The following is a 144,179-nucleotide window of genomic DNA, read 5'->3' as shown; positions in this document are numbered from 1 at the left end:
TCAAATATGTATGTGACTGGTTTCTTGGGATAATTCTCTCTAGGGGTGCATGGCGTGCCGGCGTGGGCCTGTGGTCGGAATCATTCACGTTTCCGGCTAACAGTAGGAGCTGTCCAAATGGAGAGGCCTGTTGGGGTGCAGGAATGTAGCTGACTTAACCGTGTCGTCCACTAGACGGCCGAATAGCGAACTAATACTTAGTATGTGTTGGGCAGCTTCCGTGTGGAAATTTAAGAAGATTCAATATGGACATGTGTTTGCACTGGATCATTATTACCTCCTATGTAAATTGTCCGATTGACTGCTTCTTCTCATTTCCCGTCTTTATTTAGTTGAGAGAGCATCAGTTGTGGTGTGCGCATCTCGCAGGTGAAAGATAGGTGGAAGACACGTTTGCTGGCTATCTAGACTTGTGAAACACCTTAGTTGACTTTGTAAATTATAGGGATGATTTGGAATCTGTTACATCACCGACATCGGTATTTGCGAGTTGAAATACAAGTTTCCTCTATTTTTTTCGAGTTTCCACGTAAAGGTCTCCACAGACGGGATACGTTATAGTTACTTAGTGGTTTACAGCACGCTCCACGTCGCTAAAGTTTCAGGTTTCTAGAGAATTAATTTCCAGTCTACCGGGTGATATCAGTATAAATTTGAAAACTGAATAAATCACGCAATAATGTAGATAGTGAGGTACAAATTCACACACGTGCTTGGAATGACGTGGCGTTTTATTAGAACCAAAAAAATACAAACGTTCAAAAAATGTCCAACAGATGGCGCTTCATCTGATCAGAATTGCAATAATTAGCAAAACAAAGTAAGACAAAGCAAAGATGATGTTCTTTACAGGAAATGCTCAATATGTCCACCACCATTCCTCAACAATAGCTGTAGTCGAGGAATAATGTTGTGAACAGCACTGTAAAGCATGTCCGGAGTGATGGTGAGGCATTGGTGTCGGATGTTGTATTTCAGCATCCCTAGAGATGTCGATCAATCACGATACACTTGGGACTTCAGGTAACCCAAAAGCCAATAATCACATGGACTGAGGTCTGGGGACCTGCGAGGCCAAGCATGACGAAAGTGGCGGCTGGGCAACGATCATCATCAAACGACGGGCGCAAGAGATCTTTCACGCGTCTCGCAATATGGGATTTTTTTTTTCTTTTTTTTTTTGCTGCTATAAAACCCCATGTCATTCCAAGCATGTGTGTCAATTTTTACCTCTCTATCTGCATTATTACGTGGTTTATTAAGTTTTCAAATTTATACTGACTTTTTGATCACCCGGTATATCTTCGGAATGATGTTGCATGAGCGATACTGCTATGCAAGTGAAAAGCTATATGCATGATATCGAGAAGTATCGCGTAAATGGTATAATATTCTGGAAAACCATGTGAAAATACATGTTGTAATCCGAGAGTCTGGAGACTGGTCTAGAAAACAAGCAAGCTAACAGGTCGGGACCAGAAGCGGTGATGCCTTTGTGCAGGGAGGAACTGACCCAACCTTTGTACAACAGTCTGGCGGTACATGTACGACTGTCTCTCCAAAATGGCATGATATTCTGGCAAACCATGTGAAATTATGTATGTTCTTGTAATCCCAGAGTCTGGAAATGGGTGCAGAAAGCAAGCAAGCAAGGAGGTTGGGGCCAGAAACAGTAACGCCTTTGTGCCGAGAGGAACTGAACCTGACTTCGTAGAACAGTTCTGAGAGTGACTGAGGGCGCTCTGGTCGTGCATCAGTACACCTATGGTGCATGTGCTTATGCTGTCTGTCTTCACGATATATGTATGAGTATCTGGCGGTCGATAGCTATATGTATGATGCAAAAGGGGCGGTTTGGTATGGTGCGCACTACGAATTATATGTTTACTTTATCGCACCATATGCGGTGATGTATTGCCAGGTTGGAGATCAGTTTCACACTCTAATATTCAAGCTTTAGTTCCCGGTGGCAGAGCAGCGTAATTGAGCAAGTGTCTTTCCATATTTGACGATCTGTAGGTCATTTTTGCAGGGTTTAACTGTCAGTGCAATATGGCGATCTGTACAAAATAAGAAGGTTGACTGAAAAGTAATGCCTCAACCTTTTCAACTTTTCAACAGTTGGCAGCATTGGTATGTGGCAGGTAGTGGCTTGTTCCACAGCCTCTTCTCTATAGCTGCAATTGGTGGGAAGCCTTAGCATTGAATGGATGCTTTGTTACTGTGTAAAGTATGGAACCCTGTGCTGATGGTCGGTCAATGCGATTTAAACAATTGAATTCTTGACAGCAGAAGGTGTCACCCTAAAGGAGATTCATCAAAGAGTGAAGGCAGTTTATGGTGATTGCGTTGATGTGAGTACCGTGTGTCGTTGGGCGAGTAAGGTTAAAGATGTTGAGGCAGGAACATCTGACCTGCATGACAAACAAAGAGTTGGGTTGCCTGTGACAGCAACCACTGATTTTCACAAGCAAAATGTTGACACATTGTTTCAGGACGATCGTCGTATCACTCAGAGAGAAATTGCAAGCACACTCGGCCTTTCACAAGAACATGTGGGTCACATTATTGCTTTACTTGGCTATCGGAAGAGCTGTGCACGATGGGTACCCCCGGATGCTGACTCCTGAAATGAAAGTGCACAGACTTCAAACTTGCCAGGAACTCTTCTCATGTTACGAGAATGAAGGTGACGCCTTTTACCATAATGAAAGACGATCTATGGGGACATCATTATGCTTCTGATGAAAATGTTGAGAGAACTGTGAGACTGTGATTGCAGAAACAGAGTGTCAACTTCTTACGTGATGACTCCAGAACACTTGTTCATCGTTGGGAAAATGTATCCAATTGACTGGTGATTATGTGGAAAAGTGAATATTGGTAATTATAGATCACATTCTACTGATTATTTCTACATTTGATTTCTGAAAATATTCCTATCCAAACGCAATTAACGACGGTGGAGGCATTACTTTTCATTCAACCCTCATAGTTTTGCTATTGAAAGTCTCACCCGCAGAAAGGAAGAAAAAGGCAGACAGTGCTACCACACTTGCAACATCAGCAATCTGGCGGATAAATTCAGTAAGCGCCGATCAGAATGCTCCATTCATTCGCAAGACATCCTTTGTGCTGGGACACAGGAGCCTCTACATAGCGGCGAGAACGTTTACCGGTTCTGAGATGCATGTTGAAAACAGGACGATGTGATTTCCTGGAAGGTTAACATATGACGGACGGGATGCCTCGTTAGGACCATCATGAAGAATGCAATCGGTGTTATTCTGGGCTATTTTACGTAAACAGCTCCTGTTAGGACAAGAATTTCCAGACAGGCAAGATGAGACATCATGAAAGCTCCTACAAAAGCGACCATTAAGTGTTTCTGCAGCACTTTACTATTTCCGTGAGGTAGACTTGTCTTTTATTTACATAGACTTGTGATGTCAGTATAACATTGAGAACCTTTTAGCTCCACCTGCAAGGGTGAGCCACTATGCAGACATCTCTCGCTTGACGCTGGACTTGCATGTCGACGTCATTCACAGTAAACACACGCACAGCCAGAGGCATCTCACATGTCCCGTTAGGATCGCTTGGAACAATTCACCCTGTGCTATTCTGGGAAGCACTGCAACAGATTTCTATAGAGCACCCTGTGACGTCAGTATAGCATTGAGAACCTTTTAGATGTGTCTGTGAGGGTGAGGGCAATTAGGTCTTCGCTGGACAGCAGGTAGAGAGGCATCACGCCAGCAACAGTAAACACATGCGCGTCCAGAAGGTTACTTCGCTCTTATTTACAGAGACATGTGATGTCAGTTTAACACTCTAAGAATTCTAACTGTATACCCGGATATAGATGTGACTTTCACCTACTGGCTGTATGCAGTAGCAGCCTGAGAGCAATAGCTTGTGCCCCTGCATTCGTCTGTCTGGTAGTGGATCGTGGCAGCCACGACGTGTGCGCACATTGGAGCCTCTCATGCGTTGCAGTTGATGATAGTTCAAAAACGTTTTTTATGTGCAATGAGTGTTTGTGCACTGCATTAGTTTCAACTGTTTAAGCTTTGTGAGCATGTTACCAGAGCCCTTTACATGCATTATTTTTTGACAATTTACGAGTTGTTAGCGTGTCTGTGGACTGTGCAATGCATTATTTCGACAGTGAGCGTGTCTGCAGAGCGTTTTACATGCATCTTTTCGGTGATCTACGAGTAGTTTGCAGCTCTGTAGGGTGTGCAATGCATTATTTCGGTAATTTACGAGTTGTTTGCGTGTCTGTACATCAGCGTACTGCATTATTTCGATAATGCTGGGAAAGCTTGAAGAGTCACAATTTACAGGTAGTTTTCAGGTCTGTAGGCAATGTAGCGTGACCCCAAGCACATCAGGGCGAGTGTTTTGCATCAGTGTAATAAATGAACTAGGCGAAATCCAGCCCTAAATAAATTGTTCCAAAATAAAGTACACTCCTTCCTCTCTCCAGCAGCCCAGCACAGAGTGAGCCCTTTTCCTGCCATCCCCCCCCCCCCCCCCCACCCAGACCGCCATCTTGAATTATGTCACAGAAGGGATGACAGTGCCCTCTGGTGGCAGTACTGTGTACTATGTCAGTTGCACTCCAGACCTCATGGTGAAAACACTGGATGGACTACTGCCTCAAATTGTTCAAATAAACACTGCATGCAAAATAAACACTTATGTCCATCCTATCCAGCAGCCCAGCACAGGCTGAGTCCTTTCCCCACCAATTTCTAGGAAGAGGTGACGGTCAGATGACTTACGTTAGTGGGGGTAGCCCAAGTGATCTTTCTTCCCGCCATTTTCTTATGTTAGTGGAGATAGCCCAAGTACCTTCTTTCTGCCAAAATTTGAACTTCCCGCCATTTTCTGGGGAGGGGAGGGGGAAGGGGGAAGGAGTTAGGTTATTAGAGGTAGCCCAATTGACTTATGTTCCTGCCAAAATTTGAACTTCCCACCACGACGTCACTGCGACATTACCATATCTATAGCCGCCCTCTTGGATACGCAGTCTTGAATAAATTTGGCAACAATGGAGAGTGGGGTGATGCGAAGGTTGTCCCATTATTAGTGTGTGCACCTGTTTCAGAATCTTTAAATGTCACTTTATGATTAATAGTAAAACACTTGAATCCTTCATCGTTCAAGTATTTATATGAGGTAAGACAGTTGGAAATGACAGTCATTGCTGGAAGGATGTACTCCTTTATGACACTGAACAGAATCTCCTTCATATGTTTGGGAACAACTTTGAAAAAACATTTGTGGGTTCATCTTTGAATTCTTCTGAAAACCCATCTTCCGAGTTTTTTTGTTCCCTCTGCCATAATTTCTTCTCCCGCACATAGCCTCGCCGATCTCGACAATGGGTCCATCCGCTTAGTTCCGTTGATGCACATTTCAATACATACTTCTCTGCAGAAGCTTTTCCAATCCACTACTGTCTTCTCAGATGGCTGTAGTTCATTGGTAATAAAAAAATTTCTGCACCTTTTGACCCAGAGCAAGCTAATTGTAGAATTTTTCTGATACTTCATTTGCTTCCCTCAAACAACAAATGTTTTCTAATGCTGCAACTAACTCTTTGATGAGTCTTTTTGCACCTCCCCTGCACTCCATCTGTACCTTTTGTACGGGAAATAAGCCTCAGATCCCCACCACACATAGAACACTTTTTACGTCTGGCTATAAAACCGTTCCACATACACCAGTTCACTACATTGCCTTTATGTTCCATAAGGACTAGGTCTATGTGGCGAACTCATTCGGAGGCCATAGCTGAAAACACAATGGAGTCAACTCGAATTGTCCGCTCAATAGAGGCCGAAGTCATCTATTTCGGTATTTCTCACTGGCTGCTTAAAAGAGCACCAAATGCATCATTAATATCTACGATTGTGATTGCTGTGTTCGGATAAGGGCTGAGTTGGCATCTCTTCGCTCACAGCTGCAGGCGGCGCTGACTTTGGTTGCGCAGCTTGAGGCTGTTGCCAATGGGCACCACTGTGGGGAGCCGGACTTGGGTATCACGGGGATGTCAACCTTGTCCCGTCTGTCCCCAGATCGGTCTGTTGCTCTGGTTGCCTCGGTTGCTGCCTGCTGTGGGGCTGAGCCCTTGCCTGTGGTTGATTGGGAGGTTGTTCGAAGGCGTGGCAGGCAGCGAAAGACGTCCCCGGAGGCTGATCAGAAAGCCTCCCCGGTGCGTCTGACAAACAGGTTTCAGGTACTGTCTCTGGCTGAGCCAGATGCAGCTGCCTGCTCTGTTTCATAGGATGATTCTCAGCCTTCAAGATCCAGGCAATCGCAGAGGGTGGGCTTATTGGTAGTTGGGAGCTCCAATGTTAGGCGCATAATGGGGCCCCTTAGGGATATGGCGGCTAAGGAGGAGAAGAAATCCAGTGTGCACTCCGTGTGCATTCTGGGTGGAGTCATTCCTGATGTGGAAAGGGTCCTTCCGGATGCCGTGAAGAGCACAGGGTGCAGCCAGATGCAGGTGGTGGCACATGTAGGCACTAATGACGTGTGTCGCTTTGGATCTGAGGAAATTCTCTCTGGATTCCAGCGGCTATCTGATTTGGTGAAGGCTGCCAGTCTTGCTTACGGGATGAAGGCAGAGCTCACCATCTGCAGCATCGTTGACAGAACCGACTGTGGACCTTTGGTGCACAGCCGGGTGGAGGGTCTGAATCAGAGGCTCAGACGGTTTTGCGACCGTGTTGGCTGCAGATTCCTTGACTTGTGCCATAGGGTGGTGGGGTTTCGGGTTCCGCTGAATAGGTCAGGAGTTCACTACACTCAGCTGGCGGCTACACGGGTAGCAGAGGCTGTGTGGCATGGACTGGGTGGTTTTTTAGGTTAGAAGGCCTCGGGAAAGTACGGGGTGGGCTGCAATCTCAAAGGGTGCATGGCAAATACAGGACGTGCTTGGATCAAGGAACAGTCGGAATTGTAGTTGTAAATTGTTGTAGTTGTGCTGGGAAAGTCCCTGAGCTTCAAGTGCTAATAGAAAGCACAGAAGCTGAAATCGTTATAGGTACAGAAAGCTGGCTAAAGCCTGAAATAAGTTCTGCAGAAAATTTTACGATGTCTCAGACGGTGTTCAGGAAAGATAGATTAGGCAGAATTGGTGGTGGAGTGTTTGTGTCTGTCAGTAGTGGTTTATCTTGTAGTGAAGTCGAAGTAGATACTCTGTGCGAATTGGTATGGGTGGAGGTTATACTTAACAGCCGAACTAAGTTAATAATTGGCTCCTTCTACCGACCCCCAGACTCCGATGATATAGTTGTTGAACAGTTCAGAGAAAATTTGGGTCTCGTAACAAATAAATACCCCACTCATACGGTTATAGTTGGTGGGGACTTCAACCTTCCCTCGATATGTTGGCAAAAATACTTGTTCAAAACCGGTGGTAGGCAGAAAACATTTTCCGAGATTGTCCTAAATGCTTTCTCCGAAAATTATTTCGAGCAGTTAGTCCACGAACCCACGCGTATTGTAAATGGTTGCGAAAACACACTTGACCTCTTAGCCACAAACAATCCAGAGCTAATAGAGAGCATCATGACTGGTACAGGGATTAGTGATCACAAGGTCGTTGTAGCTAGGCTCAATACCGCTTCTTCCAAATCCACCAGAAACAAACGTAAAATAATTTTATTTAAAGAAGCGGATAAAGTGTCACTAGAAGCCTTCCTAAGAGACAATCTCTATTGCTTCAGAACTGACTATGCAAATGTAGACGAGATGTGGCTCAAATTCAAAGATATAGTAGCAACAGCAATTGAGAGATTCATACCTCATAAACTGGTAAGAGATGGAACTAATCCCCCATGGTACACAAAACAGGTCCGAACGCTGTTGCAGAGGCAACGGAAAAAGTATGCAAAGTTCAGAAGAACGCGAAATCCCGAAGATTGGCTAAAATTTACAGACGCGCGAAATTTGGCGCGGACTTCAATGCGAGATGCCTTTAATAGGTTCCACAACGAAACATTGTCTCGAAATTTGGTAGAAAATCCGAAGAAATTCTGGTCGTATGTACACAAGCGGCAAGACGCAGTCAATACCTTCGCTGCGCAGTGCTGATGGTACTGTTACCGACGACTGTGCCGCTAAAGCGGAGTTATTGAACGCAGTTTTCCGAAATTCCTTCACCAGGGAAGACGAATGGAATATTCCAGAATTTGAAACGCGAACAGCTGCTAGCATGAGTTTCTTAGAAGTAGATAACTTAGGGGTTGCGAAGCAATTCAAATCGCTTGATACGGGCAAGTCTTCAGGTCCAGATTATATAACGATTATGTTCCTTTCAGATTACGCTGATACAATAGCTCCCTACTTAGCAATCATATACAACCGCCCGCTCACCGATAGATCTGTACCTCAGGTTGGAAAACTGCGCAGGTGCCGGCCGAAGTGGCCGTGCGGTTAAAGGCGCTGCAGTCTGGAACCGCAAGACCGCTACGGTCGCAGGTTCGAATCCTGCCTCGGGCATGGATGTTTGTGATGTCCTTAGGTTAGTTAGGTTTAACTAGTTCTAAGTTCTAGGGGACTAATGACCTCAGCAGTTGAGTCCCATAGTGCTCAGAGCCATTTGAACCATTTGAACTGCGCAGGTCGCACCTGTGTTTAAGAAGGGTAGTAGGAGTAATCCATCGAACTACAGACCTAAATCATTGACGTCGGTTTGCAGTAGGGTTTTGGAGCACATACTGTATTCAAACATTATGAATCACCTCGAAGGGAACGATCTATTGATACGTAATCAGCATGGTTTCAGGAAACATCGTTCTTGTGCAACGCAGCTAGCTCTTTATTCGCACGAAGTAATGGCCGCTATCGACAGGGGATCTCAAGTTGATTACGTATTTCTAGATTTCCGGAAAGCTTTTGATACCGTTCCTCACAAGCGACTTCTAATCAAGCTGCGGGCCTACGGGGTATCGTCTCAGTTGTGCGACTGGATTCGTGATTTCCTGTCAGGAAGGTCGCAGTTCGTAGTAATAGACAGCAAATCATCGAGTAAAATTAAAGTGATATCAGGTGTTCCCCAGGGAAGCGTCCTGGGACCTCTGCTGTTCCTGATCTATATAAATGACCTGGGTGACAATCTGAGCAGTTCTCTTAGGTTGTTCGCAGATGATGCTGTAATTTACCGTCTAGTAAGGTCATCCGAAGACCACTATCAGTTGCAAAGCGATTTAGAAAAGATTGCTGTATGGTGTGGCGGGTGGCAGTTGACGCTAAATAACGAAAAGTGTGAGGTGATCCACATGAGTTCCAAAAGAAATCCGTTAGAATTCGATTACTCGATAAATAGTACAATTCTCAAGGCTGTCAATTCAACTAAGTACCTGGCTGTCAAAATCACGAACAACTTCAGTTGGAAAGACCACATAGATAATATTGTGGGGAAGGCGAGCCAAAGGTTGCGTTTTATTGGCAGGACACTTAGAAGATGCAACAAGTCCACTAAAGAGACAGCTTACACTACACTCGTTCGTCCTCTGTTAGAATATTGCTGCGCGGTGTGGGATCCTTACCAGGTGGGATTGACGGAGGACATCGAAAGGGTGCAAAAAAGGGCAGCTCGTTTTGTATTATCACGTAATAGGGGAGAGAGTGTGGCAGATATGATACGCGAGTTGTGATGGAAGTCATTAAAGCAAAGACGTTTTTCGTCGCGGCGAGATCTATTTACGAAATTTCAGTCACCAACTTTCTCTACCGCATGCGGAAATATTTTGTTGAGCCCAACCTACATAGGTAGGAATGATCATGAAAATAAAATAAGAGAAATCAGAGCTCGAACAGAAAGGTTTAGGTTTTCGTTTTTCCCGCGCGCTGTTCGGGAGTGGAATGGCAGAGAGAGAGTATGATTGTGGTTCGATGAACCCTCTGCCAAGCACTTAAATGTGAATTGCAGAGTAATCATGTAGATGTAGATGAAGGCGGCCGCACACGTAACTGCATGCTTGACAAGCACGCTTGCGCAACTGTGCTTGAGCAAGCATACACAAATTTCTGGCGCCTACACATGGTTCACGAGTGCTTGTACAAGCATTTCTTTGTTTATCAGAAAATGTAGAGCTCAGACGACGATGCGCTCGTTTTAGTAACATTTTTGGTTGTGTCACGAAAAAAAATTTAAGACAAAATGTGATATGAGGAATGAGCAATGGTTAAATAAACAAAAAGATTATTTCAGCATTAAGTATTCATGGTAGATACGCTATGGAAAATATCTCACACTTCTGTCGATTTTTCTTCTCTTTTTCTCCATGAAATATTGTGTTCTTTGACCTGACCTACAATAAAGTACAACCTTTGTACTGAATGTAATTTAACAGGACCAAATAAAAATTAAATCAAACCAGGTCACAAACAAATGCTTGCACAGCCCACCCTATTCTTGGTATACACGACCAAACTTATACAAGCTAGAACGCTTGCACAAGCGTGCATAATCTAAATTCGATCAACCATCAAGCTGCTTGTACAACCCTGGTGCTAGCGAAAATTTAGCGTACACACTCTCAAGCGTGCTTGTGCGAGTACGCTTGCACAAGCGTGCTTGCGCAGCATGCAGTACGTGTGGGTCCTATTTGAGATGATTAGAGACAAAGTGACATACGTCAGAAAATTTAAAGATTATATCTCTGGAAATAATTGTTATTGTGGTCTTCAGTCCTGAGACTGGTTTGATGCAGCTCTCCATGCTACTCTATTCTGTGCAGGCTGCTTCATCTCCCAGTACGTACTGCAGCCTACATCCTTCTGAATCTGCTTAGTGTATTCATCTCTTGGTCTCTCTCTACGATTTTTACCCTCCACGCTGCCCTCAAATACTAAACTGGTGATCTCTTGATGCCTCAGAACATGTCCTACCAACCGATCCCTTCTTCTTGTCAAGTTGTGACACAAACTCCTCCCCAATTCTATTCAATACCTCCTCATTAGTTATGTGATCTACCCATCTCATCTTCAGCATTCTTCTGTAGCACCACATTTCGAAAGCTTCTATTCTCTTCTTGTCTAAACTATTTATCGTCCATGTTTCACTTCCATACATGGCTACACTCCATACAAATACTTTCAGAAACGACTTCCTGACACTTAAATCTATACTCGATGTTAACAAATTTCTCTTCTTCAGAAACGCTTTCCTTGCCATTGCCAGTCTACATTTTATATTCTCTCTACTTCGACCATCATCAGTTATTTTGCTCCCCAGATAGCAAAACTCCTTTACTACTTTAAGTAGTAATTCCCTCAGCATCACCCGACTTAATTCGACTACATTCCATTATCCTCGTTTTGCTTTTGCTGATGTTCTTCTTATATCCTTCTTTCAAGACACTATCCATTCCGTTCAACTGCTCTTCCAAGTCCTTTGCTGTCACTGACAGAATTACAATGTCATCGGCGAACCTCAAGGATTTTATTTCTTCTCCATGGATTTTAATGCCTACTCTGAACTTTTCTTTTGTTTCCTTTACTGCTTGCTCAATATACAGATTGAATAGCATCGGGGAGAGGCTACAACCCTGTCTCACTCCCTTCCCAACCACTGCTTCCCTTTTGTGCCCCTCGACTCTTATAACTGCCATCTGGTTTCTATACAAATTGTAATTAGCCTTTCGCTTCCTCTATTTTACCCCTGCCATCTTCAGAATTTGAAAGAGTGTTCTAGTCAACATTGTCGAAAGCTTTCTCTAAGTCTACTAATGCTAGAAACGTAGGTTTGCCTTTTCTTAATCTAGCTTCTAAGATAACTCATAGGGTCAGTATTGCCTCGCGTGTTCCAATATTTCTACGGAATCCAAACTGATCTTCCCCGAGGTCGGCTTCTACCAATTTTTTCCATTCGTCTCTAAAGAATTTGCGTAAGTATTTTGCAGCCGTGACTTATTAAACTGATAGTTCGATAATTTTCACATATGTCAACACCTGCTTGCTTTGGGATTGGAATTATTATATTCTTCTTGAAGTGTGAGGGTATTTCGCCTGTCTCATACATCTTGCTCACCAGATGGTAGAGTTTTGTCAGGAATGGCTTTCCCAAGGCTGTCAGTAGTTCTAATACGCTTGAGTAATTTTCTATAGGTTAGGGCGAAATAACCACCATTATGCAAACCCGCTCCCTTTCAATGTGGTCCGATCAGAATAATCACTGAAACACAATAAAAATATTACTGGAACTTATATTAGTATCTGTTTATCACTGCCAATACTATTAAAGAGACAGACATCACTCTTACATAGACCTTGGACTATGCTACATGCCAGTCCGACTACATAACCAGTTTTCCAGCTTTCATATTCGTTGGCTTCGCAAACTCACAACCAAACTGTTGCCTCCCAACCTAACCTAGGCCTCGGGCTACGCTACAGGTCATTCTGTCACCACAACCAATTTTTTTGCTTTCACATTCGTTGGCTTCGTCAATTCACAACCAGACTGTTGCCTTCCAACCTAACCTATGCCTTGGGCTACGCTACAAGTCAGTCTGTCGACACAACCGTCTTTTTTTTTATCTCATTTGTTGGTTTCGCCAACTCACAGTCAGACTGTCTCATTCCCATCTCATCTAGACAAAGCTGACCTGAAGGTCATGACAAAAACACCGATATGCTGTAACAGTCAAAACTAAAGAAAGGGTCATCTACACAACACGTGTAATTTATTTCTCATCGCAACCAAATTTCACTATTGTGTAAGATCTACTTCCCATCCGTAATTTAGACATAAGGCGTAATAACTTTAACATCAAAACGCGAAACTGCTTACATATGTCGATAGCAGAAACGCCAAAATGCAGAAGAAGTAGAAAATTAATAATGGGCCGTCCACAAAACGTGAATTATTCGTACCAGTCCATCACCAACACCAACATTCCACATTCAACAATGAATTATTAATAATGTTTCACTATAGGAAGTGCTGTATGTAAGATTAACAAAACGGCAATATACTGTGATAGCAGAAACGAAGGATCGGGCGTCTACACAACGTATGTAATTTGTCTCTCGTTAGAACATAACTTCGCTATTGTACACAAATTACTTGCGATCAGACTTTCACATAAAAAATTTCAGTAATTTAGACGACTCAGCAACGTTTGCTGCTACACAAAAAACGCCAAACTGTCTATATACATCGGTAACAGAAACCCCAACATGCAGCAGGAGTAGAAAATTAATAATGGGCCGTCCATAAGGCGTGAATTATTTGCAGCAGTCCGTCACCAACAGAATAGTCCACAATGAATTATTAATAAAATTCCACCACAGAATGTGCTTTATAAATAGATAATAGAAATAACAATAGATAATAGAAACAACAATATACTGTAATAGCACAAGCGGAAGAACGGGCCGCCTGTACCACGTATGTAATTCGTCTCTCATCGGAGCAAAAATTCACCCTTGTACAAATTACTTGCCGTCATACTTTCACGTAACGAATTTCCGTAAGTTAGACAGGCCCAGTTATAGCCGCTGCAACATAAAACAACGCCGACTGCGTAAAATATATACATCCATAATGGAATCGCCAAATGCAGCATAAGAAAAAATTAATAGAACGTGAATAATTCATTGCTGTCTGTCACCAATACAACAATCCACATTTAACGAAAAAATCATTAGTAATATTTCGTCATACAGATTGTTAGATATAGCAATAATACAAAAGTCATTATGCTGCAGTAGTGAAAATTAAAGAAAGAGCCATCCATCTACATGAAGCGAATGTGGTGTCCGTCACCACAAGTGAAATACCATATTCTGATCTTTATTTACACCTTAAATGTAGCTGTCCGACCAAAAACGAATATGTAAAGATAACGCAAGTCATTCGTATTTTATCGTTTTCTGGCTATCTAATTAGCTTTATCAAAGCTTTTCTCCAATTCGCTGGAACCAATGATACAAGCACAGGCGTTTCCAACATTTACACTATACCAAGAGCAGCGCGTGAACGCTCCATAGTAAATTTTAGCCCAGTTTGCTGCAACGAGCGTTTACCGCGTCCCAAGGGGTAGTCACATCGAAGCAAAATGACCCTTGACACTTTAATGCGAAACTTGAAGCTGTTTGCTTCAAAATGACACATCCACCGATTCTGTACATTATCTCTAAAAATTGTTATATTATTCCAAAGCTGTAAAGTCCTTTTTGACTCCCCTGCGCCACGCGGTCTAGGGCGTCTTGTCACGGTCCGAGCGGCTTCCGCCGTCGGAGGTTCGAATCTTCCCTCGGGCGTGGTGTGTGTGTCGTCCTTAGCATAAGTTAGAATAAGTATTGTGTAAGCTTAGGGGCCGATGACCTCAGCAGCGGAACTTAGGCAGTTTAGGGGGTACATGCGCTGATCACGAGAAAAGTACCTATTTTTGAGGAAACCGCGTATTTCTGAAGATATAAGCATATACCGGATGATCAAAAAGTCAGTATAAATTTGAAAACTAAATAAATCACGGAATAATGTAGATATAGAGGAACAAATTGACACACATGCTTGGAATGACATGGGGTTTTATTAGAACTAAACGAATACAAAAGTTCAAAAAATGTCCGACAGATGGCGCTTCATCTGATCAGAATAGCAATAATTAGCATAACAAAGTAAGACAAAGTAAAGATGATGTTTTTCACAGGAAATGCTCAATATGTCCATCATTCCTCAACAATAGCTGTAGTCGAGGAATATTGTTGTGAACAGCACTGTAAAGCATGTCTGGAGTTATGGTGAGGCATTGGCGTCGGATGTTGTCTTTCAGCATCCCTAGAGATGTCCGACGATCACGATACACTTGCGACTTCAGGTAACCCAAAAGCCAATAATCACGAGATCTTTCACGCGTCTAGCAATATGGGGTGGAGCGCCATCGTGCATAAACATCTTACGTTCCAGCAGCTGTTTAAGAGCCACGCTGGGGATGATGCGATTCTGTAACAAATGGCTCTGAGCACTACGGGACTTAACTGCTGTGGTCATCAGTCCCCTAGAACTACTTAAACCTAACTAACCTAAGGACACCACACACATCCATGCCTGAGGCAGGATTCGAACCCGCGACCGTAGCGGTCGCGCGGTTCCAGACTGTAGCGCCTAGAACCGCTTGGCCATCGCGGCCGGCGATTCTGTAACATATCGGCATACCTCTCACCCGTCACGGTAACAGTTACAAAACCAGAATCACGCATTTCCTCGAAGAAAAAAGGTCCGATAACAGTAGATGTGGTAAATCCAACCCATACCGTGACTTTCTCGTCGTGCAGTGGAGTTTCCACGACAGTTCTAGGATTTTCGGTAGCCCAAATTCTGCAATTGCGGGCGTTGACAGACTCTCGGAGCGTGAAATGAGCTTCGTCGGTCCACAACACGTTACGCAACCAATCGTTATCTTCCACCATCTTCTGAAACGCCCACACCACAAATGCCCTCCGCTTCACTAAATCGTCAGGTAACAGTTCATGATGCCGATGGATTTTGTACGGATAGCATCGGAGGGTACGCCTAAGTGCCAACCAAACAGTAGTGTACGGAATGCCGGTGCGACGTGCGACTGCACGAGCGCTGACTTCCCCGTACATAGACGAACCCGCTACAGTCTCCATTTCTTCGTGAAGTGTCTCAGCAGCATTACGCCTTGTGCTCGGTTGGCCACTACGGGCTCTATCGTCTAAACAACCCGTGGCTTAACTTCGAAATCATTCTCGCTACAGCTGCATTTGTCAACGGACTTTTACTCGTTCGAATCACCTTCCTATGGCGATAGGATCGTAACGCTGAACTAGCACATTCTCGATTCTGATAATACAGCTTCACTAAAAGCGCCTTTTCAGGTAACGTCAACATGCTACGACTGCTGGCGCATCTGATTCTCTCTCTCATTACAGCTCATTTTATACACGATTGTTATGCGCAGTCACTGACGTTTTGCTGTTCAACGCCATCTGTCGGACATTTTGTGAACTTTGTTTCTTTTTTGGTTCTAATAAAACCCCATGTCATTCCAAGCATGTGTGTCAATTTTTACCCCTCTATCTACATTATTCCGTGGTTTATTAAGTTTTCAAATTTATACTGACTTTTTGATCATCTATTTCTTCACATAGGTAATGCTTACAGTTTCATACATCCTAACCATGATAGCTATTGTTGGCTTTAGATATTGTTGCATATGGTATATGTCCCTGTTGCTCACGGTTATGTAGCTTGATCAGTGTGCCCAACAAGCTATATTTTTCTGCTGGGGCTGTCTGTTTTGAAGTATCGTATATTACTGTGTGTGCCAAAATGGCGAGAAATTTTCCAGATTTGAGTGACTTTGTAACGGAAGATTTATACCATGTTATGGAGAACACCCAAGGCTCTATACAATGGGCTAGGCAACAAGGTCTTTTGAAGAACGATATGGTGTGTGAAAATGGGAATTGTGTTGGATACAACGAGATGAAGCTGGAGAAAACTACAGAGAAAGATGGCGAAATTTGGCGCTGCTCCGTTGGCAGGGACTGTAGAAAGAAATGTTCAATCAGGAAAATGTCATTTTTTGCTGGCGGTCATTTAGACATTTCTAAAATTTTGCGACTGTCTTACATGTGGGCTTTCGAACTCAATAAGCAAAAGTTTTTAATGAGGGAGCTCTAAATTGGCAGTGAGCACACTGTGGTCGATTGGTGTCAATTTTATAGGTATATCTGCCATGAATATTTCTTAATTGAGCCAATAGTTTTGGGCCGCCCTGGCCATACTGTTGAAATAGACGGGAGCTCCTTCGTCAGGAGAAAGTACCATCGAGGTCATACGGTGCGGGAGCAATGGATCTTTGGTGGTTATGATGTTGAGACAAAGCAAAGCTTTATGGTTGCTGCGCCACGACGTGACGCTACCCATTTTCTGTCAATTTTATAATAGTATGCTTTGCCTGGAACCAGAGTAGTTACTGATTTGTGGCAAGCTTACAACACCAAAGGTAACTTGGGCTACAATCACCTGACTGTCAATCATTCGCTTTATTTTGTCGATCCCTTTACAAATGCAACCACAAATAACGTGGAGTCAGTCTGGGAAAAAAGCACTTCGTCTTCAGGCCACGAGTGGCCTACCGGGACCATCCGACCGCCGTGTCATCCTCAGTGGAGGATGCAGATAGGAGGGGCGTGGGGTCAGCACACCGCTCTCCCGGTCGTTATGATGGTATTCTTGACCGAAGCCGCTACTATTCGGTCGATAGCTCCTCATTTGGCATCACGAGGCTGAGCGCACCCCGAAAAATGGCAACAGCGCATGGAGGCCTGGATGGTCACCCATCCAAGTGCCGACAACGCCCGACAGCGCTTAATTTCGCTGATCTCACTGGGGAAAATGCTAAAGAAAAAAATAAAAGGCGTTTCGGAACTCACCGTGCTATGCTGAAAAACTACCAGGCGGAATTTTTCTGGCGTCAACGTTTTACGGAAAATCCAGTCCACAATTTCATTGAGCATGTTCGAAAAATCTATCCTAATGCTGCAAATTAACTTGAGGTAGCTGTTTTTATCTAATCTGTGATTCGAGCTTTAATGTATATCTGTGCAAAATAAACAAATATGATTTTTTGAGAAAATTTTGTTATTAATTCCATCTTTTTTGGAAAAAAGTTTTTGAAATTCTGTGCATACTATGCAATACATCATTTTTTATAAAAAAATTTTGAGACAGTTAATTGATCTTTTTTTTGCATCGGTATGAAAATAAGTACTTTTTTGGTGAAGAGTGTGTCAGATATGACTGTAACACAATTTTTGAAATAAATAACTTTTTGGCATTGACTTGCGATGTATGTTATGTTGAAAGGGAATTAAGTTTGGTATAGTTAATTCCCTTTCAACATAACATACATCATAAGTGTAGCTCTAGGACGACTCCAACACCCCGCAATTTAGCATGCGAAAAACTACAGCGATGCACTCATCACGTATCCTTACAAAATCCAAGAACAGAGAGCCGGCTCCCCAATAGCGGAACATTTAACCACGTGCAGCGTGCGAGTTTGCGGGATGCTGATCTCGCCCTTAACCTCAACACCAGATCAAATACTAGTCAGCCTACAATCTTGAACCACCATACACATTCCTTCAGTTACTGCATAGAAAGCCAATGTGATAGGCATGTGATTGCATATGATAAAAGCTTAAGCAATTTACTTACTAGACAACCCTTATGAATAGTAGCTGTCATTTGTTTTTTAAATGTGAGCACACCCACAATCGAAAGACAAACAACGCCAGTCCTAAGGACAGTAGCACATAAGCAAGTAGCAATGGTAACTTCTGCTTAGATTGGCTACAAATCAGTGCGTGATTTAACACACCAGAGAACAGACTTTACAACATAAGCATCAAGACAATAGCAAATTACTCACACGTGTACTCCCCCACGATTTCGATTCGCAAAGCCATAGACAAAACGTGGAGAACGTATCACTTAGACCAACATAATGGTGCTCCCTCAGTTACCCCAAATAACTGACTTCCTTAGTTGCACAGCAAAGAACCAGACCTAATGAAACCACCACAGTTTTCGCCACAGTACAAGTGAGACTCAATCACAAATGTAATTTTACATCACCAGTTCCCGTTTAGTCAAAACAAGCGCCTGATTTTCACCCGTTTATAACAGCAGACAAGAACATCGTACGGAAAAGAGCGTAGACACAAGCTCTTACCAATTCTCTTCTCCGAAAGCAGCCATCGCAACTCTCGCGAACCACCGGGACATCCAATGCAAAAATCGTTACTCCTTCACACAAATTACAGGACGCCCGCTTCCCGCTGCTTGCTACGGCGCCTTCCGTTCAGAGCCAACTTGTATATCTCCATGCGATAGGTCCGGTCCCACACTCGCTGCGTCAACCCGACAAGCGTCTTCCACCACGTCCCGGACCGCACCCCCCACAGGACCACGCCTCGTTACTCCTCGCGTAGGCCCCAGGGGGCGCTGCTTACCGCCCTGAGCGTGGCAGGAAAGATAAACCACCAGAGTGGCACTATCGATATGAGCCGCCATGGCTCACTTATATCTTCAGAAATACGCGTTTCCTTCAAAAATAAGTACTTTTCTCGTGATCAGCGCATGTACTCCCTAAACTGCATGCGTGCCTCAGCAGATCCATAAGACCTTATCACAAATTTCCAAAAAACTCACCCTGCCCATATTTTTTTTAAAAAAGAAGACGTCGAAAACTGTTTCTGTTCATTCGACTTTACGTTAGTGGCTTTGCGTTGCGTGGTACTCACCGTCGTCCGGCCTGGCGTCGGTGCACATCCTGGTGAGCAGCACGAACCTGCGGTCTACGATGGTGGAGGAGCATGCGCGGCCGAAGACGGCGGCGAACGCGGCGTAAGGGTACATGCCGCGGTCGGCCAGTGTGCCCTTGTAGATGCGCGCCTCCGGCCGATCGGGGAACCTCTCTGCGCGGCGCCGTATCAGCCGCAGCGCCTCGGCTCCCTTCGCCAGCAGCTCGGGGTCGCTCTCGGCCGACGCCGGCGCATGAGCACACGCTGCAAACAGCGCCAGTGCAGCCAACACCCAACGCCGCATATCTCTCGCTATAAGCGCTATTAGCTACACTGCCACACTCCGCGTGTGCTGCAACGGCTTCGGAACCGTTCTCCCACTCCTCAGCTTGCCCAAAACACGTTCTCCACGCGCGTTGTTCCGCCACAGAGCATCGTCAACTAACTGAAAAACACGCACACCAGCTGGTTTGTGCGCGTCCCAGTTGTGCGCGTGATTCCTTCCCCAAGAGGCGTAATTCGATTGTTTCGGCGCCGCGGAAGTAAAGCGAGACAAATGAAGTCCGGAACTGCTCAAACACGCCATAGATGATACACACCGCAACTGACATCACCACAGTCTAACATAAGAGTCGCGACACTTCGCCTCGATTTTGTTTCCTACGGCGCCAGCAGCGCCCCAAGCGGTCAGTAGGTTAAATTATGAGTTCGGCGCGATCGTGAAAGCGAATAGTGGTTGTTTATTTTGATTTCTACAATTGTTTTTACAAGCGGGAGCGTTTGTAGCGCAATAAATTGCAGGAACAACAGAAAGAAACATCACAGTCGTCTTTTTTTAGGTTTCCTAAGGATCCTGATAGGTATATAACATCGAGTTACTACACTGTATCGTCAGGATTGACTTACAAACTACATGTGTATTAATGATTAATGTTTCGTTTTAGGAGCAGAAAATGGCTAGTTAATAGCAGACGAGAAGACCTTATGAAAAATACCCAGTTTACGTGTATAATAATATTAGGTTTTGTTCGCTACATTTCGAATAAAACCAGTCCATGAACGCAGACAATAATAAACTCTTGTGGAATGCAGTACCCACACTGTTTGACATCCCAAATAAACTATCTAAACTGACGATGAAGAGGAAACTGCCACAAAGATTCGAGAATCCATCTAAAGCTATAAAACAGTTCTATGACACAGAAGCAGCCAGCTCAACTCTCTGTGTATCAGTGCCAGATTCGTGTGAATCGTCAACACAGACCTGCTTTGGCGATGAAGTGGTTAGATTAAGTGTCTTACAAAAGCGTGTGAAGTGTCAGAATGTGCAGATCGCTAGACTACGTGCAAAACTATTACAGGAAAGGGAAAGTGCCTACAGACAGCGACAGAAACACTATGAGAAGGATCAAGTGAACAAGGACAAACGAATGTTGAAGTCTGTAGATATGTATTTCATTCACCTCTGTTGTTAGTCACTTAATTTCCCTTAGTCCCTTCGTGTGATGACAATATTTTGTTAGCACTGTGTTTACTGACAGATTCTTTGAAAATTATTCAAATATTTGTTTTTGCGTGAAATGTAATGTAATAAGCTCATTATAAAGTTTTCAATATATTTCTCCCACTATTTGGCAGTTGCTTGTCCCAGTTAGAATAATATAAAGATGAAGGTCCCACTTGTGGCATCAGGCGACTATGACAAACACACTAGGTCTACAGAACGATAAATGAGCTGTCGATCGCTTTCCCATGTAGAGGTACATCTCTGTGCTTCTTACATGTGAATCTGTGTGTTTATATTCTTTTGATATCAACGTGGTAAGTCGCAATTCTATCCAACGTCACAAGTGTTTCTTCACGAATGTGTTGTAGCTTGCCATTCGATTAATGGTTTTTGTCCATACTTGCACTTATTTTAGAATCATTTTTAGAAACATATATGCCTTCTGATACAACACAAACCCTTGGAGGCAAGAAAATAACTAAAACATTTCATAAATTACGTCGGAAATGGATGCAAAACCAAACATTATGCTTACGACGCGTCTGACGTTCACCTTACTCTCCGCTTGGAGCGCTAGTGTCGTTCCATCTGTCAACCGGTAACAACTTTACAGCATTGTCGTGACTCATGTTACACTGTGGACGTCACTATAATGAAACCGTAGTTACACACCAACAACCTCCCGATTTTTTAAAGAATCAAACTAGAGGGGGCAGTCGAATGAAAATGAGACGTAGGGGGAAAAAGTAAGTAAATTGTTTATTCCTTCAAAAGTAATCGCCGTAACCGTTAATACATTTATCGCACTTTGACACAACACTGTCAACACATTCGAGGGTTGGATTCCCTCTCTTCTTCATCGAAGAGTTTCACTGCCTGGGCTACTCTCAGGGTGCAACTTCGACGTGGAAGATCCCCGCCGTTTCCCTGCCGTGTCGTCTGCTTGCCGTCCATACTGCCTGCCGGTGCTCGCCGCCGCCGCCGCCGCCGCCGCCGCCACTTGGTCGCCGCCTTCCGGTCCTCGCCGCCGCCGCCGCCGCCGCCGCCGCCGCCGTCGCCGCCTGCCGGGGCTCGCCGCCGCCGCCTGGTCGCCGCCTGCCGGTGCTCGCCACCGTCGCCTGCCGCCTGCCGGTGCTCGCCGCCGCCGCCGCCGCCTGCTGATCGCCGCCGTCGCCGTCTGCGCCGCCGTTTGGCCGCCTTCCGGTCCTCGCCGCCACCGCCGCCGCCGCCGCCGCCGCCGCCGCCGCCGTCGCCTGCCGGGGCTCGCCGCCGCCGTCGCCTGCCGGTGCTCGCCGCCGCCGCCGCCGCCGCCGCAGCCGCCGCCGCCTGCCGGTCGCCGCCGTCGCCGTCTGGTCGCCGCCGCCGCCCTTCTCGCGCGCCGCCGCCATGTCCCAACCCACCACTATCATTTTCACCTCTCCCTCCGCTGCTCCAACCACCATCACATGGAGCTCCTCCTCCACCCCACTTCCCGTCCTTCCTTCTCTCCCTGTCCACCCCACCCCTGCACCACTTTCGGCTGTAACCACCCCCAACTCCTCCTCCCCTATCACTGTCGCCCCATCGACAGCTACTGACTTTCCGCCGCTCCCCGCACCGCCTCCGACAGGCTCCAAGCCAGCACGGATCTCTGCTCGACGTTCCACAGTCTCAGTGACACCCACGCCCCCTCCGTCTGCGTCATCCGCTGCTCAGGGTGGTCCTGCCCCCCGCCATCTCCCCCTGCAACCCGTACCCCTGCCCCCTCTCCACCCGGTCGTGCCCACGAAACCTTCAAAGCGCCCGAATGCTGACCCTTCCCCTGCAGTCTCCTCCAAAAAAAAACCCAGCCCCCGTGACCCACCCACCCCCATGGACGCGGCTCCGACCCCCGCCCCCGCCCTGCCTGCCACCCACACCTTTGTCCTCTCCAATCCTGACCCTCAATTCCTTGATGCCCGCTCCCTCACCCTCGCCATCCGGAAATACTACCCCAATGCTCCCATCTCCCAACTGATTCCTCGCAAGGACTCGGTCCTCATCAAATCCCCCAGTGCTTCCCTCCACACCGATCTCCTCTCCCGCATCCCCCGTATCCAATTTGGCCAACGTGCAACCCTCACCCCCTACTACACCCCGTCCTCTCCCCGTCAGCCTCAACCTCCCCGGCGTCCGCCGACCTTCACCGCTGTGATCACGAAGCTTAGCCCCGTGATCACGGAGGCTGAGGTGTTGGCGGAACTCAACTCCCGGCCCGACATTGAAATCCGCTCGGCCCGTCGCATCTTCAATGATGCCGGGCCGACTTTTCTCATACGGATATTCACCGAATCCTCCTCCTCTATTGACCGCCTCCTCACCGAGGGAGCCCTCATCTACAATCAGTGCCATAAGGTGGACCCCTCCCGTTCCCCCGTCCAATCCTACCGCTGCCAACGCTGTCTCACCTACAACGACCACGTTACCTCTGCCTGCAGGAACCCCCCTACTTGTCCCCACTGCAAAGCTTCCCACTTCCTCAAGCATTGCCCCAACCTCACCTCTCCCCCCTCCTGCAAAACTTGCAACGAACCACATCCTACCTACTCCTCGAAGTGTAAAGCGAAACCTCCACCAGTAACCCCTGAGCTCACCGTGCCTGTCCGTCCTGTTGATGACCCCATCCACCCCAACAACTCGCTCCGCCCTCCCCCTACTGCTGAGGACATCATCCGTTTCACCACCATTGTGCTCCAAAACATCCACCCCTTCCAGCGCTCACACACTCTTTCCCAAATCGCCCTCACTGCCCGTTCCATCTTCCATCTTACCACCTATGCCACATACTCCCACAACCAGGCCCACTTCACCTTCACCCCCCTCACCACCCTTGTCTAACTCTCCACTCCCATGGCACAACAACCGTACCGTATCCTGTACCACAACATTCGCTCCCTGCCCACCCACAACTCCTCTTCCTCCACACCCTACGTCAGCACCGCGTGGATGCCTTCGTCCTAAATGAAACCTTCCTTCAACCCCGTCTCTCCGTCTCCACGGCTCCTTACACTCTACACCGCACCAATAACCCGTACCCAATCGCGCGTGGCGGAGTTGCTATAGGCCACCTCAAGCACCTCCCTGTCCGGCCCCAACCCCTCCTTAACAATCCTGCCGAGCATCTCACCCTCAGCCTCTTCTTCCCCACCCTTACCATCACCTGTGCCACCATTTATGTCCGCCCTCGCACCCCCATCCCGTACGATTTCCTGGCCCACATTTACAGCACCTTCTCCACCTACGTGATTGCCGCTGACCTCAATATCCACAGCTGTGATCCTGCCGACCTCCGACGGTGGCATCAGTTTCTCACCACTCTCCAGGGAGACCTGGTTCCCCTGCCTCAGCACACCCGGCCCGAATCCAACACCACTCCTGATGTGGTCCTTGCCTCTCCAAACCTCCTTGGGCGCATCACCATGGATGTCCTTGACCTCATTGGCAGTGACCATGCTCCTGTCCTCCTCACTATCTCTAACGGTCGCCATCCCCGCCACGCTCCTTGCCCTGACGTCCCTCCTAAACTTGTCCATGATTACTCCCGTGCCAACTGGGATGCCTACCGGGATTCCATTCACACCCAGGTTGACGGCCACGACCTTACCCTCCAGTCTCCTGATGACATAGCTCGCGCTGCTGCCTTCCTGCACCAGACATTGTCTGACGCCGTCGCCACCCATATCCGCACCAAAGCCATCCACCCTCACTGCCCCGCCCTGCCTCCACAGGCCGTCCTTCTCCTTCGAGAGTCCCGCCGCCTCTACCGCTCTTTTCTCCACACTCGTGACCGGGATACACTTACCCGCCACCGGCAATTACAGCGACACATCCGCAACCTGCTTGTTGCGAAGAAACACCGGGCCTGGCGCCAGACATGTACATGACTCAACACCACACTCCCCATCAACTCTTCCAAGTATTGGTCTGCCTTCCACCGCCTTACTGGGAACCGCCCCACCCCCCCAGTACCCTCTCCTCCTTAATCACCGTCCCTTTCCTGACAACCTCAGTAAGGCCAACCACTTTGCCTCCCACCTCTCTGATGTTTTTTCCATCCCAGATGATCCCCACTTTGATTATTCCCTCTTCCCTGATGTCATGGACTGTACGAATACCTCTGTTCCTCCCCTTGCTCCTAGCTTCCAGTACTTGGGCCACACCCCACCTTCTGCACTTAACACTCCCATCACTACACAGGACATCAGCCTCACACTCCGCACTAAACGCACCACTGCTCCCGGCCACGACTGCGTTACCTACCGCCACCTCAAACACTGCCCGCCCTCCTTCCTTTCCCTCCTTGCCACCCTCTACAATGTCATCCTTGCCACTGGCTTCTATCCCGACCTGTGGAAAACCTCCCGTATCCTGATGTTCTCCAAACCCAATAAGCCTCCATCTGATGCCTCTTCCTATCGTCCTATCTGTCTCACATCGGTGAGCTCTTGGAATCCATCCTTTCCCGGCGCATCCATCTCCACCTCCACCAAAACCACCTCCTCCCAAACACCCAATGTGGCTTTCGACCCTCCTTCTCTGCTGATGACCAACTCCTCCGCCTCACTCATCTCCTCTCCCTCCAGCTTAACTCCCGTCGCTCCGCCATTTTTGTCTCACTTGACCTCGAAAAGGCCTACGACCGTGTCTGGCATCCCGGTCTCCTGTTTAAACTCCAAACCTATGCCCTTCCTATCAACTACATCCGTCTGGTGGCCTCCTTCCTCTCCCACCGCCCCTCCTATGTTACCGTCCATCATGCCAATTCCCACACCTTCTACCCCTCTGCCAGTGTGCCCCAGGGCTCTGTCCTCTCCCCTCTCCTCTACCTCCTGTACACGGCAGATATGCCCCAACCCCCCCCTCCAGTACACCTCTTGCAATATGCTGATGACACCGCATTCCTCGCCCTCGCTCCTACCCTCCAACGGTCCCAACGCCTTCTCCAGAATCACCTTGACCTTTTTGCTGCATGGTGTAACCAATGGCTCCTGAAACTCAATCCTTCCAAGACCCAGGCAATCATCGTAGGTTGTACCACTCGCTCCTTCCGCCTCCTGGATTTCTCCCTTACTGTCTGCGCACGTCCTGTTCGCCTCACCCCCACCCTCACCTACCTTGGCCTCACCATTGACCGTCACCTCACCTGGATACCTCATCTCCGCTCCATCCAATCCAAAGCCCACAACCGCCTCCGACTCCTCAAACTCCTCTCTGGCCGGACATGGGGGTTGCACCCCTCTACCATCCTCCACACCTACAAATCCTTCATCCGTCCCATCCTCTGTTATGCCAGTCCTGCCTGGATATCTGCCCCCCCCCAAATTCTATCAGTCCTTCCAGATCCTTGAGCGTCATGCACTCCGCCTCGCCTTCCGTATCCGCCTCCCGTCCCCCACGCGGATCCTCTATGATCTCATTCCTTTCCCCCATCTGCTCCTATTCCTCGAACATATCCGCATCCTCTACACCTCCCGTCGTCTTGAACCCCCTCACCCCCTGGTTGCTCCTCTCCTCTCCCGTCCCCGCCCCCTGCCACGTCTTCACCGTTGTGTCCCCCCTACCCTCCATCTCTACACCCTCCATCTCCTTTCCCAAGGTGGCTTCCGTCACCTCCCCCTCCCGGATGATGCCCTCTCTCCCTCCAATTATCCTTCCTATCAACTCTGATCCTCCATCCCCCTCCTTTCCTCTGTCCTTTCCCTGGGCTCCCTCTCCCCCCCCCCCTTCTGTCCTGTTTTTCTCCCCACTAAACCTCTCCCTACCTCCCTTCTCCCCCCCAGTCCTTTTGTATTCCCCTCCTCTGCCTACCCCACTCCCTGTCGCATCTGCCCCCCACCCCTCTTATGGGTCCTCATCCACCTTCAGCTCCTTTCCCGGCTCCCCCCTTCGCTTTTACTCTCCTTTCCCCCCCTTTTTCGTTTTCCCATCTTCTGTCCAGTTTCCCCCCACCTGCTCTCGACTGTGGTGTCACATTTGCCAACTTTTTAGTGCAGTGTTTCAGTGACTATTCAGTGTTGTTTGTCTTTCTCGTGTTGCGAACAGAAACCATGCTGTCGCTCGGTGTGAATTTTATTTCCTTTGTGAACAGAATCCAGACTGTCGCCGTGTTTTTTAATTGTCTATTGTTTTCCCTGTCTACTTCGTATGTATTTTTATTAGCGTCATCATCCCTGTGTTGTTGTTTTAAGTTCCACGATTTCTTTTCGCCTTGTTACTCTCTAACTCTCCGATTTTATCGCCTGTTTTTTTTTATTATTTGTTCTCTTGCTCTTTGTCACAAAATCTGTCGGCTGAAGAGCGGCGTACTAAGCTGCTGCCAGCCCGCCCCCTTCGGGGGGAATTGAAATTCAATAAATGAAAAAAAAAAAAAAAAAAAAAAAGGACACTGTCAATTCCCTGCGTCAATTCTAGTGTCTGGGTCAATTCTACTAACGGACTTCGTATTATGGCGACTCGAGTTTGAGGATAGTCTACTATAACGGTCGCGACGCTCAGTCTCGTTTTTGTTATTCTTTGCGATAGCAGCGCCCCAGGCTGCAGCAAGTGACACTTCTCAACATAATATTGAATGAGTGCGAATACTATCGTTTACATTAATTTGTAACATAATTCTTATAATACGGAGTGTATACAGGGTGTTACAAAAAGCTATGGCCAAACTTTCAGGAAACATTCCTCACACACAAAGAAAGAAAATATGTTATGTGGACATGTGTAGCTGGACGGAGTGGCCGAGCGGTTCTAGGCGTTACAGTCTGGAACCGCGCAACCGCTATGGTCACAGGTTCGAATCCTGCCTCAGGCATGGATGTGTGTGATGTCCTTAGGTTAGTTAGGTTTAAGTAGTTCTAAGTTCTAGGGGACTGATGACCACTGCAGTTAAGTCCCATAGTGCTCAGAGCCATTTGAACCATTTTTTTGACATGTGTCCGGAAACACTTACTTTCCATGTTAGAGCTCATTTTATTACTTCTCTTCAAATCACATTAATCATGGAATGGAAACACACAGCAACAGAACGTACCAGCGTGACTTCAAATACTTTGTTACAGGAAATGTTCAAAATGTCTTCTGTTAGCGAGGATACATGCATCCACCCTCTTACGCATGGAATCCCTGATCCGCTGATGCAGCCCTGGAGAATGGCGTATTGTATCACAGCTGTCCACAATACGAGCGCGAAGAGTCTCTACATTTGGTACCGGGGTTGCGTAGAAAAGAGCTTTCAAATGCCCCCATAAATGAAAGTCAAGAGGGTTGAGGTCAGGAGAGCGTGGAGGCCATCGAATTGGTCCGCCTCTACCAATCCATCGGTCGCCGAATCTGTTGTTGAGAAGCATACGAACAAAATGGTTCAAATGGCTCTGAGCACTATAGGACTTAACAGCTGTGGTCATCAGTCCCCTAGAACTTAGAACTACTTAAACTTTACTAACCTAAGGACATCACACACATCCATGCCCGAGGCAGGATTCGAACCTGCGACCGTAGCAGTCGCGCGGTTCCGGACGGCGCGCCTAGAACCGCGAGACCACCGCGGCCGGCAAGCATACGAACACTTCGACTGAAATGTGCAGGAGCTCCATCGTGCATGAACCACATGTTGTGTCGTACTTGTAAAGGCACATGTTCTAGCAGCACAGGTAGAGTATCCCGTATGAAATCAAGATAACGTGCTCCATTGAGCGTAGGTGGAAGAACATGGGGCCCAATCAAGACATCACCAACAATGCCTGCCCAAACGTTCACAGAAAATCTGTGTTGATGACGTGATTATACAATTGCGTGCGGATTCTCGTCAGCCCACACATGTTGACTGTGAAAATTTACAATTTGATCACGTTGGAATGAAGCCTCATCCATAAAGAGAACATTTGCACTGAAATGAGGATTGACACATTGTTGGATGAACCATTCGCAGAAGTGTACCCGTGGAGGCCAATCAGCTGCTGATAGTGCCTGCACACCCTGTACATGGTACGGAAACAACTGGTTCTCCCGCAGCACTCTCCATACAGTGACGTGGTCAACGTTACCTTGTACAGCAGCAACTTCTCTGACGCTGACATTAGGGTTATCGTCAACTGCACAAAGAATTGGCTCGTCCATTGCAGGTGTCCTCGTCGTTCTAGGTCTTCCCCAGTCGCGAGTCATAGGCTAGAATGTTCCGAGCTCCCTAAGATGCCGATCAATTGCTTCCAACGTCATCCTGTCGGGACACCTTCGTTCTGGAAGTCTGTCTCGATACAAACGTACCGCGCCACGGCTATTGGCCCTTGCTAATCCATACATCAAATGGGCATCTGCCAACTCTGCATTTGTAAACATTGCACTGACTGCAAAACCACGTTCGTGATGAACACTAACCTGTTGATGCTACGTACTGATGTGCTTGATGCTAGTACTGTAGAGCAATGAGTCGCATGTCAACACAAGCACCGAAGTCAACATTACCTTCCTTCAATCGGGCCAACTGGCGGTGAATCGAGGAAGTACAGTACATACTGACGAAACTAAAATGAGCTCTAACATGGAAATTAAGCGTTTCCGGACACATGTCCACATAACATCTTTTCTTTATTTGTGTGTGAGAAGTGTTTCCTGAAAGTTTGGCCGCACCTTTTTGTAACACCCTGTATAGTGCCATAAAAATCGACAATAACTAAAAATTGGTGCTACATTTGTCATTCTTTAGTTTCCTACGGACTCTGGTCGTTACGAAACGGTATGTTAGGGGACAGTTTATTTACTATTTGTAACATGTAGATATTTACTGAAGAATGTCTTTTTACTTTAATAATAAAAAATTGATAGTAAACAGGAGAAGACTTAAAACTTCGTAGAAAGTTGTCGTATACGAAGTCTGTTCAAAAAACTGCGGAACATTCGTAATTTCAACCAATGATGTGTTGGAGCGAAATGTGGCTAGCATCCCAGCACACGCCTGTGTTTAATGTGCAACTACTGGAAATTTTATTGTTGTATGTTTGTTAGTTATTGCTCAGTGCTGTATTGAGTAGAACGTTCTGTCGCACAGTTTGCGAATTTCGAGATGGCAGAGTTAGAGAAGCAATGCGTCTACATTAAATTTTGCGTAAAATTCAAGAAAAGCTTACAGAGACACGCCAAACGATGCAAGAACCCTACGGTGAGGAGTTCTTAAGCCGTATTTGCTGTTACGAATGATTCACACGATTTAAAAATGTGGATTTTCATATTTTAGCAGCGCAGTGACTTTTCCATAAAATTTCGGGAGTGCAGCGGCATGAATTTGACTTGTTCTTCTAATGTTTCGGCTGAATACCGTCCAGCCATCTTCAGAGTGAGCCGAGGTGCGTCGGCTGGACGGTATTCAGCCGAAATATTAGAAGAAGTGGAATTTATGCGGCTCCAAGCTCGAAATTTTATGGAACGATTTAAAAATAGCTGGCCGGAAGTTGAAGATGACCCTCATTCAGGATGCCCTTCGACGTCTACCGACGAAGCTCATGTCAGGGACATCAGAAAATTGTGCGTGCCAAACGAAGACTGACTGTCCGAGAGATTGCAGAAGAATGTAACATTTCACTTGGGTCATGTCATGAAATCCTGACACTGCATCTTGGAAAGCATCGTGTAGCGCCACGGCTCATGAGTCAAGACCAGAAAGATTTTCGCCTCGTAATCTGTGAAGAGCATTTGGATCGCACAAATAAGAACGAGAGGTTCCTTAAGAACTGGTGATGGGACATGGGTCTACAGTTATGATGTTGAGACCAAGGTTTAATCTTCACAATAGATCGGGAAAGGTTCTCGAAGGCCAAAGAAAGTTCGTCAAGCCAGATCAAATGCTAATAGTCTTCTTTGACAGAAGGATTCATTCATCATGGATTTATGCTACAGGGACAAACTGTTAATCAACGGTGCTATCGTGACATTTGCGGCGCCTGTGAGAACATGTGAGAAGGAAACGGCCTGAAATGTGGCGAGACAGTTCATGGCTCTTGCATCACGATGACTCACCCGCACATTCATCCCTGTTAGTGCTTGACTATTGCACAAAAAACGAAATCATTGTGCTGCCTCAACCTCTGTTATTTCCAGACCTGACAACTGCGGACTTTTTTTTATTTTCCAAAGCTGAAAACTCCATTGAAAGGACGAAGATTTGCAACGACAGACGAGCGCTTCGTGCGGTCGAGCAAGAGGCGTACCAACACTACTTCTCGAAGTTCAAAAATGGCTCTGAGCACTATGGGACTCAACTGCTGAGGTCATTAGTCCCCTACAACTTAGAACTAATTAAACCTAACTAACCTAAGGACATCACAAACATCCATGCCCGAGGCAGGATTCGAACCTGCGACTGCAGCGCCTTTAACCGCACGGCCACTTCGGCCGGCCGCTTCTGGAAGTGGAAACGGCGTTGGGAGCGGTGTATCAAATGTGGAGGAGATTATTTCGAAGGAGACTATGTACAATAAGTAAAGCGTAAGCGTAGAAAAATTTTGTGGACAACATTCCGGAATTTTTTTAACAGACCTCTTATCTACCCAACAATGCGGATTTTTTTCGTCACACTTCCAGCCAAATAGCGGAATGTGTAACGTAGGATACCTGTATAGAATGCGACTTGTACATTGTCTGAAGTACCAAATAAGCCAGCACACATGTAGCTAAAGACAAAACCATACAGATATGATAATAAAACGTCAAAAGCAAGAAAAGCGTTTCCAATACACTTTCAAACCAAATTTCTCCTTATAGCCAAGAAAATATTGGTATAACTCATTTTGCGATAGGCCTACTGGTTCGCTTGCAATTAAACCTTAAACTCAAGTCTCGATGGTAGGAAAGTCCGATAATAGCGTCCGATTGCACCTACCGCCTTTCAGCAATAACGTCATATCTAAGGCAAAGACGCTGCATAGAGGCAGTCTTTGAAAGTATGGAGGTAGAAAAAAGGATGATGGAACTATAGACTTACGTTTTATGTTGTTTTGAAGCCAGAATGAGCGGGAACTGCCGCCATTTTAAGTAGCCCTAAACATTAGCAGACTACTGTTTATGATTGCTTCTTTCACATTACCAGTTGATCAAAAAGTCAGTATAAATTTGAAAACGTAATAAACCACGGAATAATGTAGGCAGAAAGGTAAAAATTGACACACATGCTTGAATGACATGGGGCTTTATCAGAATAAAAAAAACACCCCATATTGCTAGACGAGTGAAAGATCTCTTGTGCGCGTCGTTTGGTGATGATCGTGTGCTCAGCCGCCACTTTTGTCAAGCTTGGCCTCCCAGGTCTCCAGACCTCAGTCTGTGCGATTATTGGCTATGGGGTTACCTGAAGTCGCAAGTTTATCGTGATCGACCGGCATCTCTAGGGATGCTGAAATACAGCGTCCGACGCCAATGCCTCACCATAACTCCGGACATGCTTTACAGTGCTGTTCACAACAATATTCCTCGACTACAGCTATTGTTGAGGAATGATGGTGGACATATTAAGCATTTCCTGTAAAGAACATCATATTTGCTTTGTCTTACTTTGTTATGCTAATTATTGCTATTCTGATCAGATGAAGCGCCACATGTCGGACATTTTTTGAACTTTTGTATTTTTTTTGGTTCTAATAAAACCCCATGTCATTCAGAGCATGTGTGTCAATTTGTACCTCTCTATCTACATTATTCTGAGATTTATTCAGTTTTCAAATTTATACTGACTTTTTGATCACCCGGTATTTCTGTACTGCCGTACGCCTTCGCCAGCACATCGGTCGGCACTAGGAAACATTGTATAGCAGGCGCTGAACTAGGCGATCCTATGGCAAGAGAAGACACACTCCAGACTACACACCGATAACGCCCCCTGGGCAGTGTGCATATAGGCCGCCGTCGCCGACCGAGTAGTCCCAATCTCAGTACATCAGCATATCGCATAGGGACTCAGCTCGCATTACACCTCAATATGTCGCACTGTGTACTGTCTTCCACAGTCATAGTCGTCGCCTCGCACCGCAGCTAGCTGTGAGGGAACGTAAGTCATCGCAAAATTTTGTACGTGGTTGCACGTTCAGAGACCGTGAATAATTACAGTTAAAAGAAACCAGCCCTCGGTCACAAATTTTTAACGAATTATCCGGGTTTCGACACTGCTAGGAGTGTCTTCCCCAGAATTTGAACCAAAGAATGGTCTATAACATGGTCACAGAATTATGCCTAAAAACGTATGATACAAATTATAAGTACGGAATTATCGTGAAAGACTGGCAGTACTTACATGTCATTTATAAAATAATAAATGTGCCAAAAGGGCATTAATCACAAAGATATTTAAGATAAAAGAAAAAAAACTGTGATGGCGAGCCACTAAGGGCTGCTCATTACTTGCGTTTACAACCTGCACCACACAAGTAACGAGCAGCCCTTAGTGGCTCGCCATCACAGTTTTTATTTATCTTAAATATCTTTGTGATTAATGCCCTTTCGGATTTATTATTTTATAAATGACATATAAGTATAGCCAGTCTTTCACGATAGTTCTGTACTTATAATTTGTATCATGCATTTCTAGTCATAATTCTGTGACCATGTTATAGATCATTCTTTGGTTTAAATTCTGAGGAAGACACTCCTAGCAGTGTCGAAACCCGGTTAATTCACTAAAAATTAGTGACCGAGGGCTGTTTTCTTTTAATTGTAACGTAAGTCATCGTATATAGTTGTGATACAGACACAGAAGTAGTAGGGAGATGGTGGCATCACCCCAATTTTGATATCAAATAGATATGCAAATTAATTAAATTGCTCAATTAATCACCCCCACCCCAGCCACGCCCACCGCCCACCCCTGGATGATGTCACGTGTTTTTCTCAGCCTGCATGTGGGCCTCAGCCCCCTCTCCCCTCTCCACCCACCCCATCCCTCAACATACCCCATTGGTGGGAACTTCTAATTTTGGTGGGAATTTCTTTATCCGAGTGCTGTGCAGACATCCAACCCCACCCCTCACCCAGGAACTGGTGGGAAATTAAAATTGGCAGTGCCCTTTCTGGGACTCGAACACTGGTTCGACTGGATGGAAAGCCCTAGTGCACCCCCCAACACATGGAAACAGTCTAGACGCAGGAGAGGAAGATCAAGTAAGTGCACTTTATTTATTTTGGCCGGAAATTGACACAAAGATCGATCCAAATTGCTAGTTAACCATAAACATTGGGCCTAATTACACAACTACGTGGGTAAGTCAATTATTATCTTAGTTATAAAATTTTATTGTAATCAAATAGGAAACTTACAAAAACATCATTTTTCGACATAGTCTCCTTGCGTTTCAACGCACTTGGTCCATTGTTGTACAAGCTTCCTGATGCCCTCATAAAAGAAGGTTCTCGGTTGAGCTGCGAGCCAGGAATGCGCCACTTCTTTCACTTCTTCGTCCGAGGCAAATCGATAGCCCCTTAACGCCTGTTTGGGTGGATTAAACAAGCGATAGTCAGAAGGGGCAAGATCGGGACTGTACGGAAGATGATCCATTACTTCAAATTTGAGTTTCTGTAGCGTTTCAGCAGTGTGGGCAGCAGTATGCGGACGGGCACTGTTGTGCAACAACACACCTTTTGACAGCAATAGCCGGCCGGAGTGGCCGTGCGGTTCTAGGCGCTACAGTCTCAGGTTCGAATCCTGCCTCGGGCATGGATGTGTGTGATGTCCTTAGGTTAGTTAGGTTTAATTAGTTCTAAGTTCTAGGCGACTGATGACCTCAGAAGTTAAATCGCATAGTGCTCAGATCCAGAGCCTTCCTTTGACAGCAATTCTCGGCGTTTGCTTCGAATTGCAGGCTTTAGCCTGGCAGTAAGCATATCACTGTAACGTACACTGTTTATTCTTGTGCCCCTTTCCCCATTATGTTCCAGTACTGGACCTTGTGCATCCCAAAAAACCGAAAGCATCAGTTTTCCTGTAGACGGTTGGATCTTGAAGTTTTTCTTTCACAGCGAATTTGGATGTTTCCATTCCATACTCTGCCGTTTACTCTCCGGCTCGGAGAAGCATGCATCATCGACGTAACACGATAGTACTACCAAAATAGACAAAAATATAACTAAATTGCGGATAATAATTGACTTACCCTCGTATATGCAGAGCGCTACACAAGGACGGCATAAAAGCTCAATACAACTCAAAAACTGACGATGCCATACACCTGGTGTTATCCTGCGGGGAAAAAATTTTGCAATACCACTCGAAACTAGCGACAGACACATGCAAACTTTTCCCTTCACCTATAAGCTGGCGGGGAGAAAAGTCTAGGGTGTACAGTACTATCTTTATTCTTTTTGGTGGGGAATATGTTCGAAACTTCCCGGCAGATTAAAACTGTGTGCCGGACCGAGACTCGAACTCGGGACCTTTCCCTTTTGCGGGCAAGTGCTCTACCATCTGAGCTACCCAAGCACGACTCACGCCCTATCCTCACAGCTTTACTTCTGCCAGTATCTCGTCTCCTACGGAGAAATATGTTCAACTGACGAGATGCTGGTGTTGGACAAAGAGGAGTTTAAAAAGTGTATTACCTGTAAGCATACAGTACCTATCACTGACATCAGAGTTCGCTACAGACACCTACCCAAAAACCAACCCAGGTAATACACGATATGACAACTATTGAAAAAAATCACAGTTCTAATTATTCTTAGAGATTGTCATGAAAAAGCCAGCACTCATAATGAAAGGGTCATAATGCAACATATATGCTGAGAAAAATCGTCATCCTAAAAGACTGCAAAGGGGCCGGAAGTTGAACACGCGTTCTCCTTGATGTACAATCACGAACTGCCGAAAATCGAGAGCCTCTTTACCTCCCCCCTCGCCTTCCCCTGCCCCCTCCGTCCCACCATCCACCTGTGAGGAGAGGACACAGGCTTTTTCAAACGGCCAACTGTTCCGTCGTATGCCTCATGGTATGTGCTGGCCGCTGTCCACATCAGGCTTTCCGCTCTCTGCTGTTTTTCTGCCACCCCTCTGCAGCTGTTGGCTGCACTCGGCCTTCTTCCATCTGGCCGCTCCTATACCAACACAATAGTGTGTATGGACAACTAAACAACAGGGGATAAAAGGATGCCCTCCACAAGTACTACTTGTTCGTCTAAAATATACACTACTGCCCATTAAAATTGCTACTCCAGGAAGAAATGCAGATGATAAACGGGTATTCATTGCACGAATATATTATACTAGAACTGATATGTGATTACATTTTCACGCAAATTGGGTCCATAGATCCTGAGAAATCAGTACCTAGAACAACCACTGCTACGCCTGGGCATTGAGTCAAACAAAGCTTGGATGGCGTGTAGAAGTACAGCTACGCATGCAGCTTCAGCACGATACCACAGTTCATCAAGAGTAGTGACTGGCGTATTGCGACGAGACAGTTGCTCAGCCACCATTGACCAGACGTTTTCAATTGGTGAGAGATCTGAAGAATGTTCTGGTCAAGCAGCAGTCGAACATTTTCTGTATCCAGAAAGGCCTGTAAAGGACCTGCAACATGCGGTCGTGCATTATCCTGCTGAAATGTAGGGTTTTGCAGGGATCGAACGAAGGGTAGAGCCACGGGTCGTAACACATCTGAAATGTAAAGTCCACTGTTCAAAGTGCCGTCAATGCGAACACGAGGTGAGCGAGACGTGTAACCAATGGCACCCCATACCATCACGTCAGGTGATACGCCAGTATGGCGATGACGAATACACCCTTCCAATGTGCGTTCACCGCGATGTCGCCAAACACGAATGCGACCATCATGATGCTGTAAACAGAACCTGGATTCATCTGAAAAAATGACGTTTTGCCATTCGTGCACCCAGGTTCGTCGTCGAGTACACCATCGCAGGCGCTCCTGTCTGTGATGCAGCTTCAAGGGTGACCGCTGGCATGGCCTCCGAGCTGATAGTCCATGCAGCTGCAAACGTCGTCGAACTGTTCGTGCAGATGGTTGTTGTCTTGCAAACGTCCCCATCTGTTGACACAGGGATCGAGACGTGGCTGCACGATCCGTTACAGCCATGCGGATAAGATGCCTGTCATCTCGACTGCTAGTGATACGAGGCCGTTGGCATCCAGCACGGTGTTCCGTATTACTCTCCTGAACCCACAGATTCCATATTCTGCTAACAGTCATTGGACCTGGACCAACGCGAGTAGCAATGTCGCGATACGATAAACCGCAAGCTGAACATTATGAAAGTCGGAAACGTGACGGTACGCATTTCTCATCCTTACAAGAGGCATTACAACAGCGTTTCACCAGGCAACGCCGGTCAACCGCTGTTTGTGTATGAGAAATCGGTTGGAAACTTTCCTCATGTCAGCACATTGTAGGTGCCGCCACCGGCGCCAACCTTGTGTGAATGCCCTGAAAAGCTACTCATTTGCATATCACAGCATCTTCTTCCTGTCGGTTAAATTTCGCGTCTGTGGCACGTCATCTTCCTGGTGTAGCAATTTTAATGGCCAGTAGTCTATTAGACTGTGGCTCTATTCTGTGCTTGGAGGTAGTTTAAGTTGTTCTAAGTCTAGGAGATTGATGACCTAAGATGTTAAATCCCATAGCGTTTAGAGCCACGGGGAACCTCACCGTAATGAACTATGGGCGTATGAATGCGGTGAACCCAATGTCTTGGGCTATACTCTGTTTGTCATAAGAATAAACCTGATGTAAACAATCACAATAGCGAAGATTGGTCAGAAGCCGTAGCACACGTACACTGGTGTTGTTACGCTCTTGGAAGTAGGTTCTACTTATGTATTTGATATATTATTACTAAGTTACGTTAAATGAAACTTTAAGATATCCAAATGTATTACCAGTAGAGATGGGCAAACTGAAACACGTAACTGTTTCGAAACAAATGATACAGTACAATGTAATGTTTCGATACACTGTGAAACAGTTTGTGTTTTGTAATCTAATAAACACATTTTATCATCTTGAATGCCTGCTGTATGAGTATGTCCATATAAACACAAATGAGGTGCGAGAGCGCTAATAATATCGCAGGAAGTATGAAACTATAGCTTAGGCGTCTTGGCAGTTTCGTATTTCCTGCAGCAAATGCGCTGCTTCCGTGTCGTGTGACTTTCATACTTTTCAATTGGCTGAGGACAGCCGTAGCTGAAGACAGAAGAACCACCACGAACGGAACTAGAGGTGGGAGCAAACTGCAGAACCAACGGATATGCTACTGGGATTCCCACATTCCGTTAGTATGTGTAATATAACCATCCTGCTAATTTCCATGCACACAAAGGGAATCATTGTGGATAATAGGCACAGTGACTATACACTCACAAATAACGCCAAATAATTCGAATATATAACAAAATCTAACAGAAAAAAATTTTGTCTTTGAAGGTGTTTCGAATCGTTACTGTAAATTCACCATGCTTCCCAGCCCTTCCCGTTCACCATTACACTATCAGTGATATGTCAAACAGATTGCTTGCAATTATACCTACATCAAACTTATGTATATGTCTAATAACGGTCACTCTACGCCTTTTTCTGTTCAAAATGTTGTGGGCGTACTTGCGTTTTTTAATAAGATTACTGTACATGAACAGAGAAGCGTATGTTATAAAAAAGTGTAATTTAACTGAATGACTTACACATATTATTTTGAATGTGAATAGTATGCGTTGTTTTATTGTTTGGTTAGTGTTTATAAAGCAGATGTTACGCCATTTCGGAATAGGACAGTCAGCTAGAAACGAAGCTTTATTTTCGGATATCTTAAGGTTCATGCTATGTATCAGTACCTGTGCCGAGCCCGAATCTCGTCCGACATAGAGCGTAATGAAACATCACTGTTTCGATACAGTTAGTCCGTTCCAAGCACAGGTGGACTGAAACAGCCTTATTTTGAAACAACGATACAGTTTCTGTGTCTGGCTTGAGATCGAATCTGGTTTGGTTATCAGTGGCAGGGGTGGAATGAAACACCGCTGTTTCGAAACAGTGAACCACAGCCGTTCCGAAACACTAAAACAGTTCCACGTATCGATACACTGTATCGAAACATAGAAACAGTGGCTAAGTCTAATTACCCGCCATCAAAGTTTTTCTTAATCATGCTTTAGCTATGTGGTTTTTATTTCAAAAATCGTGAACCATCACAGCCTCTGCACCGTTGTGCTCTAATTGTCGCGCTGTTAATACGCAGTGTGGAAATGGCTGATTAGATTAGATTAGATTAGATTAGATTAATACTAGTTCCATGGATCATGAATACAATATTTCGTAATGATGTGGAACGAGTCGAATTTTCCAATACATGACATAATTAGGTTAATTTAACAACATACTTAAGTTAATATAACAACTTTATTTTTTGTGTTTTTTTGTTTTTCTTTATTTTTTATTTTTATTTTTTTTATTTTTTTCAATATTTTTGTTTTTTTTCTTTTTTTTCTTAATTTATATCTAAAAATTCCTCTATGGAGTAGAAGGAGTTGTCATTCAGAAATTCTTTTAATTTCTTCTTAAATACTTGTTGGTTATCTGTCAGACTTTTGATACTATTTGGTAAGTGACCAAAGACTTTAGTGCCAGTATAATTCACCCCTTTCTGTGCCAAAGTTAGATTTAATCTTGAATAGTGAAGATCGTCCTTCCTCCTAGTATTGTAGTTATGCACACTGCTATTACTTTTGAATTGGGTTTGGTTGTTAATAACAAATTTCATAAGAGAGTATATATACTGAGAAGCTACTGTGAATATCCCTAGATCCTTAAATAAATGTCTGCAGGATGATCTTGGGTGGACTCCAGCTATTATTCTGATTACACGCTTTTGTGCAATAAATACTTTATTCCTCAGTGATGAATTACCCCAAAATATGATGCCATATGAAAGCAATGAGTGAAAATAGGCGTAGTAAGCCAATTTACTAAGATGTTTATCACCAAAATTTGCAATGACCCTTATTGCATAAGTAGCTGAACTCAAACGTTTCAGCAGATCATCAATGTGTTTCTTCCAATTTAATCTCTCATCAATGGACATACCTAAAAATTTGGAATATTCTACCTTAGCTATATGCTTCTGATTAAGGTCTATATTTATTAATGGCGTCATACCATTCACTGTACGGAACTGTATGTACTGTGTCTTATCAAAATTCAGTGAGAGTCCGTTTACAAGGAACCACTTAGTAATTTTCTGAAAGACAGTATTGACAATTTCATCAGTTAATTCTTGTTTGTCAGGTGTGATTACTATACTTGTATCATCAGCAAAGATAACTAACTTTGCCTCTTCATGAATATAGAATGGCAAGTCATTAATATATAATAAGAACAACAAAGGACCCAAGACTGACCCTTGTGGAACCCCATTCTTGATAGTTCCCCAGTTTGAGGAATGTGCTGATCTTTGCATGATACGAGAACTACTTATTTCAACTTTCTGCACTCTTCCAGTTAGGTACAAATTAAACCATTTGTGCACTGTCCCACTCATGCCACAATACTTGAGCTGGTCTAGCAGAATTTCATGATTTACACAATCAAAAGCCTTTGAGAGATCACAAAAAATCCAAATGGGTGGTGTTCGGTTATTCAGATCATTCAAAATTTGACTGGTGAAAGCATATATGGCATTTTCTGTTGAAAAACCTTTCTGGAAACCAAACTGACATTTTGTTAGTACTTCATTTTTACAGATATGTGAAGCTACTCTTGAATACATTACTTTCTCAAAATTTTTGGATAAAGCTGTTAGAAGGGAGATTGGACGGTAATTGTTGACATCAGATCTATCCCCCTTTTTATGCAAAGGTATAACAATAGCATATTTCAGTCTATCAGGGAAAATGTCCTGTTTCAGAGAGCTATTACACAGGTGGCTCAGAATCTTACTTATCTGTTGAGAACAAGCTTTTAGTATTTTGCTGGAAATGCCATCAATTCCATGTGAGTTTTTGCTTTTAAGCAAGTTTATTATTTTCCTAATTTCAGAGGGAGAAGTGGGTGAGATTTCAATTGTATCAAATTGCATAGGAATGGCCTCTTCCATTAACAGCCTAGCATCTTCTAATGAACACCTGGATCCTACTATATCCACAACATTTAGAAAATAATTATTAAAAATATTTTCAACTTCTGACTTTTTGTTCGTAAAGTTTTCATTCAATTTGATGGTAATACTGTCTTCCTCTGCTCTTGGTTGACCTGTTTCTCTTTTAATAATATTCCAAATTGTTTTAATTTTATTATCAGAGTTGCTGATTTCAGACATGATACACATACTTCTGGATTTTTTAATAACTTTTCTTAATATAACACAGTAGTTTTTATAATTTTTGATAGTTTCTGGGTCACTACTCTTTCTTGCTGTCAGATACATTTCCCTTTTCCGGTTACAAGATATTTTTATACCCTTAGTAAGCCATGGTTTGTTACAAGGTTTCTTACGAGTATATTTAACTATTTTCTTGGGGAAGCAGTTTTCAAATGCATTTACAAAAATGTCATGAAATAAATTATATTTTAAATTGGCATCAGGTTCACGGTACACCTCATCCCAGTCTAACTGCTGTAGGCTTTCCCTGAAATTTGCAATTGTTAAATTGTTGACTGAACATACTACTTTGGAGGACTGTTTAGTATTGCTGAATGGAGCTATGTCATATATTGTAACTAGCTGTGCACCATGATCAGAAAGACCATTCTCAACAGGCTGAGCATTTATCTGGTTAAACTTATCTTGGTCTATAAAGAAGTTATCTATCAGTGAGCTGCTATCCTTTACCACCCGAGTAGGAAAATCAATAACGGATGTCAAATTGAAAGAACCGAGTAATACTTCAAGGTCATTTTTCCTATTACCCTCTTTCAGATAATCTACATTGAAGTCCCCACAAATAATAATTTGCTTCCCCCTGTCTGACAGATAGCACAACAAGGAGTCCAAATTTTTCAGAAATAGATGAAAATTTCCTGATGGGGACCTATATACAGTTACAATTATAAATGTGCCTTTATTTAATTTAAGCTCACAGGCACATGCTTCTATATGTTTCTCTACACAAAACTTTTTTGTTTCTATACTTTTTGCACAATGATAACTTTTGACATATATGGCAACTCCTCCTTTCTCCATATTTTCTCTCATTACATGTGCAGAGAGCTTATAACCACTTACATTTACCTTATCCATATCAGTAACAATGTGATGCTCAGACAGGCATAGTATATCTATTTCATTCTCAGCTTCTAAATCTTCCAAACAAACCAGAAGCTCATCTACTTTTTTCTTTAAACTCCCAATATTTTGATGAAATATACTTACATTATTTTTAATTATACTTTTATGAGAACCTTTCCTTATTCTAACATTTGCAGTACTCTCCTGTCTGAGTTTCTCATTGTGCTTAGGCCTAGTTCCTATACCAATGGTCACATGGTGTTCAGAGAGGCAGATTATGTCAATTGGGTTGGGTGACTTTAGTTCATCAATGCAATTACCTAGGACTGAGATACAACTTGGTGGAGATAAAATTTCTGATGATTGATGAAAATTTATAATTGATAGCTGTGATTGGTGATCCAATGTGCTAGAATTGTGTTGTTGAATTTCTTTCCTAAACTGAAGATTTGTTTCAATCCTGACCTCTCGTAGAACTTGACATCTTTCTGTCTTACCTATCCTAAAAAAGGTGCTGCTCCAACACCTGTAAACACTGGTATTTTACCATTCATGGCAGTGCCTCCCCCCCTTAAATTTCCTGCTATTACCCCAGCCAATTTCCCCTTCCCTTTCCTGTTGAGATGTAGGCCGTGCCTGGTATAGTCCCACCTACTGAGATAATCAACAGGAACCACACCAATATGAGCCCCCGCACCTGACACAAGCAGCCGTTCCCACTCCAAATTAACTCTCCCAACAGAAGAGTTCAAATGAGGCCGGTCATGGCGTCTCAGGACAGATACAAATTCAACATTGGTGTGTCTCGATGCCGACGCAATCTTTACCAGGTCACACTCTATACTGTACCCAGGATCTCTGTTGATGCTGTTCCCTGGCCCTCCCACAATAACCACGGTGTCTTCCCTGGTAAATCCTTTACAGAGTGAGCCTAAATCCTCTGTCACCTGATCCAGACTAGCACTTGGTTTGAAAAAATTTGTGACCTGGTATTCTGGTCCTAATTCCTCCTGCAGAAGTTGGCCTACACCTCTGGCATGAGAACTGCCTAACAACAAAACTTTCTTCCTTTTCGATGACTTTCCTACATTCTTTTTCAATTTCCTATTGAAAGTTTGTTGTGTCCTGTCTACACCTACCTCTGCTTGAGGCTCATCAGTTTCTAACTGAAGCAACAGGTCAAACTTATTTTTGACATTCACCACAAAACTGTCAGACTTAGTTCTAGGCCTGTTCCTTCTGCTACCTGTTGCCACTTCCCACCTCTCTTTGCCCTTCTCCCTCCTTAACCTGTCCAGATCTTCCCTAGCCTGATCTAGCTCAGCCTGAAGGGCAGCAATTTTCCCCTCCTGTTCCACTATCTTCCTATCTCTGCTGCAAATCCTACATAACCACTGATGAGCCTGATCCACTTTCCCAACACCCACGCCACTGCAGTCCCCCCAGTGAAAAAAACTACTGCATCCATCACACCAAACCCCGGAACTAACAATTCTACGGCAAGTTAGGCACTTCTCACTCATGGCAAAAATAATACTTTAGCTAGAATAAATCAATTAAATTACCGAAAATCAAAAAAGACGTTACAAGAATTAAGCCTATTCACAAATGTATATAAGCAAGTTTCTGATTTAAAATTCCGCTGGTTTTCTGAGATCTGTATTAAAACAACGAAGGTATACGCTATTTATTATATATTTCACTCGATGGAATGAAAAAAGGGCAATTAAACGAGATACTTTAACTTTGTTTCTCCAAAAACGTTACGAGAATAGGCCTATAAACAAATGTATATAGGCAAATTTCTGATATAAAGTTACGCTGTTTTTCTGAAATCTGTATTAAAACAATGAAATTATACGCTATTTACGGTAGTTTACGTATTTGTTACCGAGAAACTAGTTAAATTACCTTGAAACAAGAAACAAACACGTTTACAAAATTTAAGCCTAAGCACGACTTCGCGAAGTTCGATCTTTTCGTGTTTTCTGAAAAAATACGCAAATACAAGTCAAACCCTTAACGGCAAGACTAAACGATACACTAATGCACGTATTTAATTTGTTGTCAGCGTTAAACTAAATTATATTCCTGTCTAAACCACTTAACTTTCTGGAAATGGTTTCTGGCGTCACTTACTCGGCGGCCATCTTGGAACAGCGCCCTGAGGCAGCTTCCTGTTCCGTAGGGAAACACGCGTGTGGAACATGGTTAAAAAGTGCCGAGGAACAGGTTGTTCTTAATATTTTTCATAAATTTTCAGAGATGATCGGTTTTCAAGTTTTCCGAGGGACTATGTTAGATACAGGTGAGACAGAGCTGCATTTTGTATGTGTAGCGGAAACGGTAGCGAAGATGATTAATAACTTATTGCTGTTCATACTTCGCTGGTTCAAGTCTCGTCGGAGTCATTTTTTTCTCCTTCAATTTGAAATATCTAGTAGGTATTAAAATCCATGGAGAAGAAATGACATGAAGATGACATTATAATTCTGTCAGAGACAGCAAAGGACTTGGAAGAGCAGTTGAGCGGAATGTACAGTGTCTTGAAAGGACAACATGGCGGTTGTACCCCACCCACCGTACTCGCCAGATTTGGCACCTTGCGACTTCGCGCTATTCCCAAAACTGAAACAGTTGAAAGGCTGTCGGTTCGACACTCTAGAGAGGATTCAAGAAGCATTGCTGGTGGTGATAAACACCCTCAAAGAACAGGACTCCCAGAAAACGTTTGACCAATGGCAGAAGCGCTGGGACCGGTGTGCACGTGCAGATGGGAACTACTTCGAGGGTGATGGTGACCGTTAGTCCAAAGGTAAGGTTTTCAACAGATGGCAGCACCAGTCCCGAAAATTTGGAATAGCATCTCGTAATTTTAGACGTTAGTATGGTGGTGAAGGAAACAAAACAAAAGTTCGAAAAAATGGCTCTGAGCACTATGGGACTCAACTGCTGAGGTCATTAGTCCCCTAGAACTTAGAACTAGTTAAACCTAACTAACCTAAGGACATCACAAACATCCATGCCCGAGGCAGGATCCGAACCTGTGACCGTAGCGGTGTTGCGGTTCTAGACTGCAGCGCCTTTAACCGCACGGCCACTTCGGCCGGCTACAAAAGTTCGGAGTAGGTATTAAAATCCATGGAGAAGAAATAAAAACTTTGAGGTTCGCCGATGACATTGTAATTCTGTCAGAGACAGCAAAGGACTTGGATGAGCAGTTGAACGGAATGGACAGTGTCTTGAAAGGAGGATATAAGATGAACATCAACAAAAGCAAAACGAGGATAATGGAATGTAGTCGAATTAAGTCGGGTGATGCTGAGGGAATTGGATTAGGAAATGAGACACTTAAAGTACTAAAGGAGTTTTGCTATTTGGGGAGCATAATAACTGATGGTGATCGAAGTAGAGAGGATATAAAATATAGACTGGCAATGGCAAGGAAAGCGTTTCTGAAGAAGAGAAATTTGCTAACATCGAGTATAGTTTTAAGTATCAGGAAGTCGTTTCTGAAAGTATTTGTGTGGAGCGTAGCCATGTGTGGAAGTGAAACATGGACGATAAATAGTTTGGACAAGAAGACAACAGAAGCTTTCGAAATGTGTTGCTACAGAAGAATGCTGAAGATTAGATGGGTAGATCACATAACTAATGAGGAGGTATTGAACAGAATTGGGGAGAAGAGGAGTTTGTGGCACAACTTGACCAGAAGAAGGGATCGGTTGGTAGGACATGTTCTGAGGCATCAAGGGATCACAAATTTTGCATTGGAGGGCAGCGTGGAGGGTAAAAATCGTAGAGGGAGACCAAGAGATGAATACACTAAACAGATTCAGATGGATGTAGGTTGCAGTAGGTACTGGGAAGTGAAGAAGCTTACACAAGATAGAGTAGCATGGAAAGCTACATCAAACCAGTCTCAGCACAGAAGACCACAACAACAACAACATCTCGTAATTGTAAAATTCACCATCATTTTTTACGAATAAGGCACATCTTGTTTTTTAATTAGATATTGCACGCGAGATTCCTATTTTCATTTCAAATATAAATTCTTAATTATCAATATTTTATGAAAGACTGGTAATAAAGTGCCGATGAACAGGTTGTTATCAACGTTACCGACGTAGCAGATGATAGTTCCAGAATTGAACTGTATTTCTCGGATTCGGATAAGGAAAGAGCTATGAGATTACCAGACGACTGACTAATTAATACCTTCAGTGGCTTCGGTATTCAACAGTACTGTGAAATCCCTGCAGTATGGTTTTGCATCACACATAGCTCACTCAGAAAAATAACCTTTTGTTTAAGGTAGGAATTTTCATTACTCATGATTATAATTAGAATACTATGACAGGTGAAATGGAGAGCATTTTATAACTCTGAGCACTATCGGACTTAACATCTGAGGTCATCAGTCCCCTAGAACTTAGAACTACTTAATCCTAACTAACCTAAGAACATCACATACATCCACGCCCGAGGCAGGATTCGAACCTGCGACCGTAGCGGGTCGCTCGGTTCCAGACTGAAGCGCCTAGAACCGCTCGGCCACATCGGCCGGCAGCATCTTATGCTTTCCGTCTGGTCACCTAAGAAGCGCGCTATAGTGCTGGAGTTTTGCCAAATATTATTTCATTCTCTTTAAAAATTAAATAACATTCGAAGCTGTATTGTTTCTTTGGCCATCTCTTTTTACGTCTGAACTGCAAATGCTCACATCATTGCAGGTTAGTTGGACCGCTGGTTGTCCATGGCTGTACAAGTTTAATGCAATGATAAAGCATCATCGCATTATCGCTCAGTCTATGTACATGTAACACAGCATAAATGTATCTTTTATGATTGTACTTGACTGCACTGGTCACAAATTGACTTCCGCTCCACGTGAAACGAAATCCAATGAGAGCCAAACAAACGTGGAAGCATACATAGCGTAATGTTTACATCAGGTTTACTCTTACGATGAACGTGGAAGCATTAATGGCGTAATGTTTACATCAGGTTTATTCTTATGATGGACAGAGTACAGTTAAGATGGCAGACTTTGGCTTCAAGTTTGTGACGTAATGCCGTTTCCCCTCTTTTTATACCTCCGTGACTCCAGAGTGACATAATAGTCATGACACTTCGCCTCGATTTTGTTGCCCACCGTACCAGCAGCGCCCCAAGCGGCCGGTAACTTAAACTGTGAGTTCGGCGCGATCGTGAAAGCGAATAGTGGTTGTTTATTTTGATTTCTACAATGGTTTTTACAAGCTGGAGCGTTTGTAGCGCAATAAATTGCAGCAACAACAGAAAGAAGACCCCACAGCTGTCTTTTTTAAGTTTCCTAAGGATCCTGAGAGGTATGTTACTAAACTGTATTGTCAGGATTCACTTGCAAACTACATGTGTATTAATGATTAATGTTTCGTTTTAGGAGCAGAAAATGATTAATTAGTTGCAGACGAGAAGACCTTATGAAAAAAGACCCAGTTTACCTGTATAATAATATTAGGTTTTCTTCGCTACATTTCGAAAAAAAAACAGTTCATGAACGCAGACAATAATAAACTCGTGTAGAATGCAGTACCCACACTGTTTGACATCACAAATAAGCCACTTCAACTGACAATGAAGAGGAAACTGGCACAAAGATTCGACAATCCATCTAAAGCTGTAAAACAGTCCTGTGACACAGAAGCAGCGAGTTCAACTCTCCATGTATCAGTGCCAAATTCGTGTGAATTGTCAACACAGACATGCTTTGACGATGAAGTGGTTAGATTAAGTGCAGTTATTCGTGTCTTACAAAAGCGTTTGATATGTATTTCATTCACTTCTCTTGTTAGTCACTTAATTTTCCTTGCTTCCTTTGTGTGATGACATTATTTTGTTAGCACCTTGTTCACTGACAGATTGTATGAAAATTATTCAAGTATTTGGTTTTGCGTGAAATGTAATGTTGCCAGTTCATTATAAAGTTTTCAAGATATTTCTCACACTATTTGGCAGTTGCTTGTCCCACTTAGAATAAAACATTACTGGCCATTAAAATTGCTACGCCAAGAAGAACTGCAGATGATAAACGGGTATTCATTGGACAAACATATTATGCTAGAACTGACATTTGATTAAATTTTCACGCAATTTGGGTGCATAGACCCTGAGAAATCAGTACCCAGAACAACCACCTTACGCCTGGGCATTGAGTCAAACAGAGCTTCGATGGCGTGTACAGGTACAGCTGCCCAATGCAGCATCAACACTATACCACAGTTCATCAAGAGTAGTGACAGGCGTATTGTGACGAGCCAGTTGCTCGGCCACCATTGACCAGACGTTTTCAGTTGGTGAGAGATCTGGAGAATGTGCTGGCCAGGGCAGCAGTCGAACATTTTCTGTATCCAGAAAGGCCCGTACAGGACCTGCAACATGTGGCCGTGCATTATCCTGCTGAAATGTAGGGTTTCGCAGGGATCGAATGAAGGGTAGCCACGAGTCTAACACATCTGAAATGTAACGTCCACTGTTCAAAATGCCGTCAATAAGAACAAGAGGCGACCGAGACGTGTAACCAATGGCACCCCATACCATCACGCTGGGTGATACGCCAGAATGGCGATGACGAATACACGCTTCCAATGTGCGTTCACCGCGATGTCGCCAAACACGGAAGCGACCATCATGATGCTGTAAACAAACCTGGATTGATCCGAAAAAATGACGTTTTGCCATTCGTGCACCCAGGTTCGTTGTTGAGTACACCATCGCAGGCGCTCCTGTCTGTGATGCAGTGTCAAGGGTAACCGCAGCCATGGTCTCCGAGCTGATAGTCCATGCTGTTGCAAACGTCGTCGAACTGTTCGTGGAGATGGTTGTTGTCTTGCAAACGCCCCCATCTGTTGATTCAGGGATCGAGACGTGGCTGCACGATCCGTTACAACCATGCGGATAAGATGCCTGTCATCTCGACTGCTAGCGATACGAGGCCGTTGGGATCCAGCACGGCGTTCCGTATTACCCTCCTGAACCCACCGATTCCATATTCTGCTAACAGTCATTGGATCTCGACCAACGCGAGCAGCAAATTCGTGATACGATAAACCGCAATCGCGATAGGCTACAATCCGACCTTTATCATATCTCCTCCTTACACGAGGCATCACAACAACATTTCACCAGGCAACGCCAGTCAACTGCTGTTTGTATATGAGAAATCGGTTGGAAACTTTCCTCTTATCAGCACGTTGTTGGTGTCGCCACCGGCGCGAACCTTGTGTGAATGCTCTGAAAAGCTAATCATTTGAATATCACAGCATCTTCTTCCTGTCGGTTAATTTTAACGTCTGCAGCACGTCGTGTTCGTGGTGTAGCAATTTTAATGGCCAGTAGTGTATAAAGATGAAGGTCGTACTTGTGGCAACAGGTGACAACAATGACAGACACAGTAGGCCTACAGAACGAAAAATGAGCCGTCAATCGCTTTTGCATGTAGAGGTACATGTCTGTGCTTCTTACATGTGAATCTGTGTGTTTATAGTCTTTTGATATCAACGTGGTAACCTGCAGTTCTAGCCAATGTCACGAGTGTTTCTTCACGAATGTGTTGTTGCTTGCCATTCGATTCACGGTTTTTGTCCATACTTGCGCCTATTTTAGAATCATTTTTAAAAACATACATGCCTTCTGATACGACACAAACCCTTATGCTTACGACACGTCTGACGATCATCTTACTCGCCGCTTGGGGCGTTAGTGTCGCGACTGTTATGTTAGACTGTGGTAACTCTGTGCCAGAATAAGGGGAGATGGCGCTACAGACTTAACGCTGTACATTGTTTTGAAGCCAGTGGGCGGGGCCTGAATTAGCATTAGCAGACGAATGTCTACAATTGCTTCTTGTTCGTTGTTTCTGCCGTGTGCACGCGATATTTGTTTTATATAGTAAATGTTACACTGTTTTAGTGAACAACACAGCATAAGGAACGCAACTTCAAACCTTTTTATGGTCTTAACTGCGTATTTGATACAGTAATACGACACGAAAATATGACGCCTCTGGCCTCAGTACTGTAATTCCTTTTTGATTACACACTTCGAATAACCGAGAAGAGTAGTATGTGCTATGAAAAGCGTGCTTTCGTAATCCATTTCTATTCACTTTCATTGTGTTTGTGTCGATAATTGATAAAGCTAGAACTCCAAAACCAATGATTGATAGTTTAGAGGCACCGTTTTGTATTTGTTGCATTTTCAAGTCAAATGCAAGTTTTAAATGATCAAGTTTGCAAAAAAGTTACCTTATTTCCTTTGTGTCTCATAGATGTATGCAGGGATGATATAAACAACCCAGTTGTCATTTCAACAAAGTGAAAGATTTGTTAAATTACGAAGGAAAAAAACTGAATTTAAGATTGTCAGGCCAATTGTAGTTTACACATCTGCTTTGTTTTTAAATTGCACCTACCAAATGACATTCAGTGCGGCAAATAACAGCAATTTACAGGGTAACACGACAGCACAGTGGTTAATGTAATGATCTAAATAGCCTGGACTTAGATAGGGGACTTTGCTTTAACAAATATGTAACCCTTTAAGTACTTATAATTTAACCACTGTAACAGATGTTCCACACATTTTACTGAAGATTTAATTAACTACGTGTAGTTACATTACTTTTATATTAAATTATTGCATTTTAAAACATTTGTCCCCATTTCCAGGATATTTCTTGCCAGGACTTTTCAGTTACTTGAGAATAACCAAACAATGAAAACCAAGTGTATTGCTCATCTCCAGAGAGCTCTTCGTGTTGGATTGATAGAAAATCTAACGTCAAATCACAGAAATGAAACCATACTGTAAAGCTTTACAGTGCATCGGAATTTCAAGTGCATATAAGAAATTAGCTCTTAAATAAGTCCACTTACGAATGAAATGTGATTTGTTTAAACTCAAGACTACAATCAGAACGATTATTACCCCCGTAAGCGACGTAAACCGGCCTTTTTTTATCAGAACACTTCACGACTTTACGGAATCAACCCACCAGAAGCGAGTGTTTTGGGGTAACTAACACGGCGGATCTTCACTTGGGTCGGCTTCAAGCATGGAGGTATAAGGAGGGGAGATGCCATGACGTCACAAACTTGAAGCCGACAGAAACGGAGCTCCGCCATTGCAGTTTGGTCAGAAGACTCGTTTCCGATTGTGCTACTGTGTAGAGCTGCTGAAGGTTTTTTCATTTTAAAATGCCGGTTTGCGTTGTTTACGGGTGTACTAACCGTTGGAATAGTGCTACCAAGTTAGAAGGAATCATGTTCCATGCGTAAGTGGCCCCGTTCGTAAAATATTGTCGCTTATATTCGTGAGATCTGCGGCCTTGTTTACGTTTTGTGAAACTGTTTTCTTCTTATTTTATTTCAGATTTCCGATCAATGAAGCTCGTAGGGCTCTGTGGGTTCATATGCTTATTTTTCTTGACAAATCACAAACGATGTTTGTATTTACAAATGAAATTTTGTATAAGTGTGTAAACGAGTAAGAAATATCATCTGGTATGTAAACTAGCATAGCTTTCGGGTTCTGCTTTCAGTTTACATCGACACAAATACAGTAAAAGGTGATTTGAGTTTGAAAAGAGCTTTGTACACTGTTATTTTTCATCATTCGAAGTTCGTATCCAAAAGAAACACTTAAGTTAACGAGACCAAATCAGTTGTATTGCTGGGGCAAAGACGCATTAAAAACAAAACGAAAACACCTGAAAAAGCTATTCTGACGTTGTGTTATGCATGTAAACATTGTAACACTCATCATCTGAAATTATTTCGCAGACATAACGTTAAATATGAAGAACACGCAATTCTAACAAGAGCTCTGTCACTGTTTTGACCAATCAAACATGGCGGTCCACCGGCTTCAAACAGACGTACAGCAGACGGCCATAGTGCCATCTCCCCTCCTTATACCTCCATGGCTTCAAGTTTGTGACGTCATGACAACTCTTATTTTTACCTCCATGCTCTGTGCTCTGCTTGGCTAGTGATCTCTGGCGCGCGTCAAAGACGTTGCACGCGAGCCAGAGAGTTATGTGTGGCGGCGACAATGGGCGAAGTTCTGTTGTCAGTGAGCGATGGCGCGCGCTGGCGGACTGCTGCTGCTGTTGCTCGTGTGCGCGCTGGCGCGCGCGGAGAGCGACATGGAGCTGCTGCGGAAGGCCAGCAGCGCGCTGTGCGCGTCGACCCACTCGCGCTTCGCGCGCCTCCGGGCCGACACGGCGCCCAAGGTGGAGCTCGAGCCGCCGGGCACCGTCAGCCCGGCCGGCTTCAACGTCTTCGTCGTGTTCGGCGTGCGGCCCTGCTCGGGCGTGCTAGTCTCCGACTGGTACATCCTCACCAGCGCCTACTGCACCGAGCACGCCGTAAACGGTACCTGCCGCTATTTGCTTTCGGCTCAACTGAAAACTGGGATACAACCCGTCGGCTTTGACCTATCACGTCATAGTTTACTCGTAGACATTTATGTCGTTATCCTCGAGCCGTAGCTAATAATCCGGTTATCTTCTGTGGCGAGGCGTCATCATCGTAAATTGATACAAATGAACGTGTTTTTAAAAGACAGGGTTAGGACATTGGGTAATTTCCAAGAATAATTGCCTATCGAAGTCGCGAGGTCCAAACGATACATATCGGACGTGCGATCGTAAATCGATCATGCGACTCAGGTGGCTGCGTTGGGGTCTAGTGAAGCATGGGATACAACCCGTCGGCTTTGACCAATGACGTCATACGTTAGTCATAGACAGTAATGTCTTTACTTCGAGGCATAGATAATAAAACAGTTCTGTGTTCCGGATAAGCGCTACCATTGTACATTAAAATAATTATTCGCAATGATATTGAGATAATCTGAAGTATTAGTTTGTTATTACAGAACAATTTTTAGTGTCTTATTTTCGTTTAAAGGAATGGATTTGTCTGTTTGTGGGTATGTAATATTCGTTAATGTCTGTCTAGGCGAGCTTCGGTTATTCCTCGACATTTCCGTTTGGTAAGTTCACTTTTCCACTTGCTTCTTTCACTGTATTTCACTATTTTGACATATTTCACTGTTTTATTCCACCAATATGTGTATTTTCGTGTTGTGAAGTAGGTAATAGAAATTTCTCAGCTGTCGATCTTCTTTCGTTCCCCAGCACTAGTATCAGTACGACATTTTCGAATGTGTACACGGGCGAAAGCCCTGACAACTAAAATTTGTATCCCGTCCTTCACTTCGCCATTACATTGACGACACAACTAAAACTTATATCCCTTCCTTCACTTCGCCTTTACACTGACACTATATATGTCAATTGGCGAGCAAGATACAAATGTTGCGTATAGCTACATAGCTCAAGTAACGAATGGGATATTATTAGCGTCCAAAGCAACAAGAAAACTGCACCCCATAGTGAAGTACGGGATACAAATTGTTCATGTGTCGTATTCTTGTCTCCGTGTAGTTCAATTGAGGTACAGGTTACAAATGTAACTCGCGTCTATTTTCACTTTTTCGTTACCAGTGTACATTTATAGAGGTCAACGGAAGTCTGGTATACATATACTACATACGTAGGTCCTTCTGCCATCAGTAGTACTGATATGTACGTAAGAATAGACGCCGGCCGAGGTGGCCGAGCGGTTCTGGGCGCTGCAGTCTGGAACCGCGCGACCGCTGCGGTCGCAGGTTCGAATCCTGCCTCGGGCATGGATGTGTGTGTTGTCCTTGGGTTAGTTAGGTTTAAGTAGTTCTAAGTTCTAGGGGACTGATGACCTCAGCAAGTCCCATAGTGCTCAGAGTCATTTGAACCATTTTTTAGGAATAGACTGTTAGTAATAACGGAGACGAAATAAAGAACACATCTACAATTTGTATCCCGTGTTCCACTAAGGATTTACTGAAGCGGAGGATACATCCCTCAAGTGAAGAACAGGACAGTAATGCTAGTGAAAAAGAGGAAACTCGTATTCCGTACTTTACTTAAGCAACACACTTCGAATGAGCTTTTAATTTGTATCCGGTGTTTCCTTGGGATACATAGTTGAAGTGAACAACAGGACAGCAATGCTAGTTGATACTAAGAAATCGACGTACGCTGAACTTGTATCCCGTACTGCACTTAAGCAATACAGCTCGAAAGAGTTTCGAGATACAACTGACATAAATGTAACGTGATGTATTCTTTGCTAGTAATATATTTCATTCATTTCTTTCCATTGTATTTTGCGGAGAAATACTAAGACACGAACACGCGATATCGTTAACGTGAAAATACTACTGGCCCTTATATATGTGAAGACGTCATTGGTCAAAGCCGACGGGTTCTATCCCCTGCTAAACTAGACCCAACAGTTCTGTGTTCCGGATAAGCGGTATCATTGCACATTGAAATAACTGAAGGTGATTTTAAAAGAGATCACTTCATATTGATGAAAATATTCTTCATGTGCATTTATTAAATTATTTGGTTGTTTCTATTTCATTCAGTACTTAATTTCATTCGTAGTGATATTGAGGTAATTTTGACTATTAGTTTCTTATTTTAGAACAATTATTAGTATCTCATTTTCGTTTGTAGGTATGGATGTATCTGTTGCGATGAACCTTGATGATTTACGAGAGGCTATGGGCGAAGACATATTGGCCACAATTTGTTTTTAGCAAATGTGTGGTCTCATTGCTGAGTATGTTCGATGTCGTGAGTGCGGCGAACATACGCGCCCCACAAGTGTAACTCGTCGCCGTACTCACGACTTATTCGTATGGACGTGGTTCGAAAAATCTAAGCTCCCCTTGAAAGACATTATGAAAATCGCTTAGGGTGTTGGTGTTTGAGATATCCTGTGTTGCTGTGTGTGCATGAATGTCATGTGAGTAAGCGTACAGTTGTGGATTGGTTTCTTTTTGTTGGGAAGTGTGTGGGGAGTACATGAAATATAGGGGGGCCGTTGGGGGGGGGGGGGTTGTTATGGTCGAAATTGACGAATCACATTTTGGCAAAAGGAAGTACAACTGGGGGGAACCTCCAGTGGGATTATGGGTTTGGGGGGCAGTAGTTTCAGGTCAGCAGTGTGACGATGTATTGTTCAAAGTAGTACCCAATCAAAGGAAGGAAGTTTTGGTCAGCTTAATTGAAGATCACGTTGCAGAGGGTTCCATTGTAATTTCAGATGGGTCACGTTGCAGAGGGTTCCATTGTAATTTCAGACTGGTTTTCTTCATACAGGAATTTAGGGGGAAGGGGTTATCAGCATCTCGTAGTAAATCACAATATTGAGTTTAGATCATTATCCACAGGGGATTGCACATATAGCATAAAGGGTTATTGGTCAGCTGAGAAATCTCTTGTAGGGAAAGAGAAACGCCATATTTCCACACTTCAAAGTCACCTAGACGAGTATTCGTGGAGACATAGTGTTCCCCGAACATACTGCCCGTTTAAATGTTTTATTAAACATGTTGGGCAAATGTACTGTCCGAAATATGTTAGCTAATTTCACATTACTGCCATCGTTAGTACTAATATCTATGTAAGAACAGACTGTTAGTGATAGCGGAGGCGAAATAAACAACACATGTAAAATTTGTATCCTGTGCTTCATTTAGGATTTAGTGAAGCAGGGGATACATAGTTCAACTGAACAACAGGACACTATTGCTAGTGAAAATGAAGAAATCGACGTACGCCAAACTTGTATCCCGTACTGCACTTAAGTAACACGTTTCGAATGAGGTTCGAGATACAACTCATATGTATGTGACGTGATGTATTTTATGCTACCAGTATTTTCCATCAATTTCTTCACTTTCATTTTCCAGAGAAATAATATGATACAAACACGCGATATTCTTAATGTGAAAATACTACTGGTCTTTATATATGTGAACTGTATTTTTCGTCTCTCGTATTCCTTTGTTTCTGAACATTCTTGTCAGCTCTTTCATCTGTATAATAAATGCTCTCTGGCCAAATCTGACGTCATTGGTCAAAGCCGATGGTTGTATCCCCTGCTTCACTAGACCCGAGCGTTGTGATCAATAATTTGTGATCGTCATTTTTATCTGTTTTCCGTCGTGTCCTTATTTTCTCTAAATTACATACCTCAGCGAATTGTGGGTTGCTAGGGAAACCCAGACGATTTATGTCGTTTGTGAGTGGGATGTCAGGTGTTCTTGACGTTTCTTCGATTGAGTCTCTCACATGGAAAAATGTAATTCCATGTTTATCCAGCGTAGGAAATTGTTCGATTTTTTGTCGCAAATATGGAGTACTACCAGACGAGGAAAGAAAGGACTGTATAGACTGTGGTGGTGCGAAGTGGGTAAAACTTCGTAAGAACAGTTTCGATGCTGAAATACCGTTACAATATCATTGCGGACAGTGCGAAAAACGAACGAGTATCAGGTAGAATACATGGTTCGACTCTCCCAAATTATCCATCCAGACCACCGTAATGGACTTTCACGTGACGACACCACCGACGACGAGTGAGTTAAGTTGTCTCCTTTGCAATTACCAGTATTTTTGTAACGCTCTTTTTTTGTCGTTGCTGCAATGACGACTGGAACCATATTCACAACACCCGCCACCGGAGTCGCATGATCGATTTACGATCGCACGTCGATATGTATCGTTTGGACTCCGCGACTTCGATAGGCAATCATTCTTGGAAATTACCGGACATTGTGTACGATTTTTGTCACTTGTATTAGTTTAAATCATTTGGTCGTTCCAATTCATTCGGTATTTATTTCATTTTTAGTGGGCTTGAGGGTTTTGGAAGATTTTTTTTCCATTCTGGACAAATTTTACAGTTTGATTTTCATATGTGGGTATGCATTTATCTATTCCAATGAATATGGAAGACTTGGGGTAAATTCTAGTATCCGATTCTGTTCGTCGGCGCTGAGCATACCTAAGGCAAAGAGGCTACGTACAGGCGAAATACGAAAGCAGCGGGTCATACTCGTAAAAACACGAATATAGCATGTGATAAAATTACAATCACTTAGTTATGAATTTTATCGAACGAATTGATGATAACGAAAATAACGAAGAATAAGAATTTAAAAAAAAAATCATGTCTGATAGGAATTATACTCGTAATTTGTGTGTAGAAAAGCACAGAGAACCTTTAAATGCATTACAGTAAAGTGCATGGTCAAGTCATGTATCATAAAATAGCGTCGATTTTACTATTAATTACTTAATCTAACGGGAGAAGCGGAGGAAAGTTAGGGTTGGGTGGGGAGCAACTAGAAAGTAAAAGAAAAACGGAAAAATTAAACGAGTGACAACAAATACGGGGTCTAGTTTAGCAGGGGATACAACCCGTCGGCTTTGTACCATGACATCACAATTGGCCAGAGAGCATGTACTAGAAAGATGAAAGAGCTGAGAAGAATGTTCAGAAACAAAGGAATGCAAGAGAGAAAAACTGTACTTCACATATATAAGGGCCAGTAGTATTTTCACGGTAACGATGTCGCGTGTTTGTATCTTAGTATTTTCAACAAAATACAATGGAAAGAAATGAATGAAATACATAACCAGCAAAGACTACATCACGTTACATGTATGTCAATTGTATCTCGAAACTCTTTCGAACTGTATTGCTTTTTAAGTGCAGTTTGGGATACAAGTTTAGCGAACGTCGATTTCTTAGTTTTAACTAGCATTGCTGTTCTGTTGTTCACTTGAACTATGTATCCCCTGCTTCACTAAACTGTAAATGAAACACCGGATACAAATTAAAAGCTCATTCGAAGTGTGTTGCTTAAGTACAGTACGGAATACGAGTTCGTCGTAAGTCGATTTCTTCGTTTTCACTAGCATTACTGTCCTGTTCTTCACTTGAACGATGTATCCACCGATTCAGTAAACCCTAAATGGAACACGGGATACAAATAGTAGATGTGTTGTTTATCTCGTCTCCGCTATTACTAACAGTCTTTTCTTACGTACATATCAGTACTACTGATGACAGAAGGACCTACGTATGTAATATATGTATATCAGAGTTCCGTCGACCTCTATATATGTACACTGTTAACGAAAAGGTGGAAATAGACGTACGTTACATTTGCAACCTGTACCTCAATTGAACTACAGGGAGACAAGAGGACAACGCATGTACAATTTGTATCCTCTACTTCACTACGGGGTACAGTTTTTTGGTTGCCATGGATAATAGTATCCTATTCGTTACTTGGGCTATATAGCTACACGCAACATTTGTATCTTGCTCGCCAATTGACATATATAGTGTCAGTGTAAAGGCGAAGTGAAGGACGGGATACAAATTTTAGTTGTGTCGGGGGTTTCGCCTTTAATATAGCAAGTACATATTCGAAAATGTCGTACTGATACTAGTGCTGGTAAACGAAAGAAGATCGACAGCTGAGAAATTTCTATTACTTACTTCACAACACGAAAATACACATATTGGTGGAATAAAACAGTGAAATTAGCTGAGATGTTTGGGACGGTACATTTTGCCAACATGTTTAACAAAACATTTAAACGGGCAATATGTCCGCGGAATACTTTGTCTCCACGAATACTCATCTAGGTGGCTTTGAAGTGTCTAAATCTGACGTTTCCCTTTCCCTATAAGAGATTTCATTGCTGACCAGTACCCCTCTATACTGTTAGTGCAGGTGCCTGTGGATAATGATCTAAATTCAGTGTTGTGGTTTACTACAAGATGTTGATAACCCCTATCCCCTAAATCCCTATATGAAGAAAACACGTCTGAAATAACAATAGAACCCTTTGCAACCTGATCTTCAATTAACCTGACCAAAACTTCCTTACTTCTATTTGGTTCTACTCTGAACAGTACATCGTCAAAATGCTGACCCCCACACACACCCATAATCCCACCGGAGGTTCCTCCTGTTGTATTTCCTTTTCCCAAAATGCGACTTGCCAATTTCGACCGTACACCCGCCCCCCCCCCCCCCCCCAACGGCTCCCTATATTTCATATATTCCCCACATACTTTCCTGCAAGACGAGCACCATTCCACTACCGTACGCTTACTCACACCACATTCATGCACAGAGTCACACAGGATATCTTAAACACCAACAGTAAGTTATTTTCATTATGTCTCTCAGCGCGAGCTTAGATTTCTCGAACCACGTTCCCCTCATAATAGATCGCTACAACCGCTGCACCTCCATTCAAATAAGTCGTGAGTACGGCGATTTGATACATTGGTGAGGCGCATATGTTCGCCGCACTCACGACATCAGACGTATCAGTAATAAGACCACACATTTGCAAGAAACAAATTGTGGTCAACATGTCTTCGCCCATAACTTCTCTTAAATCGTCAAGATTCATTGCAACAGACAAATCCATTCCTATAAACGAAAATAAGACACTAAAAATTGTTCTACAATAACAAACTAATACTCCAAATCACCTCAATATCATTACGAATAAAATTAGGTAGCGTTTGAATAAAAAACAACCAGTTAATTTAATTAAATCACACGAATAATTTAAGGAATACCAAGCGATCGCTTTTAGATTCACATTCAATTATTTAAATGTACAATGATAGCGCTTATCCGGAACACAGAACTGTTTTATTATCTATGCCTCGAAGTGAAGACATTACTATCTATGACTAATGTATGACGTTATTGGTCAAAGCCGACGGGTTGTATCCCCTGCTTCACTAGACCCTAAATACGAAACAGTAACATGAAATCTGGAGAAATCAACACATTAAATTCTAAAAGAAAAGCCAGTACAAATTAACGAAAAACAGAAAAAGTAACTAGTATTGGAGTCGATAACTATGATTAACCTATATAGGTAAATGCCAGTAACCGATTCCAAGCGTTCCATGATTTATGTACATACTATTTTTGGAAGAGTTGTATGCACTGAAACATAATAGCGTTTCTGCATTTGCAATTGCTCTCCAAAACTACTGTGGTGAATTAAAATTGGAACCGGCAACCAGAATTGACCTTCTATATAGGTCAATTATGATAACCGATTCCAATATTAGTAACATTTTGCAGTAGTTCAGAGAGCGATTACAAGTTCAGAAATCGTATTAGCTTACATTTTAGTGCGCACAGCTGCTGATAAACTGTCTAATTAATGAACCATCGAATGATTGGAATCGTTAACCATACTTGACCTGTGTAGTAGGTCAATTCTAGTTACCGATCCCAACTATTCGATGGTTCAAAATTCTGGAATTTGTGCAGTAAATTTGTGGACTACGATTTTGTAGGATTTCTAGATTTCGTATTGGCCTCTGAACTACCACGCGAAAGTATCAAATATTGTAGGTATAGGCCTAACCTCCTAATTTTTCTCTTTTTCATGGAAGAGAAGAGAGTTACACCAAATGTAGAAATCGTATAACACTTTAGTGCCTACATGTGTTGTTAAAACAGTCTAAATAACGAACCGTGGAGTGATTGGAATCGGTAACTAGAATTAACCTATATAGGTCAATTCTCTTTACCATTCCAGTACTAGTAATTTTTCCGCAGAAGTTCAGACGGCAATTACAAATGCAGAAATCCTATTATACTTCAGTGCACACATCTGCTGGAAAAACACGGTAGATTATGTATCTTAGCGTTGGAATCGGTAACTAAAATTGAACTATATAGCTTAATTCCAGTTACCGATTTCAGTATTTGTTTGACCCTACTTTTTGTAATTTTCATTGCTTGTGTACTAGTCCAGTTAGATTTAATAATTATTATTTAAAAATTTACGCTATTTCGCAGTATTATGACTTAATCATACGCTATTCTGTAATGGATTTGAAGGTTTTCTGTGCATTTCTACTCTCGTAAATCGCGATACTAATTAATTTCAGGCATATATACTTCTCTTTTTTTGTTCTTGTTTGTTTTCGTTACCTTCAGTTCTTTTCGACATAATTTGAGGCTAAGTAATTAATCAAGTGAACTGTGATTGTAATTTTATCGTACACTACATTCGTTTGTTTACAAATGTGATCAGTTGCTTTCCAAGGTTGCCTCTGTGTAATGCCCCTGCCTTAGGTACGACGCCATTGTTCAAAGCCGACGACTAGAATCGGGCGCCAGAATCGACCCAAGACTTGAAGCAGGTTTCGCCAACTGCAGAACGGAATAAAATTTTACAGCTGTCGCTTTTTTCGCTTTCGCTAGCACTAGTATTATTGCGATATTTTTCAATCGATACTAGTACTATCGAAGGCGAACAGATCATGTATCCCGTACTTCAGTTGGCCTATGTAGGTCAACTAAAGAATAGGATACTAGTATTAAGCAAAGACGAAAAAAGCGACGTACGTAACATTGACATCCTTTACCTCAGTTGACCTAAGAAGGTACTATCCTGTTCTTCATTTGATCTATATAGGTCAACTACAATACGGAATACAAATCTTATGTATGTCGCTATTTTTCGCCTTCCTTGACACTAGTATCATATTCCTCTGTTGACCTACATAGATACAGGATCCCAATCTTACGTACGTCGAATTTTTCGTCTTCGCTAGCATTAGTATCCTACTTAAGTATGGGATACAAATTTTATTTATGGCGCTTTTTTTCGCCTTCGCGTAGTTCAACTGAGGTACGGGATGCCAGTTTTATGTACGTTGCTTTCTTCCTCTTCGCTAGCGTTAGTATCCTTTTCTTCAGTTGACCAACTGAAGTATGAGATACGAATTTTAAGTACGTTGGTCTTTCCTCCTTCCCTAGTACTAGTATCAACTGAAGAAGAAGATGCAAGTAGTACCGGAGACGAAAAAAGCAACAACTGTAAAATTTTATCCCGTGCTTCAGTTGACCTGCACAGGTCATCTGAAGAATAGGATACTAGAGTTAGCGAAGGCGAAAAAGTCGACATACGTTAAATTTGTATCCCGTATTTCAGTTAACCTATACAGATCAACCTATATACAGGGTGGTCCATTGATCGTGACCGGGCCAAATATCTCACGAAATAAGCGTCAAACGAAAAAACTACAAAGAACGTAACTTGTCTAGCTGGAAGGGGGAAACCAGATGGCGCTATGGTTGGCCCGCTAGATGGAGCTGCCATAGGTCAAACGGATATCAACTGCCTTTTTTAAAATAGGAACCCCCATTTTTATTACATATTCGTGTAGTACGTAAAGAAATATGAATCTTAGTTGGACAATTTTTTTCGCTTTGTGATAGATGGCCCTGTAATAGTCACGAACATATGGCTCACAATTTTAGACGAACAGTTGGTAACAGGTAGATTTTTTAAATTAAAATACAGAACGTAGGTACGTTTGAACATTTTATTTCGGTTGTTCCAATGTGATACACGTACCTTTGTGAACTAATCATTTCTGAAAACGCATGCTGTTGCAGCGTGATTATCTGTAAATACCACATTAATGCAATAAATGCTCAAAATGATGTCCGTCAACCTCAATGCATTTGGCAATACGTGTAACGACATTCCTCTCAGCAGCGATTAGTTCGCCTTCCGTAATGTTCGCACATGCATTGGCAATGCACTGACGCATGTTGTCAGGCGTTGTCTGTCGATCACGATAGCAAATATCCTTCAACTTTCCCCACAGAAGGAAATCCGGGGACGACCAATCCACCTGTCATGAAATATGCTATTCAATACCGCTTCAACCGCACACGAGCTATGTGCCGGACGTCCATCATGTTGGAAGTACATCGCCATTCTGTCATGCAGTGAAACATCTTGTAGTAACATCACTAGTAAATTACGTAGGAAATTAGCATTTAGATTGCCATCGATAAAATGGGGGCCAATTATCCTTCTTCCCATAATGCCGCACCATACATTAACCCGCCAAGGTCGCAGATGTTCCACTTGTCGCAGCCATCGTGGATTTTCCGTTGCCCAAAAGTGCATATTATGCCGGTTTACGTTACCGCTGTTGGTGGATGACGCTTCGTCGCTAAATAGAACGCGTGCAAAAAATCTGTCATCGTCCCGTAATTTCTCTTGTGCCCAGTAGAATAACTATACACGACGTCCAAAGTTGTCGCCATGCAATTCCTGGTGCATAGAAATATGGTACTGGTGCAATCGATGTTGATGTAGCATTCTCAACACCGACGTTTTTGAGATTCCCGATTCTCGCGCAATTTGTCTGCTGCTGATGTGCGGATTAGCCGCGACAGCAGCTAAAACACCTACTTGGGCATCATCTTTTGTTGCAGGTCGTGGTTGACGTTTCACGTGTGGCTGAACACTTCCTGTTTCCTTAAATAACGTAACTATCCGGCGAACGGTCCGGATACTTGGATGATGTCATCCAGGATACCGAGCACCATACATTACACACGCCAGTTGGACATTTTGATCACAATAGCCATACATCAACACGATATCGACCTTTTCCGCAATTGGTAAACGGTCCATTTTAACACGGGTAATGTATCACGAAACAAATACCGTCCGCACTGGCGGAATGTTACGTGATACCACGTACTTAAACGTTTGTGACTATTACAGCGCCGTCTATCACAAAGCGAAAAAAGTGGTCCAACTAAAACATTCGCATTTCTTTACGTACTTCACGAATATTTAATAAAAAAATGGGGGTTCCTATTTAAAAAAACGCACTTGATATCCGTTTGACCTATGGCAGCGCCATCTAGCGGACCAACCACAGCGCCATCTGGTTTCCCCCTACAAGCTAGACGAGTTTTTTCGTTTGATGCTTATTTCGTGAGATATTTGGCCCGGTCAGTATCAATGGATCACCCTGTATATCAGCTGAGGTATTCCATGCTAACATTACTTCTTTTCCCTTCTTTTTTTTGTACTAATATCCCATTCTTCATTTGAGCTATATAGGTCAACTGACGAATAGGATACTACGACTGAAAGAAGCGATGTACTTAATATTATGTTCGAAAGATGAATGTAGTGATATATGTCTACCATATATTTTCTTTGTCCTGCATTCCTTTGTTTATCAACATTCGTCTTTGCTCTTAAATCTGCTCAATGCACCATCTCTGGTAACTTCCGATGTCTTTGGTAAAAAAAGCCGACGTGTCGTCTCTCATTCTTCATCAATCCCGTGCTTGGTCACTGGACTCGCATTCGGGAGGGCGGCCATCCTGATTTAGGTTTTCCGTGATTTCCCTAAATCACTTCAGGCAAATGCCGGGATGGTTCCTTTGAAAGTGCACGGCCGACTTCCCTCCCCATCCTTTTCTAATCCGATGAGACCTATGACTTGGCACTTTGGTCTCCTTCCCCATATCAACGCAACTCTTGCTTGGTCGGCGACGTAATGCCGGTAGCTGCTGCGGCGTCACTCGTTAGTGCGTATTTTGAACCACATTTACTTAAGGATTCCGTCGAATGCGAAATCGCCTGCAAACTATGCTTTGTTCGTCATAAAGGGCACCACACGCGAGCGACAATCGCGGCGATCTGTCGAATGCGATATCCCCTACAATCGGTCGCTCGGCACGAAACCCCACATACGAGCGATCTGCAGAGCGATTTCAGTCAGTATTATGAACGTCACTGTGTCTGCTATGGAAAATGAACTGCTATGTTTAACGGCAGTTGCAGTTGAATTCCGTATCTGTACGAATATTTGCAAAACATAAATTTAAAATGAACGAGAGTTATAATTCATTGCACTTATTTTGAAACGCTTTTCTTGGAAACTCTTTACGTCTTTAAGATTAGACTGATTTATCGTGTGACCGAAGTTTAACGAGTTCCTTTTAGCACTCACGTGGATGACCTCACACTTTTCGTTATTTAGGGTCAACTGCCACATTTCGCACCACTCAGATATTTTTTCTAAATCGCTTTGCAGTTTGTTTTGATCTTCTGATGACTTTATTAGTCGATAAACGACAGCGTCATCTGCAAACAACCGCAGACGGCTGCTCAGAGTCTCTCCCAAATCGTTTATATAGACAAGGAACAGCAAAGGGGAACGCCTGAAATCACTTCTGTTTTACTCGATGACTTTCCGTCAATTACTGCGAATGGTGACCTCTCTGACAGGAAATCGCAAATCCAATCACTTAACTGAAACGATATTCCATAAGCACGTAATTTTACTACGAGCCGCCTGTGTGGTACAGTGTCAAAAGCCTTCCGGAAATCCAGGAAAACGGAATCGATCTTAAATCCCTTGTCAATAGCACTCAGCACTTCATGTGAATAAAGAGCTAGTTGTGTTTCACAGGAACGATGTTTTCTATACCCATGTTGACTGTGTGTCAATAGACCGTTTCCTTCGAGGTAATTCATTACGTTCGAACACAATATATGTTCTAAAATCCTGCTGCATATCGACGTTAACGATATAGGCCTGTAATTTAGTGTATTACTTCTACTACCTTTCTTGAATATTGGTGTGACCTGTGCAACTTCCAGTCATTGGGTACGGATCTTCCGTCGAGCGAACGGTTGTATATGATTGTTAAGTATGGAGCTAATGCATCAGCATACTCCGAAAGGAACCTAATTGGTATACAGTCTGGACTAGAAGACTTGGTTTTATTAAGTGATTGGAGTTGCTTCACTACTCCGAGGATATTTACTTCTACGTTACACATGTTGGCAGCTGTTCTCGATTCGAATTCTGGAATATTTACTTCGACTTCTTTTGTGAAGGCATTTCGGAAGGCTGTGTTTAGTAAATCTGTCTTCGATAGTATCTCCATTGTTATCGCGCAGAGAAGGCATTGATTATGTCTTGCCGCTAACATACTGTAGGTTATATTAATTTTATGCTTGTAGGGCTCCACAGCCTCAACGTGCTTTGAGAATGAAAACGTGGTCCGAGTGGGCCATATCCTTTTTATTATCTGTGCGATCGGCCAGTTTCAACCTTAGGTTATTTTGAAGTTAGTACCTTGGGCTTCCAGCTTCATTTTACATTGTAATACATCGCTGGTACATGTGGACAGGTATACGTGCTATTTCTGTGCGTATGTGTCACACAAACAATTAGCCGACACAAACGGAAAGATGTCATCTCAGAGAGATGAACCTTAAGATACATGCTTGAAAATGATCCAAGGTTCAAATGGTTCAAATGGCTCTGAGCACAATGGGACTTAACATCTGAGCTCATCAGTCCCTTAGAACTTAGAACTACTCAAACCTAACTAACCTAAGGACATCACACACATCCATGCCCGAGACAGGATTCTAACCTGCGACTGTAGCGGTCGCGCGGTTCCAGACTGAAGCGCCTAGAACCGCTCGGCCACGCTGGCCGGCGATCCAAGGTTGAAATTGGCCGATCACACAGATAATAAAAAGAATACAGCATACTTGGACTATGTTTTCAGCCTCAAAATTCTAAGTTACTTTACACAACATATCAAATTTTTTAACTGAAACCAAACGGGTTTTGTACATCTTGCCAGTACGCCAATAGAGTTATTTTTACATTTATTAGTGCTCAGTTCCTTATAATTCATTAGTCTTATAGTGTATCTGCAGGTATTTACACAGTTTACTCGCTGTGTCTGTGGAGATGTTTAGCATCACTACTGATTACCGTAACTCTTGCTAAAGTATTAAGAAATGTCAAGAAACTTGGGTAAAACTGTATAATAGATTTGTCCTGAACATCTAAAACGCCCTCTAAACGTTGCAGTAGATATGTATGAAGTTAAAGCCTTTAATTATGCGCGTAATTATATCATAAATAACTCAAAATCGTAATATGGAGCCTACTGTATCGTGATTATTACCACGAACTTCCCATCAATTCTACTTCTGTGGTACAAGCTTCAGAGTGCTGGTAGTTGCAAAATCGGAGGGTGTTTTTTGCATTACTTCTTAATTTATATGGCAGCTCCGGCTTTCGCTTCCCAGGGTAGTTCGTGGTCCCTCGATAACTGTAAATTCTAACGTATATTTCTTACTCAAGATGGGCAGAGCCAGACGAAACAAAACTGCACAACCACGCTTAATAAACAGAGAAACGGGTCGTACTGCCACACACCGCTGCTAAACAGTCAGACAGCTATATTGCGATCCATCAGATTGTCTGGGATTTCCATGCTACCGATCGCTGCGATTTGCCCACGCACGTGCAATCTACGAAGCGCCTGGTCACCCATCGCTTCGATCCGTCTCTCGTGTGAGGTGCCCTTGGGAATAAGCCTCATGTAAACAAATACAAATGCTGCATTGCTACCATGGCGGTTGCCAGGTGTTTTGCCGTCCTAGGCGTTAACTGAAAATTAGGCCCCCTCTTTTCTCACTACCGTCGGTCTCCCTGATATCCCCTGCCCGTCAACCACCACCAATATTCAACTGCCCAACAATGCAGGTCTCCTATTATACTTTTAGTCATTAAACTAAGGTGACCAGACATCATTTCCTGGAGGCAGCCCTCAGTTTTCGTTCTTTGTCCTCAATGCCTTTAATTCTGATTGCGACAACACATTTGCACAGTTTCTTCTTTCTTGTCCCGAATTTTTGAAATTTCCTTAAATGACTGAAATAGGAAGAATGTGATAAAAATTTTAAACTAGAACTTAACTGAATGTACCGGTGCAACCAAATTTGGCATTAATTACTAATTTTATTTAATTACAAGAAAATGGGCAAATAAAGGCGTGGAACCACCTTTTTGTGCGACTGAATTTTCCCTTGAATTAAGAAATTATGCTGTACTGTTGTGAGAAAAGCCGAACATCAAACTAGGTTATCTTGATAATTCTGGTGTTATTTCATTCCTGTTTTAATTGAAATTCTTTTAGAATAAGGAATAAATGCCCAGTAAATATGGTCTCTAAATTACGTACCTGAGGAGCTATGAGGACTTGTTCGACTTCGCTGCTGTGGAACACATCTGTATTGAACAAGTGCTTATAGCTTTTAAGCTATGCGTTTTAGAGCCCATTTGTACTGGACATTTTTTCTTGTTTTGCTCCATACTACCCCTCTGAAAGTTGCCTCCACTGTCAGAGGCATCAGTATGGTTTTCGTATGTAAATTTCGACTTGTTCATTTCCGGTACAGGGACACTTACCACAGATTGATACATTTATCTTCTCAATCATCCTAGAAAGTTTGTAACATCATCATGGAATCATATGAGGGTCACTCCAAAAATAATGACACTATTTTCTTTTTTTTTAATCCATTTTTTATTCTACATGTTTGAAAGTTTTACAGTGTGTAGATACATCCTTTAGGAACAATATTTTCATTTCTCCACATAATTTCCATCCCTCTCAACTGCCTTATGCTGTCTTGGAACCAGCGCCTTTATACCTGCACGATAACATTCTGGACCAACCTGTTGGAGCCGCTGTTTGGCAGCGTGCACAAGGGAGTCATCATCTTCAAACTTTGTTCCACAAAGAGAGTCTTCCGGTTTCCCAAAGAGATGATAGTCACATGGAACCAAGTCAGGACTGCAAGGCGGGTGTTTCAGTGTTGTCCATCCGAGTTTTGTGATCACTTCCATGGTTTTTTGACTGACATGTGGCCGTGCATCGCCGTGCAACAGCAAAACATCCTGCTTTTGCCGATATGGTCGAACACGACTCAGTCGAGCTTGACGTTTCTTCAGTGTCGTCACATATGCATCAGAATTTATGGTGGTTCCACTTGGCATGATGTCCACAAGCAAGAGTCCTTCGGAATTGACAAACACTGTAGCCATAACTTTTGCAGCAGCAGGTGTAGTTTTGATTTTTTTTTTCCTTGGGTGAATTTGCATGATGCCACTCCATTGATTGCCTCTTCATCTCTGGTGAAAAATGATGGAGCCATGTTTTCACCTGTCGCAATTCCTTCAAGAAATTCATCTCCACCATTCTCGTACTATTCCAAAAGTTCGCTGCATACCGTTTTTCTTGTTTCTTTGTGAGCCATTGTCAACATCCTGGGAAAAGGATGTTGACTATAACTGTTTGAGCATCAGTGCTTTCTATTAGGGCTTGGAGCTCTGGTTCTTTCCCAACACAGATGCGACAATTTACAACTACAGTACTAATTGTTGCTGTAACTACCTAACTGTGTTTTACCCACCCAGTTCTTTCCACACAGCTCCCGCTACCCGTGTAACCGCTTCCTGTATGTAGTGGAGTCCTGACCTATTAAGAGGAACCTGGAAACCCACCACCCGATGGCGCAAGTCAAGAACTCTGCAGCCTACACGCTCACAGAACAGCCTGAGCCTCTGATTCAGACCCTCCACTCGGCTGAGCACCAAAGGACCACAGTCGGTTCTATCGACAGTGCTGCAGATGGTGAGATCCGCCTTAACCTCGAAAGCAAGACTGTCAGTCTTTACCATTTCCACTAGCCACCCAAAACCAGAGAGAATCTCCTCTGATCCAAAGCGACACACGTCATTGGTACTGAAAGGAGCCACCACCTGCAGTTGGCTGCACCCCATACTCTTCGCGGCATCCAGAAGCAGCCTTTCCACACCCAGAATGCCTCCCCCCAGAATGCACACGGAGTGCACACTGGCTTCCTTCCCCTCCTTGGCAGCCATGTTCCTAAGGGGCCCCGTTACGCACCTAGCGTTGGAGCTCCCAACTACCAGCAAACCCACCCTCTGTGAATGCCCAGACCTTGTGGGCCGAAAAGCTTCCTCTGGAGTAGGGGGGACGACTGCATCCAGCTCAGAGACATCGTCAGCCACAGATAACGCCCGAAACCTGTTCGTCAAACGAACTGGGGAGGCCCTACAATTGGCTCCTCAGAAAGTTTTTTGCTGCCTGCCAGACTTTGGAATGATCTAACACTCGACCACAGGTGAGGGGTCAACCTCAGTGCAGGCAGTACCTGGAACAGCCACAGCAGTGGACCGTTCGGGGGACATGTGTGACTTGCTCGACGTCCGAACCCCCACAGTGATGCTCCTTGCCAGCAGCCTCAAGCTGTATGACAGAAGTCAACACAGCCTGGAGCTGTGAGCGAAGGGTCGCCAACTCAGCTGGCATCTGTACACAGCAATCACAGTTCCTATCCATTACTGCAGTCGCTGCTATTTGAAGCTCATAAAAATATGTAACAAACGAAAGGTGTACTCGACTTATTAGCAGCAGGAATTCGAAGTGCTCTCTCACTAATGGTCTAAACGACTCTGACCTACACTAACTAAAACAAACAAAAGCCTATACAATACAAGGGCGATAACAATGGCAGTATTGTACATTACGCTGTTGTTAAAATAAAAGCTTGTGCCTAGTAAGCACTCGAACACACAAGAGACAACAAAAATAATCTAGTAACTACATAGGTATCTGTAAATAAGTCGCTCCCGTTAGAAGCTCGTAAAAATATATAACAAACGAATGGGGTACTCGCCTTATTAGCAGCAGGAACACGAGGTGCCCTGTCTCTGGCAGTCTATTCGACACATTGCGTTGTTTTAATAGTCTACTAAAGGATTACAAAGTTTGAAGTAAATCTGTAATAACATAATCAGGACCTCCCCTCGTAAGACTTAAAACTTTGATTAAAGTTTCTTAAGTTAGTTTTATGGAGCAGTATGGACTGAAGAAAAGGTAGCGGGTCATCAACAAGTCAGTACAAATGTGAAAACTGACTAAATCACGGAATAATGTAGATAGAGAGGTGAAAATTGACACACAAGCTTGGAATGACATGGGGTTTTAAGAGAACTAAAAAAATACAAAAGTTCAAAAATTTCCGACAGATGGCGCTTCATCTGATCAGAATATCAATAATTAGCATAACAAAGTAAGACAAAGCAAAGATGATGTTTTTTACAGGAAATGCTCAATATGTCCACAATCATTCCTCAACAATAGCTGTAGTCGAGGAATAATGTTGTGAACAGCACTGTAAAGCATGTCCGGAGTGATGGTGAGGCATTGGTGTCGGATGATGTCTTTCAGCATCCCTAGAGATGTCAGTCGATCACGATACACTTGCGACTTCAGGTAACCCCAAAACCAATAATCGCACGGACTGAGGTCTGAGGACCTGGGAGGCCAAGCATGACGAAAGTGGCGGCTGAGCACACCATCATCACCAAACGACACGCGCAAGAAACCTTTCACGCGTCTAGCAATACTTTTTTTTGTTCTAATAAAACCCCATGTCATTCCAAGCACGTGTGCCAACTTTTACTTCTCTATCTACATTATTTCGTGTTTTATTAAGTTTTCAAATTTATACTGACTTTTTGATCACCCAGTATAATGGGAAGTACTGAGAAAAGTATGTTGTGCCAGTACTTCATTGTAGACAACTGCATCATCTGCAAAAATTCTGAGGTTTACATTAATATTCTCGCCAATATCTTTAATAAACGACATGAACAGCAAGGGTCCCAGTACACTTCCCTGGGACTTACCGGAATCTACTTCTACTTTTGTGAGTGCATCTCCATCGTAATTAAAGTGTTCTGCCATGCCTACCAAAAATCCTGGACCCTTTCACGGTCGGCCGTCGTGGCCGAGCGGTTCTAGGCGCCTCAGTCCGGAACTGCGCTGCTGCTGTAGTCGCAGGTTCGAATCCTGCCTTGGGCATGGATGTGTGTGATGTCCTTAGGTTTAAGTAGTTCTAAGTCTAGGGGACTGATGACCTCAGATGTTAAGTCCCATAGTGCTTAGAGCCATTTGAACCATTTTGGATCGTTTCACTAATTTTGTTTTTATTGCTGGTGTGGTCATGAGTCAGATGTCGACTGGAAACAGCTTGTGTTTGAGTTGATCTATGTTGCGATAGTTAATACTCTACTATTCTGGCATTTGTGAGGGCACTACTGGCATTGCGCAGGTACGGCCTTCCTGGGCGGCACCAAGTACCAGTCGATGGCGGACGTGCGGCAGCCGGAGGTGGTGGTGGCGGTGGTCAGCGACATCCGCGTCTACAGTGGTTCCGACCGCCACCTGGACCACGACGTGGCGATCGGCAAGCTGTCGAGGAAGTGCGAGCCGAATGCCAACATCAACCACGCCGCACTCACCTCGGTCACCAAGTACGTACAGTTTAGACATGGGCAAACTCGTTCATCCTTGGGAACTAGTTCACTGCTGATCGTTCTTTTTTGGGAACCGTTCATTTTTACTCGTTCGTTTGTGCTTGGTATATGGTTCTTATGAAACACTGAAAACTAGTAGTGTAGGTGACTGAGGGATGGGGGGCACCAAGAGGGGGCACTTGCCTCCCCCCTGATGTATAGAGTTTTTATTCGTTACAGAATTCTTACACACTTTTACAAGTAATTTCTGTGATTCTGCAGAGCCTGTCGTTTAGCCAACCGTAGCCTTGTGTGGCCGATCGCAGGGAAATAATATAGAGTGGCGCACGGAAAACCGGCCCCGAGTACCGACTGCTAGCCAATTACGGACGATGTGTTGCCCGTTGCGAGCAGATACAGCAAACAAACATGTAATAATTATCAGTGAAGAAATAAGAAGGTAATGCAAGCAACAATTGCGAAACAATCGATGACGATGTGTAGAGAGCTGGAGAAGGGAACATGAAAATCTCACGCGACGCGCATGGGCTATAGCTCATGTAGTCTTGTAATCTTGTTGGTGGCTGTTTCCCAATTTAATAGACCACAAGTGTCTTGTATAAAATTCTTCGTTTCGACTACCACTACATAGCTATGCTTCGTTGTAAACAATAATCGTTTACACCCTATATATACTTCACGTTGTCTCTGAGTTCGTAGGCGAAGTAGAGACTTCATGGAAGCATAAAATAAAATGTGGTTTTCTCATACTTGCGTCACACGCTTAGTAAAAATTAGGTTTTTATGTTGCATTATTAACGTTAATGCAGCAATAATAATAATATTAAGTTCGCAGTAATAAAGTTTTTGGTTTGAAAGCTCGTTCTGAACAAATGTTTTTGAGATAATAAGTAAATATGATTTTATGGCGATCTATGTCTTTTCAAATGGAGAGGCACCGCTTTTGCTACTGAGCCAAAATGACCCACAACCCACTTTTTTTTTTCAAAGAAACCAAACTAGCAGGTAATGCAAATTGGAAGCAACCAATCTTAAAAGTAATGAGAGCCTTCCTAAATGAAATGTTTTGTGTATGAGAGATACACGAAAATCGTTTAATATGAATTTTCTTACACTAAAAATTAAGCAAATTATTGAAAGTTAGCTGCTAAATCAAGTCGATGAAACCAAAAAATATAAGAATAACAAAAAAAACTTGCCTTGTTTAAGTATGTCTTCTGCTGTTCATCGATATAATGAAGTGAGCTGATATGCCCTTTTGTTACCTGAAAAGACTTACCTATTACATACAACTTAATTTTTATGTAATTTACGTAACTGTAAAGTACTTTTTGATTACCGGTCGTAGACGCTGAATAGCCAGAACCAAGTGCAAGAACAGTTTGGAACACATGTAAAATAGGCGAGCGCAGTAAACGAAACGAACAACTGGATACTGAACTAACTAGGAGCAGTCGGCAGTGGAACTGAGACAGGTGGCCATGCGAAGAACGACGAGTGCGACCGAGGGAGACCGAGACTGAGACGAGCACACGACCGAGTCTGGAACGAGAACTGCCGAAGTGACCGCCGCGACCGAACTGAACTAGTGAACTATGAACCGATCGTTCCTCGTTCCCGGGAACTATAAGTAGACCGCCGCGACCGAAGTGAACTATGAACTGATCGTTCCTCGTTCCTGGGAACTATAAGTAGACCGTCGCGACCGAAGTGAACTATGAACCGATCGTTCCTTGGAATTCGTTCCTCGGTCCTTTGGTTCATCTTGGTGAACCGTTCCTTTGCACCCGTTCGTTCACGAACTACCCATCTCTAGTACAGTTTACAGCCAGGCCGCATAACAGTGTTTCATTTTTCTGTTTATTTATTTGTAACATGCTCCATTACAATACAGGGTGTTTGAAAAAGAACTCCCTTGTTTTAAGTACAAATTTAATGGAGAAATTAATGATAAATTACATCAATGAGTACATATCATGAAAGAGAATTCCTTCAAGTTTTGTTTAATGGCAGTAGACATCATCGTGGGATCCATTTGTTGCTCTGCACACGTCGAGACGATATTCCACTTCTCGCCACGTATCCACCAACATTTCAGGCGTAACTGTCCCAAACGATGCGACGATTCTTTCCCGTAAATGAGTGATGCCTCTGATCTTTTCACAGTACACAACATTTTTTATGTGGCTCCAAAAGAGAAAGTCCAGTAAGGGTAAATCAGGGTTTCGTGGTGGCCAAGGTATTGGGCCAGCACTGCCTATCCACCTTCCCGGAAAGCGAGTGTCAAGAGCTGCACGCACATGATTACTGTAATGAGGTGTGGCGCCATCTTGTTGGAAACACACAAACCTCTTTGCCGCCTCAATATCGTCCATTTGGGGAAAGACGCACTCTGTCAATATGTCACAGTAAACGTCCCCGTTTATTGTTTTTTCTACAAAAATGAAAGGACCAGTCACTCGGTCTTCCATCAAATTTTACAAGACATTAACTCTGGGAGAGTCACGTTTATGCTGAATAACTTCGTGTGGATGCTCTACCCTCCAAATTCTGCGGTTATGACGATTAACTGTTGCACTAACATGAAATGTAGCATCAGAAAAGATAATCTTTTTCAAAAAATTTATATAATCACCAGTTCTGCGTAGGAAGTCTACAGCAAACTCATACCTTTCGAGTTTATCAGTAGCTTTTATTTCATGTAACAGTTGAATTTGTAGGCGCACAACTTAAGTCTTTTACGCACAGCATCATACACAGAACCTTTAGGCACTCCTAATTGTGAACTAAATCTGGCCAATGACTTCTTTTGGCTTTGAACACACGAAATACGGATCTGTTCAACATCTTCGGAAGTTCTCGGTCTACCTGGTGATTTTGTTTTTAAAAAAATTCCGGTTTCGTTGAAAGACTTTAGCCAATGAAGTATAGTTTTTGCTGTAGGTGGTTCACCACCATTGTTGTTGTTGTGGTCTTCAGTCCTGAGACTGGTTTCATACAGTTCTCCATGCTACTCTAACCTGTGCAAGCTTCTTCATCTCCCAGTACCTACTGCAGCCTACATCCTTCTGAATCTGCTTAGTGTATTCATCTCTTGGTCTCCCTCTACGATTTTTACCCTCCACGCCGCCCTCCAACACTAAATTTGTGATCCCTCGATGTCTCAGAACATGTCCTACCAACCGATCCCTTCTTCTTGTCAAGTTGTGTCACAAACTGCTCTTCTCCCCAATTCTATTCAATACCTCCTCATTAGTTATGTGATCTACCCATCTAATCTTCAGCATTCTTCTGTAGCACGACATTTCGAAAGCTTCTATTCTCTTCTTGTCCAAACTATTTATCGTCCACGTTTCACTTCCATACATGGCTACACTCCATACAAATTATTTCAGAAACGACTTCCTGACATTTAAATCTATACTCGATGTTAACAAATTTTTCTCCTTCAGAAACGCTTTCCTTGCCATTGCCAGTCTACATTTTATATCCTCTCTACTTCGACCATCATCAGTTATTTTGCTCCCCAAATAGGAAAACTCCTTTACTACTCATTCCTAATCTAATTTCCTCAGCATCACCCGACTTAATTCGACTACATTCCATTATCCTCGTTTTGCTTTCGTTGATGTTCATCTTATACCCTCCTTTCAAGACACTGTCCATTTCGTTCAACTGCTCTTCCAAGTCCTTTGCTGTCTCTGACAGAATTACGATGTCATCGGCGAACCTCAAAGTTTTTATTTCTTCTCCATGGATTTCAATACCTACTCCGAACTTTTCTTTTGTTGCCTTCACCACCATACTAACGTCTAAAATTACGAGGTGCTATTCCAAATTTTCGGGACTGGTGCTGCCATCTGCTGAAAACCTTACCTTTGGACTAACGGTCACCATCACCCTCGAAGTAGTTCCCATCTGCACGTACACACCGGTCGCAGCGCTTCTGCCATTGGTCAAACGTTTTCTGAAGTCATGTTCGTTGAGGGTGTTTATCACCGCCAGTGATGCTTCTGGAATCCTCTCTAGAGTGTCGAACCGACAGCCTTTCAACCTGAGTTTCAGTTTTGGGAATAGCGCGAAGTCGCAAAGTGCCAAATCTGGCGAGTACGGTGGGTAGGGTACAACCGCCATGTTTTTTTTTTTTTTTTTTTTTTTTTTTTTTTTTTTTTTTTTTTTTTTTTTGCCAAAAAGGTCCTGGTGAGCAAAGACGCGTGACAGGGAGCGTTGTCGTTATCCACCAGCCAGTTCCCTCGACGCCAAAGTTCGGACCGTCGCCGCTGCACGATTTCACGGAGCCGTCGCAAAACGCCGCAGTAGTACGCGGAATTCACTGTTTGGTTGGGTAGGACGAATTCTTTGTGCACAATTCCCTTGGTATCAAAGAAAACGATGATCATGCTCTTCACTTTGCTCTTCGCCTTCTCGCTTTTTTGGATTTTGGAGTGCCTGGGCTTTTCCACTAGGACCGTTGTTGCGGATTGGTGTCGACGTCCGGTGTGCCGGCCGGTCTGTGGATGGTTTTACGCATCAATAATTTGTATGTTCAATACAATAAAAATGTTAAATGTTGTTAATTTTTTTCTTTCCTTTGGGACTGATGACCAGAGATGTTAAGTCCCATAGTGCTCAGAGCCATTTGAGACATTTTCTTTCCTTCGAACTATGAAATTTAAGTTCCGCTTCATCCACGTTCGGGAATATATTACATTAAATGAAACTAAACGAAAAGTACAGTACTTACTTCAACATTATGATGTACGTTCCAGGATAGATTAATCTGTTAAATCACACAATTTTCCCCATTTATGGGTTTATATTATTAATCATCAAGCCAACCTTGACAAAGGATAAAAACAAAACCGCAAGACTCACAAACTCATACTCTCTCTTTCGTCACCACATTCATTCATACACGGATGTTAAACAATTAGTTCAATATTTACATTAATAAATCTACATCTCTACATCTATATCCATACTCCGCAAGCCACCTGACGGTGTGTGGCGGAGTGTACCTTGAGTACCTCTTATCGGTTCTCCCTTCTATTCCAGTCTCGAATTGTGCGTGGAAAGAAGGATTATCGGTATGCTTCTGTGTGGGCTCTAATCTCTCTGAATTTATCCTCATGGTCTCTTCGCGAGATATACGTAGGAGGGAGCAATATACTGCTTGACTCTTTGGTGAAGGTATGTTCTCGAAACTTCAACAAAAGCCCGTACCGAGCTACTGAGCGTCTCTCCTGCAGAGTCTTCCACTGGAATTTACCTATCATCTCCGTAACGCTTTCGCGATTACTAAATGATCCTGTAACGAAGCGCGCTGCTCTCCGTTGGATCTTCTCTATCTCTTCTATCAACCCTATCTGGTACGGATCCCACACTGCTGAGCAGTATTCAAGCAGTGGGCGAACAAGCGTACTGTAACCTACTTCCTTTGTTTTCGGATTGCATTTCCTTAGCATTCTTCCAATGAATCTCAGTCCGGCATCTGCTTTACCGACGATCAACATTATATGATCATTCCATTTTAAATCACTCCTAATGCGTACTCCCAGATAATTTATGGAATTAACTGCTTCCAGTTGCTGACCTGCTATTTTGTAGCTAAATGATAAGGGATCTATCTTTCTATGTATTCGCAGCACATTACACTTGTCTACATTGAGATTCAATAGCCATTCCCTGCACCATGCGTCAATTCGCTGCAGATCCTCCTGCATTTCGGTACAATTTTCCATTGTTACAACCTCTCGATACACCACAGCATCATCTGCAAAAAGCCTCAGTGAACTTCCGATGTCATCCACAAGGTCATTTATGTAATAATCAGTTACACTTGATTTTTCTTCTCAATTTCAACGTTAACATTTTATTTAACTAAGAAGATTTTCTTTATGTCTGTCGCCTTAAATTATCTCTGAATTATTTTACAAAATGGTAGTTATAATGCCGAAAATCGGTATTTCGTACATTTGTTTTAATTCTCATGTAGCATTAATCTATATGGATAATGTTGGGTTTCAGCACACTGGTCCATATGTATTCAATAATTTATAACTGAACTAAAGTCGTGAACTTATTTCGTTCACTTAGCTTAAGCTATCGAGAATCTAGTAGTAATGTGATTATCTGACTACACAACATCGCATTAAAACACCAAACGTCTCAACACAAAAACTTGGATTTCGAAATATGCATGTACGGAGTGCTTCACTAAACATCGGTATTATAATGTTACATACCCCATACTACCAAAATGTTCGTAGACGTACAGAAAGTAAATGTCCCACGTTGAACTACCTATTCTAGTTCTGTCAACGTTTTTATAGGGCAAGTTTTTCCTCTGTGTACAATCTCTAGGGTTTGGTCGATAACAGGATACGGAACAAAAAAGATCTAATGAGTTTATATCCGGAAATGCATGGTTTCCGTGCTACAGACGATTTATTAAATCATACTTTGCTACCGAGACTACGGTCTAATATGCGCTGCCACATGCTGCCGCAGTTACAGTATCCATGGTTTCCTCCTAGAGGGTGGTACTGTTCCTCACATGTCATGCCTTCTCCTGCCATAGTAATCTACATCTACATCTACATTTATACTCCGCCAACCACCCAACGGTGTGTGGCGGGGGGTACTTTACGTGCCACTGTCATTACCTCCCTCTCCTGTTCCAGTCGCGCATGGTTCGCGGGAAGAAAGACTGCCGGAAAGCCTCCGTGCGCGCTCGAATCTCTCTAATTTTACATTCGTGATCTCCTCGGGAGGTATAAGTAGAGGGAAGCAATATATTCGATACCTCGTCCAGAAACGCATCCTCTCGAAACCTGGACAGCAAGCTACACCGCAATGCAGAGCGCCTCTCTTGCAGAGTCTGCCACTTGAGTTTGCTAAACATCTCCGTGACGCTATCACGGTTACCAAATAACCGTGTGACGAAATGCGCCGCTCTTCTTTGGATCTTCTCTATCTCCTCTGTCAACTCGACCTGGTACGGATCCCACACTGATGAGCAATATTCAGGTATAGGTCGAACGAGTGTTTTGTTAAGCCACCTCCTTTGTTGATGGACTACATTTTCTAAGGACTCTCCCAATGAAGCTCAACCTGGCACCCGCCTTACCAACATTAATTTTATATGATTATTCCACTTTAAATCGTTCCACACGCATACTCCCAGATATTTTACAGAAGTAACTGCTACCAGTGTTTGTTCCGCTATCATATAATCATACAATAAAGGATCTTTCTATCTATGTATTCGCAGTGCATTACATTTGTCCATGTTAAGAGTCAGTTGCCACTCCCTGCACCAAGTGCCCATCCGCTGCAGATCTTCCTGCATTTCACTGCAATTTTCTAATGCTGCAACTTCTCTGTATACTACAGCATCATCCGCGAAAAGCCGCATGGAATATGCGACACTATCTAATAGGTCATTTATATATTTTATGAAAAGCCATGGTCCCATAACACTCCCCTGTGGCACGCCAGAGGTTACTTTAACGTCTGTAGACGTCTCTCCATTGAGAACAACATGCTGTGTTCTGTTTGCTAAAAACTCTTCAATCCAGCCACACAGCTGGTCTGATATTCCGTAGGCCCTTACTTTGTTTCTCAGGCGACAGTGCGGAACTGTATGGAACGCCTTCCGGAAGTCAACGAAAATGGCATCTACCTGGGAGCCTGTATCTAATATTTTCTGGGTCTCATGAACAAATAAAGCGAGTTGGGTCTCACACGATCGATGTTGATTCCTACAGAGTAGATTCTGGGTTTCCGGAAATGACATGATACGCGAGAAAAAAACATATTCTAAAATTCTACAACAGATCGATGTCAGAGATACAAGGTGCATTCAAGTTCTAAGGCCTCCGATTTTTTTTCTCCGGACTGGAAAGAGGTATAAACATGCGCATTGTTTTAAAATGAGGCTGTGTTCATTGTCAATACGTCCCAGAGATGGCAGCACCGTACGTCAGATGGAATTTTACCGCCAGCGGCGAGAGTGAGAACTGTTTTAAATACTTAAAATGGCGACGTTTTCCGTAATTGAACAGCGTGGAATCATTCGTTTTCTGAATTTGCGTGGTGTGAAACCAATTGAAATTCATCGACAGTTGAAGGAGACATGTGGTGATGGAGTTATGTATGTGTCGAAAGTGCGTTCTTGGGTGCGACAGTTTAATGAAAGCAGAACATCGTGTGACAACAAACCGAAACAACCTTGGGCTCGCACAAGCCGGTCTGACGACATGATCAAGAAAGTGGAGACAATTCTTTTGGGGGATCGCCGAATGACTGTTGGACAGACCGCCTCCAAAGTTGCCATTTCTGTGGGTTCTGTGCACACAATCCTGCATGACGACCTGAAAATGCGGAAAGTGTCATCCAGGTGGGTGCCACGAATGCTGACGGACGACCACATGGCTGCCCGTGTGGCATGTTGCCAAGCAATGTTGACGCGCGACGACAGCACGAATGAGACTTTCTTTTCGTCGGTTGTGACAATGGATGAGACGTGGATGCCCTTTTTCAATCCAGAAACAAAGCGCCAGTCAGCTCAATGGAAGCACACAGATTCACCGCCACCAAAAAAATTTCGGGTAACCGCCAGTGCTGAAAAAATGATGGTGTCCATGTTCTGGAACAGCGAGGGCGTAATCCTTACCCATTGCGTTCCAAAGGGCACTACGGTAACAGGTGCATCCTACGAAAATGTTTTGAAGAACAAATTCCTTCCTGCACTGCAACAAAAACGTCCTGGAAGGGCTGCGTGTGTGCTGTTTCACCAAGACAACGCACCCGCACATCGAGCTAACGTTACGCAACAGTTTCTTAGTGATAACAACTTTGAAGTGATTCCTCATGCTCCCTACTCACCTGACCTGGCTCCTAGTGACTTTTGGCTTTTTCCAACAATGAAAGACACTCTCCGTGGCCGCGCATTCACCAGCCGTGCTGCTATTGCCTCAGCGATTTTCCAGTGGTCAAAACAGACTCCTAAAGAAGCCTTCGCCGCTGCCATGGAATCATGGCGTCAGCGTTGTGAAAAATGTGTACGTCTGCAGGACGATTACGTCGAGAAGTAACGCCAGTTTCATCGATTTCGGGTGAGTAGTTAATTAGAAAAAAAATCGTAGGCCTTAGCACTTGAATGCACCTTGTATAGGCCTATAGTTTTGCGCATCTGCTCGACGAACCTTCTTGAAGACTGGGACTACCACTGCTCTTTTCCAATCGTTTGGAACCTTCCGTTCCTCTAGAGACTTGCGGTACACGGCTGTTAGAAGGGGGGCAAGTTCTTTCGCGTACATCCGATTGGTAATTGGTAATGTTGTCTCCGATTCACTTCTCTTGCTGACTCACCTTGCATTGGATGTGATACAGCTTTGTAGACAATGGTTCTGTATTCGAATCGAGAGCTTGCCGACATGGTGTTTACTTATGGAGAGGCAAATGGCAACAGGAGGCGGGTAGCAAGGTTATATTAGGAGACCTATCCCCGTCGACAACAATAACTGCATATAGTGTTTGCAACAGTGTTTAGCCCTTTGTTAGAGACAATGTCGGTTCAGAAGGCAGGAAATTATGGAGGACGTACGCCAAATGTTGAGAGACCAGACTTGGAGGAAAATGTGATTAACGCTGTGGAAGGCGACAGCCGTGTCAGTACAAGGCAGTTAGCCTGCCAGTACAGGGTAAGCCATACGACCGTGTGGAACCTTCTCCGTGACAATTGTAGCTACCTGTACCACTTATGGCGTGTGCAGGGCTTAGTAACGACAGACTTTCCACATCGGGAGCGGTTTTGTCACTGGTTTCTTCATCAGGCAACCAAGATCCGGGAATTTGTGTCGTCCATCCTATTCACAGATGAGGCCACCTTTATGCGGAGTGGTATCTTCAACTTTCATAACAGTCATCTGTGGGATAGTAATCAGAATCACCATAGTATGGTGACGGGGAATCATCAGCATCGGTGCAGCAGGAATGTGTGGGCTGGGATAATTGGCGACCGTATATTGGGACCAGTCTTCCTTCCTCATCGCCTAACAGACCGGAACTACCGGCATTCCTAACGAGTGACTTTGCCTCCACTGGTGGAAGAAGTAACCATCGATGATTCGAAGGGTTATGTGGCTCCTACATGACGGTGCTCCAGCCCGCTTCACCATTAACGTCAGGACACATCTCAGTCGTGTCTTCCCTGGTCGATGGATTGGACGAGGGGGCCTGCTCGTTCACCGGATCGCAACCTGTGCGATTTCTGGTTATAAGGCCATCTCATAAGTATCGTGCATGCAGATCCCATTCCAGATGTTCAGACATTGCAGCAGCGTATTCATGCTGCGTTTGACACTGGATGCAGCCTGGCCGATATGAACGTGTGAGACAGAACACGCTACGACGCAAGCGTTGAGGCACATGGAAACCATTTTCACCACATACTGTGAATGTGGCTGCATATACAGCGTGTATTGGACCACAGTCTTTGTAACAGTGTATGACTGAATAAATGGTCTCTAGCGTGGAAACCATGCATTTTCGGACATGTTCCGTATCCTCTCATCAATCAGTCTCTAGAGTTTGTACACGGTGGAATAAGTCAGCCTCCGTAATTTCATAACTGCAGAAACTACTGGTCATTAAAAATGCTACACCAAGAAGAAATGCAGATGATAAACGGGTATTCATTGGACAAAGGTATTATACTAGAACTGACATGTGATTACATTTTCACGCAATTTGGGTGCATCGATCCTGAGAAATCAGTACCCAGAACAACCACCTCTGGCCGTAATAACGGACTTCATACGCCTGGGCATTGAGTCAAACAGAGCTTGGGTGGCGGTTACAGGTACAGCTGCCCATGCAGCTTCAACACAATACCCCAGTTCATCAAGAGTAGTGACTGGCGTGTTGTGACGAGCCAGTGGCTCGGCCACCATTGACCAGACGTTTTCAGTTGGTGAGAGATCTGGAGAATGTGCTGGCCAGGGCAGCAGTCGAACATTTTCTGTATCCAGAAAGGCCCATACAGGACCTGCAACATGCGGTCGTGCATTATCTTGCTGAAATGTAGGGTTTCGCAGGGATCGAGTGAAGGGTCGAGCCACGGGTCGTAACACATCTGAAATGTAACGTCAATGCGAACCAGAGGTGACAGAGGCGCGTAACCAATGGCATCCCATTCTATCACGCCGGGTGATACGCCAGTATGGCGATGACGAATACACGCTTCCAATGTGCGTTCACCGCGATGTCGCCAAACACGGATGCGACCATCCTGATGCTGTAAACAAAACCTGGATTCATCCGAAAAAATGACGTTGTGCCATTCGTGCACCCAGGTTCGTCGTTGAAAACACCATCGCAGGCGCTCCTGTCTGTGATGCAGCGTCAAGGGTAACCGCAGCCATGGTCTCCGAGCTGATAGGCCGTGCTGCTGCAAACGTCGTCAAGCTGTTCGTACAGATGGCTGTTGTCTTGCAAACGTCCCCATCTGTTGACTCAGGGATCGAGACGTGCCTGCACGATCCGTTACAGCCATGAGGATAAGATGCCTGTCATCTCGACTGCTAGTGATACGAGGCCGTTGGGATCCAGCATGGAGTTCCGTATTACCCTCCTGAATCCAACAATTCCATATTCTGATAACAGTCATTGGATTTTGACCAACGCGAGCAGCAATGTCGCGATACGATAAACCGCAGTCGCGATAGGCTACAACCCGACCTTATTCAAAGTCGGAATCATGATGGTACGCATTTCTCCTCCTGTCAGCACGTTGTAGGTGTCGCCACCGGCGCCAACCTTGTGTGAATGCTGTGAAAAGCTAATCATTTGCATATCACAGCATCCTCTTCCTGTCGGTTTAATTTCGCGTCTGTAAACCGTCATCTTCGTGGTGTAGCAATTTTAATGGCCAGCAGTGTAGTAGCAGATAATTTCATTATTCGTGGTATGGCTGTCTCGTTGTCTAGAGTGTCGGTTCCTGTTTATGCTTTCCAATTAGTAAGTCCAAAGTTTTTTTGTTTCAATATATGACGCTGGAATATTTTTGTTTTTTGACACCAACAGTATTTATTCATAACTTATTGATATTTTCTACAACACCACTTGTAAAGTAAATGCCTCGTGCAACATTTCAACACATTGTAAGGAAGTTGATAGCTACATTAACCGATCTGAGACGCTCGGAGTGGCCGCTCGGTTTGAGGCGCCATGTCCCGGATTGCGGGGCTCCTCCCGCCGGAGGTTCGAGTCCTACCTCGAGCATGGGTGGGTGTGTTGTTCTTAGCATAAGTTAGTTTAAGTAGTGTGTAAGTCTAGGGACCGATGACCCCAGCAGCTTAGTCCCTTAGGAATTCACACAATTTGAACATTTTGAACAATCTGAAACTATTGTGGCACTTTTGGCGCCTAAAATTTTTATAAATATTACATACATAGTTCCAGATGTTTCTAGAAGAGCCGGCCAGGGTGGCCGAGCCGTTCTAGGCGCTACAGTCTGGAACCGCGCGACCGCTCTACGGTCGCAGGTTCGAATCCTGCCTCGGGCATGGATGTTTGTGATGTCCTTAGGTTAGTTAGGTTTAAATAGTTCTAAGTTCTAGGGGACTGATGACCTTAGAAGTTAAGTCCCATAGTGCTCAGAGCCTTCTAGAAGAGGATGTAGTTCAAATGATTTTATTATGACTGTCTTAATTGAAATTACTTTTGAGGTATAATTTACATAATGTTTTCAGGAAATATTTATATAAAGGTTTATGCGCCTAATAATTAATAATGAAGTTTGTAAATTTCGACACTGTAAGAACTATCAGCTTCCGGTCTTTGTATAATTGTCGATTCAATTATCGATAATAAAATTAGAAAGATTAAAAATGAAACCAGAAATTCTGATTGCATGATAAAGCATAATAACGTTAGTTTCACCGTAAAGTAGTTATTGACTTATTTTAGTTAACAGTTGTGATTACTAATTTTCATGGTTCAAGATCAATGTTGCTAAATGAATCGATATGAAAAATAAAATTATATTGTCAGAAAAATAGTGTTTTGATGATCAAATATACGTATGCAATATTATCTTTAGATGTGCCATACACAGGGTGAAAAGTATTTAAACCGACAAACTCTGGGAGGTTGTAGGGGACATCAAAACAAATATTTTCCCCTAATGTCATTTTTTCCTATGAGGAGTATTTAAGCCGGCAGAGGAAGATTTCTCTGGCGGCAAATTAATTAATCCAACAAACACTTTGCTTCTGCCAATCCACGTTTCCGGGAACCGTAGGTCCAGGAATCGACGCACACGATGACTGAAATGTGCCGGCGCCCCGTCATTTTGGAACCACATGCATTGTCTGGTAGGGAGCGGAATGTCTTCCAGCAATTCTGGCAATGCTCTGGCGAGAAAATTCCAATAATTCCTGCCATTTAATGGCCTATGTAGCAGATACGGCCCAATTAAACAGTCCCCAACAACACCGGCCCGCACATTAACGTAGAACCATACTTGATGAGCGATAGTAACTGTGACATGTGGGTTATCCTCACCCCAAACATGCGAATTGTGCATGTTGAAGACTTCATCACGCCCGAACATTGCTTCCTCGGTAAACAACACAGAGGATGGAAATGTGGGATGCATTTCACACTGTTCCAGGTACCACTGTGAAAACTGTGCTCTGGGTGAATAATCAACTGGTTCCAGGTTGTGGACACGCTGTAAGGGAAATGGACGTAACAATTGCTCTCGAAGGACTGTTCTTACATTCGTCTGATTCGTCCCCATGTTACGTGCAATTGCACGAGTGCTGATTGAAGGATGCCGCTCCACGTGCTGCAAGACAGCTTCCTCAACTTTCAGCGTTCTTACCGTGCGACGGCGTCCCTGTCCAGGTGATCTGCTAAATGACCCGGTCTCACGCAGACACTGGTACACAGCAGCAAAGGTCGTATGGTGCGGGATACGGCGATTAGGATATTGTTGTTGATAAACCCGCTGTGAAGCTCGTCGGTTATGGTGAGCTACGCAATACGCACCAACCATATCAGTGTACTCACTCCAGGTGTATCGATCCATTAGTAAACAGAGACAATGCACTACTACAGTGCTGGACAGCAGTTGCCTACAACTGAAGAGCGTAATACGGCCTCCACCCGTTTAAATAATCCTCATAGGAAAAAATGACATTAGGGAAAAATATTTGTTTTGATGTCCCCTACAACCTCCCAGAGTTTGTCGGTTTAAATAGTTTTCACCCTGTATATAATTTAAGGGGGATAGGACGTCAAACGGGCCGACTTGGAGCAGGAGAGGCACCACAGGACATTTTATTTTCTACTGTCTATACTTTTACAAATAAATTCATAAAACTTTGTCAGCATGACCAGGAGGGATTCAGGATTCACACTCATAGCTGTGGAAGTGCAAAAACGTAACAAAATATTTTTTTTTACATGTGAAATTTCATCATTTTTTCGCTTACTATTGGCTACATTTGTTGCTATAGGTACATTTTTCTTCACAAGTAAGAGAGATTCTTTGATGAATTTTGCACAGCATGCAAACCATACTTACAGTTGTATAAAACTCTAGAATTTCCCAAATCTATTAAAAACTGTGGTAAAAACTGAGATAATTAACTACAAAATTTGATTTTTTTCTAAACACAAAGTTTAAAACGTAACAGCTCATTCATTTTTTCATAAATTAAATAGATTCTAGAGTTTCGGACACCTGTAAGTATGGTTTGTATGCTGTGCAAAATTCATCGAACAGTATCTCTTACTTATGAAGAAAAGTGTACCTATAGCAACAAATGCAGCCGATAGTAAGTGAAAAAATGATGAAATTTCACATGTAAAATAAAAAATTTTGTTAGGCTTTTGAACTTCCGCTGCTACGAGTGTGAATCCTGAATCCTTCCTGGTCATGCTGGCAAAGTTTTATGAATTTACTTGTAAAAGTACAGACAGTGGAAATTAAAATGTCCTGTGGTGCCTCTCCTGTTCCAAGTCGGCCCGTTTGACGTCCTACCCCCATTAAGTACATATTTAACTCAGGTCAGGCCGAAATTTATACGGGATTGAACGTTTCAGTTGAGGTACGAAAGCTCTGAAGTGGCAAAATTCATTACAGTATCGAATACTGTCCTCGTTCATAGGTGAATTTTAGGCTCGGCGTGCTCCCAGAAGGTGTGGGTGCAACGTTGTGGTGAGGTGAGCGAGGATTCGGTCTGTGACGCGTGGAACGGGCCCAGCGACGGTACGATGATGGGTTTGTTTTGTGGCAGGTGGGACGAGCCCAGGTTGGGCATCATGATGGGCTTCGGCGAGACGTTCGAAGGGGACTTTGCGCACGTGCTGGGCAGCGCGAGTGTGACGCTGGAGTGCGGCGAGATGTGCAGCCACGAGGTGCCCACCTACCGCCTGGGTCAGAACGCGCTCTGCGGCACCAACACGACGTACGCCATGTGCTGGGGCGACATGGGCGGCGCCGTCATGGACGACGAGGGGTACGTCTCACTTCCAGCTCGGCCGCCTCCGTCTCGACCAACGGGGTCGCCTCACAACTTCAGCCCCTCTTCTTTCTTTGTTGTTTCTTATTATTCCAGGACTCCAACTCACACTCGTCCTTGTGTCCGTGATGTTTCTGATTTTTCCAAACCTTTCGGGAATTTTGACACTTATCGGTACATGCGCTACCTAATTATCCAAAAACTCCGCGCATAAAAACGGGATTTTTCAGGACACATCCTCAGGTTCTATTGGTGATACAAAGGTAGGATCTAGTGTATTGGATACCCATTGGGCTAGAGACCATCTATATCCAGCAGAAGGGTTGTCTTAGTTTCAGTATCCTATGGTACAATGTAACATCACACAGTAATGGAAATCAACACAAAGGCGGGGTTCCTACGAAAGTCCACTACTGGCCATTAAAATTGATACACGAAGAAGAAATGCAGATGATAAACGGGTATTCATTGGACAAATATATTATACTAGAACTGAAATGTCATTCCATTTTCACGCAGTTTGTGTGCATAGATCCTGAGAAATCAGTTCCAAGAACAACCACCTCTGGCCGTAATAACGGCTTTGATACGCGTGGGCATTGAGTCAAACAGAGCTTGGATGGCGTGCACAGGTACAGCTGCCCATGCAGCTTCAACACGATACCACAGTATCTGGCGTATTGTGACGAGCCAGTTGTTCGGCCACCAATAACCAGACGTTTTCAATTGGTGAGAGATCTGGAGAATGTGCTGTCCAGGGCAGCAGTCGAATATTTTCTGTATCCAGAAAGGCCCGTACAGGACCTGCAACATGCTGTCGTGGATTATCCTGCTGAAATGTAGGGTTTCGCAGGGATCGAATGAAGGGTAGAGCCAGGGGACGTAACACGTCTGAAATGTAACGTCCACTGTTTAAAGTGCCGTCAATGCGAAAAAGAGGTGACCGAGACGTGCAACCAATGGCACCCCATACCCTCACGCCAGGTGATATGCCAGTATGGCGATGACGAATACACGCTTCCAATGTGCGTTCACCGCGATGTCGCCAAACACGGATGCGACCATCATGATGTTGTAAACAGAAACTGAATTCACCCGAAAAAATGACGTTTTGCCATTCGTGCACCCAGATTCGTCGTTGAGTACACCATCGCAGGCGCTCCTGTCTGTGATCCCGCGTCAAGGATAACCGCAGCCACGGTCACCGAGCTGATAGTCCATGCTGCTGCAAACGTCGTCGAAATGTTCGTGCAGATGGTTGTTGTCTCGCAAACGTCCCCATCTGTGGACTCAGGGATGTGGCTGCACGATCCGTTACAGCCATGCCGATAAGATGCCTGTCATCTCGACTGCTAGTGATACGAGGCCGTTGGGATCCAGCACGGCGTTCCGAATTACCCTCCTGAACCCACCGATTCCATATTCTGCTATAGTTCAATTCTTTTATCTTGGCGGCTCGCGCATGCGCCCCCAGACGCTGGAGATTGCTGCGTTGCCAGTTGCACACGACGCACGCGCCAATAGAAGCAGCGCCATAGTATAGCATATAGTTGGCCAGCCTACGTGTAGGGGGGAGCCCGCAGTTCATGAAGTAAAGCCACCACGGCCGCATTAACCCTTTCGCTGCTACAAAGACGTGCTCCCTGCATTCCGCGCTGTGGGCGATTTTGTCACTGCACTGCTCGCCTGTGCAGACACACGGTGTTCCGACTGCTATGACACTCTTTATCATTCGATTCCACAAAAAATTTATGGCTCAAAAATTAGATTTTTACCTATCTTCTTGACTGATACCTTCACCCCACAAATGACTTAATTTTGTTTCGATGTTCAACGCAGTTATTATGCTGCATTAAATATAGTAAACCTTTGCACGAAATTTTGAAGAGTTTGCAGAGGTAAAAGTCCATAGAGTATATTTTCCGTATGGTCGATTTTAGTTGCCACAATGTTGAGAATGAAATGTGGACAAGATACCTATATATTTCATTTAATGTAAGTACCACATAAGTGTCGTATGTAATATTGAGAAATATTCCACCTTTGGCGACTGTAACAAAAGTTTTACTTACACTGGGCACGTTTGGCTTTATTTTAAAGCACTTCAATCAATCAAAAGGAAGTAGACAAAATACATTAAACAAAACTGTGGACTTACAAAAACATTAGGACTTGAATATACCGTCTGTCAGTGAAGTGCTCAGAGCTATGTCAAATATAATTTTGTGTGTGGCACACACAAACAGCATTTATTTGCTAAAACACTGATGAGCCACCACAAACGTTGAATATTGTGCTACCGCAGCACAAAATTACGAAAGGTGACTTGCCAATGGAGGACGGAAAATACAGTCCTCTTACGATGCTTCAAAAGAGAGATACGCGTCTGGCCTAAATAAGTCACTTATTACAGTTGCAGAAGAGGGATATATTTCAATACCATTGGTAAAACTGCGACTGTGGAACAAAAACAAGAAATAGAACATGAATACCATTGTGTATGTGCCATACCTTTCACCGATGGAAGTGCTTTAAAATAAAGCCAAACGCGCCGTGTGTATATAAAACTTTTATTACAGTCGCGAAAGACGGAATATTTATCAATATTACATACGACACCTATGTGGTACTTAAATTAAATGAGATATTGTTATACAGTAAATATTATATGAAATTTGGGTATCTTGTCCACATTTCATTCTCAACATTGTGGCAACTAAACTCGACCATACGGAAAGAATACGCTATTGACTTTTACCTCTGCAAACTCTTCAAAATTTCGTGCAATGGTTTACTACATTTAATGCTGCACATCAAAACAAAATTAAGTCATTTATGGGGGGAAGGTATCAGGCAAGAAGACGTGTAAAAATCAAATTTTTTGGCCAAATAGTTTTTGTGAAATCGAATGATAAGTGTGTCAAAGCAGTGGGAACACCATGTGTCTGCACAGGCGAGAAGTGCAGTGATGACAAAATCGCGAACAGTGCGGAATGCGGGGAGCACACGTCTGCAGCAGCGAAAAAGTTAATGAAGAGGATAAGCACTAGAAATTTCATTCAAACGAATAAAATTCGTGAAGTAAGGCACTCCGATATTGTTTTTTAACAAAGAAAATATTAAGCACCACACAAGGTTTGAACTCATAACCTTTCACTGGGCAGCCCAACACCTTAACCGTTCCGCTACCTCAGCTCAACGAACAGTGTAACTACATAAGGACTCTAACACCTCATGCAGCTACTTATAAACACTGTTGGTATGAAATACTCACGCTTCGTCGAAGTACAATAGGAAATAAACAATTACCACTGTTCTTTATTGCGAAAAAGCGGTTCGTGAGATTGAAACAAACACCTTTCCTTGCTATCGCCTGAATTAGGAGTCTTATTGCTTGTTTGGTTTAATTAATTAATAGAATATGAAGCAGTTGGTATAAAGGATGCTTCTTCCAAACTTTCTGTAAAAGAAAGTCTGCTATCAAGAGATTGCTTTTGTTCTATTACTTTATTTATGACTGAACGTTTCTAAAACTGAAGACACTCGTCCATGCCATGCACTGCAGTCGAGATATGGCAACGTCGTCCTCTGTTCATTGGCTGACTGTGTTTTGTGACGTCAGATGCGCAGAACGAACCTAAACTCGGCCGCCAAGATATATGACGCGCACTTTAACAGTCATTGGATCTCGATCAGCGCGAGCAGCAATGTCGCGATACGATAAACCGCAATCGCGATAGCCTACAATCCGACCTTTATCAAAGTCGGAAACGTGATGGTACGCATTTCTCCTCCTTACACGAGGCATCACAACAACGTTTCTCCAGGCAACGCCGGTCAACTGCTGTTTGTGTATGAGAAATCGCTTCGAAACTTTCCTCATGTCAGCACGTTGTAGGTGCCGCCACCGGCGCCAGCCTTGTGTGAATGCTCTGAAAAGCTAATCATTTGCATATCACAGCATCATCTTCCTGTCGGTTAAATTTCGCGTCTGTAGCACGTCATCTTCGTGGTGTAGCAATTTTAATGGCCAGTAGTGTACTTATTGTGCGTGGTCTCCTTCGAAATACTTTCCTCCACAACTGATACACCGCTCCCAACGGTTTCCACTTCCGGAACCAGTCTTGGTACGGCTCTTGCTGGATTGCGCCAAGCACCGTCTGAAAATTTTGTTTTATCTCGTCTATCATTTTCAGATCCTTTCAACAGGGTTTTCAATTTTTGAAATAAAAGTCCACATGGGCCAGATTTGGAGAGTACGAAGGATGAGGCTGCACAGAGATTTCGTTTCTTGTCCAATGGTCACGCACCAGCAGTGATGAATTGTCGGGTGCGTTATCGTGATGCAATAGCCATCAACTGTCGCACCATATTTCAAGCCGTTTCCTTCTCACATTTCCTCGCAGGCGTCGCAACACGTCCCGATAGTACCATCGATTAACAGTTTGTCCCTGTGGCACGAATTCGTGATGAACTATTCCTTCAAAGTCAAAAAAACTATCAGCATGACTTTGACATTTGCCCCGACGAGACCTTTTTGGTCTTGGAGAACCGTTTACGACCCACTGTGAAGATTGAATCTTGGTCTCAGCACCATAACCGTAGACCAACGTCTCATAGCCATTTACTATTCTCTTAAGGAACATCTCATTCTCACTTGCGCGATCCAAAAGCTCTTCACAGATCGCGAGGTGAAGGTCTTTCTGGTCTTGAGTAATGAGCCGTGGGCAACGCGATGCATTCCATGTCAGGATTTCGTGACATAATCCAACCGAAACGTTGCATTCTTCGGCAATCTCTGGGACAGTCACTCTCCGTTTGGCACGCGCAATTTCGTTGACGTTTCTGACATGAGCGTCCTCTGTAGATCTCGAAGGGCGTCCTGAATGAGCGTCATCTTTAACTTCCGTCCGAGCATTTTTAAACAGCGTGAACCATTCGTAACACCGAGTATGGCTTAAGCACTCATCACTGTAGCCTCCATCATTTGGTGTGTCTCTGTAAATGTTTTCCTGAGTTTTACGCAAGATCTAATGCAGACGCGTTGCTCCTCTAACTCTGCCGTCTCGAAATTCGCAAAGTTTGCGACACAACGTTCTACTCAGTACAGCATTGAACAATAACTAACAGACCTACACCAATGAAACTTCCAGCAGTATTCACGTGGAAACTGCTTTGGAAACCTCATATGGACATGTGAGATCATCGTATTTTGCCCCTGGGAAGTTGTGTCATTTCTAGTACATATTATACGAGGGTTACTTCAAAAGAAATGTACACTATTTTTGTAAAAATACAGTTTTCATTCTGCGTGTGTGAAAGTTATACAGTGTGCAGATACATCATTCCCGCTTGTTTTCAAACTTAGTTCAACCTGTTCCCGTGAGTGGCGCCGTCACAGCATGTCTTCAAGATGGCTGCTACACTTGACGTTCGTCAGAAGCAAAGTGCTGTCATAGAATTCCTGTGCTGTGAAAACAAGACAGTTGGAAACATTTACAAGAGGTTGAAAAAGGCGTATGGAGATGCTGCTGTCGATCGCAGTACAGTTACTCTGTGGGCAAGCAGGTTACGTGATGAAAGTGGGCACGGCTATATTGAGAATTGTCCTCGCAGCAGCAGGCCTCGTACTGCACATACTCCAGACAATATGCAGGGAGTTAATGAATTGGTGACTGCTGACAGACGCATCACAGTGAACCAATTGTCACTCTACGTTGGGATAGGAAAAGGAAGTGTTTGCAGAATACTGAAAGTGTTGGCTTTAAAAAAAGGTTTGTGTCAGGTGGGTTCCCAGAATGTTGACAGTGGCTCATAAAGAAACAAGAAAAACGGTATGCAGCGAACTTTTGGAACAGTACGAAAATGGTGGAGATGAATTTCTTGGAAGAATTTGACACGTGATGAAACATGGCTCCATCTTTTTTCACCAGAGACGAAGAGGCAGTCAATGGAGTGGCATCAGGCAAATTCACCCAAGGAAAAAAAAATTCGAAACCACACCTTCTGCTGGAAAAGTTATGGCTACAGTGTTTTCCGATTCTGAAGGACTCTTGCTTGTGGACATCATGCCAAGTGGAACCACCATAAATTCTGATGCATATGTGACGACACTGAAGAAACGTCAAGCTCGACTGAGTCGTGTTCGACCACACCGACAAAAGCAGGATGTTTTGCTGTTGCACGACAATGCACGGCCACATGTCAGTCAAAAAACCATGGGAGTGATCACAAAACTCGGATGGACAACACAAACACCCGCCTTTTTAATTTTTAAAACATAAGAAGATAAGAAACAATAAAAGCAGGCGATAAAACGGTGACATAAATTGTTAAACAGCGGAAAATTGTGGAAAGTTAAAACATAAAACAAAAGGTGGGCAATGATAATAAAATGCACAGGAAGCTGACAGGGCAAATAGTAGACAGGCAATTAAAAAAACTAGGTGACAGTCTGGTTTCTGTTCATAAGAGATATAAAAATCACATTCGCAACACTACGGAAAAGACACACAACACTTAACAATCACTGGAAACACTGCACTAAAAAGTCAGCACGAAGATGACACACCACAGGCAAGGGCGGATGGGGGGAGACCTGGACAGATGAGGGGAAAAAAGGGGGGCGAGGAGAGTAAAAACGAAAGGGGGGGAGGGAACCGATGGATGGAGAGGACTCAGAAGGGGGGAAGAGAGCAGACACGAGTGGGAGTGGGGAAAGGCAGAGGAGGAGAATGCAAAAGGACTCGGGGGAGAGAAGGGAGGCAGACAGAGGGTAGGCGGGGAAAAAACACGATGGAAGGGAAGGAAGAGGGAGCCCAGAGAAAGGACAGACGCTACGGTCGCAGGTTCGAATCCGCCCCGGTCATGGATGTGTGTGATGTCCTTAGGTTAGTTAGGTTTAAGTAGTCCTAAGTTCTAGGGGACTTACGACCTCAGAAGTTGAGTCCCACAGTGCTCAGAGCCATTTTTTTGAAAGGACAGAGGAAACGAGGGGTAGATGAGGATCAGAGTTGATAGGAGGGATAAATGGAGGGAGAGAAGGCATCATCCGGGAGGGGCAGTTGATGGAAGCCATCTTGGGAAAGGAGATGAAGGGTGCAGAGATGGAGGGTAGGGGGGACACAACAGTGAAGGCGCGGCAGAGGGCAAAGGTTGGAGAGGAGAGGAGCAACCAGGGTATGAGGGGGATCAAGGCAGCGGGAGGTGTAGAGTATGTGGATATGTTTGAGGAATAGGAGCAGGTTGGGGAAAGGAATCAGATCGTGAAGGATCCGCGTGGGGGACAGGAGGCATATGCGGAAGGCGAGGTGGAGTGCATGGTGCTCGAGTATCTGGAGGGACTTTAAGAATCTGGGGGGGACGGATATTCAGGCGGGACTGGCACAACAGAGGAAGGGATGGATTAAGGATTTGTAGGTGTGGAGGATGGTAGAGGGGTTCAACCCCCATGTCCAGCCAGAGAGGAGTTTGAGGAGTTGGAGTTGGTTGTGGGCTTTGGATTGGATAGAGCGTATATGAGGGATCCAGGTGAGATGACGGTCAATGGTGAGGCCAAGGTAGGTGAGGGTGGGATAGAGGCAGACAGGACGGGCGCAGATGGTAAGGGAACAAAGTATCAAGGCGAATTATGACTGTCAAAAATGTTAGGAATACAGCTGACGAGAGAAGTTACATAAGTTACGAGAGCAGTGGTTGACAGCCTAGGAATTCATTGCATCTCGAAAGGGAAACTATGCTGACACAGTAGCAAAGGTTCAGAAGATAAGCGTAAACCCGCCCGACTACAGTGCTAGTCCAGCGCGAGCTACCGTTACTGGGAGGTTGCTGCGTGTACGTTCCAAGGAATTCCGTCACTTAGCGCTAGATGGTAATGGCACCGTTTTCACAACAGTGGGGGAATTTAATTCATCATAGTTCAGCCAGTCTGAGCGAAATACAGGGCTATTCAAAAAGAAGGAACATATTTCTGACGTTCATTACTTACAGATTACAAAAGACAGAAACATAATTCCAGTGTTCATGGAAAAAGCAAAGCTCAAATTTTTATGCATTCAATTTGAGCACCACGTGTTCCGTGACAAATATCAAAACGGTCGGTCATATCCTGCCACACACGAAGCGGCTGGTCACTCGTTATCGAATTCACAGCTTCAACAATGCGACGTCGCAGAGTCTCAAAAGTGACAGGCATAGGGGGGATAAAAACTTAGTCTTTTACGTAACCTCACGGATAAAAGTCACGAGCTGTGAGCTCTGGAGACCTGGGAGGCTACGGGCAATGAAATTCATCTTCCTCTCCTCTTCTTCCAATCCAACGTCTTGGAATGATGTCATTCAGGTAACGTCGGACGTGCTTAGGGAAATTCTCTAAGCATATTCGACGCTATTGGCGTGATCCTTCCTGATTTGGTCGTACTTTGGGTTTAATTTCAGCATGTTTCAATATACATTAAGTAATTTTTAAAAGAAAAATCTAAGCCAGCATTTTTCAGAGTATTCATTTAGAACTTTTATCGGTTTTATTGCCGTGATTTCATTGTCTGTCAGTAACCCCAAATCGTTTGTGCCTTTAATACCCTAAAATAAGTTCGATTTTTCAACAGGCTGTATGGTGCTGTGGTAGAATGGTCACTTTCCATTTGGGATCCTAGGTTCGATTTGATGCTGACGCAAATTTTTAAACAAATGTGCATGTTCTACAAGCATTTCTATGAAGTGTGCAATACGTAAAGATGGAAGAAAATCTGTAACCCTCGAGACTCGCAATGTCTGGCGCGCTGGTTCAACTCTTCTTTTGGTCATATGTTTTTCGATTTTTTCGTTCAGTTCTAATGCCTATATCACTTAAATATGACATTCATCAAACATATACTAACTTACATAATCGTCAATTTTATGAAAAATGCTCGTCTTCGAATTTCTCATAACATATTGCACACAAAAAACAGTTTTCATTGCAAATATAATTTCTTAATTACTAATCTTTTGTAGAAGACTGTTAACAAAACGTCTGTTTAAATTTAACCAAGACATCATGAATTATATTTTTTCATCTTTATTTACCACGGGGTAGCTGAAAGAAACCTAACTTATTAATTAACTTATTTATTCTCATTTTCAGCACTTCAAACTAGTCTCCACTTGCACTAATACACTTATCTAACCTTTTATTCCATTTTTCAAAACATTTTTTAGGTTCGTCTTTTGTGACGCTTGACAGTACATCCATCGTTTTTTCTTTCGTTCACCTCAGCAACATCTGCAAAACGCATTCCTTTCATGTCTCTTTTCTACAGACTAGAAAAAAAAAATCGCTCGGTGCAGGGTCGGCTGTGTGTGGGGGGTGAGGAACAAGAGTCATACTGTTATTGGTCAAGAAATTTGTCACACAGACGGTGGTGTGTGAGCAGGGGCATTGTCATGATGGGAAAACGAATCACCCGACTTGCCACATAACAGTCAGCTTCCGCCGCACACTGTTGTGCAATCTTTTCAAAGCTTCCCGGTAGAAAGCCTGGTTAACTGTCTGACTCCGAGGAACAAACTCTGAATGGATGAGTCCTCTCACATCCAAACAAACAAATCAGTATTGTTTTAAAGTTTCATTTCAATTGACGAGTTGTCTTGGGGCGAGGCGAACTTGAAATCTTCCACTGGCTTGATTGTTACCTTGATTTAGGATCGTAAGCATAGCACCAAGTTTCGTCACCAGTGATAATTTTTGAAAAGAAAGTTTGGATCATTTCGAGACATGCGACTTCTACGCGACCTTGTTTTTGTTTAGCTGTCAGCAGTCGCGGAAATAATTTGGCAGCCACTATTTTCATTCCCAAATCTTCTGCCACAACTACACTATGTGATCAAAAGTCTCCGGACACCTGGCTGAAAATTACTTACAAGTTCGTGGCGCCCTCCACTTCAATATGGTGTTAGCCCACTTTTAGACTTGATGATAAATTCCACTCTCGCAGACATACGTTCAATCAGGTGCTGGAAGGTTTCTTTGGGAATGGCAGCCCATCCTCACGGAGTACTGCACTGAGGAGAGGTATCGATGTCGGCCGGTGAGGCCTGGCACGAAGTCGGCGTTCCAAAACATCCCAAAGGTGTTCTATAGGATTCAGGTCAGGACTCTGTGCAGGATAGTCCATTACAGGGATGTTATTCCGTGTAACCACTCCGTCACAGGCCGTGCATTATGAACAGGTGCTCGATCGTGTTGAAAGATGCAATCGCCATCCCTGAATTGCTCTTCAACAATGCGAAGCAAGAAGGTGCTTAAAACATCAATGTAGGCCTGTGCTGCGATAGTACCACGCAAAACAACAAGGGGTGCAAGCCCCCTCCATGAGAAACACGACCACACCATAATACCACCGCCTCCGAATTTTTCTGTTGGCACTACACACGCTGGCAGATGAGGTTCACCGAGCGTTCGTCATACCCACACCCCGCCATCGGATTGCCACATTGTGTACCGTGATTCGTCACTCCACATAACGTTTTCCACTGTTCAATCTTCCAATGTTTACGCTCCTTACACCAAGCGAGGGGTCGTTTGGCATTTGCCGGCGTGATGTGTGACTTATGAGCAGCCGCTCGACCATGAAATCCAAGTTTTCTCACCTCCCACCTATCTGTCTTAGTACTTGCAGTGGATCCTGATGCAGTTTGGAATTCCTGTGTGATGGTCTGGATATATGTCTGCCTATTACACATTATAACCGTCTTCATCTGTCGGCGGTCTGTCAGTTAACAGACGAGGTCGGCCTGTACGCTTTTGTGCTGTACGTGCCCCTTCACGTTTCCACTTCACTGTCATACCGGAAACAGTGGACCTAGGAATGTTTAGAAATGTGGAAATCTCGCGTACAGACGTATGACACAAGTGACACCCAATCACCTGACCACGTTCTAAGTCCGTGAGTTGCGTGGAGCGCCCCATTCTGCTCTCTCACGAGTCTAATGACTACTGAGGTCGCTGATATGGAGTACATGCAGTAGGTGACAACACAATGCACCTAATATGAAGAACGTATGTTTTTGGGGGTGTCCGGACACATTTGATCACATAGTGTAGTTGCACTGAACTCCAAGTACCGACAGCTCCACAGTTTCTTCAATGGATCGTCATCGATCTTACTTGATGATTGCATGAATATTTTCAACATTTTCACGTGTTCGGCCGTGAAAGGACGACCAGAATGCGGTTTCCCATCAACTGATATTTCACCATTTCTGAAACGGCGAAACCACTCAAAAACTTGAGTTTTGCCTGTAGCATCGTCGTTGTACGCCGTTTTTAACGTTACAAGAGTTTCAGCTCCACTTTCTCTGAGCAAAAAGCAGAATTTCACCGCCGCACGCTGTTCGCGAAAATCAGCCATTGCAAAAACGACAATCAAACAAAACAATTGTCAGTATAAACTCTGCTGAAACTGGTCTGACCTTCAGCAAAAGCACCCAGCTTGCTGACTCTGGAATGTTCGCTCTCTGCGTTCCTTGTGGCAAAAAGCGGTATTACAAAAGCTATGCCAACTACAAATTTAGTTCGGTTTCTTTTTGGTACCCTCTCGTAGTTTATGCTCGTGGAACAAGCACCATTGTTTAGAAGTTTGCATCGATCGAGTATCGAACCTGGCGTCCCACATTGTAGGCGAGCGTTCTACCACGTAGCCATGTGTCCCTTCGAAAACATGTCATTAGTTTTTAAACATTAAAGGCGATCAGAACACTCCACAGACGATTTTCTCGAGAATTTTTGAGAGTTGCATAAAACAGCTTTTGAATATCGATATTTTAGCCCTGAACTTCATGTAATAAATACAAAAAATCAAAAATAGTATTACTGTGTGGTTTCCTTGTACGATAGGGTTGAATCTCCAAGGCCAATGTTTCCAAACCTTTCTTAGACCATTAACCACAAGTGGAACCAGATCTTAGACAGTACCCCACCATCAACAACTTTAGCACCTAACTAAGCATCAGAATGAAAAAGAACTTTCTTTGAACACTTTTTATTTTGAAAATAGTGAAATATCAATCATATTTTGTTTTCTGGGTGTTTTTTTAAGACATAAACTAATCAGTCAATGAAACAATAGGTAATGCTTTTGTCTTACAACCATTCTTATAAATTGAAGAGGCAGAGAAACTGGTACATCTATCTAATATCGTGTAGGCCCCCCCAAGAGCACGCAAAAGTGCCACAACATGCAGTGGCATGGACTCGACTAATGCCGAAGTAGTTCTGGAGGGAACTGACGCCATGAATCCTGCAGGGCTGTCCTTAAATCCGTAACAATACGAGGGGGTGGAGATCTCTTCTGAACAGCACGTTCCAAGTGTAATGGATCTGGGAGATGTTATATTTTTACCGTATTTGTCGATACTGAATTGAAAATGTTTTCTTATATTTTTGTCAGAATTTATTATAATTTGTCTTATTATATGTTAATTTACTTCTGTTTTTGAGAGTAAAAGCATATTGATTACTATTAGAAAATGTATCGAAGAATAGCAAAGAAACTGATTGTGTAAAATATCTTTGACGTTGGAGTAGTCTTTGACTATAGTCAGTCCGAGTCGGAAGCTAACTCTTGGTGTGTGTTGACGGAAGGACAATGTGAAGGTCGCAGTCATAAATAATTTTGAATTATGTTAACTATTATTTTTGTATTATCTGAAAAAAAGAAACTACATTGGAAGAAACTGTATTTGAAACACCAAAATGAGAGAAACACGCTGAACCACGTCATTTTCTGCAGCCAACAACGATGCATTGTGGAATCATACTTAGACAACTGAAGCCAAGACTTATATTTGCTTGCAAACGTCTAATGGAAAAGGTACTGTCACGAAATATGGCAAATTTAAGTTTATAAAAAAAATAGTGACCATATTTTCAACTTGTGTAATAGCCGGGAAACCATATTTCAACTGGGGACTGTAGCCGGGATATTGTGTTCACGAGATCTTCAACAGTGCTACGAGGAAGAAAATTTTTGTGTGTTAATACCAGTTTCTTCAGAATGTGTGTTACAGTGTTTGTGTTCATCGGGAAGTAAAAGTTTTGGAGAAGAAATGTTTCGGCAAAAAATATAATTTTCGACAGAAGAAAATACTTCAAGAATTTTGGTCAACAATCACATGGATGGAAAACGTGGTTTTGCAACAGTAGAAGAGTGTTCCAGATAAGTCACGAAACCCTCGTGTTTTGTTAAAACAATATTTTTATCTTGTTTTGTATTGTTGTGTATAAATTCTTGTTCTTCACAATTACTTATGAGATTTTCGAGAGTATTGTGCCTAAAGTAGAAAGTAGTAATTTAATAGACTTCGAATATCAGGACAGGTCAAATGAAAGAGAAAGAACCGATCAATTTGATTTAAAAAGTTTTCTTGTAAATTTCACAAAAGAAATTAAACAATCAGTTGACGACAATAAGACATACTGGGATGAAAAAATTGATAACATTTTGTTGCAAGTCCAAGCAGTCAATACCCAAGTGGGTGAGCTGTCGAACAGAGTTGGCAGTGTTGAGGAAAAAATTGAATCTGTGGAAGCAAAAGTAAATGAAATTGATGTTAAATTGAGCGGTGAAATTAATACTGTAAAAAATGAGTTACTGGTAGATAGGGAAAGAAATTTAATTGTTTTTAATGAGATAAAAGGGGAAATTAAAAATTTGGATGAGAATACAAAAGTTTTAGTTAAAAATGTACAACAAGAAACTGACAATAGTTTGGTTACTCTAGAAGAAAAAGTAGAATGCTATGATTTGGAAAACAAAAAATCTGTCAAAGAACTTAGCGAAAAAATTGAAAGTTTTGACATTGAATTTCAAAGCAAAAATTACAATGTCAACACGTGTAATCTTATATCTAATATTCCAGTGAAGCACTTTTCGGTAGATGGACCCTTACATCCCGTTGATTTTATGCAGTATTGTAAGGATTGTTTTTTACCTCACTCACCAGATGAAATAAAAATTAAATTTGTGAAAATATTCTTGGAAGGGGAAGCTTTGACTTGGGCAAACCAGATTGTAACTTTGGGGATGACCTTTTCAGAATTTGAAACAAAATTTTTGGGAAAATTTTGGGATGATCTTAAACAAACTAGAATCAAAAGTGAATTTTTGAATGGGCGAAACTATAGGGAATCAGATGGGAACATGAAACAATTTTGCAAAAGTGAACTTCAAAAACTTATTCATTTAACAAAACCTTTGGATGACTTGATCAAAATTGATACCTTAAAGAGAAGATTGCCATCAGCAATGCAGTTGAGTTTATTTCATTGTCCTGATAGTAATGTAGAGCAGTTTCTTAATTATATTGAAAAGTTGGATAGGGTAACAACAAGAACACACAGTGGGTTTACTCAGAAAGGTAATGGTCAAAATTGGGGAAATGACAACTTTCAAAAAAGGGAACAAAACAATTATCATGGTGTCAGTCAAAATTCAGGGGGATATAACAATTTTGTAAAGAAGGACCATAATTTTTATCCAAAACAAGAACAACATTTTCGCGTTAATAATCAACAAAATAGAGAACACTTTAGGGATCAAAATCACAGAAATTTTGATAGAGGTCAGTACAATAGAAACTACCGACTATCAGGTAATGTTTGGCATAGGAATGGGATCAGAAATGTTGATCAGAGACATTGGCAGAATCACAATCAGCAGTTCAAACAGGAACCGGAAATAAAAAACGAGTAGACGCCCCCTTGAAGGTCCGCAAGGTTGAGGCAGAAGGTGAGCATGATGAAAGGACCAATGGATGTGACTATCATAAACCCAAACAGGTCAGTTCCAAACCTAAGCTATCACATGAGGTCATTAGTTGTTACTTATTGAAGAAATTTCAAGAGGAAAATAATAATGATAAAGATAACATTTTCAGTACACAAGAACATACAGTAGATAAAAGTAATTGTGATTCATTTAATTTAACAGAGTTTTACACTTGGGCAGAAAAGAAAAACACTTTGTCGGATGATGTAATTTGCAGTAGTTCAGAGACGTGTGTGAATGAAAGAGAATGCATGCTGTGAGAATGAAAATGTTGGTGAAAGGGATCTGGTAACTTTAGAAAGGGGAAATAATATTTTGGGGGATAATTTGAATGTGTATGACCTGAATATGTGTAATGATAATGATGTTGTTGATAAAGTTGATAATGATGGTAATGGTATTGATGATGATGTTGAGGAAAGGTATTTCATTAGTTTAAATAGGGAGTTGGGTATACACATGGTTGAAAATGGATTAAATAGTGAGAATATTATAGAAATTCCCAGGGATGTTACCAGGATGAATAATACTCGCAATCTGGGTGTATGTAAAAGTGTGAATTTAGATGTTGCTGGTAAAGAATCTGACTACACAAATAACGATGACAGATGTATAACTTCTTACCTAAGTGAAACTTTTATAGATACTAATGATACACACACATTTCTTATGAATATATGGCTGAACAGTGAAACTATTTCTTTTGACAAGAACTTTAGAAAGATGCTTATTAATGTATGTGAAACTGTATGTCCTGAGTGGTGGAAAAAGATGAGATATTTTATTTTTGAAAAGCAGAGGGATAAGTACTTCAATAGCATACAATGTGATTTGGATGAAAATTCTTGGCTATTTGAGATAATAGAGAGTACTAATGACAATTTTGTATCTTGTGCAAATTTTATAACTGTGACAAATAATACATGTAATGATATACCATATGATTCTGATAAGTATAGGTTTGGGGAAATTGAAAGTGATTTATTACATGAGGATACAGGTTCTGAGAAAAGTGATCAATTTTGCAGTCCTTATATAAAAGTTCAAATTGGGTCATGGATTGGTAAATGTTTAATCGATACAGGAAGTGAGATCTCGGGAATATCTGAAAGATTAAGCAAAAAATTGAAAGTGGGGAAAGATTATGTTGAAATGCCAGTTGTTGGGGTAAAGATAAAAGGTGCTACTGGGAAGAGCAGTAAATTGGTAAAAAGCCAGGCTTTAGTGACATTTTTAATTGAAGGCAAGTTGTTCACACATGGATGTTTTGTAATTCAGGAATTTAATGAGGATTTTCTTTTGGGTATGAATTGGATAGTAAAAGTAAATACAGCATTTGATTGGGTTGGAAGAAAACTTTTGATAGAAACTAGTGAAAGGGAATACATTCAGACAAATTTTGTGAACACACTTGGTGATCAGAGTAATGGAAATTTTGACAGTATTAATTTACTAAAAGAAAATAGATTGGAGAATATTGAAATTCATAGATTTGATACTGATGAAGTTGAATTTGGGAATTTAGTAAATTTGAAAATTTCAGAAACACAAAATTTATCTGGGGAGCAAAAACAACAGTTAGAAAATCTGCTGTGGGAATACAGTGATGTTTTTAGTGACATACCTGGTAGGGTAAAGGGTTACCAGTGTGAGCTTCAGGTAAAACCTCATGAACCATTTTTCATAAAACCATACACTATTGCAATATCAAAAAGACCTGCTGTTGAGAAAGAGCTGAAAAAGATGGAAGGATGTAATATAATAGAAATGAGTATCAGTGCATATAATAATCCTCTAGTAGTAGTTTCGAAAAAAGATGGTGGAGTAAGACTGGTTTTGGACTCTAGACACTTAAACAAAATTTTGTTCAGACAGACAGACCATCCTGAAAATATTGATGAGTTACTCTATAAATTTACAGATATAAAATATATGTCAAGTTTGGATCTAACTTCGGGTTTTCATCAAGTACCACTTTCGGTTAATTCTAGAAAATATACTGCTTTCTTGTACAATGGTAAGAGTTACCAATATTGTGTTGTGCCATTTGGGTTAAATTCTTCTGTTTCCGAGTTTATAAGAGCTTTGGATCATGTACTGGGGCAAGAACTTGCGTCTAAACTGATAATCTATGTAGATGACATTTTGGTTACAGGGAAAAATTGGGAGGAACATTTTTTGATTTTGAAGTCAGTTTGTGAAAAACTTAGAAAAGGGGGGATGACATTGAAATTAGAGAAATGTAAATTTGCAGTTTCTGAATTAAAATTTTTGGGTCATATTGTCACAGACAAGGGAATTTTGGCAGATCCAGAAAAAATTAAAGCAATTTCAGAAATTCTTATTCCTAAGACTAAAAAACAATTAAAGTCATTCTTTGGGTTATGCGGTTATTACCGAAAACATATAAGTGATCAGAGTCTGAATGCACCATGTTTAAGTCAGTTACTTAAGAAAAACACTGTTTGGGCTTGGGCTAAAAGTTGTCAGGAAGAGTTTGATAAAATTAAGCAAGAGTTGAGGAAGCAACACTTATTACACAGACCTGATTTTAATTTACCATTTTGTTTGAACACTGATAGCAGTAATTATGGGCTTGGAGCAGAGTTATTTCAAGAAAGAGTAGAGAATGGAGTTAAGATACATTGTACCATAGCATTTGCAAGCAGAATGTTGCTCAAGCATGAGAAAAATTATACAGTCACAGAGAAGGAACTTTTGGCAATTCATTGGGCTTTTACAAAATTTAGAATTTACCTTATTGGACATAAAACCATAGTATTTTCGGATCACAAAGCTTTGAGTTACTTACAAGAGTGCAAATTATACCACAGTAGATTGACCAGATGGGCAATTTTTCTGCAACAGTTTGACTTTGAAATCAAACACATAAAAGGTTCTGAGAATGTAGTAGCTGATTCACTTTCAAGGTTACCAATTGGGGGAGAAAAGGAGATTTTTGAACAAGAGGAGGAAAAGAAATTTTAAATTAGATACTTGAAAGGGGTGGAAAATGAAAAAACAATTAGAGCTATGTGTAACAAAATTAGAAAAAATCAAAATTTGGATCAGAGTTGTAAATTAATCAAAGAATGTTTAGGCAAGAAGGGGTATGAGAAACTTAATAAATTTTACAAATTACATAAGGGGATTTTATTTCGGAGAACAGATGTAGATTCTGATAATTGGAAACTGTGTTGGCCAGAGGCAGATGCTGAAAAGCTGATCATTTACATACATGAAAGCTTTGGTCATTGTGGGATACAGAAGTGCATTCAAAAGATACAAGAAAATGTTTATTTTTACAATATTGGAAAGAAGGTAAGAAAAGAATTGGCAACCTGTGACAAATGTCAGAGAGTTAAAGTAAGCAATCAAAGATGTGGTGGAGAGATGCAAAACATTATTCCGGAAAAACCTTTAGATCTTATCGCAGTGGACTTATGTGGAATGTTACCAAAGAGTAAAGGTGGTCACTGTTACATATTTGTTATGGTAGATGTATTTACAAAATTAATTAAACTATATCCAGCGAAAAAAGCTACTAGCCATGAAATTATAATAAAAATGGAAAGAGATTATTTCGCACAGGTGGGTAAACCAAAAGCTATATTATCAGATAATGGTTCACAGTTCACCTCAAAAATTTGGAAAAAGTTTATTGAAAGATCAAAATTGAAGCATATACTTATATTTGTTTATTCTCCGTTGACCAATCCTGCAGAAAGATATATGAGGGAAATTGGGAGACTTTGTAGAACCTATTGTAGCCATAAACATCCAACTTGGTTTGAGCACATTCGAAATTTTGAAGATATTATGAATAGCCTACAACATAGTTCCACAGGATTTTCACCATATGAGATTATGTTTAATATTAGACCTCCAAATCTTATATCAGAACTTATTGAATTTCCTAAATGTACACCTTTAACTATGCAAGAGAGAGAAAATATTGTCAGGGAAACTATGAGGAAACAAGGGGAAAAGAGGAATAAAAGACATAACAATAGGGTAAGATTAACCACTTTTAAAATTGGGGATCTTGTTCTGGTCAAATCTCATGAAAAATCAAAAATGTTAACTTCAGAAATTAAAAAATTCTTTGATATCTATATTGGGCCTTTTGAAGTCATAGAAAATCCACACCCTAATGCTTATCGTTTGGTGTATCCTAAGTCAAAGAAATTATTTGGTCTCAGGAATGTTGTCTCTTTAAAACTGTATAGACAGAAATCATAATTTCAAAATTTAAATAATCTATTATCATCTAAAACAAAAGTCCTCCACTGGAATATGCTTGTTAGAACAAAACTACCTGTACAACCAAGTATGTATATTTGCATGTATAAATTAATAATTTGAATTCACATATTAATTGAAACTGATGAAAAAACGCTGAAGTAACAAAGAATGAGAGAAAGATTTATTTTTACTTTTTTACAAAAAAAAAAGTCTCCCTAGTGAGCATTTCTGAATTTTTCTAATTTTTGAAGCTAAGTCTTCCCTGTGGGTGAAGGCATGCATGTGAGGACATGCATGCAAAGGTATAAGTTTCAAAACCAATTTTAGATAAAGCCTCATGATATATGAGCAGTTTATTGTTATTTATACTGATGTTGTGGGGAGCAAAAGTACTCTTCACAAAAATGTGACTTGTAGTAATATTGTAGTAGAGAGGAAAGTGTACATAAATAATTGCAAAAAAATTAGATAATACTGATGTATCTTTAGCTGTACTAAAAAAAGAAAATCATAAGCAAAAAAAAATATATACAAAAAACAAAAAAAACCATGACTAATAAAAAAATATAAAAATTAATAAAATCAGAAGTTAAAAAAATATATATATATATAAAAGGCAAATATAGAGAAAAACACATTACACTATATATGTCCAGTATCATTTTTACTGTTACAATATGTAAGCATAATGAAATTAACATTAATATATAAAAAAAATTAATTAAATCTTATTCTAGGAAATGAGTTTTACCTTTCTATTATTTTCAATCTGTATGCTGTATGTTAGAATATTTCTCATGTATGGGATTGATGGGGAAGTATCATTGCAACAACAGCCAGTAACAAGTCCACAGATTCAAAGAGTCCAAATTGGGAAGAGGTTATCAGACTGCATCATTAATTTACTAATTGTGTAATACAGATCCATCACTGAGTGTTGTCGGGATTTTGTTGTATATGTCCATAACAACAAAAGCCCTGGGGAGCAGTTGTAATGGATCTGGGAGATGTTATTTTTTTACCGTATTTGTCGATACTGAATTGAAAATGTTTTCTTATATTTTTGTCAGAATTTATTATAATTTGTCTTATTATATGTTAATTTACTTCTGTTTTTGAGAGTAAAAGCATATTGATTACTATTAGAAAATGTATCGAAGAATAGCAAAGAAACTGATTGTGTAAAATATCTTTGACGTTGGAGTAGTCTTTGACTATAGTCAGTCCGAGTCGGAAGCTAACTCTTGGTGTGTGTTGACGGAAGGACAATGTGATTGTCGCAGTCATAAATAATTTTGAATTATGTTAACTATTATTTTTGTATTATCTGAAAAGAAGAAACTACATTGGAAGAAACTGTATTTGAAACACCAGAATGAGAGAAACACGCTGAACCACGTCATTTTCTGCAGCCAACAACGATGCATTGTGGAATCATACTTAGACAACTGAAGCCAAGACTTATATTTGCTTGCAAACGTCTAATGGAAAAGGTACTGTCACGAAATATGGCAAATTTAAGTTTATAAAAAAAATAGTGACCATATTTTCAACTTGTGTAATAGCCGGGAAACCATATTTCACAAGGCATCCCAGATATGCTCAATAATATTCATGTCTGGGGAGTTCGGTGGCCTGTGGAAGTGTTTAAACTCAGAAGAGTGTCCCTGGAGCCACTCTCTAGCAGTTGTGGACATGTGTGGTGTCGCATTGTCCTGCTGGAATTGCCCACGTCTGTCGGAATGCGTAATAGACATGAATAGCTGCAAGTGATCGGACAGAATGCTTATATATGTGTCACCTGTCAGAGTCGTATCTAGACGTATCAGGGGTCTGATATCACTCCAACTGCACCCGCCACACACAACTTCAGAGCCTCCACCAACTTGAACAGTCCCCTGGTGACAGGCGGGGTCCATGGATTCATCAGGTTGTCTCCATACCCGTACGCGTCCATCCACTTGATACAATTTGAAACGAGACTCGTCCGACCAGGCAACATTCTCCAGTCATCAACAGTCCAATGTCAGTGTTGGCGGGCCCAGGCGAGGCGTAAAACTACGTGTCATGCAGTTGTAAATGGTACACGAGTAGACCTTTGGCTCCGAAAACCCATATAGATCATGTTTCGTTGAGCGGTTCCCACGCTGACATTTGTTGATGGCCCAGCATTGAAATCTGCAGCAATTTGCAGAAGTGATGCACTTCTGTCTCGTTGAACGATTCTCTTCAGCCATCGTTGGTCTCGTTCTTGCAGGTACTTTTCCGGCTGTAGCCATGTCAGAGATCGGTGTTTCACCGGATTCCTGATAATTCACGGTACACTCGTGAAATGGTCATACGGGAAAATCCCCACTTCATCGCTGTCTCGGAGATGCTCTGTCCCATGGCTCGTTCGCCGACTATAACACCGCGTTCAAACTCGCTTAAATTTTGATAACCTGCCTTTGTAACAGCAGTAACCGATGTAGCAACAGCGCCAAACACTTGTTGTCTTATATAGGTGTCGCCGACCGCAGCGCCTTATTCTGCCTGTTTACATAGACCTATCTCTGTAGTTTATGCATGCCTATACCAATTTCTTTGACGCTTCAGTGTATTTGAGTTGTTTTCAGTAAGTGCACATCATAAATTATGCTCCAGATGCATTTAGTTACTTCTTTCAACAACAATATTTTTATTAAATCCTGGACTTAGCAGCTACTTGTTTTTATTTTCTATAAATGTTGAATCCTACATTTCTTTTCCACATGTCATATGTTGTGTTTGGGTAGAGAGAGAGCGAGAGAGAGAGAGAATGATGAAGTAACTTCCAGTGCATTTCGAATACTAACTACTCCCCATCCGACAAGAAAGCTAACTACACTACTGGCCATTAAAATTGCTACACCAAGAAGAAATGCAGACGATAAACGGGTATTCATTGGACAAATATATTATACTAGAACTGACATGTGATTACATTTTCACGCAATATGGGTGCATAGATCCTGAGAAATCAGCACCCAGAACAACCACTTCTAGCCTTAATAATGGCCTTGACACGCCTGGGCATTGAGTCAAACAGTGCTTGGATGGCGTGTACAGGTACAGCTGCCCGTGCAGCTTCAACACGATACCACAGTTCATCAAGAGTAGTGACTAGCGTATTGTTACGAGCCAGTTGCTCGGCCACCATTGTCCAGACGTTTTCAATTGGTGAGAGATCTGCAGAATGTGCTGGCCAGGGAAGCAGTTGAACATTTTCTGTATCCAGAAAGGCCCGTACAGGATCTGCTACATGCGGTCGTGTATTATCCTGCTGAAATGTAGGGTCTCGCAGGGATCGAATGAAGGGTGGGCCACGGGTCGTAACACACCTGAAATGTTCAAAGTGCCGTCAATGTGAACAAGAGGTGGCCGAGACGTGTAACCAGTGGCACCCCATACCATCACGCCAGGTGATACGCCAGTATGGCGATGACGAATACACGCTTCCAATGTGCGTTCACCGCGATGTCGCCAAACACGGATGCGACCTTCATGATGCTGTATACAGCAACTGGATTCATCCGAAAAAATGACGTTTTGCCATTCGTGCACCTAGGTTTGTCGTTGAGTACACCATTGGAGGCGCTCCAGTCTGTGATGCAGCGTCAAGGGTAACCGCAGCCATGGACTCCGAGCTGATAGTCCATGCTGCTGCAAACGTCGTCGAACTGCTCGTGCAGATGGTTGTTGTCTTGCAAACGTCCACATCTGTTGACTCAGGGGTCGAGACGTGGCTGCACGATCCGTTACAGCCATGCGGATAAGATGCCTGTCATCTCGAGAGGCCGTTGGGATCCAGCACGGCGTTCCGTATTGCCCTCCTGAACCCACCGATTCCATATTCTGCTGATAGTCATCGGATCTCGACCAACGCGAGCAGCAATGTCGCGATACGATAAACCGCAATCGCGATAGCCTACAATCCGACCTTTATAAAAGTCGGAAACGTGATGGTACGCATTTCTCCTCCTTACACGAGCCATCACAACAACGTTTCGCCAGGCAACGCCGGTCAACTGCTCTTTGTGTATGAGAAATCGGTTGGAAACTTTCCTCATGTCAGCACGTTGTAGGTGTCGCCACCGGCGCCAACCTTGTGTGAATGCTCTGAAAAGCTAATCATTTGCATATCACAGCATCTTCTTCCTGTCTGTTAAATTTCGCGTCTGTAGCAAGTCATCTTCGTGGTTTAGCAATTTTAATAGCCAGTAGTGTATAACTTTCGCGCACTATAGCGTCATTTGATGACGTCTCCTAACGTGCGTTCTTTTGTAAAACCTGATCTACTAAGTCCCCCCTACCACCTCTAGAAGTGTGTAACATGAGCTGTGAAACACCTCGTATAACAGCTACTGTGGAATACGGCCGCCCAAACAAATCTGCTTACTTTATTTTACATTCACTCTCTGTGCAGTGAATGTCTCAACTGCATTAAATATAAAAACTCGTCAGCTGGTTTTGTGATTTTGTACTGTTTTCTATCCAAAATTTATTGGTACGGTTTTGAAATCAACAACAGTTTATGTAGTTATCGTAATGAAACCAAACACTGAATTCTACATACATGAACTTCAGTGAGAACTTGTTATAGCAGAGTGTAAGAATGTTTGGCTGGCCGGAGTGGCCGTGCGGTTCTTGGCGCTACAGTCTGGAGCCGAGCGACCGCTACGGTCGCAGGTTCGAATCCTGCCTCGGGCATGGATATGTGTGTTGTCCTTAGTTAGTTTTAAGTAGTTCTAAGTTTTAGGCGACTGATGACCTCAGAAGTTATGTCGCATAGTGCCCAGAGCCATTTGAACCATTTTTAAGAATGTTTGTGTGCTTGTCTTGTGTTGACAGGAAGCTGGCGGGGCTGATAGCATACAAGACGTTCAAGTCACCCAAGTCGTCGGAGCATCAGACCACGCGCCTGTGTGCCCAGAAGGCCAAGAACATATTCTTCATGTTCATCGGCTACTACCGCGACTGGATCCATTCCGTCATATCCGCGTCGGAAACATAGGCGAAGCTCTGCACTGTCCAAATACAAAATTGTGTCGACCCCATTGTCTCGAAAATTGTTGTAAACTATTACATTCGCTGTTGAACAGTTCGATACTGTGTTTTGTGTCATAGTGGAGAGCACAGAGAGCGGTCGGAGACGGGCCTGGTGGACAGCGGTAGCGCCCCGTGCCAAGTTTCTGGTCAGGTTCTCGGGCACAGAGCTGGGCACTCCTGAGAGTGGGCCAACCATTCCTCGCTGCTTACTATAAAAGGGTGGACCCAAAAGGAGCCGTATTGTTGTCATAAAAAATTTATTGATGAACCTTTCTACAAAATTACTTCAGTCACCTTCAAAATACTCTCCATTACATGCGATGCACTTGTCAAGTCTCTTTTCCCACTGTTGGAAGCATGTTTGGAACTCTTCAAGTTTGATATTGTCCAGTGCCCTTTGCGAAGCTGTTTTTACCGCCTCCACATCGTCATAACGCCCCACTTTTAGCGTTTTTGTCATTCGTGGAAATAGGAAAAAGTCGCACGGGGCTAGGTCCAGTGAATATGGAGCGTGGGGAACGACAGACCACCTCTGAGATGCCAAATAGTGGGTCACTCGTAAGGCCGTATGCTGGAGCGTTGTCGTGATGCAGAAACCAGTCACCTGACCGCCAAAGTTCCGGGCGTTTCCTCCTCACATCCTCTCGCAGACGCCTTAAAACATCCAAGTAAAAGTGTTGCTTTACGGTCTGGCCAGGGGGTACGAATTCCCGATGCACAGTTCCACGAACATCAAAAAAGACAATGATCATAGTCTTCACATTTGACCTCACTTGCCTTGCTTTTTTGGTCTGGGATAGTTGGGAGTCCTCCACTGGTTTGACGCTTGCTTGGTTTCTGGGTCATGCCCGTAACACCAACTCTCATCCCCTGTAATGACTTTGTTCAAGAAGTTTGGATCACGTACAGTGTCTGTTTTCAAGTCCTGACACACATTCATGCGGATTGTTTTTTGCTCCTGTGTGAGAAGGCGCGGAACAAATTTAGCAGCAAGACGTCTCATGTGCAAATTCTCACTCAAAATCCGCTGGCACCAGCTCCAACTGATTCCCAAGTCTGCTGAAAATTTGGTCGCTCGTTTGGCGACGATCCTCGTTGATCTTTTGGCGGACCTTTTCAATGTTCTCCTCATTTCGCGATGTTGAAGGGCGTCCAGAACGAGCTTGGTCTTCAACACATATCTCACCACGTTTAAAGCTCCCAAACCACTCGAAAACCTGGGTTCGGCTCATAGTGTCCTCCTGGAAAGCTTCCTGAAGCACTTGGTGTGTCTCCGTTGCAGTTTTTTTAAGCAGGAAACAAAATTTCACACACACTCTTTGTTCTTTTAAAGTTGCAATAACGACTTCGCAGAGGTAACCCGCCAACAGTCAGAGAAACACAGTACCACACTTGCACGTTCAGCTCTACACTGACGCCGTCTGCACAGCTGTTTCATGAAGGTCTCTACTAACACCATCTAGCGTGAGAACCCTGCACTATGTCTACGAGTGGCAGCGCCCTCGGAGCCCGGTTTCTTTTGGGTCCCCCCTTGTGTACAAGAAGCATCATTACTGCACAGGAGGTGGGGGGGGGGGATGGAAGGAAGGCAAGGAAGTATCCCTAACTTTGTGAGTTAATTTAAAAAAACAAAGCATGCTAGAACAAAATTCTGTTTTGGCATCAGCAGTACAGCTGTAAGCTAATTTCATAATGTTTTAAACAACAAATCTTGCAAGTCATGTCCCTCATTGTTACTGCACTGCTGCAGCCGATTTCTGAAGGTCTGCACTTTGTGAAGCATTTATTGTGGAGTGGAGTGTACTTCAAAGCATACTGTAAACTGAGGTGACAAAAGTCATGGGATACCACCTAATATCGTATCGCACCTCCTATTGCCGGCGTAGTGTCATAGACTCAATAAGTCTCTGGAAGTACCCCCAGAAGTATTTAGCCATGCTGAAACTTACTGGGAGATTAAAACTGTGTACCGGACCGAGAATCGAACTCGGGACCTTTGCCTTACGCGGGCAAGTGCTCTACCATCTTTTTTGTTGGTCGTTGTGTTTGGTCGTAGCGGACGTCACATGACATCCGTTAAAGTTCGTTTGTTGATCCTTCCACTCAGTTTTTTATTACAGACGCCAACCAGCTCTCTGACCGAACACACTAAGCTACCGTGCCAGCTGCCATTTGAGCTACCCAAGCACGAGTCACGCCCGGTCCTCACAGCTGTAGTTCCGACAGTATCTCGTCTCCTACCTTCCAAACTTTACAGAAGCTTTCCTGCGAACCTTGCAGAACTAGCACTCCTGAAAGAAAGGATATTGCGGAGACATGGCTTAGCCACAGCCTGGGGGATGTTTCCAGAATGAGATTTTCACTCTGCAGCGAAGTGTGCGCTGATATGAAACTTCCTGGCAGATTAAAACTGTGTGCCGGACCGAGACTCAAACTCGAGCACTTGCCCGCAAAAGGCAAAGGTCCCGAATTCGAGTCTCGGTCCGGCACACAGTTTTAATCTGCCAGGAAGTTTCATATCAGCGCACACTCCGCTGCAGAATGAAAATCTCATTCTGGATTGAGCCATGCTGCCTCTGCAGCCGCCCATAATTCTGAAATTGTTGCTGGTGCAGGATTTTGTGCACGAACTGACCTTTCGATTATACCCCATAAATGTTCGATGGGATTCATGTCGGGCGATATGGATGGCCAAATCATTCGCTCGAATTGTCCAGAGCAACCAGTCGATTCCCCGTAAACACAGTCCACACCATTATGGAGTCAACACCAGCATGCACAATGCCTTGTTGACAACTTGGGTCTATGGCTTTGTGAAGTCTGCGCTACGCCATCAGCTCTTACTATCACAAATCGGGACTCATCTGACCAAGCCACGCTTTTCCAGTCGTCTAGGTTCCAATCAGTATGGTCACGAGCCCAACAGAGGCGCTGCAGACGACGTTGTGCTGTTAGCAAAAGCACTCGCGTCGGTCGTCTGCTGCCATAGCCCATTAACGCCAAATTTCACTGCACTCCTAACGGATACGTTCGTCGTACGTTCTACACTCATTTCTGCAGCTGTTTCACATAGTGTTGCTTGTCTGCTAACCGCACGGATTGGTCTCTTAGGAATTCACACACATTTAAACATTTTTTTCCTTGTCTATTACACTGATAAAACTACACACAAAAGATGCTGCTCTCGGTCGTTAAGTGAGGGCAGACGTCCACTGTGTTGTCCATGGTAAGAGGTAATGCCTGAAATTTAGTAGTCTTAGCCCACTTATTACACTGTGGATCTCAGAATATTGAAGTCTATAACGATTTCCGAAATGGAATGTCCCATGCATCTAGCTTCAACTACCACTCCCCATTCAAAGTCTGTTAATTCCCGTCGTGCGACCGTAATCACCTTTTCACATGAATCGCCTGAATACAAATGACAGTTCCACCAAGGCACTGCCATTTCATACCTTGTGTACACGAGACTACCGTCATCAGCATAAGTATGTATCGCTGATTCATGACGTTAGTAGCAGGGACACCTTTGTATGGCCCCACATTGCATTGTTGCTAAATTTATTCAAGATGGCGGATGCGAGATCACGGCGATAGATACGGCAACGTAGCAATGACGTTGTGGCGCGAAGTTCAAATTTTAGTGGAAAAATGGGTCAATTGGGCTACATCCACTATCCCAACCCCCTCCCCTCCCCTCCACAATCCTCAGAAAATGGTGGGAAGTTAAATTCCAGAAGGACAAGGCAACACACCATGGCTACCTTCACTAACTTAAGAAAATGGCGGGAAAATGGGTCACTTGGGCTACCTCCACTAACCTAAGTCATCTGACCGCCACCTCTTCCTAGGAATTGGCAGAAAAAGAACTCAACTTGTGCTGGAAAGGATGGACATAAGACTTCATTTCGCGTACAGTGTTATTTAAGCTATTTGAGGCAGTAGCTCCATCCAGTGTGTCCACCATAATGTTTGGAGTCCTAGTACACAGTACTGCCACCAGACCGTGCTGTCGTCCCTTCTGAGACGTAATCCTAGATGGCGGCCGGGGGAAAAATGACGGCAAAAGGACTCGGTCGGTGCTGGGCTGTTGGATAGCATGGACATAAGTATTTTCAGTCTTTATTTAAACAATTTGAGGCAGTAGCTCCATTCAATGTGTTCCCCATGACGTTCACAGTCCAACTGACATAGTGCACAGTACTGTCACCAGAATGCACTTTCACCCCATGGCATTCTGGGGGGAAAATGGTGGGAAAAGGACTCAGGCTGCGCTGGATGGATGGAGAGAGGAAGGAGCATACTTTATTTATTTTGGAACAATTCATTTGGGGACGGATTTCACACAGTTTATTTATTACACTGATAGAAAACACGTGCTCTGACATGCTTGGGCTCGCTATTCACAGCCTACAGAACTGCAAACTACTCGTAAATCACCGAAATAATGCAGTACACTGATGTACAGACTCACAAACAATTCGTAATTTGTCAAAATAATGCATGTACTCGTATAATGAATGCCCTGCGAACATGCTTGCTAATCGTCAACTGTCGAAATCATGCATTGCACAGCCTGCACACCTGTTCAAAAAATAATGCAACAGACACGAAAATAACTCGTAGATTATCAAAAGATAATGCGTGTGTAACGCTATGTAAACACGCTCACAATGCTTAAACAGCCGAAAGTAATACAGTGCACAAACACTCATTGCACATAAAAAGTGCTTTCAAACTATCGTCAACTGTGTCATTGCACAAATTGGTCCCCTAGAGAACTCCAAGGCACGCACTCCAGGCGGCATGCTAACGCTGGTCTCATATGCGAGACACCATCATATCTAATAGGTTCTCAACATTATACTGATGTCACATGGCTATATGAAATAAGAGCTAAGCCGACCACTCGGAAATTTTATAGTGTCCCAGAAATAGTTAACGGTCGCTATTGTAGGCGTTTTCATGATGTCTCAGCTTGTCTGCATGGAAATTCTTGTCCTAACAGAATCTGTTTATGAAAAAAGCGCAGAATAAGGCCGAATGTATTCCTGCTGATGGTTCTATTGTGGCACCCCATCCATCAAGTGTTACCCTTCCTGGTAATCGTTAAGTGCTGCTTTCAACAAACATCTCTGAAATGCAAACATTCTCACTACTATGTAGAGGCTCCTACTTCCCAGCATAAAGGATGTCTTGTGAATGAATGGAGCATTATTATTGGTTCTTATTGAATTTACCTGCTGAATTACTGATGCCGCTAGTGTGGAAGCACTGTCTGCCTTTTCTTTTCTTTCTGCAGGCGAGACATTCAGCGGCCAAAAGCTATTTTGTACAGATCACGATATTGCACCGACAATTAAACCCTGCAATGTCACCTACCATTTATCAAATATGAAAAGACTCTTACTCAGTTACACTGCTCTGCAACTGAGGATGGGAGCTAGAATATTAGAGCCGTCTCCGAGACGGCAATACATCACTGTGTACCCTGTCGATGTAGTTAACATACAATTCGTACCCTACACCATACAAAATCGCCTCTTTTACACTTTTACACTCAATAACTGATTGCTGGCCATACGAAATAATACTAACTGAAAATCAACGACAGGTGGACACGTCTCATAAGTTTTTCTTGCGAGTGGTACCACTGTGTCAGAGAGAGAGGCATAATGGTCTTACAAACCACCAGGTGTCAAAAAACCCGATCGTAGCAACTACTGTATGTTACTGTCATGGGCCGTCTTGGTTCTGCAGGTGAATACAAGTATCCATGTTAAAAGCTATACTGCCTTTATAAATCGAGGTATTGCATTTCCTCTGAATGAAGTGGTTTTTTCCAGACAAATACTGTGACTCTGAGTATAGACGGTGGTCAGCGGAGTGTATAGTATCAGACCAACAGTGTGGTTACACGTCGCTGACGGTGCAACCTCATAATAAAAATACCGAATTTAGAAAGTCATTTGTCTAAGGATCACAGTATGAAAACGGTATTTGCAACTCCCTCACGACGCCGCCGCTAGATATTTCTCAAGTATTTGTAACACATTCTTCCTCGATGCCATGCCAGAGGTTCGATGTTATATCGACTGGGTTATAGGCGATTGTTGATTGAGAAGGATCACAACCAGTAGATGGTGTGGTGATTGAAGTTGTAAGAAATGTACACTAGCTTATCAGATCTCTAGTGTTGCGCTATCTGCTAGAAATGCTGTCTGTGATTTGGAATCAAGTCTCTGCATTCAACCACATACCTGCATTGTATCCGATGGAGAAGTCTGTAAATGATTACAGCCACTAGTGAATCATATTTCTGGCCTCTCATATCTCGAAACGAGCAACCTTTCTCGAATCTATATGCTACAGTAAAATTCCAATGTGGTTTTAGGTAGTCCCTATTCATCTTGCAACTTCCCATCAGACTCTGCACTACCACCCCTACAGCTTTGTGCATGTGATCGTTCCAACGTAAGTCGAAACTCAGTAGAAGTCGGAGATAACTATATCTACCACCTTGTGCAACCCATGTAGAAACAGGATAAGCTGAGTTACTGCAACAGAACATTTGATGGATATGGAAACATGTTGTCGTATCTCTGCCAACTATGCATGATGGTTAAGGTCAGCGCCAAACGAATCTGGCCCCTGCAACACAAAGTAGTAAGTATTTTGCTACTGTATTCTGGTGCTTCTCCAAACTACAAACAGGTACTACAAATACCGCCTACGTGCCAGCATTGAGCACATGTAACGATCCTATATTGTAAGTCACAAGAGACGCTCCCTGTGACCCTGTCTCATTGTTTGAAACATTGTTTTTTTTCTGCTGTAACACGCTTTCTACACTGCCATCAATTTAGTGTTTTTTCACCTCAATTTCAAGGTTTGTGTCAGGTTCTGAACTGACATTAACATGTTCTGATCCATTCCTTCTCACAGAAAGCTAAACGTTGTATGGTATAAGTCATGTTGTTACTGCTGCTACCATAACAAACCACACACAAAGGATGGTTTCAAATGAAGGACAGTTACAACATAAGAAAACTGGTAGAGACTGGTGACGTTGTAGGGAGTTTCTGAACTGCTGTCCAAAGGTGACTGACGACCTCTTCATTTAAACTCATCCTTCACAGTGACGGAATAGCTGATGGCTCTGCGTTCCATTTCGACTGATTCCTCATATTGCTGTCATGTACGTGATAACTGTTTTGGTGCTAGCCATCCCCAGAAGGTGTTGCCCCTCCACCAAAACTTTTTCTCCAACTCAAACAAGCGATGTCAGTCAATCATTATGTGGTAACCAACAGATGGGATGGAAAAGACATCGTCGATGTACTAAAATAATAAGCATCACAGTTGATAGTGCGAATAATTTTAGCAATTTAACAGTAATTTCAACACCGACCAATGATGTGACAGTATGTTTCCCAGTTTCACTATCATAACTAAACCATCCCTTCTCTACTTTGCGAGTATCATTGCGAATGTAGATAGATGACTGTGCAGTACGTCGATTCATTGTTAATTCTCGAACACATACATCATCAAAGTATACCAGACAGTGCTCTACATATTTCTAGCACCTCTAGCATAGTGCTTAGTTTACTATCTGTCTCTATGCGGATGGGAGTCACAGAGCATTCCCACAGTCTTAGGATAAAATTAGAGACTGAAAGACCCCCTCATACTGTCTTTGACCAACCCACACTGCAGCACCATTACCGATTCAAACTGCAACCGACCAGAAGTAGACTGCTACATTCTGCATCTCTTGAATGAATGGAGCTTGCCGAGCACTCGCCCATCCACGTACACAAGATTTCTCAAAATGCACCCATGTCGCGGAGGTTACCACTTCTTATCGATCTATAGTAACAGATTTGAAAGTGTTGTGATGTAACAGCAGGCAGTTAAGAAGAACAAGAAACAGATGATTTTCTTGCATGATGGAGCTCCAGCATTTTACGTAAATCAACTACGCTATCAATTTTAAAGTATTGTTCCAGTGTCTGGGATCAGTACCAGGAGGGTGTTGGTAAGAGGGAACATAAACACACGCACGCCTAATGCTACACGGTTCTGCACTTGAAACATACTATAATTTTAGATTGCTTCAGTTTCCGACCTACCAGTCATGTGGAATGCAGCGCTGTTAACATTCCAATTCTCGCGTCCGTCGGCCGTCGTAATTTAATGTGTATATTATTATTGTTATTATTATTTTTTGATTGTTGCCGACTTACGTGGTGGGCCTTAATAAAAATGATATTTAAGTTGAACAATGTAATAAACTTTTCATATAAATTTCCTCGGCTAGTCAGTTGACGTTAAAGCAGAAGATCTTTAGTTATTAATTACAACTGCGGCCCACACACGCGCGAGAGTATTTTCTTACCTCCGTTAACCATTGTATTGTAGTCAGAGTCCTGGCTCTGGGTCTCGGCTATGGTACTGAAAATAAGAATCTTAAAGCTAAGTATTTCTGCAACTTCGTGCGGCTGTGGAGAAAAATTGATATTATGCTAATAGCGGGCGAGTTTTCAGCTTCAGTTAAATTTTCATAAGTTAATATCGCCACGTAATGGCGTCGTTGGCTGCATCGGCCGCTGCGATTGTTGAGCTGTAAATTACTTGAATGCAGGTTAATTCAAGGAAGGCGGACATGAAATCGGGATCACCTCTTACAAATTAAAAGTGCACAATGAATTTAAATCAGTATATTATATGCTTAACTCATACAAATATGCTTACATTCGTCAGCACACGCAAGATTCCCTCTAGACACATTCAAGACAAGCGAAGAAGTAAGGTCGACTAAAAAATTAACAAAAGAGTGTAACTGGGCGTCTCTTTAGATCATTCTGTCATAAATTATTTCTTTGCAATCTAAACCTACACAGAGAAATTATTATTTTAAGGCTACATGAGAAAAAAAAAATCTCTTACAAATTATGAATGTCTTCTTTATAAATATTGTCTTTTCGTAATATGGCACTGGGGACGCTATATTGCCCCCCGAAATGTTTATGTCATAAAAAATGTTCGTGTTTTTTGACATAAATATTTCCACTTTCATGTCCACAGTGTCCACACGCAGAGTTTTCTTTCATAGTCTATGCATGTCACATCGTATGTTGTAATTACTGAGGTGTGTTGCACACAAAGTGTAATACAGATGAAGTTATCTACATAACAATATAATATATAATTGGTTACGTATGCAGTCATGTACAAAAGGACATAGAATACAACTAGTTTTATTTTGGTTGCTTCTTCTTAGGGTTGCAACTTTTGCAGTGTTCAAAGGTATACAATCACGAGTTAGTCCGGAATATTTGAAGTCCCAGGGGTGTCAACTGTTCGCTCCCCATTTGGCGCGGCCGTAGGGAAACCTGGGGAAAACCTCGGCGGAGCGACAGACTAACTGCTTTGGTCACTTTCACTTAATTGTTTCTGGAATGTCATTGGAGTACAGGATGTGCATACAAATATTTTTGTTGCACTATGCAAAAAATGAGGTCATTAAAACAATTGATTGCGGTGTCGTTGATGATCTACGCCGCGACGTTTGGCTCGCGACGGCGTCGGTGGGTGTGTTCGGTGCTCGGCGTTCGCGGCGGCTGCGGAGAGGTCAACGCCCGCTCGACGCCAGCGTGTGTCTCGCCGTCGCGGAACGTCAGAATCAGCTGATCGGCTGCACCGTTGGCGATGCGCTTCTGTCTCCGCCGGGTGTGGCGGAGTGGGATGATATCCGGCCCCCGCTCTTGTTGGCAGGAGTCAGCTCTGCTACGCATCTCCGACGTAGTACATGAAACACACACACAACCAACGTAATATTTGTTTCCCGCTTCAGATGGTTACGCTAGTGGGAAAGGAGCATTTATTAGTGCGGCAGTTGTTGTTAAGTTTTCGCCAGTTTCCGAGTGTCAAGCTAGCACTGTCTTGCAGAATACATGACATGGATCTTCTCCCGTGAATGAAGTTTTGATGCAATACTGTTTCCATTACACGTCAGTTTTTGTCTTGATAAAATTATTTATGTTTTCGCCGCACTCGCAGGCACTGGTGAGTGTCCCAATACGAGCTTAGCACAAACATTCGCCGTTTCTGCGGTCGCTGTTTTGCAACAGTCCACGCATCGCATTCCAATCTCGCATTATTGTGCTCACTGAAACTACAGTCTGTCCCAAAAATATTGACTGTGGGTTCACTTCACGTTAACAGTTCACATTTATAGTAAATTCACAGTTTTTCGTGCGTAATATTGGCGTTTGGCGTCTTCACCGCTGTTGAACGTTCAATACTAGCACTTCACTGTCCATATCACAGTTTCACCTTCACAGTTTTTCACACTGCTTAAAGTAACTGTTTCGATTAGTTCACAAACACTAATGTATTTCGTTCAGTCTGAACTGGATTTTGGCTAGTGCTGGATTTTACCAGTCTCTCGCACTAATTGTCTCTTTTCATTTTCCACTTAGAGTCGTACTTGCCTTCAGATTTTTTGACTATACAATTGTATTTCCGTCTCATCTGAGGTAAGTCCCCATGTCATGTCTGCCCACTCATTGCGTACTTGCTCTCCAGAGCCAGGCTCGACTTTACAAAACTTTGCCTCTCGCATTATTGTAGACATTTTATAATCTAGGCCTAGCGTGCAAGTTCCTAGATTAATGTTAGATTTGTGACTTTTGTTTACACTAAAAATTCGTGCAAATCTCTGCCTTAGCAGATGGCAATATATTTTAACAGTGCTTAGCGGTAGTCGCGTTTACTGATTTGCTTTGTACCTTGTCCACAACACATGAGGTACCTTGGGTGATGTACACCCTGCACTCACATTGTTAAGTAAATTATGCTTGAGCATATTTCAAGATCGGTATAGACATAAATACATGAAACGACTTATACACTATAATATTGAATTTCATAAGTTTCATTACTACTACAGTTCAAAAATATTCATTACACACTAATGAAAAATTCTTTCATCGTTACATGCTATTGAATTTTCTCTTTTTTAAATATTTTTTTTTAGCATTTTTCAACATGCAATTTTTTAACATATTCTTAAACCTACGTTCATTTTTTTTCTTCAAAATGCAATTTCTTATAAATACTATTATTCCTTAACAACTACAAAATTGAATCGCACTAATCTTGTGTGCCTCATTGTCTTTAAATATTACACTAAAATCGGAACATTTACACACAGAAAAAATACACTATAAACTTAACCTACTACACACAAATGTAAACGTTGCTCTACTGAGCGAACTTCTTTAAGTCTTTGTAAGTATTTTTTCTTATTTCCTTGGTAACTGCCTCCTTATTTGACCACGGAATGGTGTAGTTTGCGTGACAGAAAGTATCGTGAGGTACCACTTCGATGTTATAGGTGTAGCCCTCGATAACACCGGGTTTTTCCGAAAACACATTCTCATAATCTGTAAGTAGCTGAGTCAATTCGTTTTGTTGTGCTTCAGTCAAATGTTCTGACTCCCTAACTTTCATGGCTATCAGTTTCCTTTTTTCCTCTTTATCTTCAGTAATAAATTCTTTATAATACGCTTGTCTTGTACTTAAGTCAGAATATAAATTCACTACCTGTATTCCTTCGAATCTCGTTTGAAAGCTCCGGCAATATTTACCGTGCACTTCCCGTGTCCTCAACAACGGCAAAACTACACGTCTATCCTCATTCATAAGGCTTACTTCCCCGCACAAGAGGTCGATTTTTGCGTCCCTCTGGCGTAAAAATTCCATCCCCAGGATGCAAGCAACACCTAATCCCTTAACTACTAGGAACGAGCTTTTCATTGCTTCATTTCCTACCGTAAACTCGACCTGCACCTGGTGCTTTATGATATGAGATTGTGCACCTATTGCACCTGTAACACGACAATTCTTCACTGGCAATACTGGTATTCTATTATTTTGACTCAAGTACTTGTAAAAATTTGCGCTCATGACATTGGTTGACGCACCGGTATCGACTATTATGTGTATTGGTGCTCCATACATATCTGCTTGCAATATAGCCTGCACAACACTTTTGTCGGTTCGGTTACATGTCTGCGGTATGTCTACAAGTTCCTTTTCTATTTTTGTTCCTTCATTGTATCTCAGCATACAAAGTTTATGGCTGTCATCTGTGAATGTGCCCTCACTACACCATCCTGCAGCCAACAACGGAGAGCGTATTGTGGCTGTCTTTAGTTTAACGGATGAGCATTAGTGGGTTGACAGTTGTCTGTCACTTCCACTAACCTCACATTGTGATTCTGATTGTTGTTGTTGCTACTGTTGGGTTGGCCACCCTGCCTCCCCGATGGTGTATTTTGATATTGTGTATGGCTCTGGTTTTGCGGTGGTCGGTTGTAACTTCCTGACATGTTCTGTGATGGACCTGGGTTGGCGTTCCATTGTGGCGCTGTGTTTTGTTGCCACTGTGGTGTCGGTTCGTTACGACCACGCCACTGGTTTCGGTTGTTCCGCCATTGCGGATTGCCGATACCATTATATCCATTACTCATGCGTCCATCATGATGTCTCTTTCGATTTTCACGATTGTAACCGTTGCCGTTATAACCATTGCCATTGTTTGTGCCTTGATTCTGTTGCCGGTGCTCTTGCCTATTCCCGTTACCATTTGGTACTAAGTTACTACCGTTACTGTGGCTGCTATTGTAATCGGCTTTGTGTTGATTATAGCCTGCATGGTTCCACTTGTTTTCGGTTTTCATATCTTCGATCAATAGGTCAACAGAATCCACTATTTCCATGAATTGTTCTATATCGTATTCCGGCACATTGATGAAATATCTTTTAATTTCACTGGGCAACTTCATTTTTATTAATCTGATTATGTCACGATCGGACATTGGCTCGTCCCAGTACCTGGTTTTGTTTATATACTTTTCGAAATATTTGCGTAACGTTCCCATCTTAGGATTGTACATTTCTGGACTGTACAACTCCTTTCGTAGTCTTTCTTGGACACTATCGGACCAGAATTTTTGCAAGAATGCACCTTCAAACTGTTGCATCGTTAGACATTTTTCGGACACGTCGGTGGCCCACAGTGCCGCGTCACCTTGAATAAAGGAGACCACGAACTGTATTCTTTGTCTTTCCGTCCATGTCCTGGGAAACACATTCCTGAAGCTCTTAATAAATACAACAGGGTGGACATTTCGTTTTTCGCTATTGAAGGGTTGGAATGTCCTGTGTTTTATTACATTGTCCTCTTTTTTGCACGTCTGATTGCTACATTCTGGGACATTCATCACTTCGTGATGTGCGCTGCACGGTATCGCGTGTTGCTCGTGCTCATAATTCGCATTAGGTTGCGGTTGCCCACTCGCACCCTGGCTACCGTCAGCGTTATTATAGTAATCAGTACGCGGAGTCGGATTCATGATCTGTCCGCCACTGTTTACATTGCTTTCCAACGCAGACAGTCTCCGCGCGACCTCCTGTTGCCAATTTGGCAACTCCGCAGTCACACGGGACTTAATCTGTGTTAATTCGGCATGTAGTGCGGCAGCGCTGGCGTCAATATTTACACTCGCGGCCGCAGTCGCTTGTTCTACAGCTGTTTTTACGTCGCTTTCAATCTTTGCAGATATCTCGCGATCCTTTACTTCTAGCCATTCATTTAATTCTTTTTCTACTTTTTGAGCTTGCACTTCCAAATATGCGTCAATACTTTTCCGTGCATCTATCTCCACATTATCCACGCGGTTGGTTAAAGTCTGGACATTGTCTTCAAGCCTAGCCTGCGATATCTGTAATTTTTGCATCTCTCCGGCTAAGCTTTGCACAAGATCGGGGATCTCTTTGCACGCATCCCGCATCTCGGCTAGTTCGCTTTGGATCCTATCTAGTTTCGCTTCATTGCGCTGCTCTTGCTCACGTAGCATCTGAGCCAGTTTCTGATCTCTTTCCCTATCTCTTTCTTCTAACCTGCGCAGAAATTCTGCAAATGGGTCTGCAATCGGTGAGCATACTGGTGCCCCGCTTAATCTAGCACTCGATTGGCCCCCCTGCCCAGGCAGTGGAGTTGTTACTCTATTCCCATTCTGCTGTGGAGCGTCATTCACCGTCCACAGATCCTCGCCCCCCGCTCCGGAAATTATGTTATCCGAGGCGGTGGCTTGGGATTCGTTTACGTATTGCAAATGATCCTCACTTTCCATATTAACAGAATTTTGTTCTTCTGGTACGGATGCTTTAGGTTGTCCTATCTTACCCATACTAAATTCACTTTAAGCCACTGACAAATCTTTAACACTGATACACACACGATTAATTATCCCCTCCAAAAATAAACATATAAATACACAAAACGAATAATTATCCCCTCCAAAAAATAAACACATAAATACACAAAACACCGAAGGTATCTCATGTGCACATGGGTTCGATATTCCGCACAGAGCTACACAGGATGCTTGCACAATAGGCCTTACCTTACTTATTTTTCTTTCTCGCAATCCTTTTTCTTTTCTACACTTTTTCCTCTCCAGATCTCCTCAGGGTGTGGTTTTGTTGTTGTACATGTAAAAGAATTCATACAAGCATTAATATTTTACAACAATTAGACACATACATAATTACATTCATTACAATAGAATCATATTAATCGGGCCCCACGTTGGGCGCCAATCTCGCGTCCGTCGGCCGTCGTAATTTAATGTATATATTATTATTGTTATTATTATTTTTTGATTGTTGCCGACTTACGTGGTGGGCCTTAATAAAAATGATATTTAAGTTGAACAATGTAATAAACTTTTCATATAAATTTCCTCGGCTAGTCAGTTGACGTTAAAGCAGAAGATCTTTAGTTATTAATTACAACTGCGGCCCACACACGCGCGAGAGTATTTTCTTACCTCCGTTAACCATTGTATTGTAGTCAGAGTCCTGGCTCTGGGTCTCGGCTATGGTACTGAAAATAAGAATCTTAAAGCTAAGTATTTCTGCAACTTCGTGCGGCTGTGGAGAAAAATTGATATTATGCTAATAGCGGGCGAGTTTTCAGCTTCAGTTAAATTTTCATAAGTTAATATCGCCACGTAATGGCGTCGTTGGCTGCATCGGCCGCTGCGATTGTTGAGCTGTAAATTACTTGAATGCAGGTTAATTCAAGGAAGGCGGACATGAAATCGGGATCACCTCTTACAAATTAAAAGTGCACAATGAATTTAAATCAGTATATTATATGCTTAACTCATACAAATATGCTTACATTCGTCAGCACACGCAAGATTCCCTCTAGACACATTCAAGACAAGCGAAGAAGTAAGGTCGACTAAAAAATTAACAAAAGAGTGTAACTGGGCGTCTCTTTAGATCATTCTGTCATAAATTATTTCTTTGCAATCTAAACCTACACAGAGAAATTATTATTTTAAGGCTACATGAGAAAAAAAAATCTCTTACAAATTATGAATGTCTTCTTTATAAATATTGTCTTTTCGTAATATGGCACTGGGGACGCTATACAATGTACGAGATATAGTTCCGGTGCATGACATACATCTTGCCTGCAAGTATCTCTACGATAAACTATGATAACAAAATGTAAAATGAAGAAACTACTTCCTTAAAATATCGATTATGTGTGATATGTGCACAATGTAGCTTTCCAGAGATGTATAACGTTCACATCCGATCACAGTTCAGAAATTATACTATGTGTGGTATCACCGCCAGACACCACACTTGCTAGGTGGTAGCCTTTAAATCGGCCGCGGTCCGTTAGTATACGTCGGACCCGCATGTCGCCACTATGAGTGAGTGCAGACCGAGCGCCACCACACGGCAGGTCTAGACTAGAGAGACTTCCTAGCACTCGCCCCAGTTGGACAGCCGACTTTGCTAGCGATGATTCACTGACTACATACGCCCTCATTTGCCGAGACGACAGTTTAGCATAGCCTTCAGCTACGTCATTTGCTACGACCTAGCAAGGCGCCATTATCAGTTACTATTGATATTGTGAATCATGTACCGTCAAGAGCGACGTTCTTCATTAATGGGTTAAAGTTAAGTATTAAACTAGCTACGTCCGCTTTCTGAATTCTAATTCCTTGTCATGTTCCAGACCTCAAGTCAGTATAGTTCTTCCCTCCTCACGCCAGCCTGCGTGAGCTAAAACGCGTGCATTTCGGCCTCCTCTGGTAACACGGAGTTGGCTCTCCTGCCAACACTGCACTATGTTTGCATCAGTCCTGTATAAAATGATCGTTAGTAACAGAGAATACCTCTTACAAGGAAACAGATAAACGAACAGCAGCGGTGTCCAACATGTGAAATTACACGTCATGCCACCACTAACTCTGTAAACAGGACAACTGTCAAGCAGATGTACATATGGGGATTGCAGTGTTTCACAAACACCTATCGCTAACTTAGAATTATCTTAGTTATGAAACTGGAGTGTCGATTTTATACCCAAGGTGTACCAAGCGAATGGAGTACAACACACAAATCTTCGTTCGTTTGGAGGAATGTGTCGAAACACATCTATCTCTATGTGGATGGGAGTCACAGAGCATTCCCACAGTCTTAGGATAAAATCAGAGACTGAAAGACCCCCTCACACTGTTTTTGACCAACCCACACTGCAAGATGGTCACGTTTCATCACACGTGAGAAACATTAACGCCTTTGTGCCAACCCTGATTTTGTAGAAGTGTTCTGAGAGTGACTTAGGTCCACTGAGAGCGCTCTGGTCCGACCTTATGAAAAATATCCATTGCAGTGAGGATTATACCCATGGTGCATGTGCTAATGCTGTCTGTCTTTCGCAGTATATGTACGATTGTCTGGCGGTTGAGCTATACAAATGATGTAAAAGGGGTGATTCTGTATGGCGTAGGATACGAATTGTATGTTTGCTACATCGACATGCTACACGATGATATATCGCCAGGCTGGAGATCAGTTTCATGCTGTAATATTCAAGCTCCCATCCTCAGTGGCAGAGCAGTGTAACTGAGTAAGAATCTTTTCATATTTGACGAATGGTTGGCGACTTTGCAGGGTTTAATTGTCACTACAATATCGTCATCTGTACAAAATAGTTTTTTGCCGCTGAATGTCTCGCCTGCAGAAAGAAAAGAAAAGGCAGACAGTGCCAAAAATAATGCGCCATTCATTCACAAGACATCCTTTGTGCCAGGAAGTAGGACCCTCTACATAGCGGTGAGAACGTTTGCATTTCGGAGATGTTTGTTGAGAGCAGGACTTAACGATTTCCAGGAAGGGTAACACATGATGGATGGGGTGCCACATTAGGACCAGCAGGAGGAATGCATTCGGACTTATTCTGCGCTGTTTTCATAAACAGATTCTGTTAGGACAAGAATTTCCATGCAAACAAGCTGAGACATTACGAAAACTCCTACAATAGCGACCATTAACTATTTCTGGGACACTATACAATTTCCGAGTGCTCGACTTAGCTCTTATTTTACATAGCCATGTGACATCAGTATAATGTCGAGAACTTTTAGATGTGATGGTGTCTCGCATATGAGACCAGCGTTAGCATGCCGCCCGGAGTGCGTGCCTTGGAGTTCTCTAGGGGACCAATTTGTGCAATGACACGGTTGACGATAGTTTGAAAGCACTTTTTATGTGCAATGAGTGTTTGTGCACTGTATTATTTTCGGCTGTTTAAGCATTGTGAGCGTGTTTACATAGCGTTACACACGCATTATCTTTTGATAATTTACGAGTTATTTTCGTGTCTGTTGCATTATTTTTTGAACAGGTGTGCAGGCTGTGCAATGCATGATTTCGACAGTTCACGATTAGCAAGCATGTTCGCAGAGCATTATGCATGCATTATTTTGACCATTTACGATTTGTTTGTGCGTCTGTACATCAGTGTACTGCATTATTTCGGTGATTTACGAGTAGTTTGCAGTTCTGTAGGTTGTAAATTGCGACCCCAAGCATGTCAGAGCACGTGTTTTCTATCAGTGTGATAAATAAACTACGTGAAATCCGTCCCTAAATAAGCTGTTCCAAAATAAATAAAGTTGGACTCCAGATGTCATGGTGGACACACTAGAATGAGTCACTGCCTCAAATTGTTTAAATAAACACTGCATACAAAATGAAGACTGATGTCCATCCTAACCAGCACAGGCTGAGTTCTTTCACCACCAATTCCTAGGGTGACGGTCGGAAGTGGAGGTAGCTAAAGTGACCCATTTTCGCGCTATTTTCTTAAGTTAGTGAAGGTAGCCATGGTGTGTTACATTGTCCTGCTGGAATTTAACTTCCCACCATTTTCTGGGGGTTGGGGAAGGGAGGGGGGAGGGGAGGGGAGGGATTGGGTTAGTGGACGTAGCCCAATTGACCCATCTACCCGTCAACACTTCAACTTCTCACCAGGACAGCGTTGCGGTGTTGCCACATCTATCGCCGCCATCTTGCATCCGCCATCTTGGATAAATTTGGCAACAATCAAGTGTGGGGTGGCACCCATGTTGCCCTACTAGTAATGTGTAATGTCTTCGCTTATGTTGTTTCAAAACCCATGACAATTCTTGTTTCGCCAGCTTTCGATGGCCCTAAAAAGTTATATTCTTTCATTGAAAAAGTTTGTAGTTGGTGGAATAAAACGACAGATAATGAAGTTTTGCATAATAACGATATGGCAAAACACTCTCCTGGTGTCATTTGCCAAAATCTCATTTCGATATCTCAGACCGTTTCTGAAATATGAGGAATGTTGTGGATATTCCACTCTGTCTTTATCGCTGGCGTGCCTCGACCGCAAAAGAGTTTGATACATCAGATCAATTTTCTCCATATTGATAACAGAGAGAGACCTCTACCCAAGTCTAAATAAAAATTCAATAAGTTAGCTAAATTTCATGGGCAGCAGCATATTATGGAACGTGCATCAGCACAGAATCATAGGGACTCCTATTTTTCTTTGCAAACTTTTTCGAATTTTCCCAAGTAAATATCACAATAATTATTGCCCTTAACTAAATGATGGGTACATCATCATGAACCTGACATATAAAGCTATATTAAGCAAAAATGATTATTTTTTACAGAATAGTTTCTGTAAAATATTTTGAGAAAGATTGCTGGGCGTGCACCTCGATTCTGTCATCGCCGACCGGCTGAAACTACTTATGTTAAAGAGTACTTTTGAAATAATTATCAAACATCTATTTTAACTGCCAGTTATACTCACTGCGGATTGATGAGTCTCTCCATTGCACGTGGGGACCTGAATCTGTTATGATACAGAAAAGGTATTTTCAGAGCAACCTTTTAACTGCAGACAAAAATACTCAGACATTTAATTAACATCCACTGATAATTTAATGATACCCAGATTGTAGCATATAGGGACCCTTAAACTGATCTGTTAAATATTTTCTTTGACAAACAGAAGCAAGAACAACACATATACACTTAATGTAGGCCTTTAAGTTGTTATGACCTGTATTCAATTTAGTACTCACTCTCACTACTCAAAACTTTTATATTTAAAGAAATGATTTGAATGATTCTTTAAATTTATCTTTTTATATAGACTTTTAAGCATGTATTCTGTTAATGCTTAGTGAAACAGTAATCTCTAACTACTACATGGCGCACTTTAAACAAAATCCCACTCTAAAATCCAAAACCACTTGCTCAGAGATTTTTAACAATCCTCTAAATGGTCCCAGTTATTCATCTCAACACTTTCACTTTGTTTTCAAGCTTGGAGTATTCATCGATTTGGAATAGAGGCCCAACAAGGTTTGTGACTTAGGATTAATCGAAGTTTGAGGCACACAATAGCACTTTAACACGTATAATAGGGAAATTCCAGCAAATACTGTCTCATGTATAAAAGTACAAAACTTACTTAACCGGAATGCGAATGTGGAGATGGTGTTCTGTGGTGTAATGAAGCGATGCAGCATGATGCAGATGTGGCTGTTGATGCCTTCTTGGCGTCGTTTTTATACATTTTAGTGCAAACCAGTAAATGCCCTGACGATGTTGCTGGTAATCATTTTCATCTGAGGCATTTTTAACCCTTCCAGCAGGTTTAGACTCACTGAGCACTTGAGATGTTCACGCTTCAACGACTGGCCACAGAGATTTGTCACACCAAGACTTGGCGCAGTAACTCGCGGTTAACCAACCTTTCTATTTGCGCCTAAACCTTTCCGTTGTGGGGGAACTTCTCTCCATCTTTTATTACCACATGTAATACTACAGACCCTATGCATGAAGAGGTTACAACTATTACAGTTTAGTAGACGTACACTGAAGAGCCAAAGAAATTGGCACAGTTGCCTAATATCGTGTTGGACCCCCGAGACACGCAGACATGCCCCTACACGACGTGGCATGGACTCCACTAATGTGTGAAGTAGAACTGGAGGGAACTGACACCGTGACTCCTGCAGGGCTGTCCATAAATCCATAAGAGTACGAGGGGGCGTAGATCTCTTCTGAACAGCACATTGCGAGGCATCCCAGATATGCTCAATAACGTTCAAGTCTGGGTAGTTTGGTGGCCTGCGGAAGTGTATAAACTCAGAAGAATGAAGCCACTCTGCAGAAATTCTGAACGTGTGGGGTGTCGCATTGCCCAAGTCCTAGACAGGTGAAATACCATCATTCTTAAAGAATCATGTATTAATTCCTATTACAAAATAATCAGAAACTGAAAGTTGTCAATAATACAGAAATATCAATTTGGCAATTGGTAGTTGCAAAATAGTGACATGAATTAAATACAGACGAATGGAAAAATTGTAGAGGCTGATTGAACTCAGAGAAACTCACTTTGGGATTTAGAAAAATGTAGAAACATGTGAGGCAGTACTGATGATAAGACTTACCTTAGAATATGGGTTAAAGGAAGACAAACATACATTTATAGCATTAGTAGATATGCACTTCTGAATGTAGGAAGTACAAAATGCAGACTAAAATGTTGTCTAAAATTTGCACACAAATGAAATGCAGTTATGTGTAAGAATGTGAAAGGGATGCAGTACTCTAGAAGGGAGTGAAACAGAGGGAGGGAGGGAGGATATAATTATTAAAAGTCCTTCCTCTGGTTTGTATAACTGATCTTGCAAAGGGATGGCAATATAAAAATATCGGTATACAGATTCAATCAATATCACCTTCATCAAGTGCAGCTGCTTCAACAATATACAAATTGCTTTGGCGTGTATTATGACATTTGTCTGTAAGACAAGACAGTTTGTTAGACAAAATTTGAAGATTAAATAGTGAACTGAAAGACCTCATACAAAAGCAGCATTCATTAAGCAATTGCATATGGCAGTTATTCTAGCCCAACAATATTTTACGTATAAATTTTAGTGATACACTGATAAAATCTACATTATACACCCATAATAAATATCTATGTTCTCTTTAAGTACTTGTCTCAGCAACTGAAATGGCCACACATCCACACTGTTAGCTGAGGTCACGTTTAGCATCCTCTGATGGATTTTATTGTTTAGCATTACTGGAATTTTCAAAACAGAATATTTATCTATTATGGCGTCAACGAAAACAGTTAAATTACACACAGTTTATCTCATCAATAAGAAAGACTGCCCTTATCTTACAGATGAAGGGCTTATTTCAATAGTGGTACAAGTCCATTTTTGTTCATTCTGAGACCAGAGTCCTAAAGTTAAATGTATATATTGAATATTTCTGGTATATCAACTGCAGATTTTTCAGCGCTCACTTAACTTCAGGACTCTGGAGTTGTACCACTATTGAAATAAGCCCTTCAGATGATAGCAGAACAAGCAATTTGCTTCCACCGTCATGTGTAAGGTAAACAGTAGTGTGGCTCCCTAATCACAATTAATAAAAAACAGCTCAGAGTCTGTAGCTGTTTACATTTGGTCATCTTCTGTCACACAGTAGCATATCTTATTTTATCATTATTTACAGAATATCACATATGTTAGCAGTAATATTACATATACTTGGTGATCAAACAGTCAGTATAAATTTGAAAACTGAATAAATCAAGGAATAATGTAGATAGAGAGGTACAAATTGACACATACGCTTGGAATGACATGGTTTTTTTATTAGAACCAAAAAATACAAACGTTCAAAAAACGTCCGATAGATGGCGCTTAATCTGATCAGAATAGGAATAATTCCCGGCCGGTGTGGCCGTGCGGTTCTAGGCGCTTCAGTCTGGAATCGCGTGACCGCTACGGTCGCAGGTTAGAATTCTGCCTCAGGTATGGATGTGTGTGATGTCCTTAGTTAGGTTTAATTACTTCTAAGTTCTAGGCGACTGACGACCTCAGAAGTTAAGTCGCATAGTGCTCAGAGCCACTTAAACCAATAACTAGCATAACAAAGTAAGACAAAGCAAAGATGGTGTTCTTTGCAGAAAATGCTCAATATGTCCACCATCATTCCTCAACAATAGCTGTAGTCGAAGAATAATGTTGTGAACATCACTGTAAAGCACGTCCGGAGTTATGGTGAGGCATTGGCGTCGGATGTTGTCTTTCAGCATCCCTAGAAATGTCGGTCGATCACGATACACTTGCGACTTCAGGTAACCCCAAAGCCAACAATCGCACCAGTCTGGGGACCTGAAAGACCAAGCATGACGAAAGTGGCAACTGAGCACACGATCATCACCAAACGACGCGCGCAAGAGATCTTTCACGTGTCTAACAATACTTTGTTTTTTTTTTCCTAATAAAACCCCATGTCATTCCAAGCATGTGTGTCCATTTTTACCTCTCTATCTACATTATTCCGTGGTTTATTAAGTTTTCAAATTTATACTGCCATTTTGATCACCCAGTACATCTAGAAGGAGAAAAACAAGTGTTTTCCTGGAGAAAATGGACTGCTCTTTATCAACACTCCTGACACTATAATTAGTCTATAGATTCAGTGTGTTTGGGCCATCAGCATTATGTAGTGCAAATTTTAGAAGTATGTCGTGATAAATGAAATGAAATGATCGTGAGACATTGTTGGCTGGGAAACCCCATCTGGGGAAGTTTGGCCACCGGGTGACACCGCATTTAGCGACTTGCACATTGGTGGTGGTGATGAGAGCATGATGAGGAGGGCACAACACCAAGTCCAGCAGCGGAGAAAAATCTCCAACACAGCTGAGAATCGAACCTGGTCCGTTGCATGGTGGGCAAACACATTACCACCCAGCTAAGCAGACGGACTATGTCATGGTAATAAAGGGTGGAGAGAAAGTTCAGAAAGGTTACAACAATTATTTAAAGAACTTAAGAGTATAACAAGAACAGCTGCATAGTGTTCTGTTCTTTGTGCTAAAAATTTACAATTTTCAAGGACTAAACAGTTACAGCCATATGAGAAGAAAGTTCACATGAACTAGGTTCATACACAAAATGAAATACTTTATTCAACTGTGGAGTTTACATAGGTACACAGTTTTTTTCATTCACCATTTATTTTCTTGCTGAGAAAGAGCTCTCTGTACAGTTGCAAATTACCTTGTTGCTCATTCTGTCAAATTATTTACCCATTCTTTTTATGCCTACTGCATGTGTTGTTTGTGTGGGGACATTGTGTTTGATTATTCAGGTGTAACAGGCAAGAATTCTCACTGATTTGACTGTAGTAGAATGAACTCAGAAAGAAAACAGTTTTTAAGGGACTTTATGGTGCCCTCGAGGGTTTTTTTTCATGTCTTTAAAACCCATTTTTGCATGACTGAAATTCATCTGTACAATACAGAAATCATCGATATACAAAATGAAAAGGGGTCCTGCATGCAACCAAACAACAATCACTGAAATGTATAACAAAAGATTCAGAAAAAGTAGTTTCGTAATGAAATGAGAAAATTGCAAAAAGTATCCTCTCAGGTATAAACTATAAAACATATCTACATGTTGACACAAGCATCAGCTCTTACAAAGGCAACATTATCTACTTACCACCACACTGAAATCGTATGTTCCCCAGCAAGCTAGAAGAACAGCCTTATTCATAAAAGTTAATTGTATTTCTTTCCGTATATGGGCTGTATACTGGACCTCAAATTGTAATTTTTCATTGGCTGTGACAATATTTACACTTTTTTTACGTTTCCATATAATGGTTTCTGGAAGGTAGTACTGCATTTATTATTTAGGTGTACAAAGTACGTATAATTCTGTATTCGTAAAGTGTATGTTATGCTACATAAAATGTCTTCAAAGGGATAAACAGACTAATCAAAACGGGTCAAGAAACAGGTAAAGCACAATAACATGAGACACCACTTGACTTATTCCCTGGTTCGCAATCTATAAACACATTTCCATTTCTTTGCTACAGTGTGTGTGCAGCCGTACACTAGATACAACGAACCGCATTTTCTTCTCACTACATTCACATTGAGACACTCATTTCAAAAACGTCCTGTGACACACACGGGTTATTCGATTCGACCACAAAATTCGACTGCAGTCGACACTTGCGCACGAATGACTTGCACGCGTCATTTTGACGTCACTTGAGAGGATAAGGGTGTATAGATAACCACAAAGGGTGTGAGCATCGCAAAAACACAGTAAAACGTAAATTCATATGGTAGTCTCCATACAGGAGAGACGTTGGTGAGAAATCCCTCCAAGAGCAAGCCACTAGCTGTAATTCAGTTCCTGCCAGCAGAAGGAGAAATACCTATCGAAATGGCCGAGCGGTTCTAGGCGCTAGTCTTGAACCGCGCGACCGCTACGGTCGCAGGTTCGAATCCTGCCTCGGGCATGGATGTGTGTGATGTCCTTAGGTTAGTTAGGTTTAAGTAGTTCTAAGTTCTAGGGGTTGAGGACTTCAGATGTTAAGTCCCATAGTGCTCAGAGCCATTTGTACCTATCGACAGCCGGCCGCTGGTGGCCGAGCGGTTCTGGCGCTACAGTCTGGAACTGCGCGACCGCTACGGTCGCAGGTTCGAATCCTGCCTCGGGCATGGATGAGTGTGTTGTCCTTAGGTTACTTAGGTTTAAGTAGTTCTAAGTTCTAGGGGACTTATGACCTCAGCAGTTGAGTCCCATAGTGGTCAGAGCCATTTGAACCTATCGACATTTTTTCCGGAATCAAAACGGTTTACTGCAAAGTCTGTGCAGCATACGGTAGTCGATGTGCAGTGACCAATTTTCGTCCAATCGTTTGTTGGGAAGGGGAAGCCGACAAGAGTTCGCCATCTTTCGGCCAGTCGACGATGACAGAATCGAGGTGCACGCCCTGCTATTTTTCTCAAACGATTTTGTCTGATGCTCGTGGTCTAATGGGCCGGCACGGTAGCTCAGCGTGTTCGGTCAGAGGGTTTAGCTACCCTCTGTAATAAAAAAACTGAGTGAATGGTTCAACGAACAACCTGAATGGGTGTCATCGGACGTCCACCACGAACAAATTCAATGAACAGTATAGAACAAAATGATATATATATATATATATATATATACTGTGGCTAGCGTTGCTACCTCTGAATCATGGGGTACTGGGTTCGATTCTCAGTCGGGTTGGGGATTTTTCTCTGCCTGGGGACTGAGTGTTTGTGTTGTCCTCATCATTCCATCATCATCATCATTTGTGATAGTGTCTAGATTGGAGTGTGAAAAAAAAGGACTGTGTAAAAATTGGGACTTTGTACGGGCGCTGATGACCACACAGTTCAGTGCCCCACAAACCAAACATCATCATAAAAGGGTTTTATAGAAACTGTTTGGTAAAAAATTAATTTTTGTTTCACTTGAAACGTCCCCTTAGAAAAATTATACATGACTGTGCTTAAACTGACACAATATTTTTTAGCACAACGCCATCTGACTTTCAAAAATCCCTACAAAAAAATGGCCCTGACTAACATTAACCTATATGTTTCACAAATCGCTTACCTCACAAAAATCTTGGTTACTCGAACTACTGCAATACAACGAGCGCCACTACTGCCAGCTAAATAAGAGATTCAAACTACGGAAGGCACTATCTACTGATAGAGATAGTTAGCAAATGAAAGACTTTAATAGAGAACAAACAATGTATTTACCTTAATATCATCAAAAGTCATAATATCTATAGCAGTTCATGACATCCAGTCTTACAAATTTCAAAACTCCGCCATTTCTTTCCCCACATCCACCACTGCTGGCGGCTCACCTTCAACTGCGCAACGCTATGCGCTGTTAACATCCAGCTGCCCAACACTACAATGGCGAGTATTACAACAATGCCAACCAGCCACTGACTGCACACAGCACAGCCAGTGATTTTCATCAGAGTGCTACGTGGCGTTACCAATATAAAAACCTAAACAGCCTACTTACATAGCCCCCATGCTCCACACAAAAAATTTTGCAAATTGTTTTGGGCACTGGCCAATACAGATTTGAAAAAAATTTTCGTAACTACAATAACAAAGAAATCAAATGCACACACTTATTGATACAATGTTGGTCAAAAACTAAAATTTTCTCACAGTCCATAAAGACAGTCCTGATCATTCATCACAGTAAAATTGCAGTGTTTTTCTCAAAGTCTGAGCAGTAAAAGAAAATGCACATGGAAGTAGTGGATTTCCATGCAGTCTTGAAGAAGTAGTGTTGTCCTTCCAACGGAAAGACAGTGCTGACTCTCGACATGCAGATAGGTAATGGGCCACAACAGAGCAAACCCACAACAGAGTCATTTGAAGTTTTGAAGACTATTGGTAGGTAGGTCATCACAGAGCAGACCCACTGTAGTCCTGGTAGAGATTGTGGTATTGGTGGGCCACCAGAGGTGCAGACCCACTGCACTCCTTGTAGAAATAATGGTACTGGTGAGTCAGCAAAGGTGTAGACCCACTGTAGTCCTTGTAGAAATAATGGTATTGGTGGGTCATCAAAGATACAGACCCACTGTAGTCCTTGTAGAGATGGCCAGCAGCCATCTGTTGTGACTGTGCAGGTGCACAATCACCATTGAAGAGTCTTGCGGATAATATAGCAAGTCCTTAACCACCACTTGTGCACTCATAAAGTTTTTGGAACTGTCCATAGAACCAGCAATGCTGTTATCCAGTCCCTTGCTGAATTATTAACACACGTGCAAACACTAACAGTCCCTACTTCTCACATATTGTCCATATACTATGACCAACAGAAACGTGTACAGTGAAATGGATCTTACAAGTTAATAATATGATGAACTGTGTCAATTACAATTTTATAACATAAGAATACAATTACAAAGGAACAAAATACATCATTAAAGAACATAACAATACAGATAACATTTGTGGTAATGCAGGCTTTACAGAAGAATCGAAATAACATATACATCAGTGTTACAGGAATTATGACATAAGTAAATACATAAAAGATCAGAATAACTTTTGAAACATCAACTTCACACATGAGCATTAAAACAAAACAGAATAAATAATGTCTAAACATCTTTACAAAGAAAATAACATATTATCAGAAAAATTCTACAACATAACTCTTATTAGCTAAACACATTAAGACAGGAAAAACACAAATTCACATAGTGTAATAACACAAAAATACAGGACAGGGTTTGTTTTCAGTGTGACATTTGGTACTGCTGTCCACCCCAAAACTTCATTCCATATATCTTTCCTCCTATTTCAACATTTGTTTCCACCAAAAAAATTCTATCCAAGCTTGCTTTCTGTATTCTGTTCACATCCTCTTTCAAAAATAGTTTTTCTCGACTGTACACTACTTTTTTGGCCAAACCATTTTCTTATAGCTTCTCAATGCATTTCTTCCAATTCATCATAATTCATTCTCTTATATAGTCTACCCCCTCTTAAGCTAACTTAAATCTACTGAGCTCAGATGCTAAACTAAGGGACGAGGCAATGCAGCAGCACAAAACAATTAACACAAACAGCAATGACAAAAGAAAATGGAAATTTGCAAAGCAAGCTATGGTAAATCTAAATCACCAAGCAATGCAACATTATAACTAATATGAGCCAATATGCAGCAACAAGAAAAATAAATCAGTAGTAAAACTAGCTTAACAGAGTAATACAAAGTGAAATTTAGTAGCACTATGCCTGGCAAACAGCCGCAGCAAATGCAATAACTTATATCTAAACATGAGAAAGCTCAAGCAGAAAAAATATTACAGTAAAAATGGCCATGTTTAATACCTATGTCACATCTTAACACTAGAGTGATGCATCACTGTAACTTCCTCTAGCAGACAAGTTACCAAGTCACTGACAAAAATTATGTATGCAATTCCTGTGAAGTGGAAATGTCTTTGTGCTCCCTCATTTTTTTGGAGTACATCCATCATAAAGTTATTTTTTACTGGATCTGTAGGCACAAAATATTTATATTAGTACATCTATAAAATTTTATTTTAATCAATGCTGCAGTGCAGCTAGGAGCTAGATATTAAAAAATATAGGCAAAGCAAGGCGTGAAACGTCATTCACTAGCCATATGGCATTTCATAATGCAGTAAACAATCTTTCAACTAGCAAGACAATAGACATGAAATGTTTCTGATCATTTCATTTCAGTAAATATCATAAATTAAGAACTCTACAGTGTAATCATGTTTTCAAGTTTGAGGGTGTCGTATTTACGATGCTTTCTACAAAGGAATGTCAATAGCGAGGATAATGGCTTCTTTTTTTTTTCTCCACCTGTGCCTCTGAAAGGCACACACTGATGGCTTTTTTCCAGGCATCTGTCGCGCAGCTGGGTGCCCACGACGCATTACGTGAAGGTGGTCACTTAACTTTCTTACTGAAATATTTATGACAGCAGTTTCTGCTACAATGACAGTCTCATATAAAAATATTTCACAGGTCGAGAATTTGCGTTACAAATCTGTAGAAACAAAATCCTATTGATATAACAGTGTCCAAAAAATTTTCGTCGGCATTGTAATACATTCACGCATTTACATACATTTCATAACTCTTAAAGTACGATTCTTTGTTTCCAACAACCTTTTTCACGAACCAGAGTCCCTAACCACTACTCATTATTCCTTAATTTATTCGTCGACACTTCTTCAATATTTCATCATAACAGATACGTAGCATAATCAAATAACTCATATAGCATCAGCTTATTGATCATAAACATACCGCAACAGCATAATACACATAGTCATCGTAATAATAACATCATAACACCTCAGTCAACTCTCAAAATCGTCGTAGCTTCCTCCAATAATTTCAAAACCTAAAAAAAATTCTCTGCTCATGTCAAAAGTGTCATCTGCCTCTAACGTACTTTAAAATCATGCTCCCTTACCAAATACGTCATTCAAAGCTCTCATAGTATCACAATGGTTCCGAAAAAATATGAACAGTTCACAAAGTACAGACAAAATACAATTTCTTAAGTGTGAAGTTACCCAACTGTGTAATTGCGTAAACATCTGTCACTGATGTGTAAAATAAATATTTGTCTCTCTCAGTTAAATGATCAGATAGCTCTGTAATTCTGTGTTAGAGAAATATGGCACTTATGTGTAAAGTTGTATAAGCAAATACCATATTAGCTAGGGCTCCTTGTGTTTGCCAGACATATGGTACACAAAGTAAGCGTGTACCCCCCTGAGGATTAATGTAATTATACCCTCAGGTGTTACAGATTACAGCAATGGAATGAAATGTATCACGGAAAACCTTCGTAATTCAAAAATCTTGAAAAATAAATGGTTCAAGTACAAAATTAATCACTCAAATGCGTGTCGTGTAGCGCTAAATGTGCGTCTTGTTGTAAGATAATTCTGTGGAAGTGTCGTAGTTATCGTCCTCTGTAAGCAAAGTTCTGCTGAAGTCAATGTACTTACCTCGTAATAAACGAAGTGAATTGCTTTGCGTATAGATATCTTAGTTATTACGCTTATTGCCGTGATGAAGGAAGTACTGTGCTGTAATGTATTGTTGTGCTACGGAAAAGGCTGTCTCATTGTAGCTATACCACAAAAGTTACTACTAAAACATGTTTTACTTTCCAGAATAATTCAGAAAAACTGTGCAGATATAAAACAGATACACCGCAAAAGCAACATTGTAAATTGTCACTCATTAGTAGCGTCGTGATAAAATCGTGTAGTTGTCACATAAACTAACCACTGTGTCATCTGGTATCTCACAGAAAGTACTTTAAATCCAGAATGTATCTTCAAGTAAACCAAAATGTTGCATTAAAATCTCATTGGCAGTACCAGTATATGTCCTAAGTATGTAAGCCTGATAGTCGTTATGTAATCGTGCAACTAAGAAGCAAGAATGTACAAATACAACACTGTGTCACCTGTTGACTATAACAATGCATTCGTAATTTCTGTTTAAAAATGTTCCCTAGGTTCTAGACTGCATATTTAACTTCAAACATTGTTGCATGTTAACAATTTCTTAAGTCTGACAATGCATACTAGAAATGTGAAGTGAAAAGTTTTATGGCAAAGACAAAGTTAAAAAGCAGATTATCTTTCAATAAACGGTTTTACGTGTGAAATGTGGTGTAACCCTTTGCTCTTCCTAGTATGCAGAGTTTCAACGTTAACGCAATTATCATGTGATATACGTCGGTAAAGAATACTGGAATTTTTCTCAAGGTTAGCGTCTATGTCATTTTTCCCTGAGCCAGTGGGCGCACGTGGCTGCCTGCGGTGCAAGTCATTGTCTGTTTCTTTGTTGGCGCCCGTCGTTATTGGGATTAGGAAACCTAACTTCTACAAATTCACCTTGTCGAGAGGGCCCTGCCCTGTTTGAAGCTCGCCAGTTCTGATGGAATTCAGGTCTGTCGTTTTGTCGGTAGTTTACATAGTTTCTTGTTTGTCAGTCATGTGGTGGAGAATTTCTCCTGGAATCGTAACTGCGTGGTGGACTGTTGCGTCTGAAGTTATTCTGTCTCCCTTGATAATAATTATTTTGGTTCCCAAATTGTCTGTTTCTCTGATTGTCTCTGTGATAGTCACTACCACGGAGAGGTGATATTTCCCTGTAATTATTACTACTCTGCCAACGTTTGTCATACGGGTGGTGTCTGTTTTGGTCATGATTTGTGTTGTGAGAATAGCCTTGTCGTGTCCAGTTATTATTTCTTTCGTCGCGGAATTGCGACAGATGTGACCTGTAATTGTTGTGTTCCTGTTTTCGCATTCCGCGATTGTCAGTGTCAATTTCTAATTCTTGTAAGAGTCCCTGAAAAGCTTCAATGTCGTCTTTGCAACGTCCTGCCAAAATAATATGTCGTAAATGTTCAGGTAATTTGATTAAGCAAATGCGGATGAGTTCTGAGGAGCTGTATGGGTTTGATAGGTACTGATTCTTGTGCAACATGTCTTCAAAATATTTCACAAGACTGGAAAATTCAGATTGTTCGAAATGTTTCATCATTATGATGCCATGTTTTATTCGGTCTTGTATGGCTTGAGACCAATATACTGAGAGGAAGGCATGGTAAAATTCTCCTTCATTGTGGCAATCGTGAATGACCGATCGCATTCTTACATCTGGTTCATTCTCTAAGTAGCCACACATAAATTCTAATCTGTGTTCTAATGATCAGTTGGGAGGAAAACAATGAGAGAATTGATGGAGCCACGCTAGTGGATGAATTTACGTGTAGTAATGAACAGCTCGTAGTCAAAATCATCGTGTCGGCGAGTAGCATATCGGTCATTGTTATGTCGCGTCGGCGCTTCCATCTCAAAATTCGGTGCACCTTGCCAATTTCTTTCATAATTTCCGAAATGCCCTGTGTTATTATTTTGTGGCTTTTCCGTATTTGTAAGTCCCTCTTCCCGTGTTGGAGCGCGAGTGTCCTCTGAAATATGTAATTTTTGTATTACTTGTGCCAACTGATCTTGTACTTCCCGGATTTCTCTTTTGTGTTGCGTATTAATTTGATTCTGATTTTGTTTGAATTTCTTAATTTGTTCATACTCCTCTGTGTCATTAAAGACTACCGGTTTTGTGTCATTCAGATTATCATCTACCTTCGTAGATAAATTATTTAGCTGACCCGAAAGTTCAACTACTTTCTCTGATAATGAACTAATTTCCTCCATGTGTCTTTCTGAACCAATTTTCAGAGTATCTACTGTGTCCTTTAAGTTTTCTTGAGTTTTTGCAAGCTGCGTAACCGAATCGGTAGATGCAACTGAGTCAATTTTAGCTTGCAAGGTCTCATCATTTTGATGAACAATAGTTTGCAGTTCTTTTATGGCTGCTTCGTGATTCTGTAATGCATTTTCATGCCGCGAAAAACTAGGTTGAAAATGCTCACAAATCTGTGTTTTTACGTCATTACAGACTTTCTGACATTTCGATTCAATGTTGTGTAACTCAGTAGTTAAATCTTCACGTGTTTGTTCAAGTGTGGTGTCTAACTTTTGAAGCTTTTGCTGTGTTTGTCTCTGATTTTGTTCCATTGTGTCTAACTGTTGCTTTGTTTGT

At 42.5% G+C, this 144,179-nt stretch overlaps 2 protein-coding genes across 2 annotated transcripts; both read left to right on the top strand.

Annotated features, from left to right (window-relative positions):
- Nucleotides 1-52,166: 52,166 nt before the first annotated feature.
- LOC124550642 lies at nt 52,167-87,231 on the top strand. Its single transcript, XM_047125366.1, has 3 exons — nt 52,167-52,461; nt 71,838-72,039; nt 87,228-87,231. Exons 1-3 carry the CDS (start codon nt 52,167-52,169, stop codon nt 87,229-87,231), a joined length of 501 nt encoding a protein of 166 aa, XP_046981322.1.
- Nucleotides 87,232-87,381: 150 nt separating this feature from the next.
- LOC124550641 (kallikrein-6-like) lies at nt 87,382-111,665 on the top strand. The gene is made up of 2 exons (XM_047125365.1): nt 87,382-87,578; nt 111,503-111,665. Exons 1-2 carry the CDS (start codon nt 87,382-87,384, stop codon nt 111,663-111,665), a joined length of 360 nt encoding a protein of 119 aa, XP_046981321.1.
- Nucleotides 111,666-144,179: the final 32,514 nt, after the last annotated feature.

The sequence above is a fragment of the Schistocerca americana genome, chromosome 9 (genome assembly GCF_021461395.2).
Source record: "Schistocerca americana isolate TAMUIC-IGC-003095 chromosome 9, iqSchAmer2.1, whole genome shotgun sequence".
NCBI classification, from domain to species: domain Eukaryota; kingdom Metazoa; phylum Arthropoda; class Insecta; order Orthoptera; family Acrididae; genus Schistocerca; species Schistocerca americana.
This window is presented reverse-complemented; position numbering and strand designations above follow the sequence as displayed.

Excerpts from the sequence above, each read along its gene's own strand:
- LOC124550642 (XM_047125366.1), top strand. The coding sequence starts at position 52,167 with ATGGCGCGCGCTGGCGGACTGCTGCTGCTGTTGCTCGTGTGCGCGCTG. Across the intron at positions 52,462-71,837 it reads CACCGAGCACGCCGTAAACG|GTACGGCCTTCCTGGGCGGC; the intron begins GTACCTGCCGCT and ends GGCATTGCGCAG.
- LOC124550641 (XM_047125365.1), top strand. The coding sequence starts at position 87,382 with ATGATGGGCTTCGGCGAGACGTTCGAAGGGGACTTTGCGCACGTGCTG. Across the intron at positions 87,579-111,502 it reads GCCGTCATGGACGACGAGGG|GAAGCTGGCGGGGCTGATAG; the intron begins GTACGTCTCACT and ends TTGTGTTGACAG.